This window comes from Eumetopias jubatus, unplaced genomic scaffold, assembly GCF_037043125.1.
Source record: "Eumetopias jubatus isolate StellerSeaLion01/CBP00866 unplaced genomic scaffold, mEumJub1_p1.0 scaffold_9, whole genome shotgun sequence".
Taxonomy (NCBI): domain Eukaryota; kingdom Metazoa; phylum Chordata; class Mammalia; order Carnivora; family Otariidae; genus Eumetopias; species Eumetopias jubatus.
In genome coordinates, this window is record NW_028274815.1 from 52,609,192 (window position 1) to 52,751,907 (window position 142,716).

General features: G+C 40.9%; 5 protein-coding genes and 1 non-coding gene across 25 annotated transcripts; 5 read left to right on the top strand and 1 right to left on the bottom strand.

Annotated features, from left to right (window-relative positions):
• The first annotated feature begins 10,352 nt into the window (after nucleotides 1-10,352).
• TIMCC (TIM double twin CX3C motif chaperone) lies at nucleotides 10,353-14,832 on the top strand. 2 transcript variants are annotated; one of them, XM_028116351.2, is made up of 3 exons: nucleotides 10,353-10,528; nucleotides 11,422-11,562; nucleotides 13,343-14,832. In XM_028116351.2, the coding sequence occupies exons 1-3, from the start codon at nucleotides 10,442-10,444 to the stop codon at nucleotides 13,529-13,531; spliced, it is 417 nt and encodes a 138-aa protein (XP_027972152.1). In that variant the 5' UTR covers nucleotides 10,353-10,441; the 3' UTR covers nucleotides 13,532-14,832. The 2 variants fall into 2 exon arrangements, with proteins under 2 accessions (XP_027972152.1, XP_027972153.1); XM_028116352.2 differs by lacking the exon at nucleotides 10,353-10,528 and adding an exon at nucleotides 10,550-11,007.
• Nucleotides 14,833-15,977: 1,145 nt separating this feature from the next.
• Nucleotides 15,978-27,549, top strand: SNRPG (small nuclear ribonucleoprotein polypeptide G). Its single transcript, XM_028116283.2, has 4 exons — nucleotides 15,978-16,085; nucleotides 20,068-20,090; nucleotides 20,955-21,079; nucleotides 25,952-27,549. Exons 1-4 carry the CDS (start codon nucleotides 16,054-16,056, stop codon nucleotides 26,000-26,002), a joined length of 231 nt encoding a protein of 76 aa, XP_027972084.1. The 5' UTR covers nucleotides 15,978-16,053; the 3' UTR covers nucleotides 26,003-27,549.
• Nucleotides 26,451-47,079, bottom strand: PCYOX1 (prenylcysteine oxidase 1). Its single transcript, XM_028116282.2, has 6 exons — nucleotides 46,925-47,079; nucleotides 45,650-45,856; nucleotides 44,232-44,406; nucleotides 30,756-30,967; nucleotides 30,284-30,436; nucleotides 26,451-29,858 (listed from the first exon to the last, which is right to left on the bottom strand). The coding sequence occupies exons 1-6, from the start codon at nucleotides 47,034-47,036 to the stop codon at nucleotides 29,200-29,202; spliced, it is 1,518 nt and encodes a 505-aa protein (XP_027972083.1). The 5' UTR covers nucleotides 47,037-47,079; the 3' UTR covers nucleotides 26,451-29,199.
• A 6,449-nt stretch (nucleotides 47,080-53,528) lies between these two features.
• Nucleotides 53,529-53,599, top strand: TRNAG-CCC (transfer RNA glycine (anticodon CCC)). The gene has a single exon. It is a non-coding gene; the product is annotated as a tRNA-Gly (tRNA).
• Nucleotides 53,600-53,902: 303 nt separating this feature from the next.
• Nucleotides 53,903-83,921, top strand: TIA1 (TIA1 cytotoxic granule associated RNA binding protein). 17 transcript variants are annotated; one of them, XM_028116231.2, is made up of 14 exons: nucleotides 53,903-54,161; nucleotides 55,638-55,742; nucleotides 64,027-64,129; nucleotides 66,690-66,788; nucleotides 68,622-68,676; nucleotides 68,849-68,881; nucleotides 70,102-70,189; nucleotides 73,337-73,412; nucleotides 77,521-77,629; nucleotides 78,022-78,117; nucleotides 78,232-78,316; nucleotides 78,683-78,806; nucleotides 79,990-80,135; nucleotides 81,237-83,921. In XM_028116231.2, the coding sequence occupies exons 2-14, from the start codon at nucleotides 55,690-55,692 to the stop codon at nucleotides 81,361-81,363; spliced, it is 1,194 nt and encodes a 397-aa protein (XP_027972032.1). In that variant the 5' UTR covers nucleotides 53,903-54,161; nucleotides 55,638-55,689; the 3' UTR covers nucleotides 81,364-83,921. The 17 variants fall into 17 exon arrangements, 16 of the variants coding, with proteins under 16 accessions (XP_027972032.1, XP_027972033.1, XP_027972034.1 ...); XM_028116232.2 differs by having other exon boundaries at nucleotides 79,993-80,135; XM_028116233.2 differs by having other exon boundaries at nucleotides 64,027-64,123.
• A 10,819-nt stretch (nucleotides 83,922-94,740) lies between these two features.
• Nucleotides 94,741-122,011, top strand: CUNH2orf42 (chromosome unknown C2orf42 homolog). 3 transcript variants are annotated; one of them, XM_028116340.2, is made up of 9 exons: nucleotides 94,741-94,772; nucleotides 105,799-106,633; nucleotides 107,567-107,677; nucleotides 110,362-110,466; nucleotides 112,995-113,099; nucleotides 115,026-115,133; nucleotides 117,072-117,172; nucleotides 118,533-118,695; nucleotides 121,324-122,011. In XM_028116340.2, exons 2-9 carry the CDS (start codon nucleotides 105,811-105,813, stop codon nucleotides 121,530-121,532), a joined length of 1,725 nt encoding a protein of 574 aa, XP_027972141.1. In that variant the 5' UTR covers nucleotides 94,741-94,772; nucleotides 105,799-105,810; the 3' UTR covers nucleotides 121,533-122,011. The 3 variants fall into 3 exon arrangements, with proteins under 3 accessions (XP_027972141.1, XP_087882596.1, XP_027972142.1); XM_088026470.1 differs by lacking the exon at nucleotides 94,741-94,772 and adding an exon at nucleotides 105,242-105,415; XM_028116341.2 differs by lacking the exons at nucleotides 94,741-94,772; nucleotides 115,026-115,133 and adding an exon at nucleotides 105,242-105,415.
• Nucleotides 122,012-142,716: the final 20,705 nt, after the last annotated feature.

The following is a 142,716-nucleotide window of genomic DNA, read 5'->3' on the forward strand; positions in this document are numbered from 1 at the left end:
TTGCTGTCTTTCGCATGTGGCCCCGTACGGTGTGCCATGCTTCCTAGGACCCATAAGTGTAATAAACTTTGTTTTCCTGAGCCTCTCCTGTCTTCTCTTGTGGCTGCACCTAACTGACTGTATTCTTTTTTTTTTTTTTTTTTTAGATTTTATTCATTTGACACAGAGAGAGAGTGTGAGAGCACAAGGAGGGGGAGCGGCAGGTAGAGAGAGAGGGAGAAGCAGGCTCCCCGCCGAGCAAGAAGCTCAACACAGGGCTCAATCCCAGGACCCCAGGATCACAACCCAAGCCAAAGGCAGTTGCCCAACCAACTGAGCCACCCAGGCACCCCCTAATTGACTGTATTTTCATGGAAGAATACAAAACAGCGTTTGCGTGTGTGTCTGTATATCTGAACATGTTTGCGTGTGTGCGCACATCTGTCTTTCTGAGTGGGTCTCTGTGTATCCATGTCTGTGTGTGTCTGGGTGTATTTCATCGTGTTTCTGGGTATGTCGGGTGTGTGTGTAGCTGTAGAAGGACTCCTGGGTAGACCCTTTACGTGAGGTGTTTCCTGATAGGAGCAGTCCCTATCCATTCAGGTTACTTTCAGCCTCCTTGTACCTCAGTGTTGGTCTCTCATACACACTGTGCACACAGCTGCATATACACATACACACACTTTGCTTTGATAGATCCCTAAGATCATACTGGATGGGGCCTCCTACCTTTTTTTCTTCTTTCCATCCCGGAATTCCATCCCTATCAATGTAGATTCACAGGCCTAAAAGAAATGTAAAGGCCCTACAACCCAATGCTTTCTCAAAAACTTTAACAGACATTGTTTTAACCATCGTCCATCAACAGAATGTGAGCAAGGTCACTTGGCTTCAAGGAAGCAGTCAAAATGCTCTCCTAGGGAAGTTAAATGCTACACAAAATGATTCAATGTATATATTTATGTTATTTTATCTCATAATAGAGTGAAAATACTAATTTTTCTTGCACAAAGAACAAAAAGCACAACCTCTGACAAAATTCTGTAACAGTGGGGGCGGCTGGGTGGCTCAGATGGTTAAGCGTCTGCCTTCGGTTCAGGTCATGATCCCAGGGTCATGGGATCGAGCCCCACGCCTGGCTCCTGGCTCTGCAGGGAACCTGCTTCTCCCTCTCCCTCTGCCTCTTCCCCTGCTGGTGCTCTCTCTCTGTATCTCTCTGTCTCAAATGAATAAATAAAATCTTGAAGAAAAAAAAAATTCTGTAATAGTTACAAGAGACCTGACAGGGCAGCGATCATCCAGGAGATGGCCGACCTCCACCTCTGCCTACCTGCGGCCTACCCTCCACCTCTTATTCCCAGGCCTGCAGCACCACCCCCTCAAAGATAGCTTATTACAAAATAATAACCACAATGTGTGTGTGTGTGTGTGTGTGTGTGTGTGTTTCTATTTTATTGCATGTTTTTAAACACATTGAAGAAAAAAATACCTGTGTTGTTTTGAGAGTTTGGTTTTGGTTGATTTTAGGATTTGGAGGATCACCTCACAGAAGAGGAATTTTTTTTTTTTTAAAGATTTTATTTATTTGACAGAGAGAGACACACAGAGAGAGGGAACACAAGCAGGGGGAGCGGGAGAGGGAGAAGCAGGCTTCCCGCCGAGCAGGGAGCCGGACGCAGGGCTTGATCCCAGGACCCTGGGATCAGGATCTGAGCCGAAGGCAGACGCTTAACAACTGAGCCACCCAGGCGCCCCCAGAAGAGGAATTTATTACACTGATTTAACCTCATTTTTGGTTGGGAAGACTGAGTCCAAGAAGAGGAAATGATCTGCCCAAGTGGTAAGTTATTCTTTGTTTCAGACTCTTAAGAGGAGAAAGGATACCGAGGAGATTCACAGGCATGCTAAGGACCTCTTCTGGTCTCCATCCTGAGGGCTGTCCGGGGCCCCTGAGGGACTGGTGGGCTCCTGGCATTCATGAGGAGAAGCAGAAGAACTGGAGCTATTGCTGGAATTTTCAAGATGCTAAGTAGCTAAAACAGAGAGCTGGTCCTTGGGGCTTATTTGGATATTTTATTATTTTCTTTATATGTATAAACCATCTAGAGAGTTTATAAATAACTGTCTTAAATAGATAAATCTGATTTGCCTGTGTGTCCTTAGTGTGTCCAGCATACTCCCACTCCCTGCTGACAATGCGGGCAGAAGCCACAATGACATCAGATCCATTCATCTCCACTGTGTACAGTGGTGTCGTTATACAGACCCCACGGGGTAAAACAACTGTCTCCAAGCTGCCCCGATTTCCCCTGAGTTCACACCAGGAAGCTGGTGAAAAGCTGCCACGTGGTTATAACTTTTTGTGTAGTTACCCCTGCTGCTGGGACCTGGAGATGCAACATGAAAACCATGGTGCCTACTTGGGGAGGGGCTCAGGACCTTCTGTTCTCCTTGTACCCAAAGGTCTTGCCCAAGCCCTCACTCACCCACAGCAAAGCCCATGGATTGGAAGCAGGTGTTGATGCAGATTCCAGTTGTGGATTAGGAGGAGACACTGCAAGGGATGGCTAGAAAGGTATCAAAGTGAGCACAAGCACTCCAAGGAGTCTCCCCTGGCAGAGGGAGTGGTCTCAGACAAAGCAATCTAGAACAGTTGAAACTTGAAGAATGTATAGACTTCTTTTGAGAAGGAAATTTCCAGGCTTAAGATTGTTGTTGCAGACTTGTCCACTAGCCTATCCAAGGTTGCAGTTAGAGAAAATATTTCAATTTATAAGTTAAAAAAAAAATTGGGGGGATATGACTTAGTGCTGATGTGATGGTAAACAGAGATGCAAACATGGATCCTGAAATCGCCTGGGAGAATCTATACAAAATTTGGTCATCCAGATAGTCTAAGACATGATTGTACCTTTTTTAAGATTATCAACAAAATAGAAATAAGATACTAAAGATTTGTATAGCATACTCTGAGGCTTCCAGAGGTTCATGGAAAAACATTGGGTAGACCGAGTTTGGACTTGGAGAGACGGTTGTGATCAGGAGAATCAAGGTAGGCATGCAGGACTCAGAGAGCAGTTTGACTCTGGTCTGAAAAATTGTCCCCTCACCCCAAGTAAGAGCAGATTTGGATTGATCAACAATGCAGGAGTCTCTGGGACTTACCTCTGAATGACTGGGCCCTGATAGTTTTACCAGATGGCCCAACCTACTCCATCCGCCGTAAGGGGGTTGGCTAGAGCCAAGAGGAAAGTACTGGGAAATGAGGAGGGGCCACAGGGCAGAAGAGGGGCTGCCCATCTTTGAGGGGACTCAGGAGGACTATGGTCAAGGCTGAGTTTGCCCTAAATAAGGCAGGAATGGGGTGGGTCCTGGGGTCAGGGACACAAGCTGAGCAAGACCCCAAAAAGTTACCATCCAAGTCACAGCAGAGAAAAGATCGGGGACCTAGTGATAATTAGACTAGCTACCCATTGACACAGTAACTGCTGATTGGCCAAAGACTAGTCAGTGCAATATAAACAGAGACTTCCTCCTCAAAACTCATTTAAATGTAGGTTATAGGGGTGCCTGGGTAGCTTAGTTGGTTAAGCACCTGATTCTTGATTTCGGCTCAGGTCTGATTTCAGGGTTATGAGATCAAGCCCTGGGCCAAGCTCCGCGCTCAGCATGGAGTCTGCTTGTGTTTCTCTCTCCTTCTCCCTCGGCCCCTCCCCCCTGCACTCTTTCTAAAACAAATAAATCTTTTAAAAAATTAATTAATAAAAATAAGTGTAAATCATAGAAAATGGAAAGATTCCATAATCTTAAATAATGTGGAATCCAAAGTCAAGAAAAGTACAAGTCAAAAAACTCTATAGACCATTCTCGTTTCTTTTTTTTCATTTTTTTAAATTTAGATATAATTGACATAGAAACATTATGTTTCCATTGTACAACATAATGATTCAATATTTGCGTTTTTTCGATGTTTGTATATTTTACAAAACAATCACCACACTAAGTCTAGTTAACATCCATCACCACACATTGTCACAAAATTGTTTTTCTTGGGCGCCTGGGTGGCTCAGTTGGTTAAGCGACTGCCTTCGGCTCAGGTCATGATCCTGGAGTCCTGGGATCAAGTCCCGCATCGGGCTCCCCGCTCGGCGGGGAATCTGCTTCTCCCTCTGACCCTCCCCCCTCTCATGCTCTCTCTCTCTCTCATTCTCTCTCTCAAATAAATAAATAAATAAAATCTTTAAAAAATTGTTTTTCTTGTGATGAAAACTTTTAAGATCTACTCAGCAACTTTCAAATATACAATACAGTATTACCAGCTATAGTCATCATGTGTGCATTACATCCCCATAAGGCCATTCTCATTTATGAACAGTATTTTTTAATCCTAAATAAAACAACAGCAAGTTAAATGCAGCAGTATTGAAAGGAATTACATACCACAACCAAGTATGATTTAGCTGAAGAATGTAAAGACAGTTCTACATTATAAATATTATTAATACAATTTATTAATAGGAAGAAAAGCCCTGTGCTCATCTTAATAAATGTAGAAAATAATTTTGTAAAATTCAGTACCCATTCTTGGGAATGGATCTTGCTAATCTTGTCAAACAAGGCAGAAAGCAAAGAGAAATTGGCCTGGGTGTGGGTGAGGGACTGTGAGCTAGCAGGGGGCAGGGCAGGGCTAGCAACGGGCAAACTATCAGGCGGTGACATGCTTGAGGAAAGGGTCTGCACACGGGGTGGAAGCTCAGACACCCCCAGGACCTCAGCCCTCAGCCCAGAGAGCTTTTCTGTTCAGGGTTCTCTTTTTTCTTACCACATTTATAAAAGCAGTACATGGTCCTTCCAGAAAATTTGGCCACAGGCTGAAAAAGCTTAAATCATAAGGTTCCCCCAGGTACCTCTGGGCTGCGTGGGGGAGCAGGCAGCAACATGATGCTGGTACCTGGACAGCAGGGTGCAGAGGAGAGAGAACTCCACTCTGAGCCTCGTAAACCAAGTGCTAGAGGCCAAGGCAGGGCCTGCCCCGGGGTCCAAGCTACAGCCTCTAGGAATATGGATGTCTTACTGGAGATGTTCTCTAGTTGCCTAGCTCAGCACCCAAATCTTCTTAGGCACTAATGAACCTCTATAGGCAGAGGCCACTACCTTGGGTGAGGCAAAGGATGGTCTATTCTCATTATTCACAAAGTTCTATAAATTTGCCATGAGCGCTGAATTAGCGAATACTGAACTGCTCCAAGGGGAAATATAGGGAATACAGGGAAATGCAGGGTTCCTGCAAGCCTAGGGTCACATTTTTGTCAACTGATTAACACATAACTTTGGTGAATAAATGAACAATTTACTACCAAATATGTGCCAGTCCTGATTACATGGTTATTTCATTTACTCCTCAGAACAACCCAAAAAGGCACCATTTTTGGAGAAATGAAACAAGTAACCCAAGGTCTCTGAACATGCTCTTTGGGAACCAAAGTAGTTATTAGGGTACCTGGCACATACCAGGTGTTCAGTAAATGTCAGTTCGCTCTCCAGACAGTCAATGGTTGCTAAGGAACAAAAAATACAATGCAGGACCTGCCCTCATTGAGAGGCTTAGGCTCCAGTCACAAATCTCTCCTTAAGCGGAAAAGCTACTCCCATGTCTGTCCTTATGGTTTTATTTCTACTTTATTGATAGGCTCAAAAGAATCAAAGTGAAAAGTGAGCCCAGGGGCGCCTGGGTGGCTCAGTCGGTTAAGCGTCTGCCTTTGGCTCAGGTCATGATCCCAGGGTCCTGTGATAGAGTCCCACATCAGGTTCCTTGCTCAGCAGGAAGCCCGCTTCTCCCTCTCCCTCTGCTGTTCCCCTGCTTGCACTCTCTCTCTGTGTCAAATAAATAAATAAATAAAATCTTTTAAAAAAATAAAATTAAATTTTTAAAAAGTGAGCCCAAAGCATCCCTGATAATAAGATAACAATTATAAGGTGCTTTATAGTTCTTTACATAGTTGTGTGTGTGTTTATGTGCATGTGTGCACATGTATCTATGGAGAGGTTAACAGCAGATCCTCATGAGTAACTACTGTAAACACGTGACCAGGATACGTCTATCAGAAATATTTTGTGTACTCTGGCAATTCCATTAAACCTGCCACACACCAGGTCACCTGCCTTTCCAAAGTTACAGAGGAAAGAAAATTCTGTTAAACCTTAGAGGGATTTACATGGGCAGGACAGCAGAAGTGAGCAGGAGGGTGTTTTCTTCAAGTTGAAGGAGCTGAGAAAAAAAAATAAAATAAAATCCCATGGTAGCAATCAGATCGTTGGTAGGGAAGATCGGAAGATCGAGTGAGTCAAGGCGGGTCCTCAGCAAGCAGGTACTAAGCTAGGATTGGCCACACCTTCAGGAATCAGAATAGCATTCTGTGATCCAAGGAGGAAGGAATGCGTCCTCTCAGGAAGCTGGGTGAGGCAAGGCTGTCATTACGGCAATCTGGGCACAGCTATGGTTACGGACAGGCCAACCTGTCGGCATGAAAACAGAAATCCGTAGCACCGGCGGCCATGTAGTGAGCTTTCCCATGCTAACCTTGTGTCCAAAGAGCGTATCTGGGCAGTTACATGACCTTAAGTCTTTATGGGGAAAGTACCTAATAATAAAAATAATAATTTTATTTTTATACAGATGTTATTTATTTGACAGGGAGATAGGGAGCACAAGCAGGGGGAGCAGCAGGCAGAGGGGGAGGGAGAAGCAGACTCCCCGCTGAGCAGGGAGCCCGACGTGAGGCTCGATCCCAGGACTCTGGGATCATGACCTGAGCTGAAGGCAGACACTTAACGACTGAGCCACCCAGGCGCCCCAAATATAATAATAATTTTAAAGTGTTGCTGAGTGAGCTGCAGTATTACCTGAGCTAATCAATCCTTGCTCTCTTGCTTATCGATTATGATGAAATGTTTTGAGTTTTTTTGAGAGAATTTTTATATAACCAAGAGAGACACATTAATTGCAGAGAACTTAGAAACTCCATGTAAATACTCAGAAGAAAATTATAATCATTTATAATCTCATCACCAATATATAACAAACCTTTACATTTTATTGTATAATTCTTCAAATTTTCATATATATATATATAATCATGATGTACACTCCTTTGTCACTTGATTTCTTCCCCCAATCAAATGGAACATACATCTCTTCATGTCACTAAAAATACTTCTACAGCATCATGCTTTGTGCCTGCAGGGCACTCCATTGCATGGTACTTTTATTAATTATTTAATCAGTTTCCTGTTACACATTTACTTGCTTCCAAATATGACTATTGTAAATGCCATAGTAAACCTACTTATTCATGTCTTTCCAAACATTATTTCCCTACGTTCTTCCTTTAAACGGAGTTGTTGAGTCAAGGGGTTTTCATATATTTATGGCTTATATGTATTGCCAATAGCCTTGCCCTACAGCTAAGTCCCCACCACCATTCACCTCATTACATCATCACCTGTATGAATGTTCTTTTCTCCTCTCATTCTCTTTTTTTAAGATGTGTTTATTTGAGAGACCATGTGCACACACACGTAAGCATGGGGGGGGCAGGCAGAGGGAGAGAGAGAGAGTCTTAAGGAGACCCCCCCCGCTGAGCGTGGAACCCCACAAGGGGCTCAATCTCAGGATCCTGAGATCACGACCTGAACTGAAACCAAGAGTTGGAGGCTCAGCCAACTGAGCCACCCAGGCGCCCCTTCTCTCATTCTTACCTACCATTGGTTTTAACCTGATATCTAACAAATTTAACAGTACTATAAAAAACACTGATGTTTTTTATTTCTTAAATTTTTAGTGATGCTGAATATTATTTCACATGTGCATTCATTTCCTAGGGCTACTGTAACAAAGCACAACAAATTGGGTGGCCTAAAACAACAGAAATGTCTCACAGTTCTGGAGGCCAGAAGTCCAAAGTCAAGGTGACAAGATTTGTCCAGGTCCAGCTCTGCCTCTCTACTTTCAGGCTCTGTGCTTCTCCCCAATGCTGAGAGATCATTAGGTAGCTCCTATCTTGGGCCATGGGAAAGAGATATTCTCAGGCTTCCTGAGGCTCTCTCTACCTGGACCTACCATGCAGTCATCTCTCTGGATTCTGGTCACCATCCTAGGGTTCTACAAAGTTAGATGTGTCCCCTCAGCTCTTGGATTGCTTCACCATCTGGGGTTTTACCAGCCCCCATCCCAGGACTTACTGAGTGTTTCCATTTGTATTATAATTTCAGTCTTCTCCCTAACATTGATCATTAGCCACATGCTACGTTTCCCTTTATTTGTACATAATGACATGAAAGTACTTATAATTTAAAAGCAAGATATCAAAATATATATATTCTATTACTTCAGTGTTTAAAAAAAAATCCACATAGGAAAAGGGACTGGAAACAAAGAAATCAAGACCATGCAGAGGAGGGTGTGGCCCTTGGAGACAGCAGCACAACTAGAACTAGACTGGAGTCCTGGAGCTGCCGCATGAGCTGAACTTCAGCTGATTTATGAGAAATAAATGTTTATCGTGTTCAATCCAAAAAATTTAAGAAAAATGCCAACAATGGCATTTAAAATAGTAGGGTAGTATTTATGGATTTAAAATTTTTAATTTCTCTATTATTGCTTTTGTCTGGTTTCCAAATATTTTTGATTAATTACTGCTATAACAAAATAAATTATTCATTCATTAGACAAACCTTTAATAATGGGTTAGTATACGCCAGACACTAAGCAAAGAATTTAGGAAGAACGATGAAAAAGATAAACGTGGTCCTTGTCCTCGAAGAGGTTTTACTCTAGAAAAAAAGAAAAAAGAACACAGGACAAGTAATGAGTAGTAGTGATGAGCACTGTCACAGGTAAGTATGGGATGCTAAGGGAATGCATGACAGAGGAGCATATGGGGGTGGGGAAGTAGGCAGTCAGAAAAGTCTTTGAGGTCCTAAAGCAAGTTTCAACAAATTTCAAAAGACAGAGTATGTTTGGTAACCGTAATTCAGTCGCCTCTCCGATTGATAGGAAAAGTTATCTTCGGGGCACCTGGGTGGCTCAGTCGTTGAACATCTGCCTTCGGCTCAGTTCATGATGCCAGGGTCCTGGGATCGAGCCCCGCATCGGGCTCCCTGCTCTGTGGGAAGCCTGCTTCTCCCTCTCCCACTCCCCTTGCTTGTGTTCCCTCTCTCGCTGTGTCTCTGTCAAATAAATAAAAATCTTAAAAAAAAAAAGTTATCTTAAAAATATCCATATGCTTGGAAATTAAGAGGTGCCTTTCTAAATAATCCATGAATCAAAGAAGAATTTGTAATGGAAATTAGAAAATGTTTGAACATACTATATTCAAAACTTGTGAGAGTAGCTAAAGCAGTGTAAGAGGGACACAACCTTAAAAACACATGTACAATTGACCCCTGAACAATATGGGTTTGAACTGCACCTGTCACTTAAATAGGGATTTTTTTCAATAAATACAGTACAGTAGTATAAATGTATTTTCTTATGATTTTCTTAATATTTTCTTTTCTCTAGCTTACTTTATTATAAGAATATAGTATATAATATATAAAACATGCAAAATATATTAACCGACTGTTATCAGTAAGGCTTCTGGTCAACAGTAAGCTATTAGTTTAAGTTTGGGGGGATTCAAAAGTTATATGGGGAGCACCTGGGTGGCTCAGTCGTTAAGCATCTGCCTTTGGCTCAGGTCATGATCCCAGGGCGTCCGGGTCCCTGCTTAGCGGGAAACCTGCTTCTCCCTCTCCCACTCCCCCTGCTTGTGTTCCCTCTCTCGCTGTCTCTCTGTCGAATAAATAAAATCTTAAAAAAAAAAAAAGTTATGTGGGGATCTTCCACTGGGGTGGGGGTCAGGGCCCCTAATCCCACATTAACCCCACATTGTCCAAGGGTCGACTGTACATACATATATGAAATTACGGAGAGGGAAAATTTAATCTGTAGTAACAGCAGATCAGTGGTTGCCTGGGGTCAGGGTGGGAGAGTAGGGGGAGAAAGGGTGGAGATTGACTACGAAAGGGCAAGGTTTGTTAAAACTCCCAGAGCTATATACTTAAGATCTGCGCTTTGATCTGGATGTTAATCAGATTAAATATTTTTTAAGACTGAAGGAAGACAGGAAAGGAGAGAGGAGACAGTGAGTCCCAGCGTCCCCTCCAGCCCCATAGGGGCTCAGGCTTAGTCGGGCGTGCGGGGCGGGGCCACGAGGGGAGGAGGGGCAGACGCCTGAGAGCCCGATGGGGAGGCGGGGCGCGGGGCGCGGCAGGCGCCTGCAGTTCTTCCTCTCCGACGCCAGGCGGCGGCGTGGGCGGGGAAGCGTGGCGGTGACCCGGGCAGCCGCAGCAAGAGGGCGGGCCGAGCGCGGGACTCCATGTGGGCGCCGGCGCGGAGTGGGTGAGGCGCGGGGTCGCCATGGCGGAGATGCAGCAGCTGCGGGTACAGGAGGCGGTGGACTCCATGGTGAAGAGCCTGGAGAGAGAGAACATCAGGAAGATGCAGGTAGCGGGCGGGGGTCATGGCGCGGAGTCCTGGCAGTCCGCGATTCCCTTCTCGCAGCCGCGGTACGCTGCTGCCCGCCTCCCTGCAGACCCGAGTCGGGGCGTCCCTGGGGTCGCCGCGGCCCCCTCGGAAGCACCTCTCACCCTCAACTCGTGGAGCTTCCGCCGAGCGAATGAAATCTGTGCTCCCTCCCCACGCGCGAAGCCGTTTTCCCCCCAGGCCAGCTCCGGGGAGGGGCTGTTAGACCCTGGACCAGCGTTAGAAAGCCCCTAGTGCGAGGCGTTCGGCCTCCCCCGCCTTCCTGTCTTGTGCTGCCCCTTCCGCAGGTGAGCGGACCGAGGCCCAGAAAGGGCACGGCCAAGGTGAAACACCGGAAAGGCAAAAGCGCTTGGCTTCCTCAGTGGCCGTGTCATGCCCGTTTTAGTGTCTGCTCCACACAGTGCTGCTTTATATGCCGTTGTGCTTTGATCCCCTAAATGGTATGTGGCTCTTGGTCCTGCCTCTCTTACAAAATTGTGGGGTTTCTGTTGTAGTGCTTCTTGGGTCATTGATAATGGATCGGTTGCCCCCTGGTGGAAAGTACATTACTAGGTTGCTGACCTCTGAACCCTGTGGTATAGGTACCTGATTTTCAGAATTTGACTTCATCAGACCCACCTCCACCTTCTCCGTCCACCCCAGCCTTCGATGCACCAAGTGCCAATGAGCTAGCAGCAAAAAGGCCGTGAAATCTTCTGCTGGGCTTCGGGGATAATTTTCCCATTTGTGGTTTGAGGTTCTTGGTGCCTGTTAGGAGAGATGCAAATATAGATGCTCCTCTGTTGCACTCCATGGTTATCTCTGCCCCAGAGGCTTTCCTGCCTAACCTCTCTCTCTCTGCCCTCCCTCCCCAGGGCCTCATGTTCCGGTGCAGTGCCAGCTGCTGTGAGGACAGCCAGGCCTCCATGCAGCAGGTGCATCAGTGCATTGAACGCTGCCATGCGCCTCTGGCTCAAGCTCAGGCCTTGGTGACCAGTGAGTTGGAGAAGTTCCAGGTGAGAAATATCCCAAGCAGAGGACATCAGGCCTTGGTGTTGCTCTTTATTTGTTCAAAACTCTTGGCTCTAATATCTTGGTTCTTTTAACATTTGTGACAGTCCTGTGGCCAGCCAGTCTTCACAGGGTTTGAAATTTGGGGGAAAACTCCTGGAGGTTGAGTGCTATAAGTATTCCCCATAGAAGAAATGATGTAAAAAGGAGTACATGACCAAGAGCCTTTTCCCCCCATAGACACGAAATAGATATACCGTATAGTATAAAGCTTTCTAAGATACATATTAATTCATTCTTAGACTAGTAGAATCCCCAGGAAAGTGGAGTAGGCTAGTCATAAAGAGGTGCAGATTGGCACAATATCCTGCCGTCATGTTTTGGACTTGCCCACCCAGAACCACCCCTGTTTGCTATACCTAGAGGGCAGCTCCTCTGTCACTAAAGAACAGTCATTTATATGAAGTATTAGTAATACTGACTCATTGATGTCTTCCTCACAAGCCCCTCTGAGGTCACTAAGAGCAAAAGGTATCTACCGGATCTCTTTCGGGAGAAAAGGGTAGCCACAACTTCATTTTATTCCCTTCCTATGACTATACCTTCCTGGAGCCAGAGAAAGCAGAGCCCACTTCTGAACCAGTTTTTCATAGCCTGAGATCCTGTTCACATGGGACAAATTGTATCTAATATACAATTTTTACATTCTGCTCTACGGAATTCTTCAAAATTACTGACACTGTGAAGGACAAACTTATCCAATTTCCTGAACCCACAGAGGTTTCTTTGTGTTCATTTTGACAGCTAATTTTCACGATAGGGTCTTTGACATTTTGATTCTTGAATTGCTATATAACTTTTTCCTTCTGTTCACTTTGTAGTCCTCTCTAATTAGACTGACTCTTCTACTCCGCCAGAGCTGTGCTGGCCACTCCCCTCTGTGGAGCTAAATCCGGTGGTCATTTCTCATCCCTTATCTTACTCAGCCTGTCTGCATCGCTGACGCAGTGATCACTTGCCTCCTGAAACAGTTTGTTCAGTTGGGCACCAAGACACCTCACTCTGTGGTTTCCCACCTCTCTCCCTGGCTGTCCTTTCTTGGCCTCCTTTCCTGCTCTTCCCCTCCAGCCTGTGAGCATCGGAGTGCTAGCGCTGTCCTTGGGCCTTTTTTGATTTAATTCTCTAGTCTCATAGCTACAAATATCTGTAATAAATATCGTCTATAGGCTGACAACTCCTACATTCATTCGTATCTGTAGACCAGATTCACTCAGATTCATATATCTAACTGCTTCTTCAACATCTCCCCCCATTTTGTCTAACTCCCCTCATTGGAATGTAAGTTCTATGAGGGCAAGAACTTTATGTTTTACTCATTGCTGTATTCCCCAGCATTAGAAGAGTACCTGACACATAGTAGATACTCAATAAATATTTTTTGAGTGTTTTTCTGTAGCAAGGACAGACATTAAAGAATCAAAATGTAAGTCTTAACTATAGCTGACCAACGGTAGCTTCTAGTTACTTCCCTCTTCTGCAGGGGGCTTCTGTATAATTTATTCTATCATTCATTGCTTTCTTGTCATGCTTTGTCTGGACCCTCCTGGTGCCACCCTCTATTTCAGTCAGGATAATCTTGATTAATTGCACTATAGTGTCCCTTTAATTGATCAAGATTATATATGTGAGGCCAAAATATGTAGAAAGGGGCCTAGCACATGGTAAGCACTTGGTAAATGGAGGCCAGCCTTTCAGCCTTCTCTGCCCTCTTCCTTCTTGCCACAGGACCGCCTGGCCCGATGCACCATGCATTGCAATGACAAAGCCAAAGATTCAATAGATGCGGGAAGTAAAGAGCTTCAGGTGAAACGGCAGCTCGAGAGTTGTGTGACCAAGTGTGTGGATGACCACATGCACCTCATCCCGACCATGACCAAGAAGATGAAGGAGTCTCTCTTGTCCATTGGGAAATAGAAGTCCTCGCAATTGGCCATCGGGGCTGACCAGCAGGAATCTATTTAAAAAGAAATGGGAGTTTTGGTCTTTTAAGTGAAGTTTATGAAGACATTAAGGATGGCAGCAAGTGTGAGGCATGTGTCACTTGCCTCTGGATACTGGTTCCTTTATGTTTCAACCCTAGAAAGTGAAATGGAAAAAACTGGTGCTAAAATTTGGGTTAGAGATGGTCACAGGAAAGTTTTTGATAGCCTAAATTTCATGTGCTTGTCCTGGCTCAAGGGATTCCTTGTACCAAGCCAGAGCCCTCCAAGATACCAGATTGTTCTCAGTACACAGCTACCAGCAGGCTGGCAGGTTCCTCTAACCTGCCTATGATTTGGTGGTATAAGCAGAGGTGTTTCTGTTTGTTGCCAACCTCCTGTTTACCAGAAGGATCATCAAATCGTTTTCTATAAGCTGTAAAACAAAATCCACGAGGTTACTAATTTAGAAGGGAAAAAAGATTTCTGGGTCTTTGTTTTGCTTGGTTTTGTTTTATATACAAGGGCATGAAATTGATTTAAGATGTGGAGTTGGGAGAGGTAGTCAGATAAGAACTTTGAACAGTTCTTGTGGATATCTGTTCCTGGCCATCAAGATGTGGATATACATTTCTTGAAATATATGTTATATCTTTCAGCTAGGAGACCCTGTTAAAACATGACAAGCGATGTTACACTGGGTATGGGAAGCGGACTTTCCCTCTCACTCGCTGCCATGATGGGCCCTGAGGCTATCTGCAGAAGAGCAACAAGACAATCTTGGAAGTGACACTCGAAGGGAAAGGGGGTTTTTATTGCACTATATACCAGTATCCAGGAATGAACATTGAAGGAGGAACTGTTGTCTTCTTAATTATGAGAGTTATTAAATACTGGATGTGGAAAAACCTGGTTTTTATAGAACAGAATGGAATGAAGGCCTAAACTCAGTATTGCTTATTTTGCCCCCTGAAATAACAGAGCCCTATTGAGACAATCCCTTGGCAACAGGAAGGTCAATGGAGAAAAAGTAGGCAATCAGGGGTGAGCTGTGATTCCTTTAAAGGAAAAGAGGGGCAACCCCCTATTACCAAATACCACTTTTGCCTGGGGCCTTTGCAGCAAGCAGTGTTCCTGCCCCAGCTCTAGCACCTTTTCATTTTGATAAGGACCTTACTGTCTTTTTACCAGCTTATTACTTGAAATGATAATATAGCCTGTGTTTGGTGTTTCAAGGCTGTGATATATTTTCCTAGTGGTTCAGTTTTAAAAAATAAAGGTTTAGTTTTTCCTCCACTAAGATGTTTCTTATGTCTGGGTAGTGAATATATAACTTTCTTAGGATGCTTCTCTTTGTAGTGTGTGAAATAAGTTTCTTAAGAGGTCATGAAGAGTAAAAATTATTTATGAACTATGATTCAAATGCAGGTTCGTTGTAAATGGGAAGAACTGAGGGCAGGCTACAGCACTATGACTTAAAGTCCATTCATTAAAAAACAAACTAAGGCTAAAAAAATTCAGTATCCATTTCAGGACTCTAGCTTCAACTAAACACTAACAGCAAGATGGAAAGGGTAATTAATGATCCCTCTTGAGAAAATGCAACGTCTAGGATTTTGAGTGTCAAGACAGTATAAATTATGTGATGAGTTTAATTAAGTCTTTACTATCATTAGTAAATAGAGCCATTCCTGAACATTAGGAATGAATGGAATTATGGAGACTCGTCCCCTACTTAGAATCACCAAGGCTTTACTATTTTGGCCTAAGTCTTCTATAATCCCAATTTGTATTTTATTCATACATATGTATTCGCCTTTTTTTGGGTAACTTAAGTGGGAACAAATCGGAGATCACTTTACACTTGAGTTGATTTTCAAGTCAAGAGTATCTCGTTAGAGATCGTTCACGTTTTTTATATAGGAGCAAGGCACATCAAGTAGGGTTCTGGAGGCAGTGTTACAAGAATTGGAGGACTGTCAATAGGTAATCCACTTCCGCGCTCTAGATTCAAATTCTTAGAAACGCTACATCACCCTACTTCTCTGGTGTCCAAAGGTCGCTAATTGATGTTACTGGAACGCTAGGCTTAGCGTGACAATATGCGGGAATACATGCCAAAGAACTATTAGAGGCCCACTACTCCAGAACCTATATTCACTTAATATATGAAGAAGGCAACCAAGGAAGTGCACAAAAAGGGATAAGCCGGTTTCGCCTAGAAACTAGAGACCAAGCTGCTATGTCAATTTTACAAACAAGGAAACGGAACTGAGAAGACGACTGGCCCCACCCCTAACCCTATCTTGGCCAATCGCTGGTGACGCAATCGGAAACACGAGACAGATAAATTCAGGCGCCCCCAAAGTATCGCGAGGTAAAATGTGAAATCAGCCGACATTTGATTGGCTGGCGGGATCGGTGACGTCAGACGCGAAACGCCGGGCTTACCGGGGGAACGTGTGGGACGCCACGAATTCCGTTTGGAGGCATCTTTGAGCTCGCGCAGTAGACACCATGAGCAAAGCTCACCCTCCCGAGTTGAAAAAGTAAGTATGTGAGAGGGCCGCGTCCAAGTGGCAGCTTCTTTGCGTGCTTTGAGTTCCTTAGGTCCTCTCCATTTCCTGCAGTGTGCCTGACGTGCATGTTCCGGCACGAGGCCGCCGAGAACCCCAAAGGGTCTCGCGCCTGGGCGCCTAAAGCCCGCGCCGACGTCTCGTTTCGGCTTGGTTGACATGGCATGGTTACTAGTGACAGAAAAGGTGTGTCTATTCTGCTGTCTCGCCTTCCTGGGTGCATCTCCCGACCCCACGTCTCTCAACGCGCTCCCTCTCGCTCTTTCTCCTTACTTGGAGATCCTGGAATGCCATCCTTTGTTGAACTTCTTGAATAGCGTTAAATTCTAGATAAAGTGGCTTGAGAGTAATTCTATAAAGAACTAAGAAGATGGGCGGAATGGAAGTGTTTAATAGTAGATGAGTCAAAAGCCACCTTAATCTTAGAGTGTGTTGTAGCTGTTTCTTTGAGCTTTAATTTAGAAATCCCATTCCTTTCTTTTGCTTTCTTGTGCTGAAGTTAAACTTGAATGTTATGTGATCTCTCGCTCTATTAACAGAGCTGTTTGAGAACGTTCATTTTTTTAATCAGAGAAAACTAGGGATTTTTTTTTCTGCACCCAGTAAAACCCACTCAAAACAGGATTTTCCTACTTTAAAGCTTTAACCTCCGCACTCGTGACTGAACTTAACATGTTCGATGCCTCCTAATTATTTGTCTGTCTCGTTTATACCATGTAATGCCAGAATTCTGCGCACGGTAGTTGGATAGCACAAAGTATGAAAAATTGATTTCAGGAATCGATTTGTGAAACAGCCAGCTGGCCTGTGTATAGTTCACTTATTACCAGCCTCATAGAGAAGTCAGACTTAAAGAAAAGGTTGTATTTAGTAATTTTACATTTAGGGGCACTTAGGTGGCACACTTGGGTTCAGCTCAGATTGTGATCGCAGGGTGGTGAGATCAGCCCCATGTGGAGCTCTCAGCTCTTGCTTAGTGTTTATCTCTCCCTCTGTCCCTCCCCACTGGTCTCTCTCAAAAAAATGAATCTTTAAAAAAAAATAATTTTACATTTAAAGGTACATCTGTATCAAAGCCATTTTTTGTGTTTTAGTTGGATCCCTTAAAGAATTATTAATCATAAGTCTAACATTAAGAAAAGTAGAAATTATTTTGAAAATGCTGATCTAAAACATTCTTTTATTGATGAGCTGGTAAAATCTTAGAAGTATCCTCTGGATTCTTAAAGAACTGGTGAAATGCTAATTATTTTTTAACGAAAGAACATTGTCTACTTGTAATCTTGGACTTTCTTTTTTGTTTCTTAACAGATTCTTTTTTTTCTTAACAGATATTTGAGAATTTCAGAGAACGAACCTAGTTTTAATATTTTTCTCATCTCTAGATTTCATGTATTGTAAAATCCTTTGAGACCTGCCTCCAAAATGACCTTCAGATTTTTTTTTCCTTTACTTTCTCACAGATATTTTTTACTCTTTATACCCTCCTCCTGGTTTAGCTTAACTCATGGTTATTGACTGGGAGGGAGGGAGTCTGGTTCTACTGGCAGGGATCTAGTAAGTAGAAGCTGGGGATGCTGCTAAACATTGTACAGTGCACTGGACATTGTTCAGTAAAGAATTATGTGACTCCAGATGTTAATATGCCAAGGTTGAGATATCTAAACCTACCCAGATTCTCCATCCCGCCTCTTAAAAATCACTGCCACAGTGGTCTTGCCAATGACTGGACTTTGCCTTAATAATTTATCACTGTCTGAATGATAAAGTCTAGGCTCCTTGACACAGCCTTTAAACTCTTCCATCTGAAATCTTACAAGTGCCAAATACCACACACACTAATGGAGTGCCTGCATTCTCCAGCCAAACTGAACCATTTGCGTTTGCTCAAACTTTCTCACCTCCTCTGTGACTTTTGAACAATTTACTTAATCTTCTTGATCCTCAGTTCCTCGTCTATAAAATGGTGGTAATAACAATATATAACTTACAAAGTCATCATAAGGGTTAAATAAGTTCATGTGTGTTATATTTGCTGTGTTGTATATAATTATCCTATTAAAATGGATTATTTTATATATCATACTACATATTTTTGTTTTTTTTTTTTTAAAGATTTCATTTATTTATTTTAGCACACGTGAGGGGAGAGGGAGAGAGACAAACAGACTCCGTACTGAGCGCCGAGCCCTACTTAGGGGCTCCGTCTCACAACCCTGAGATCATGACCTGAGCCAAACCAAGTCAGCTGCTCAACCGAGGTGCCACCCAGGTGCCCCAGGCCTGTGTGTTAAACTTATCTCCGAATTCTCCCATTACATGTTATACATTAAAATTGCATGAAATTTCAGGGGCGCCTGGGTGACTCAGTTGGTTAAGCCTCCCACTCTTGGTTTCAGCTCAGGTCATGATCTCATGGGTGGTGAGATGGAGCCCCCTTTTGGTCTCCATGCTCAGCATGGAGTCTGCTAATACTCTCTCCCTTTGCCCCTCCCCCACTTGTGCACGCACGCTCTCAAATAAACTTTTAAAAATTGCATGAAATTTCATATTTTCTAGGCTGTAACTGGAAGGGGTAAAAACTGGTTTGGTTACATGGCTTAATATTTCCATAATACCCTGCTGAGATGGGATTTCCCTGTTTAATTCAGATTTTTTTAAAGCTTCAAAATATGTATTTATTTTGCTAAAAAATACTTATGTGTTGAGAAATATTTTGAACACAAGTGTGATGCTTAATATTAAAACAACACTCCTTATTGTCTCAAATATAAAATAAAATAGCTATTGAATTGGATATGGTTTGATTACCTTCTAGTTTCCTCACAACTTTGGTTTTGATAATAACCAAAATATAAACAAATCTTTGTTTTTCTGTTATGGCTCTAAAATCCAGTCATCAAGAGGTGCCTGGCTGACTCAAGTCAGTGGAGCATATGACTCTTGATCTCAGGGTTGTGAGTTAGCCTCATGTTGGGTATAGAGATTACTTTAAAAATAATTTTAAAATCTTTTTTAAGGGCGCCTGGGTGGCTCAGTTGGTTAAGCGACTGCCTTCGGCTCAGGTCATGATCCTGGAGTCCCGGGATCGAGTCCCGCATCGGGCTTCCTGCTCAGCAGGGAGTCTGCTTCTCCCTCTGACCCTCTTCCCTCTCGTGCTCTCTATCTCTCATTCTCTCTCTCTCAAATAAATAAATAAAACCTTAAAAAAAATTTAAAAAAAAGCAAATTTAAAAAATAAATAAAATCTTTTTTAAGAAAATAAAATCTGGGGACGCCTGGGTGGCTCAGTCGGTTAAATGTCTGCCTTCCGCTCAGGTCATGATCCCAGGGTCCTGGGATTGAGTCCCCTATCAGGCTCCTTCCTTGGCAGGTAATCTGCTTCTTCCTCTGTCTGCCAGTCCCCCTGCTTGTGCCCTCTCTCGCTGTCAGAGAGACAGACAGCGAGAGAGGGAACGCAAGCAGGGGGAGTTGGGAAAGGGAGAAGCAGGCTTGCCGCCGGAGCAGGGAGCCCAATGCGGGGCTTGATCCTAGGACCCTGGGATCACGACCTGAGCCGAAGGCAGACGCTTAACAACTGAGCCACCCAGGCACCCCATTAAATAAAATCTTTAAAAATAATAATAAAATCTAGTCATCAAACATTAGGTCAGTATTGAACAACAAGAATGTTTTGGTAATTCACATCATATAAGGACTTAGTTTGATGTGCATTAATATATTTTAAATTCATTCCATTTTTATTTATTATTTTGCCCCTTCCCAAATTACATTGTGTAAGTGCTAAATGAGGTAGCCCATTATTCTCTACAACAGTACAGGTTTTCTACTATTTTAAATTTCATTATTTTTATTGTGCAATTTTAGCAAATCGTATTGACTGTACCTACTTTTGTGCTTATGCTTAAAATTTTTAAATCATTTATGTAATTTGTACCCCTTTTTGCTTTTTCAGATTTATGGACAAGAAATTGTCATGTAAGTATCTTGTGTTTTTTGTTTTGTTTTTAATTAATTGCTTTCTACATGTGTCTTGGCAGTATATAATGTTTGGTGCAACTTCATAAAAATTTAAATCACACAGAACCTCTATTTCACACCCATTAATTAAGGAGGTTTATCAAAATCCTACCCAGACAATTCTGTTTGCCTAATTTCTGATATTTACCAAATTGCACAGTACTTTGGACTTTTCATTATTTCCTTTAAGCCTTCCCTCACTTAGACAAAATTAATGGGATTTTCCTATTTTGTGATAGTTAAAAATGTATCAATATTTTTTCCTTTAAAAACAAAGGACTTGGACCAGGACTAAAAATCTGACCTATACAATGCTAGAAGGATATATGGGTTAAGACCTGGGCTTCAGAGGCAAGCAGCCTTCCCTTTGAATCCAGGTTCTAGCCCACAGTACCTGTATAACCTTGAACCAGTTTTTTAAGAAGCTCTGTACTTTAGTTCCCTCGTGAAAAGTTAGAATAATTCTACTTGATAGGATTTTTGTAAGTTAAATTTTGTATTTACCTTTTTTTAATTCCAAAATAGTTAACATACAGTGTTGTATTAGTTTCAGGTACAATATAGTGATTCAACACTTCCATTCAACACCTGGTTCTCATCACAAGTACACTCCTTAATCCCATATATTTCACCCATCCCCCACCTGGATTTTTATAAGTTTAAATGTGGAAGTAAATGTGAAATGTTTAGCCCACTACTTGACATATAGTAAGGGTAGAGGATTATATTTCTCAAGTACCTGGATTTAATTCCACCTAATTTTTAATGAATAGTTGATATTTATTGGTCAGTTTTATTAAACTATTTTTTCCCTTTCTATAGTGAAATTAAATGGTGGCAGACATGTCCAAGGAATATTACGGGGGTTCGATCCGTTTATGAATCTTGTGATAGATGAATGTGTGGAGATGGCAACTAGTGGGCAACAGAACAATATTGGAATGGTGGTAAGTAAAGATAGAAGCTTTCTCCTAGAGATTTCATATTTTGAAATAAGGATTAACTTCCTTTCTATTAAAGTCTTGGTTTAAATTGAAATTAGGTAAATAACAGCAAAGATTAGACTTTCCGTTTTCCTTTTAGTTTAACATATGGCAGTCATTTAACTGTGATAGTATCCTAGCTACCTATAGGTTAGGTCTGAATCTTATGCAGAACCCTCTGAAGTCCTTGGATTTGAAATAGCTGTAGGAAATCACTTTTGAGCCTTTTTTTTTTTTTTTAAGATTTTATTTATTTGACAGGGACACAGCGAGAGAGGGAACACAAGTAGGGGGAGTGAGGGAGGGAGAAGCAGGCTTCCCACAGAGCAGGGAGCCCGATGCAGGGCTCGATCCCAGGACCCTGGGATCATGACCTGAGCCGAAGGCAGACGCTCAACTGAGCCACCCAGGCGCCCCCATTTTTGAGCTTTATAATAGAGACCTATAGTCCTTCATTATGCTGTTTTAACATGCTTATGAGCTCCCAGAAGATCTTACTAAAATGTAGATCCTATCTAACAAGTGTGTGATGCACATCTGCTAGTCTACCATCATACTTTTTTATTTTAGTTGTGTATATAATTAACCCAGATTTTCTGGTTTATTGCACCCAAATTTAAAAGTGACCAAGGTAAAAGTTGCAAGGGATGATCACAGTGACAGCCATTCACATGAAAGAAAATAGGAAAAAAATACACTGAGTTAATTATAGGAGCAAACATTTCTACATTCATTAGGCCATGGTGGTATGACTACTGAAAAAGTTTTTGATGTTTATCAGCAAGACCCAGGCTTTGAATCCCACTCTTTGTCCAGCACAGGACAATATACCCAGTAAGTTAGTAAGTCCCAAGTTTCTTGGGAAAAGTAAATCAAAAAGGACAACTTCACTTCAGCAAATCATTGAGCATAAAGACCTCTAAAAGATGGTAAGAGTTCCTAATTAGCCTTGTTTTTTTTTTTTTTTGGCCTCATAATTTTTAATCACTTTTTCCAAGGTGTATGTTATTGCTTCTTTCAAATGCATTTTCATTTGAAAAGCAGATCAATGGTCTGGGCTGGAAAAATAGCTTAGAGAATCCCTTGAAATGAGACTCCCACCCCACCCCCCAAGTTTTATGCAAATGGACCTTCCTTTCAGGTACGTTCTCCTTGAACTTCTGTTGAAAGATGAATAAAATTATGGGCAAATCATTATCAACCAGTTTCTTCTAAAAACCCACAGACACCCCCAAGATTTCTCTCTAGCCTTTCCTTTTACAGATTCAGTAATCTTCATTCTAAGAGGGGGTTAATTAGGTTTTTAGTTTATATCTCAACAGATTTGCCAAAAAGATTGAAGAAGGACTTTGATATCTAAAAGTCAGTTCTAATTTGGGAAGATAATTTTTGAGAGAATTGTGTGACACTTCTTGGGATTTTATCCAAGAAGGGATTAAACCTAGATCATGCATCTTTCTCGAAATTTTCCCCCTAAATTTTAATGGGCTTAGTCTTTACACAGAAATTGGTTATGAGCACCTACTTACTGTGTTAGGCAGTCGGCTCTTCCACCTCTGATGCTTGTCATATGACCAAAAAAAAAAGTTTCTATTAGTAGGCAGTAATTCTTGCAGCTGAGTTAACACTTTGAAAATGAAATAGTAGGCGGTGCCTGGGTGGCTCAGTCAGTTAAGTGTTTGGCTCAGGTCATGATCTCAGGGTCATGAGGTCAAGCCCCACATCAGCCTTCCCGCTGAGCTGGGGGAGTCTACTTCTCTCGCTCTGCCCAGCCACCTGCACACTTCTGCTCTCTCTTTCTACTAAATAAATCTTTAAGAAAAAGAAAATGGAGCAATGACAACATATTAATTGTCCTTAATAAAAAGACTTTTTTTGAGAGAGAGAGGGAGCACGGGGAAGAGGCTAAGGGAGAGGGAGAGAATCTTAAGCAGGCTCCACCCCCAGCGTGGAGCTCCCACAGAGCTTGATCTCAGGACCCTGAGATCATGACCTGAACTGAAAGCAAGAGTCGGACACTTAACCAACTGAGTCACCTAGGTGCCCCCAATAAAAAGACTTTTTAAAAGATTTTATTTATTTATTTGAGAATGAGGAACAACATGAGAGGGGAGAGAGAGGAAGAAGCAGGCTCCCCGCTGAGCTGGGAGCTCAACGTGGGACTCGATCCCAGGACTCCAGGATCATGATCTGAGCCGAAGGCAGTCGCTTAACCAACTGAGCCGCCCAGGTGCCCCAAAAAAGACATTTTAAAGAAAACGCAAGAATGTTTTTTCTGAGGTTGGAAGAAAAACAAATAGGTTACGGTTTTGTTTTCACAAGTTTGGCAAAGGAGACTCTTACATTGGCTTTGCAATTCCCTTGTCCAAGTCAGTGATCCACTGGGACCATTGAAATGACTTAATGCTGTTATGTGTAGAGTAGTATTAAGAATGTGTGTGTTCTGGGGTGCCTGGGAGGTGCAGTCTGTTAAAGTCTGGCTCTTGATTTTGGCTCAGGTTGTGATCTCAGGGTCATGAGATTGAGCCTGCATGGGGTTCCATGCTCAGCACAGAGTCTGCTTAAGACTCCCTCTCCTTCTCCCACCTGTGCTGTCTAAAATAAATAAATCTTAAAAAAAAAAAAAATGTGTTCTGAGGGGGAGATAGTTTGAATTGGGGATCTGTCAGCTGGATAATTACCTAATGATGTCTCAGCTAGCCTCTTCTGAAACATTCCCATAGTTGTCAGTGGCCTCACCTCTCTTATTCCTTTAAGATTTCATTCCACCCCAGAGCTCCCCTAAGAATGTAATAAAAATTCTATATTAAGGTGCTGCATAGTTCAGGAGTTCTTACCAGCTTTGTGGTTCTGTAGTTCCATTTTAGGTTTGTATTTGTTACTAGATAGCTGTGCCCTTTCAAAAGACTAAAAGCCTGAACAGCATTTTGTAAAAACTAGCACTGAAGCACAAAAGGAGCACTATGGAATTCTGGACCTGATGGTTCCAGTTTGATTTGGAGAATTAGGCCTAAACACAATGAGAAAAGAGGAAGATTACTATACAGCAGAAGTGTCTACCCACTAGCCTTACTCCATGTGTTATCTGAGAAAGCAAAGATGTGTGCGATACCTACTATTATAGAAAATGTTGATAAAAGTGACACAGTTGTATTTTGTTTTTTAATAATGCTCCAGAAAATCCTCAAATCTGAAAATCTTAGTTATCTGAAATAACTTCTCTGCCACCCTCCCCTTTCTAGGGTTAGAAATGGACACATTTAAGGGGGAGATAGGAAAGAAGGCTAGTAGTTTTTCGTGCTTCGATCAGTGAGATTTGATGTTGACCATCTGTTGCAAATAAGCCAGGAATTAAAACCCTGAGAACTAGATAAGCCTGTTGTTTAGCTTTCTTCATTTCCATCCCTAACTCAGAGGAAGAATAAAAGTCTGTAGGCTCCTTCAGTCCCCATCATCTTCAGGGCATTGTTCTCCTTTCATGCTGCTCTTCTTCACCACCTTCTCATCATACTCATTGCTGTTTGTCTCTGCCAGTCTCCAAGACACTGTCCCACCTGTCATATTCCTTTCCCTCTGTCAGCTGCAGTAAACATGCAAGGTCATTTGTTTATTTAACAGGTGCTTACTGAGCCCTCTGTGTGCCTGCCACCACTTTAGGCACTGGGGATATTGCACCTGCCCTCCTAAAAATGGCATTTGGGTGAGGAAGACAATAAATAAACAGTATATGTAATAAATGAGCAGATAGAATGGAGGGGAGAAAAAATGTTTTGGTGTTTTTTGGTTTTGGGTTTTTTTTTTTTTTTACTCCAGTTGCCTACAAGCACAGCTCTGTTTTGAATCTTACTCAGAATGCCTCCATTTCTACTATTTCCTCTCATCACCCTCCTGTCCTTTCACCTTTCCTGCTCTACCTGACCTGATCTGTAGTATGACCTACAGTCCACCGGGGGTTCCTTATGTTCCTTATGTTCACAGTCCCCTTGCCTTCTAATTTAACTTACTTTTCTACCCATTTTAAACTCAATTACCAGCCATTTCACCTGTGCTCATAAGGATCCTTCCTTATCTCCATTTATGGAATGGCTACTGTGTTAGGCACTGTGCTCCTAGGGCCTTTTCTTTATAACTTCTCTTCCTGCCCCTAAGCTCTCTCCCATTCTTACATTGCCAGAACAGTGGTTATTCCCTTGACTGTGAAGCTTTCATTGGCTTATTGTTGGTTTCATGATGTCTTCCGAGTACCTTAACACTGGCATTTGAGGCCTTCTAAGATTGGCTGCAAACTCTGTTTCCTACTTCCCATCATAACCTTTTACTACAAATTAGAATCTTTCCTTATCCCCTTACACTTTTTCATCTCAATTTTGTTTAAAGTTCTATCTTCCTGTCAAAATTCTGCCCCATTTTCAAGACCGACTGAAATGCCATCTTCACAAAGCACACTTTTCACAATTTCCATCCTGGTTTGTTCCCTAAGTGATCTTACACCCCTAAACTGACATTCTACTGTACATTTTTCCCATTGACTTATGGATCGCTTGGGACAGAGATGGGTATGTTATTTCAGTACTGCAGTTTAAAAGGTGAGAAATCAATCATTGGAGACTTAGCGTTCTCAAAAGGGTACTTGTTAGTCTTGTTAAATCTAGAAAGTACATCTTACTTAAAAAGGGCTTCCTGGCTTCTTGTCATGACTAAGACTTAGTATCCCTGTGGCTTGAAAAAAGCCTCACAAACTAATCTTTAATACTGAAAACCCATTAATGGATTTGTGAAAATGCTTTCATCGATGTCTGTCAAATAAATTGTGTTCTTTTCAAATTTTCTTTTTAGGTAATACGAGGAAATAGTATCATCATGTTAGAAGCGTTGGAGCGAGTATAAACAATGGGTGTGTTCATCAGAAGAAATCAACTGCTTCCACATGTCCCCTCCATAGTACCTGTTTTACTACAATATAAAAATCAGGTCGTGTGCATTTTCATATTGAACTTTTTTGTTAAATAAACTTTTATAATAGTCAAAAATGCTTTCTCAGACATTCTGAATGTAGAAAATTGATCATTAGCTCTAATTTTTTCTAACATGAATTGTTCCTCGTTGAGATTGATTTGTTCTAAAGCTTTTATGCATTAATATAGAAGAATCTGATTAAATATGAAGCATGGCAAGGATGCCTTTTTTCCATCTTCTCATGGAAAGAACCTGCATACCTGAGCGGGTTTCTTCTGAAACATTAACTGCAATTTTCGAAACTCTTGTAGTTTTGATGTACTTTTTCCAAGTACATCTACGTTCCAAGTATAGTGCAATTGAAGTAAAACACAGGAAGTAATGATACAGTTGTTTATTTTGAACATAAACACGGAAAAATTTTTAATACAAGAATAGAACTCTAGAAAAAAACATTCCAGTGTACTGTAGTTCTTTGTGGAGTATAGAGAATAGTTATAATCCTCCCCATATTCACCTAGGTCATAAATTTTATGGCACACAAACTCAGATGAAAGATAAATTGCAAATGGTGGTATCATAAACCTAACTTCAAGAACCCTATCAAGCAAATGCTTAGGCCTGTACTTTTTGATCTTGTAAAAAGCCTACAAATCTTGAATCACTTTAAAACTGTAGAGAATGGGGTATACAGAGGTGACTAAGGTACTTGAAAAACAGAACACAATGGATGGCTTATATATATAATGTCTAAAACGTTATTTCCTCTTTATAGAAAGTGTTTACAGCCAAAGAATAGCTAGAGGGATCAAACCAACTTAATCACAATAAGGAGAGTTGGTATCAAGTGCAGTACATTTTTATTCCCTTCTCCAGCAGCTCTTTAAATCTTCACTGATGTTGACAGGCATTTTTTTGCAACCACATAGAGCTAAATTACAGAATTGGTTCTCCTAAGTGCAGTTCCTAGACCAAGAGCATCACCTAGGAACTTAATAGAGATGCCTGTTTTCATCTACCACTCCAAACCCACTAAAACAAAATCTGGGGTGAGGCCCAGCAGTATTTTTAAGAAGCACTCCAGGTGATTCTGATGCATATTCAAGTTGGAGAACCACTGGAGTAGAACTGGCTTTCAGTCAACTCCTGCATAATTTTTACCATTCTCTTCTGTACAAAGACAAATCCAGTAGTCTACTTAAGTATAACAGGCTCTGATAGTATTTTTCTTCCAATAAAAAAAAAAAATCCTTATTTAATGCTGTTTCCATTAAAACTATTATGCCTGATACATTAATAATCTGTTTTGTTCTTGAAGGAAGCAGTTTCAGATGCCCTATTGGAAAACTTAATCAGAGTAGGTCTGATACAGTGGCAGCATTGTACATTGGTGTCCTTCTAAGTAAATAATATATCCCATTGCAAAACAAGTCTATAAGTGAATTAACTATTTCATTACCAATTTTTATTTATCAATCTTTAGCACACATATAACAATATTACATTCTCTACAATACTGTCTTCATTAAAACCACAAAAAGAAAAATGTGACTGCCTCTTAACATACTGGTTAAGAATAAAATTTTTAAAGAGCTGACCTTTTGACAAACTATAAATTTAATCCCTGCCTTTACATCAAATACATTTTGGCAGTTTTATCAGCATATTAATCATTCACAATTGTAGAGACAAATCATTTTAATTAAGGATCAGTGTTTTCTTACACCATTTTGTGAAAGCAGCTGCTGCCATAATCTGATGGACTTTTTTCCCCAACAATACATGTTAAACTTTGTTACAGTTACTTTTAGAATTCACAAGCTTTTATTCATTCTGTCCTATTAGTGACTGACTGTAAGGAAAACCATTCATGATAATCTTTATATAGTAGATGTAGAACTGGTTCTTAAGTTTGGCTGCATATTAGAATCATTTGAGAAGCTTTAAAATCTTAAAGGTTATTCCAATGTGCAGCCAAAGTTAAGAACTACTGCCTTAAAAACAAGGTTTCAGCAACCAGTTTCTAACCCCCATTGCAGTAGTTTTAGAAGCATTTAACAGTTTGAACATGTGCTGGATTTGATCAAGTGTGGTATCATTCTGAATATCCTACTCTAGTGTTGATGGTTCTGGAGTAATCTAAGTTGTCTCTGTTGTCAGACTGACAGTGCTTACTATCAAGATTACTACTAGAGTTCTTGTTGAGAGAAATCATTCTTCAAAAAATGAATCTGCTTTGATAATGCGTTAGGTTTTTTGGGACTTTTAAGGCACTGAAAATCCTTTGGAGACATCTTAAACCCCCATATCAGTGATTCTCAACCCAAATTGCACCTTAGGAACTTTTTAGCTACAATGCTGAGATCCTATCCTCAATCAGCTAAATCAGAATCTCTGGTTGCATGGGGGTCTAGCAATATTTTTTAGAGCTCCATAGGTGAGGATTTGATAATAGAATGCCAATTTCTTAATAGCCTGTATTTGCTTTCATTTTGCTTGAGATTTTTGTGTGACAAAGTTAAACTACTAAGGCTTCTGAATTTCACCCCTAATAAAATCAAGACAGAAGCAGTCAAAAGAACATTCAGAAAGTCAAGGCTTCTGGCATGGGCACATCTACTTTGAAAAAGGATATAAATTAATAAAGCCAGACATTATGATACCAGTTCCCATAGTAGTTATAACTGTCTGACTGAAGGTCACTTCCAGCTGTAAAGCACAAGTGAACTAGTCCCCCACTAAAATTTGTCTTTAAACTCTTCCTCAAGTGCTCAGCTTAAAATGCTCTAAAGGTTTGTTCAAAATCCAAGGCCCCCCCATCCCCTAGACCTAGTAAATCAGAATCTCCAGAGGAGCTAGAGAACCCACATGTTTAACAACTCCAGGTGATTCTATACTGTTGATGGATATTAAGAGAAGAGTTAAATTTTGGAGATGGCATAAATGCAGTAGTTAACACTGTCACACTTAATTAGAAACTTGTATTTTCTCATAACTCACTGGGATTACTTTTGTTAAACAATACTAATTTACAGCAAAATATCTGATTCAAAATCATCTCTGCTCAGATTGTGTTCTTTGCCAGTGATACTTCATTTGGAACCAGAAGGGGGAAAAAAGTGATCATTTCATAGTTCAGTTTTAAGCTTCTCATATAAGTCCTCTTGGTCAATCATGTCTGTGTGCCCATTCCAGCGGTGATAAGCAAGAAGAGCAGCATTGTGGGCAGCAATGGCACTCATTTCCATGGCACTTGCTGCACACTCTATGCCATTGAGGTAGTAAAGTCTATCGTGGAGTATGATGGAGGGGCATTTCTCTGGAGGCTTATAATGAGGATATGCAAGCCATGGCTGCTTCACAGCATAATCATAGGACAAAAAGAGCTTTAATATTTGTTCTTTAGTGAGAATTTCTTGGGAAAAGATCTTCCAAACATATCCCCTATCTGTTAATGGTTGAGGATTATCACTCTCTGTTACAGAGGACACAATCCCAATGCTGTTAATGAACAAATCTGAATTATCAGTAGTTAAGATTGTACTGAGATCGAATTTGTCTAAGGCTCTAGAGCTAAAAAGAGTTGAATTCAATTGCCCCTTAATTAAAGTTGTCACTATATGTTGGTAGTACTGATGGAATTCCTCAATTGGAGGATCAAAGTTGAGGAAAGTTATATTGGACATTTTTCGATTCAATGGAGTGGCCACCAAGACGATGTCATAGAAGTCTGAACGGGTCTCAGATCCAATTTGGTAGATCACTTCATACATCTTTGTGGGATTTCCTAGAAGAAAGAAGCATATGTTTTAGTGTTTCTAGCATACTCTTCTATATACCTTCCAAAAATAATTTTATTACCATAGCAGTTTATAAAGTATAAAATAGTTAAAAGATAATTCTAAGGAATTAAAAAGAGTTTTACCCTCTAATATAACTGTGCCAAATTCAGGCAGTTTTCCACTGGAATAGAAATGATACTTTATCAGTAACTACAAAATATGGAATTATACTTTTAAGAATGAGATTATTTTTAAATCCAAGGAGATGTGTCACTGTACTTGAGCACATCTGGGAATATTTCCATGCGGTGCAACATACACAATTTATAATTCCATCATTTGGAATTGAGAGATGACAGAAGAGTGGTTTTTCTCCCTAAGCAATTATTTTCTAGAGGGTAAATTAGGAACAATAGAATTTCAGGCTCACCTGTATGCTTGGTCCTTGTTTTTTCCTCTATGTACATTACTGAGCCAGATACAAGGTTGCTTTTGGATGCCTGAAGGAGCCCTGAGCAAACAAGTTTATTGCCACCTTCTACTGCCCAAAGGCCAGAATCAGCAGAGGACAATGATACTGCCCCTGTCAGTGGTAGGAAAAAATGTGTTTTAATTTTGACTCTGTAAAAGACCCTCTACCCACTCTTCCCAATTTAGGTGAGTTTTGCTCCAAGACATTGCCAAAAAGCCACTGGGGGCAAAAATCGCAATGAAAGCTAAGGACTCTCTCCCCACTAAAAATGCACAGATCTACTTATACACAATTTTGCCAACCATGTCTGAGGTTTCAGAGAAAGGTAAGTCTTCTCCAACTCATGGCCTAAAGTTAGGAGCCACCATAGTATCAGGTAAGCCCCCTCTGTGAATTAATTAATGTCTATAACTTCCAAGCCTTGGCTTACCCACAAAGCCATTGACGTTCATGCTTTGGCCATAATTGACCCTCATGACAGGTGCAACAATTTCACTGAGGAATTTCTCAGAGAAGCCTGCTTTCTGCAAGGTTTCAAGTAGTGTTCGGTTAAGCATTCCAAGGAATTCGTCCCCTCCTAGAGAATGTAGTAACTTTTCTACACTGCTGAAGGCGTAGTCGTGAGACTGGTAACGGTAGATCCTTTTTGAAAAACAGAGAAGTGGCCATTAAACACCAAACAAGATAAGGGGAAGGGAATTAGCATATTTCCTTCTAATGATTTTCTACCTATCTAAGATGCACCTCAGTCACTATCTTCCCCAGGTATCCCAGAAGCTCTTATCCCCACCCCTACCTCCTCAGGTAGTACACTGTCCTTTATATACTCTTCTGCATTAATATGGTCACTGGGAGCACCTTTAAAGAAGTGGGTATGTCCTAGGTCTTGTTCTCATTCACCTTTTTATCTTCCAGCAGCAGTTAGACATGTCTAAAATTAATCTTTCCACCAGGCTTGATCCTCTCCACCCACTCCCTATCCCAACCAAAATGTAGATTGGGATGTTAGTTCACTCCTAACATCGTACATGTCACCCTCAGTTCACTTAATTTCAAACTTAAATATTTTCACTTCTTTCTGGTTCTCCCACCCAAGAAGAAAACCTTACCAGTCTTCCCAACATCTCTCTTGTTACTTCATTCTCATTTCCCTGATCTTAACTCGGGATTTATATTCAAACTACTAAAATGAGTAACTGGTCTACCTGATTCCCGTTTCTTTTCTTTGAAACATTTATGAATCTCCCAGAAGTTCTAAAATACATCTTTAGTTATTTTTTTTTAATATTTTATTTATTTGACAGAGAGCGAGAGCAGGAACACAAGCAGAGGGAGTGGGAGAGGGAGAAGCAGGCTTCCCGTGGAGCAGGGAGCCCGATGCGGGGCTCAATCCCGGGACCCTGGGATCATGACCTGAGCCGAAGGCAGATGCTTAACGACTGAGCCACCCAGGCACCCCCATCTTTAGTCATTAATGACTTATCAAAAAACAACCTGCTTACTAAATAAACTCCTGACCTTAAAAAAAGGAATGGATTTTAGAGCCAAACTCATCAAGTCTAACTCTTTGCTCTAACTGCAGATAGAGACACAAGTAAAAGAACTTGTCTAAAAGTCACATGACAAGTAGAAGGTTCAAGCACAAGCTGCCCCCTCTCCCCTCAACCACACACACACACACACAAACTCACACACTCACACCATCCACTTGAACACACCTGACCCATTCACTGATCTCTAAATATGCTCTGCATATTGCTCCCCAACACTGCACTAGCTCTTCTCCAACTAGAATACACTTTGGGCTTAATCCCACCTCCTCTGTAAAGTCTTGCTCAACTATTACTTAATTTTTAGAAAATACCACCTAACATTTTCTTGAACCTCACAGACATCCACACAGTAATTCAAGATGTAATTTTTCAAGTTGCAAGAGATAAAAAAATGAGAAAGATGATTCCTTTCCCTCAAGGAGCCTACAGGTGGGGACAGATAATAAGGCACAAACACAGATAAGTACGTGAAACAAAGGAAGAAATAAGGACCAAAGAAAGATCTCTGTCTTACAACAACTTTCTTCTCTCAAAGTTGTAAATTTTTTGAGCAGGAGACAATGTCCCATCCATTTCAGTATTACCTACTGTCTAACAGTGTAGTATACAAAACATTGAATACATTTTTGCCAGAGAAACTGATACCCGTGCCCAAACAAAAACTAAAATAACTTCTTCCAACCTTATCAATTGGTTTCTAGTCCCTAGGAAGTTGGAAAAAGTAGAGGATGAAAACACGGAGTTCTTTAGAAAATAGACTATCTCATAAAATGAAGAATGACCTTTGGCTAATGGTCAGCAAGACAAAACAGCCAATTAAATAATACATATAATATCATAAAGAAATTACTCCCTGCCGCTTCCTGCCTGGGACCCAACCCCACTCCATCAAGCCTCCTAGGTGTGAGACAACAGAGACCATGTAATCATTGAACACTGTAACTTTTACAATACTAGTTGCATTAGAATACATATTTACTAAAAAGTTAGATGTGTAATTTCTGCTAATCAGACTGCTTTACAGCCTTTTTTTCTTCTTTTTAAACTACATTTGTATAACCCTTAACATTTACTCATTCAATAAATATTTATGAAGCATTAACTTTGAGCCAGGTATTCTAGGTGCTAAAGATGCAAAGGTCAACACAAGAGAGAAAAAATGCCTAATGGATCCTGTGTTCTAGTTGGGGAAACAGGTAGTAAAAAACTTAATGTGAATAAATTATGTAACAGTTTAGAGAATGATAAATGTTAAGGAGAAAGCACATCAAAAAGGAAGACTGAGAAGGCTTAGAGTTGGTAGAGTTGCAACTCTAAGATGGTCCCCCAAAATAAGTAGAGTGGTCAAGGAAAGCCTAAGAAGGTAACATCTGAGCAAAGACCTGAGGGAGGTGAGAACTGGAGCATCCAGGGGAGAAAATATTTCAATAAAAGTGTGGTGCAATAGCCTCATGACAGAAGCATGCCTGATGTGTTCAAAGAACAATGAGGCCTGTGCAGTTTAAACAGATCCAGGAGAGCAGGAAGAGGCAGAGTGAGAATAAAAGTATTGGGTGGGGGTTGGGGGGTGAGAGATGAAACACTTCTGGAAGGGTGGAGCAAGGACCTCAGAAAATCTACGTAAAAGCAATGAGAACACTGGCAAAAATCAACTTTTTCAAAACTCTGGAAAAAAACCAGACTTGCCAAAGTCCCAGGAGTACTTTTTCAAGAGAAATGGCTCAATCTCAGTACGAACAATGAGCCCTGTGGCATGTTAACTTGCCCTATTCCCATTCCCCTCAGACCAGCAAGGTAGCCTTCAAAACCAGCAGTCTTGCAACTATAATACCTGTGAAACTTACAACCTGGCAGCCACGAGAGGATAAGACAGGTTTGGAGCTCCTCCAAAGTGCCACTATTTGGCCTGACAGCTCACTGAAAAGCTCTATCCTTGGGGCTTGTCTCAACTTGACCTCAGAGCTTGATCTGTACAAACAGCCCATCCTGGGGGCATCTGTCAAAAAAACAATCAGGGGCAATTTAAAATCACAGCTACCTGAGGTGGTGATAACAAGTGGGGCTAACAAGAGGCTGACAAAAGACTTTAAAAAAAAAAGAAGAAAATGGGGCGCCTGGGTGGCTCAGTCGTTAAGCGTCTGCCTTCGGCTCAGGTCATGATCCCAGGGTCCTGGGATCGAGCCCCACATCGGGCTCCCTGCTCCGCGGGAAGCCTGCTTCTCCCTCTCCCACTCCCCTTGCTTGTGTTCCCTCTCTCACTGTGTCTCTCTCTGTCAAATAAATAAATAAAATCTTAAAAAAAAAAAAAAAAACCTAGGGAATTAAAAACACATTCTTGTTGACCCCAGAAGGCCATGACTATGTACAAGGTTATCACGTGCCTAGGAAAGACCTTAGAAGGCACTAAAGTAACCTCTGGTTGACCTTGAGCCTTTTTTTTTTTTAAGATTTTATTTATTTGACAGAGAGCAAGCTCAATCAGGGGGAGCAGCAGACAGGGAGGAGAAGCGGGCTCCCCACCGAGCAGGGAGCCCTATGCAGAACTTGATCCCAGGACCTGCGATCATGACCTGAGCTGAAGACAGATACTTAACTAACTGAGCCACCCAGGTGCCCCTGACCTTGAGGCTTTGAGCAAGCAGGAAGTAAAAGCTAAAGTAGACCACCTGCCAGAGCACTGAAAACTTACCCCCCAATACACAATTAAGTGACTATGCATGACAAAGAATACAGACTTCACAGAATTAGTCCCAGAAAGTGACCAAACTAACAACAGTTTCTGAGGTAGCTGGGAAATCTGATTTCCAGAGTTGACATATAATGTTACTTTAAATGTCCCATTTTCAACAAAAATCATGAAACAATCATAGAAAGTATGACCCAGAGGTGCCTGGCTGGCTCAGCAGGTAGAGCATGTGACTCAAGGTTGTGAGTTCAAGCCACACACTGGGTGTGGAGATTTAAAATTTTTTTAAAAGGAAAGAATTTGGGGCGCCTGGGTGGCTCAGTCAGTTAACCAGCCAATTCTTGATTTCGGCTCAGGTCACAATCTCAGGGTCCTGAGATCAAGCCCTGAGTCGGGTTCCCTGCTCAGCTGTCCCCCCCCACCCCTCCCCATGCTATAGAAACCATGTTTAAGGTTTTAAAGCAAGTATGTCAACAGTGTCTCACCAAATATCAATAAAGAGTCAAACTTTTTTTTTAATTCTGGAGTTGAAAAGTACAATATCTGAAATTTAAAATTCACTAGACGGGCTCAATAGCAGATTTGAAATAGCAGAAGAATCGGTGAACTTAAAGGTCAGTTGAAATTATAAACTAAGGAACAGAAAGTAAAGAAAAATGAGCAGCATCAGAAAACTGTGGGACAACATAAAGCATACCAACATACACTTAATGGGAATTGTAGGAAAGGCAGAAAAAAAGCAGGGGTAACAAAAAATACTTAAATAATGGCCAAACACTTCCCAGATTTGAAAGAAAACATTAATCTGCACACCCAGGAAGCTAAATCTAAGCAGGATAAATTTAAAAGATCCACACCCCAAAACATAATAAACTGGAAAGACAATACTGAAAGCAGCAAGAAAAAAGTGATCCAGAAAAAGGGATCTTCAAAAAGATTAACAGCTGACTACTCATCAGAAACCATGAAGGCCACAGTGTAGTGGGATGACATATTTAAAATGCTGAAAGAAAAGTCTATCAACCAAGAGTTCTATATCCAGCAAAACTATCCCTCAAAAATGAAGAGAAATTAAATTAATCCCAGGTAAACAAAAACACAGGATTCAATACTAGCAAACCTTCCCTACAAGAAATTAGACTAGAGAAAGTCCTTCAGACTGAAATACACTAGACAGAAATTCAAATCCCCATCAAGAAATGAAGAGCACTGGTAAAAGTAACTGCATAAAGTAAATATAAAGAACTGAAAACAGAATCAAACAGATTAAACATCCATGTTTACTGCAGCATTATTCACAACAGCCAGGAGGTAGAAGCAACCTAAATGTTCATCAATGACGAATGAATAAAACAAGAGAAGGCAATAATGGAGGAACAGACAAAAGCAACATAAGATGTACAGGAAGTGAATAGCAGGCATAAACCCTACCTCCCCAGTTATTATATTAAACATAAATGGACTAAACACTGTAATCATAAGGCAGAGACTGGCAGAATGGATTAAAAAAAAAAATCATCCAACAATATGCTGTCTACAAGAAATACACTTTAGACTCAGACACAAATAGGTTGAAAGTAAAAAGATGGAAAAAAGTATACCATACAAACAGTAACCAAAACACAGCTAGAGTGGTTACACTAGTATCAGAGAATACAGACTTTAAGATAAAAATTGTTACCAGAGGCAAAGAAGGACATTTTATAATGATAAAAGGGTTAGTCCATGAGGAAGTCATAACAATTATAAACATACACACACCTAAGAACAGAGTTCAAAATATCTGAAATGAAACTGACAGAACTAAAGGGAGAAACAGAATTTAACAATACTAGTTGACTCCAATATTGCAATTTCAATAATGGATAGAACAAATAGGCAGAAGATCAACAATACATTAGTTCATTAGGGCTGCCATAAAAAGTATCACAGACTGAGTGCGTTAAACAACAGAAATTTATTTCTCATAGTTCTGGAAGCTAAAAATCTAAGATCGTGGCATTGACAGCTTTGGTTTCTTCTGAGGACTGACACCTTGGCTTACAATGGTCACCTTCTCATTGTGTCCTCCCATTATCCTTCTTATATGCATGCACATCCCTGGTGTCTCTTCTGTGTTCTAATCTCTTATAAGGACACCAGTCACATCCAATATGGCCCACCCTAATGGCTTCATTTTAACTTAATTCCCTCATTAAAAGCCCTACCTCTGGGCACCTGAGTGGCTCAGATGGTTAAGCATCTGCCTTCAGCTCAGGTCATGATCCCAGGGTCCTGGGATTGAGCCCCACATCAGGCTCCTGGCTCAGTGGGGAGCCTGCTTCTCCCTCTCCCTCTGCCTCTCCCCCGCTCATGCTCTCTATCTCTGTGTCTCAAATGAATAAAATCTTTTAAAAAAAAAAAAATAAAAGCCCTATCTCCAGGGTTGCCTGGGTGGCTCAGATGGTTAAGCATCTGCCTTCGGCTCGGGTCACGATCCCAGGGTCCTGGGATTGAGCATCAGGATCCCTGCTCGGCGGGGAGCCTGCTTCTCCCTCTCCTCCTGCTCCCCCTGCTTGTGCTCTCTCACTCTCTCTGTCAAATAAATAAATAAAATCTTTTAATAAGAAATGTTTTAAAAGCCCTATCTCCAAATATAGTCATTCTGCAGTACAGGGGGCTAGGGCTTCAACCTATGAAGGGGGTAGGGCCTAATTCTGCCCATAATAAACAGGAAATAAAAAATTAGGAGATAGGATTACCTATGTCAGGACTTTCAAGCCATTGTACAGATTTTGGCTGTTAGTCTGCATGAAACAGCCACTGAAAGTTTATATTTTTAATTTAAATTCAAGGTAGTTAACATATAGTATGGGTTTCAGGAGTAGAATTTAGTGATTCATCACTTAGATATAACACCCAGTGCTCATCCCAACAAGCCCTCCTTAATACCAACCCCCATTTAGCCCATCCCCCAACACATCTCCCCTCCAGCAACTCTCAGTTTGTCCCTTTTTTTTTTTTTAAGCTTTTATTTATTTGTCAGAAAGAGAGCACAAGCAGGGGGTACAGCAGGCAGAGGGAGAAGCAGGCTCCCTGCTGAGCAAGAAGCCTGATGTGGGACTCAATCCCCTCATGACCTGAGCCAAAGGCAGACACTTAACCAACTGAGCCACCCAGGCATCCCTCAGTTTGTTCTCTTAACTAGAGTCTCTTATGGTTTGCCTCCCTCTCTGTTTCTATCTTATTTTTCCTTCCTTTCCCCCATGTATATGTTTCGTTTCTTAAATTACACATAAGTGGAATCATGATATTTGTCTTTTCTCTATTTCACTTAGCATAATACACTCTGGTTCCATCCACATTGTTGCAAATGGCAATATTTCATTCTCTTTGATGACTAAGTAATATTCCATTGTGTGTGTGTGTATCCACATCTTCTTTGTCCATTCATCTGTTGATGGACATTTGGGCTCTTTCCATAATTTAGCTACTGTTGATAGTGCTGCTATAACTGGGTGCATGTGCCCCTTCAAATCAGGACTTTTGTATCCTTTTTTTTTTAAGATTTTATTTATTTATCTGACGGAGAGAGACACAATGAGAGAGGGAAAGGGGGGAAGTGGGAGAGAGAGAAGCAGGCTTCCCGCGTAGCAGGGAGCCCAATGTGGGGCTCGATCCCAGGACCCTGGGATCATGACCTGAGCCGAAGGCAGACGCTTAACAACTGAGCCACCCAGGCACCCCTTGTATCCTTTAGATAAATACTAGTAGTGCAATTGCTGGGTCATAGGGTAGCTCTATTTTGCCACTGAAAGTTTCTGAGCAGAGAAGTAATATGATGACTCCTAGATTTTTAAAAAGACCTCGCTGGCTGCTATGCTGAAAACAGATAGTGGTAGCACACAGGCAAAAGCAGGGAGGTGAGTTAGGAGGTATATTAGTTTCCAGTTGCTACTGTAACAAATTACCACAAACTAAGTGGCTTAAACAACACAAATTTATTATCTTATGGTTCTGCAGGTTAGAAATCCAAAAGTCAATTTCACTGGTCTAGAGAGTCAAGGTGTCAGCAAGGTTGGTTCCTTCTGGAAGCTCTGAGAGAAGAGTCCATTTTCTTGCTTTTTTCAGTTTCTGTAAATCACCTGCATTCCTTGGCTCATGGCACCTTTCTGGCATCATTCCAACCTCTTACTTCCATCATCACATTTTCTGCTACTCACTCTGATCCTCCTGCCTCCCTCTTATAAGGACTCTTGTGATTACACTGGGCCCACCTAAATAATTGGGAATAATCTTCCCATTTCAAGATCCCTAACTTAATGGGCGCCTGGGTGGCTCAGTTGGTTAAGCGACTGCCTCCGGCTCAGGTCATGATCCTGGAGTCCCGGGATCGAGTCCCGCATCGGGCTCCCTGCTCAGCGGGGAGTCTGCTTCTCCCTCTGACCCTCTTCCCTCTCATGCTCTCTCTCTCTCTCATTCTCTCTCTCAAATGAATAAAATCTTTAAAAAAAAAAAAAAAAGATCCCTAACTTAATCATATCTGCAAAGCCCCTTTTATCATGTAAGGTAACACATTCACAGGTTCCAGGGATTAGGGTGTAGACATCTTGCATGGGGAGAGAGGCATTCAGCCTACCACAGGGAGCTACTCCAACAATACAGACAAGAGATAATAGTGGCTTGGGTGCCTGGGTGGCTCAGTTGGTTAAGCAACTGCCTTCGGCTCAGGTCATGATCCTGGAGTCCCAGGATTGGGTCCCACATCGGGCTCCCTGCTCAGCAGGAGTCTGCTTCTCCCTCTGACCCACTTCCCTCTCGTGCTCTCTATCTCTCATTCTCTCTCTCTCAAATAAATAAAATCTTTAAAAAAAAGAGAGAGAGATAATAGTGGCTTGCATCAAAGTGGTAGAAGCCATGGTGGTGACAAGTGAAATTCTGGATACATTTTAAAAACTGATAGGATTAAAGATAGACTGGATTTGGGAAAGGAGTAAGAGAAAAGAGTAAAATATGACTCAGTATATTTGTTAGGAGTAACTGGAAGGAAGAAAGGGTGTTTATAAAGCCTTTCACTGTGAATCCTATCAGTCTCAGATTAAGAAATGTTTTAAGGATCTAATATTTCCTCAGAAACACACTAAGTGCTAGAGACAAGAATGAGCTTTAACCTAGCCCAGAAACCAAGATATCTCAACTGAAAGCCATCACTGAACCAGAGGATTCAATTCAACAAACTCTGAGTATCTACTGTATTCTAATTATTGTACATACCATAGAACAACACAAGTGTGTGGGTGCTGTGCTCCATATAACACTTATGGGATGTTTGAAAAGAAATGAATGGCAACTAGAGATTTAGGGGAAGGCTTTGCTGACAGGGCTGAGAAAAGAGACTGGACTCTGGAGTAAGGAATAGCATCCAACCAGAAGAACTGCATAAATAAATGGAAATTAACCTGGAAAGTATGGACAGCAGGGGCTACAGGATTTCCACCCCAAGCAGCTCCACCAACAAGAAAATGAATGCATACTCGCATGGGTGTGGGGTGTTGCCTATCACCCTCTTTCAAATGTCATGGTTTACTACTACTGTCACATGGGCCTTCGCTCACACTGTGCACTCTGAAACGGAAGCACAAAAATGACAATGTACTTCTCCAAAGCTGGTCAGCAAATCTCCCAAAAGTTTTTCCAGAGGGGACCCAAATGGATTTGTCATATACACTGAAAATAGGGAGAAAAAAATTTGAGCAAGGGCTCTAGGTTTCTATACTATTCAAAGAAAGAAAAAACTCAAGAATATTATCCAATTGCACATTTTAACCTAATATTTGCAACTTTGACCGTAGGTAAGAGTCACTTGAGGTACTTTTAAAAAATACCAATGTCCATGGGCACCTCAGTCAGTTAAGTGTCTGCCTTCGGCTCAGGTCATGATCTCTGGGTCCTGGGGTTGAGCCTTGCGTCAGGTTCCCAGCTCAGCAGGTGGCCTGCTTCTCCCTCATCTTCTGCCGCTCTCCCTGCCTGTGCTCACTTGCTCACTCTCGCCCTCTCAAATAAATAAATAAAATCTTAAAAAAAAAAAAAAAAGGGGCGCCTGGGTGGCTCAGTCGTTGAGCGTCTGCCTTCAGCTCAGGTCATGATCCCAGGGTCCTGGAATCGAGCCCTGCATCGGGCTCCCTGCTCTGTGGGAAGCCTGCTTCTCCTTCTCTCACTCCCCCTGCTTGTGTTCCCTCTCTCGCTGCATCTGTCAAATAAATAAATAAAATCTTAAAAAAAAAAAAAAAGATTGTGATTCCAATGTGCAGCCAGGGTTTAGAACTACTGCTTCACTGAAATGCAGGGGAATCTGTTGTTCCAGATTACTCTTTGGCAACCTCTGTTGTTCCCAATTCTGATTTTTGCAACATCCCAGAGTATCTCCAGCATGGGGTGATATTACAAATACAGTTGACCCTTGAATAACACAGGTTTGAACTGCGCAAGTACATTTATACATGGGTTTTGTTTTTTGTTGTTATTTTTTTTTCCAGATATATATAGTGGGAGTACCATAAATATATTTTCTCTTCCTTGATTTTTTAAGATTTTTATTTATTCATTTGAGAGAGGGAGAGGGCGTACAAGCTGGGGGAGAGGCAGAGGGAGAGGGAGAAGCATACTCCTCACTGAGCAGGGGAGCCCGACATGGGGCTTGATCCCAGGACCTGGAGATCATGACCCGAGCTGAAGGCAGACACACAACAATCTGAGCCACCCGGGTGCCCCTCTGTATGATTTTCTTAACATTCTTTTCTCCAGCTTCCTTTATTGTAAGCATTAGACACAGCATATAAAATATGTATTCATTGACTGTTTATGTTCTTAGTAAGTCTTCCTGTCAACAGCAGGCTATTAGCAGTTAAGTTTTGGGGAAGTCAAAAGTTACACACAGATTTTCAACTATGCAAGGGATTGGCACCCCAACCCCCCCCAAATTATTCAAGGGTCATTTATTTAATAACTGGTATAGCATTAAACAGAAAGTAGACTGACGACAGCACTAGAACTGAGTCAAGATTCCCTGCTGGTGGCGGGGGGAAGGGTTTGGGCAGGAGGCAGACAGGGAGGAGTGGGAACACAGAGGGCAACAGCTATGTCACTAGTCCAGCAGTATTTAACTACTTTAACAACTGGCACATGCTGGCTCAATACCAGCCTTCTCTCCAGCTTTCTCATAGGATATGATAAAACTACCAAAATAAAATTTTTCTGTTCCTGACTTATTGAAAGAAACAGAAATGTAGGGTGCATGGCCCTTTGAACAGCATAAGGATCAGTGCTGTATAATCAAATATCAAAGACCAGAGGTAGGCAGTAATTCCATAAAGTAGGGGAACTGTTTTCTAAAATCAAAAATAGGGATGCCTGGCTGACTCAGTCAGAAAAGCATGCGACTCTTGATCTCAGGGTAATAAACTTTAAAATCAAAAATAGTATAATCCTGGGGCACCTGACGCCTGGCTCAGTCCATACAGCGTGTGACTCTTAATCTCTGAGGTCACGAGTTCAAGCCCCACATTGGGCATAGAGTTTACTTAATCAAAAAAAAAAGTATAATCTATCCCATCACTGCATCTATTTCACAGTTCTATAATATCCAGAATTCACTTTAAAAGTGATTTCTTAATTTCTCACAGGGCAGTTCTCTACATGTCAAGTAAGCCACCGGTAAGAAAACTAACAGACATAGGGGCTGTATCTGATGCCATCTGAACTTGATTTTCCTGTTGAGCATGCAGCAACATGCTACCTTCCTTCTTTACAAACTGGCTATCTCTACGCAAATTCTAAATATTTTCTTAGTTATGGTTTACTGCTTGTCTCTCTACTAGAATGTATATTCTTTGAGGACAGGGACATGTTCTATTCTACATCCTCAGGACCCAGAATAGTGCCTGGCACATAATAGGCAGTCAATATTTGGTAAATGAATAAATGAATGAATGACTACTTTAAAACAATCTGCACTGTAGCTGACCTTAATGTGCCCACTGGAAAAGTGTTTGAGGAATTGACCTAACAAGGATGCTTAGAAAGAGAAATCCCAGGGGCACCTGGGTGGCTCCATCGGTTAAGTATCTGCCTTGGGCTCAGGTCATGATCCCAGGGTCCTGGGATCAAGCCCCACATCGGGCTCCTTGCTCAGGGGGGAGTCTGCTTCTCCCTCTCCCTCTGCTGCTCCCCCTGCTTGTGCTCACTCATGCACTCTCTCTCTGTCAGATAAATAAAATCTTTAAAAAAAAAAGAGAGAAATCCCAAACTACCATAAGTTACAAAAACTAGAGTATATTTATCCTACTCAATCCTTATATCTGTCCTTGTCAATACTGGGTCACATATGACATGTAATTTTACCTTATTAACAATTATTTCACTACACTGAAACTCATAGTAATGAAATATCATTAGCACTTACAAGTTAAATTTCTCCAGCATCTAAAAATTGTAAACCAGCATAAAAATTAGTACATGCCAACAGCCTTAAAAAAGAAAAAAAAAAAAAAGGCTGGCTGCATATTTTAAGGTTAGACTGGTTATTTTATATCATTTTTCCTAATTACCAAAGCAATACACATAGAAATATTTGAAAATACAGAAAAACATAAAGAAGAAAAAGTGGCACCTGTTATATTCTCACTACCTGGAAGAGTCCTGGGATTCAGTATCTCAATTTAAATTCTTGGGGCACAGAACCAATACTCTGCCTCAGGCTACTGGCTCACTGAAACATCATGTCACAATTCATTAAATTAAATGAAACATCATGTCTCATTTAAGTTTTGTGATCCTGTCTACAAGCTTTTATACACATTACCTCATTCACCTATACAACATCAGCACAGTGCAGAGATTAAGAGTGAAAACTCTGGGGGCACCCGGGTGGCTCAGTCAGTTAAGCGTCTGCCTTCGGCTCAGGTCATGATCCCAGAATCCTGGGATAGAGCCCCTCGTCAGGCTCCCTGCTTCTTCCTCTCCCTCTGCTCACGCTCTTTCTCTTGCTATCTCAAATAAATAAAATCTTAAAAAGAGAGAGAGAGAGAACTCTGGAGCCAGAATACTTGGGTGGGAACTCCAACTCCACCACTTACTAGGTTGGTGTTCTTGCACACTTGAAACCTCTATGCCTCCACCTTCCACATCTGTAAGAAGCTAATAACAGTACCTGAGAGAGCTGTCATAAGAATTCAAGGAGTTAACATTTGTAGAGCATTTAAGTGTATGTGGCAAAACTAGGGGCGCCTGGGTGGCTCAGTCATTAAGCGTCTGCCTTCGGCTTGGGTCATGATCCCAGGGTCCTGGGATCGAGCCCTGCATTGGGCTCCCTGCTCAGCAGGAAACCTGCTTCTCCCTCTCCCACTCCCCCCCTTCTTGTGTTCCTGCTCTCGCTATGTCTCTCTCTGTCAAATAAATAAATAAAATATTTTTTAAAAAACCTAAACATTTGCAAAATACATTTTCAAAAGCAAAAATTACTCTTTCAATATTCAAGTGGATAAACGGTCTGCATATTTTATGCAAACCATTTACCTAACAATCTGACAAACAGGCCTTACAATTAGGTAGAGAACTGTTTCAAGAAATAAAATTCCTAACGATCATCTAACTAAAAGGTCTTAGGGTAAATGGAAGGGGGACAAATTACCTCATAAACTTGTCCAATATGTCCTCTACCCACATGTGCATTCGGAGGGACTGAAATCCATAGTGCCAAATTAGTTTAATCATGTTAATTATAAACCAGCTGCTCTCCTCAAACACCAGAGTCTCTCCGTTATACACCCCCATTAGGCCACCAGAGCTCTGAATAGTAAAGAGACCTGCAAAAACAGAGAAAGGGTTAGCTAAACTCAGGGTTTCTATGTTGATCAAATGAAAGATCATCTGAAGCTAGGGGGACACTCTGAAGTGCATGAATTCTGGGCTTCCCCCAGTTCTCAGGAAACATATTAAAGGATCTCTATCTTTAGAACAGTGTGTAATACACTATTCATTCACTACACTGTCCTAAAGCAGATCTCTAAAGGATGGGTCAGATGGTCATGCACACATATCAAAATCAGACTGGCTATTTTTAGTTGAAAAAGACTAAAAAGTCCAAGGAAAACGTCAGAATACAAACTGAATTCAATTTAAAAACAGAAATGTTGGGCGCCTGGATGGCTCAGTCAGTTAAGCATCTGCCTTCAGCTCAGGTCATGATCCTGGAGTCCCGGAATCAAGCCCTGCATCGGGCTCCCCGCTTAGCAGGGCGTCTGCTTCTCCCTTTGTCCTTCCTCCTGCTCATCCTCTCTCTCTCTCTCTCTCAAATAAATAAAATCTTTTTAAAAAATTAAAAAAAAAAAACAGAAACATCAGACATGAATATTTGCAGCATTAACTGCTCCTGGCATATATTTGCCCTCATGGAGGAAAGTGGCTCAGGAAGCATCCATAGGAGACGTGGAAAGCAGCAGAGGGAAAGGAGGCATCGCCATTCCTTTGTGAATCCTATTTTGCATAATTGGCTATTTCAGATAGCAAAAACATAAGAAGGCAAAAATTACACAATATTCTCTGAGCAAAGGGCCTGCTGAGGCTTCCCAGACTTCCCCCAACCTGTCCAGCTCCTCTACTGGCAGGGAAGTAGTCATATGTCCCAGGTTCTAGGCACATGTCTGGACCCATACCTGTGTGAGTGACTTTAAGCTAGACACCGAAAGCCTCTGGGCCTCATTTTCCCAGCTGTAAATGAGTACACAAGGTTTCTGCTAACTCAAACCATTCTTTGATTCTTTAACATGAACCCAGAGGTTTAAGAACCAAGAAGAGCAACCATCCCCACCCACCCCCCCAATGGCTGTAATTCCAGATAACTGAAGATACAGATAACTAGTGTCCCATTACGGGAAAGTGGCTCCTAACTAAGCTTGCACTAATTGCTAGCAGCAAAGTGAGGAAAATCGTTTTACCAACTTCTCTGTAAAAGACAATAAGGCGGAAAAGTTTCAGTTCCCTCTCTGATAAACATATCCATGGATGGTCACAAAGAAATCTGCTTAGCTCTAAGAACAAATTACATACCCAGGTCCTTGACAAAACGCTTCATGTGCAGATTTAAAGGATGGATGACAGAACCTCCTGCCTCATATTCTTGCCCTCGGACAGTCATTGTGGCCAGGCGGCCTCCCACCTCTCCTCTTTCAAACAGGTCAATCTTCACATCTTTCCCAAATTTCTGCCGCAGATAATAGGCTGCTGAAGTGCCACCAATTCCAGCTCCAATAATTGCTATGGATGGAAAAAAAAAAAAAAAAAGAACAGTTTCTTTCCTTCTTACCCAGCTATGTGGGTTTTGTTTTTGAATAACAGATGTTAGTCAAGGCTATTATCACCAATTTAGGGAAGCTGGGGACCCAGGGGCAAGTGACAGTTGCTGAAGACAGAACTCTCTGAATCTGGACAGACACGGCCCTCGGACAAAAGTGGTAGTACATCAATGTACAAATTGACATTGGATTGGGGGGACAGATCCCCAAAGGTTCTCATAGTTCTTTGTTGAGGCACCACTGGTTCTGCACAAACTTCTTTGCACCCAACGCATGGCAACAGAGGAGGTGGGCCTTTCCAGCACGCATTTTAAATAAAGTGGCCGCCATCTGTGCCAAGATTTGTTCTGTCTCATTAATATAGATGGGTTAATGCCCCCACAAAACAAAGCTTTAAGGGGAACAAGAAAGCAAACCAAACACGGCAAAAACCAAGACTGAAATTTGAGAGTGGATTATTTCGGCTGTGCAGTAGTCCTAGGTAGAGGAATTGTGCAAGCTAGGGCCTCTGGGAGCAGGCTGACCTCAGCAAAGTGGAAGTGGGGAACGGGGTTCCAGTCCAGCCTACCAAGGGAAGCAGACGGGTCTGCCTGTTTGCACTGCTCGGCGTGCTGTGACCGCGTGCGCCTGTCATCCGCAGAGCGAGGCGGCCGGTCGCTCCAGAACTAGAAGACTGGCCTCCCAAAGACGCAGCAAGCGAAGGAGGCGAGAGGGTCCTCGGCCTCCGCAGATCCCCAGGCCTCTGAGACAGGGGCACAAGGGGCGCTTGGCGGCCGCCCGCCCCGATACTCCCTCCACCGCCCATTCCCGTAGTGGGCACATCGACAAGGTCCCGGGAAGACACGGTGACTGTGGCACCGACAGCGACCCTGAGTCACGAACTGAGAAGACCGCGACCTGCGCGGAGAACTCGGCGCGCACGGCCTGGTGGACGTAGCGGCCGCGGGGCCTGGTGCACTGCGTAGCGGCCACCCGGCGCGGGGCGCGCTCCCGCACCCTTTCAGTGTCGTCCCTCGCCCCCGTCACCTACCGATCTTATCTGGCGGGGCCCGCAGCTCGGCGCTCCCGGGGCACCCCCAGCTGCACAGCAGCAGCCACAGCCCCAGAAACGACGAGACGAGCTCCCCAGCCGTGAGCCCCATGGCTCCCGGAACGCAGCAGTCCACAGCAGCGCCCTATAGTCCGCGGCTGCTAGGAGTCTGCGCGCTCCGCACGCCCCGCCCCCGACCGGCCTCGCCCCTCCGAGCCCCGCCCAAGGAGCGGGGCGTCCTCCAGGAGCTTCCAAGCATCGTCCGCTCGGTTCCCAAGCATGTCCCGCCCCTTCGAAACGCACCCTACTTCTGGGACACACCAAAGGCACCAGGGGCACCAGAGGCGGAGGCTCACCCCAGCTCGCCACCCTACTCTCCTTCTATTCAGGTGGAGCATCACTTCTTCACTCGTGCCCTCTTCTGTCCTTTCAGTCTCTCCGTGTCAGAGAATGCACAAAGCAAATCACTGTCAGACCAATGGAGCAACAAATGCTTACTGAGTGACCACTATGTTCCGGGGACTGTTGGGCATAAGATGAATGGGTAAACAGTGATCAGTGAAAGGGAAAATGAGGGCGACCAGGGATGGGGTGGTCCAAGGTGGAAAGTAATGGCAGATATGAATAAAAGTAATGTGCCCTTATCACATAGTAGAGCATTATGCAAGCATTAAAAAGAATGTAGGACCTCTCCTGGTATTGTTAGGTGAAAAAAACTAGTGGCTGAGTGATGGGTATTATAAGATCCCATTTTGTAAGTAAAATACCCCACCTCCACTCTTCCCCCGCCCCTCCAAAAGAAAACAAAACAAAATACAGTATGTGAACATGAAGAACAGTGTGGATGGAAGGAGCAGAAGTTGGATAAAAAGAAATATTGAACTTGGAAAAAGGGAGTATAAAACCCAGTGCAAAAAGCATTCATTCATTGGACAAATATTTATTGAGTTCCTACTAAGTGGCAAGCAATGTTCTAGGTGCTTGAGAAAAATCAGTGAACAAAACAGATTTTTTAAAATATTTATTTTAATTGAGCTGATATTCTAGTGGAAGGAGATATGGTAATTAGAACAAATAAGCAAATGATGTATTATACAGAGTGGGGTAAGAAGAATGAGGAATGGGTTACAGTTTTAAATAAGGTGGTTGGGGTAGGCCTCATTGAACAGGATAGCATCTAAGCAAAAGCTTGCAGGAAGTAAAGGAGTGGGTCAAGCAAATATCTGGGGAAAGAGCTTTCTAGGTAAGGAAAATACCTGGCATGTTTGAAGAACAGCAAGGAGGCCAGTTAAGCAGAGAAAGAAAGGGTGAGTGAAGGTGGTTTTAATGAAACAAGATGCAAATCATACAAGGAATAAACACTCCTAGTTAAGAACATAAAAAGATGAAGAGTAAGCCCCATTTTTCACTATATCTAGAAATTACAAAGAAAGAACTAAACTCTCTGTGTCTTTAACTTTTCTTTTTCCAAACTACATTATCCTCACAACACAATTACCCATGCACTGAGCCTACTAGGCTCTTCAGTAAGTGTTTGTTGGTTGATTAGAATGGACATGTTAGTGACCTTGACACATATGTCATCTTTGGAAGCTTTTCACTGCTGCTGCTGAAATCTTGGGAAAGAGTTTACTGAAAGAAGACTCAGTGGGTGCCTGGGTGGCTCAGATGGTTAAGCGTCTGCTTTCGGCTCAGGTCATGATCCCAGGATCCTGGGATCGAGTCCTGCATCAGGCTCCCTGCTCCTTGGGAGCCTGCTTCTCCCTCTGCCTCTCTCTCTCTCTGTCTCTCATAAATAAAATATTTAAAAAATAAAGAAAGAAAAGAACACTCAGTGAAAAGACAGTGTAAAGGACTTTGCAAAGTGGAAGGTGGGTCAGAGGCTTTCTCATTCCACACTCTTGCCCTTTCAAAGTAACACTGCCACTGAAAACCCAAAAGGTTTTTAAAAAGGTCATAGAGGGGAAAATGTTACCATATATATGAAGAGTAATAATAAGGTAATATAGCAAACATTCATACAAAGGAGTACTGTTCGAAAAAGCAGACTCCCCTCTAGGAGACTAAACACTTACTAAGGTTCTCTCCTTGACCGAACTCCAGCCAGGGTCCTCTGAGCAATCTACTCCACTAGGCAGTCCTTAGTCTTAGCCTATTAAGACTTGAACAAAACACTAACATTTTCTAACAGCTCAAAGCTCTGTCCTTGGGATGACCCTAGCTACCTTTAAAGTGCCTGTCTGAAAAAACTCGAGGCTGCCAAGACTACTGTTTGTTCCAGCCAACACATGATGATAGAGCCCCTGTCTCATAGCCTCTGTGGGAGGGTAGGAGCCTAACTGATAAGCACCAGTTACCACCCTTTCCCTCAAGTTTTGTAATCTTTCACTTCCTGGACTCTACTGGGCCCCTGCTCATCCCCCTCCCTATACCTACATTCTCCCTTCAAAATGCCAGGTCACATCTATACAAATTGAAGTCAAGTTCAGATTATGCTAGAATCTTCCCTATTGCAATAGTGTATTACCGATTAAAAGTAAAATTTTAGTGCTGGCTTTGCTTATCTTTGATAACACTTAAATCTATAATTCTACCACTGCTCCATGTTTCTTTTTCTTTTCTGAAACTACCTTGAAAAAATTCACTTTCATACCTTCTTACTGCCTTACATCTCACTTTTTTCATATTCTAAATAAACTAAATAAAATTTATTCCTTGTTAAGCAAGACAGGAAATTTAGAAACAATATAAGAAAAGATAAACATATTTGACTACATAAAACTTAAACATTTTCAGATGGCAAAAGATAGAATTTTAAAAGTTTAAAAAAATAATACACCAGAAAAATATCTGCCACTAATATGGCAGGCAAGATTGCGGTATATATTGCAAACATACAAAGAGCTCTGCAAATTGATAAGAGGTAAACAACTCAATATAAATACAGGCTATATAAATAGGCAAGTCACAAAAGAGAAAGCAAGTGCCAATGCTCAAAACAACAAAACAAAAAAAACAAAACATACATGAATGGGAGCATTGGGTAAATGGGAAATCTCTACCTTCCTCTCAATTTTGTTGTAAACCTAAAACTGCTTTGAAAAAATAGTCTTTAAAAAATGAAATATACATGAAGAGATGCTTAATTCTAGTAGTAGTTTAAGTAAATGTAAATTAAAGATATACCATTTTTCATCTTTCATATTAGCAAAAACTAATAAGACTGACAGCTTAATGCAGGAGAAAATGAGGTGGAATGGATGGGGATCTCTGGAACTGACTTTCAAACATTGTTGTGGGGTGTGAATGACTAAAAACTTTTTAAAAACAATTATCTATTAAGATAGATATATAGATATACTCTCTAATCAAAAAATCCCACATTTGGGGATCTATTCTAAAGAAAAAAAGAATAAGGGTGCTCTTCCCCTAAGCGGCCTGAGGTGACCCCTGAAAATGGTTCACTATTCGCTTGACCCAGAAAACCCTACAAAATCATGTAAATCAAGAGGTTCAAATCTTCATGTTCACTTTAAGAACACATGTGAAACAGCCCAGGCCATCAAGGATATGCATATCTGAAAAGCCACCAAGTATCTGAAAGACGTCACTTTACAGAAGCAGTGTGTGCCATTCCGTCGCTACAATGGTGGAGTTGCTGGTGTGCCCAGGCCAAACAGTGGGGCTGAACACAGGGTCGGTGGCCCAAGAAGAGTGTTGAATTTTTACTGCACATGCTTAAAAATGCAGAGAGTAATGCTGAACTTAAGGGTTTAGATGTTGATTCTCTGGTCATTGAGCACATCCAGGTGAACAAAGCCCCCAAGATGTGGCGTAGAACGTACAGGGCTCATGGTCGGATTAACCCATACATGAGCTCTCCCTGCCACATTGAGAGGATCCTTACTGAAAAAGAGCAGATTGTTCCTAAACCAGAAGAGGAGGTTGCACAGAAGAAAAAGATATCCCAGAAGAAACTGAAGAAACAAAAACTTATGGCGCAGAAGTAAATTCTGCAGAATAAATGCAAAAAAAAGAATAAGGGCGCCTGGGTGGCTCAGTCGTTAAGCGTCTGCCTTCGGCCCAGGTCATGATCCCAGAGTCAAATCAAACCTCGCCTCAGGCTCCCTGCTCTGTGGGAAGCCCACTGCTCCCTCTCCCACTCCCCCTGCTTGTGTTCCCTCTCTCGCTGTGTCTCTCTCTGTCAAATAAATAAAAAATCTTAAAAAAAAGAAATAAAAGAATCAGTTATGAGGGTATATGTACCCAGATGCTTATTGCAAAATTTTTTGTAGTGGTAAAACAAAACAAAAACAGGGGTAACCTAATGTCCATCAATACCATTTATGGTCGTTTATTCAATTTAACAAATACTGTGGCACATTCATTTTATAGACTATTTTGCAGCTAACAAAAAACCAGTAAATTAGATCTGTATTTGTTCAACTGGAAAATATCTATGATGTAAGTTTAAGTGAGAAAAGAAAGTTGCAAAGTAACATCCATGGACTAACCACATTTTTTTAAAAAGATTTTATTTATTTATTTATTTGAGAGCACAAGAGGAAAGAGGGTCAGAGGGAGAAGCAGACTCCCTGCTGAGTAGGGAACCTGATGTGGGACTTGATCCCTGGACTCTAGGATCATGACCTGAGCCAAAGGCAGCTGCTTAACTAACTGAGCCACCTGGGCATCCTAACCACCTTTTTAAAATAAAAATCCCAAGTACTTAAATACATTTGCATTTGTATGATTGTAAAATAAGATGTGGAAGCCTACTGATTAAACTTTTTTCTAATTTTTTTTTTAAAGATTTTATTTATTTGTCAGACAGAGAGAGCACAAGCAGGGGGAGCGGTAGGCAGTGGGAGAAGCAGGCTTCCTGCCAATCAGGGAGCCCGATGTAGGTAGGACTCGATCCCAGGACCCTGGGATCATGACCTGAGCAGAAGGCAAACGCTTAACAGACTGAGTCACCCAGGCGTCCCACCTACTGACTTATCTGTTAACATCAATTACGTCAAGAGAGGGAGAATGAGGGAATTATTAATCTTTTCCTTATTTATCTATATTGTTTCACTTTTTTTTTTAAGGATTTTATTTATTTGTCAGAGAGAGTACACAAGCAGGGAGAGCGGCAGGCAGAGCAAGAAGCAGGAAGAGGGAGAAGCAGGCTCAATCCCAGGACCCTGGGACCACGACCGGAGCCAAAAGCAGTTGCTTTACTGACTGAGCCACCCAGGTGTCCCTATATTGCTTCACTTGTGATAGTGAGTCTGTATTAGTTTTGTAACTTTAAAACTTCAATATATAACATGTTAACATATATCATATATATTACAATTATATATTTATATGTATTTTATATATTTATATTTAATATAATATATGTTAATGTAAATAATATATATTTATATGATGTTATACAAATATAATATATACATATATTATAATGTAACATATATAACAATTTAAAACATATAACAAAATAATAAAGTTTTCATAAAGGTTTTAAAGTTTAAAAGATACTTGTGCTATATCCAGACAATGGAGTTTTATTTGGCAAAAAAAAGAATGAAATATTGATACATGCTACAACTTGTATGAACCATAAAAGCACAATGCTAAGTGAAAATAGCCAGTCACAAAGAACCACATATTGCATGATTCCATTTATATGAAATCCCCAGAATAGGCAAATCTATAGAGACAAATGAATAGGGAGGAAGTCGGGTGGGATGGGCAATAGAGAGTGACTGCTAACTGGTAAGAATTTCTTTTTTGGAATGATGAAAATGTTCTAAAATTGATTATAGTGATGGTGCAAATCTATGTGAATAAACTAAAAACCACTGAATTGTACAGTGTATATTGAAATAGCTTCAAAAAGCTATTTTTAAAAATTTTACCCACTATTAACACCATTAACACTTGTCTTATTCATCCTCAAAAGACTATCTTTGAATAAAATCGAAGAACGTGCCCCAGATTCTAAAGACAATTACACAAATAGAAATCTTAAGTTGTAGTCTGAAGAAACTATTCTAAAGAGGACATCACGTTTTTGGATGTGTACATTCTCCTATGTTTAAAAATATTTCACATAAAAAAATAAAAATATTTCACATAATTTATAAAATGCGACACGAAAAGCGTAATGATTACACCGAACCACATTTCAGAGTCCTAATTCTTCCACCCTCTTCGAAGAAGACTGAAATTTTTATATCTTCTGACTCAATTAGTTTTAGGATTCTTTGACCGATTTGCCTATTTAAATAACTACTTCTTAAATATTTTCCAAAGTGAATTGAGTATACCAAGGAAATGAAAATATCTGAAAAGATTTTCCTGGCTCTCAAAAATCTGGTTACTAAAGACAAATTCTTCTTAATGAACATTAATGAACAATAACGTAATGGAATAGGAATAGTCCTTCAACTGTATTGGGATGAGAGAAGATAACGTCCTTTCTTATATTAATGAAAAATAGCAGATTAAGACTCTTAATAAACTTTATTTTTAAATGAATAAATCCTCACATAGGAACAAATGTTTGCTTGCATTTAGTTCTAAAAGGTTTTAGCGAAACCCATAACCATCAGCGCCGCTGGTGTAGTGGTATCATGCAAGATTCCCATTCTTGCGACCCGGGTTCGATTCCCGGGCGGCGCATGTACCTTTTCTCAATTCCGTCACCTATAAAACGAGGTGATTTTAACAGTGTTAATAAATCTTTCTTCCTCAGGAAACACTGAGAATTTTTAATCTCCATGAAGATTTCTATTTCATTATAATTCACAGTTGAAACTTTCGAATCTGGAGCTGGAAGAGAAAAACTTCACGCAACTCCTCAGTTAATTCTTACGCCTGCGCAGTCTGACATATCCTTGGTGTCCGCTTGAAGAGCGGCTGCGCAACAAGTGAACTTATGGATTGAAGGAGGTTGAAAGTGCAAGATTATTCTGCGCCTGCGCGGCCCGGGTCACTTCGCTGGCTGCTCCTAAGCTCCCGGCTCGCCGCCATCTTGTATTGGGGCTTCATTGTTCGCGCTGCGCCGGGTTGTTTAGTGTAATTGCCGCGGAAGAAGGAGGCGGACTGCGGTCAGCCGAGAAACCCCGCTATTACGCAGCCATAACCGCTCAAAAGATCTGGGAGGTAGTAAAGGGTAGGGAGCTGGACCTCGAGGCGCCGGCGCGACAGCAGCAGCCATGGAGGACGAGATGCCCAAGACTCTGTGAGTCTGGGGCAGCGATGAGGGGGGCGGGATGGTGGTCGTCCCGGAGGGAGGCCTCGGCTCGGCGCGCTCCCCAGCCTATTGTTCTCTGTGGACGCCGCGATATCTTGGCTCTTCTCCTTAGCGCACACCTGGATGCTTAGGGACCGAACCCCGGGCTGTGAGAGGACAAGGTGGAGGGAGAGGGGGCTCAGCCCTCTGAATTAATCCCGTCACCTTAACTACACCATAGCGTGGCCTTTGGCCTCGCCACGGGCCCTCTGTGGTCGTAGGCCTGGAGAAAGGACTTTTTCATTCAAACCTCGTTTCAGAACTCGGTGAACCTTCTTTTTTGTACCGTGCTTTCCTTCTGTGTTTTTTCCGCTCCCCCCTTCTTGATTAATCTCTTTTTATCTTTATAGCCGTCTCTTTCATTTTACTTTGATTTGCTCCAGAAACTCTTCCTCTTCCTTTCAGTTTTCTTCTCGTTGATAGGAGTTTTTCTCTCGAGGCTGCTTGTGCTTCGTTTTCAGTGAGATAAACTTTATTCTCGCAGTTGCCAACTGGAAAAAAGCCAAATAGTTTTCTTTAACCTCTCTTTGGCTTTCCTTCTGTAGTACCCCTCCCCCCACCGAAAACCCGACACCGTAAGGATTTTGAAACTGCTTTTTTTTTTTAATGGAAATCTCACCCGGAGGTATATATAAATCTCTCAGCCGAGGTGAAGTGGATTTAATACATTTTTATCATCGCTTGCTACTTTTGTGATTGACATGTGGCTGAACGAGCGGGCAGTTTTTATGAAGCAACAGTTGATAAATACCTTAACAGATTTAGTCACCTCTGAGAGTTGTTAGTGTTAAATAATCTCAGCTGGTGATATTTTCTTTGTCGTATAGTTTCCCCCACAGCATTCTCCTTTGTTTTTCAAAGTATTCTCGGAAGAGGTGATCTTGTCTTTGTTGCTTTTCTCGAAAAGAAGAAAAGGCCTGATGAGTTTTTGACCTTTTTGTTTTTATTCTTAGAATACTGGCGATTTGAGAACTTCATGCATTAAAAATACAATTTTAGGTTTCTTTCTGCATTTTTTTAGATGTTACAGTTGTTATGAAGAAAATGCAATCGATTATTTTTTCACCCTGAAAAGTGTTTCCGTTTTTAATCTGTTTGAGAAACATAGTCACACTTGTTTCTTAAGAGATTTGTAAACTTTGATTCGTAAACTTTTTGCTAGTTTATCTGATAATCTGTTACCTTGAGTGTCTTTTTAATAGGATGCAAGAATTAGTGGGTGTCTCTTGTTTTTGAAAGATTATATCTATAGATTAATATTCCCTAAAAAACTGTTAGCCTCATAGGCTTTATGGAAATTATTTTTCCCCTTGCCTCTTTGCTAGAAGTATGACAGCCAGCAGCATATTGGATTAAGCACTGATCATTTTTTATAATGTCTTTAAATTTAAGATTCTTACATGATTGTGAAATTTTTAATTTCAGAAACTGCCAGAAATATCTGGGAACTTAACCTTTTTATTACGTTGATTTGGGAATGTCAAATAATGAAGACAACCTCAGCTTTCTCAGGCCAGTCTACAAAAGCAGGTAGTTAAATTGTACTAGCTTGGGGACAGGGGACCAACCGTTGCAGGAGAAATAATGAAGGAAATTTTATTCACTTATTGAATGCTTATGATTGCCAGGTTCTGTGTTAAATGCTTTACATGCTTGTTTAATCTTCATCAGAACTCTGCAATAAAGGGTCCATTCTGCAGCTCAGGAAAAGCTAAGCTTAAAAAGTTTAAATAACTGACCCAGGGTCATATACCTTTTTGTTCATCATCCTGCAATTCTGCTGTCCTCAACTCTTTAACTCTTACTGCTAAATGTGCTTTGTATTCTTCACTAGAACACCCCATCCAAGAACTCTTCCCCAAAGTGTAGTCCATGTTCTAACTGCCTATTATCTCCCTTGCTTCTACCTCCCTCAACCAAAACTCCCTGTTCTTCCAGTGAAACCAGTCTTGATTAAACGTGAGTAGGTGTAAATCACTAAGTTTTACCAGTAGTGTTTCGTTTTACCAGCAGTGTTTTTACTTTTTATATAAAATACTTGTTTTAAAGACCTTGCAAGTCAGGGTCTTTCAATATGTTCTTAGCACAGTGTCTAGTCTACGGTAAGTGATCAGTAAATTTGTTTTAAAAGCCGGTACAATTCCAAGCAATGATTCAAGATTTTATTCATTCTTGAGGAAAAGATAGTCTGAATCTCAGTATCACCTGTGTACGTAAATGGATCAGAGGAGATAACTTCATTGCTCACAGATGAGCATTCAGCATTAAATTAGAGATTGCCAGTGTTTAGTTCCTTGTAAGCAGGACTTTGGAGACATTGTGAGAAGTGGTTTGATTTGGGGTATATTTTGAAAATAGAGCAAAAGGAATTACCTACAGACTGGATGTGGGGTGTGAGAATGAAGTCAATAATAAGTAGGTTTGCTTACAAATGTGTAGTATCAGTCATCTAAAAAGTTCGTTTGTTGGGTGGGGGTGCTGGCTGGCTCAGTCAGTAAAACATGTGGACTCTTGATCTCCAGGTTGTAAGTTCAAGCCCCACTTTGGATGTAAAGATTACTTAAAATCTTTAAAAATAAAAAGGTATTGCAAAATATAAGTAAAAATGAGAACAGTCTTGAGAACATGGATGTCTTAGGGTGTCGGGGCATAGCATTACATACATTTGCAGGCTGGTTTATGTATATGGTCTGATCTCCAAGTGAAGGAGGTACGAGCTAATGAAATATGGCGGTTTCAGCTATCAGAAAAGTGACAGTTGTTACTAATAGTAAGGTTATGATGCTGGTGTACCATTTGCTGTTGTACATAATTTCATAATTAGTAAAAGCCATACACATTTCCTCCTGAATTAGAGTAATTATTTATAGAATACTTAAAATGTTCGAGGCAGGGCTCTCAACACTAGATATATAGTATGAGTAAAAATGAAAGTCTACCCCCCTGCCTTTTTAAGAGTTTAAGTAATCTCTGCACCCCACCTGGGTCTCACACTCACGACCCCAAGATCAAGAGTCGCATGCTCCTCTGACTAAGCCAACCAGGCGCCCCACTGAAAATCTCTACCCTTAAGGAATTTGTCATTAGATAAAATCCTATTTATGCTTTTCACTCATTTTCTTAGAAACTTCATATCAAATTCTGCATTTTTATACAATGATTGCAGCTCAAAACCCAATACAGCATTCTGCTTTGTAAATCTTTACTGTCAAATTTTCTAGAGCTATGCTAATAAAAATGAATATTTTAAATGTTTTGGATTCCAATTTTGTAACTATTTGAACTTATCAGCTTCAAAAAAAATGTATTAAATTGATGTGAAATCCTATCCCTGGCGGAACTATCAAGTGTTAACTGGTAGCATTGGTGACTTTTCCATTGAATCTTCCCAGGTAGCTTTTTATTTTGAAAAATTAAAAACCAGAAAAGTAACAAAATACTGTGTTGTGGACTTAGGTACCTTTTGTGTGCTAATACCAGTTGTGTGCTAATAACCAATTGCTAATAGCCAAATTTGCCTTATTTAGGTATATTCTTTTGATGAACCATTTGAAAAGATGTGACACTTCAGGCCTAAGTACTTTACCATGTATTTCCTAAGAACAAGACCATTTTCTCTTTCTCTCTCTTTTTAAGATTTTATTTATTTGTTTGACAGAGAGATAGAACAAGTAGGCTGAGCGGCAGGCAGAGGGAGAGGGAGAAGCAGGCTCTCCGCTGAGCAGGGAGCCCCATGCGGGACTCTATCCCAGGGCCCTGGGATCATGACCTGAGCCGAAGGCAGCCGCTCTAACCGACTGAGCCACCCAGGTGCCCCAAGACCATTCTCTTATATAACCACAATAAAATTGTCATATTAAGGAGACTGCATTGATACAATATTGTTAGCTGATGTACAGTCTGTATTTATATTTATACAGTTACCCAAGGAAGACATTTTATAGTCCATGGAAATCTGTTTGCTTCAACAGTTAATTCTCTTGTACTCCTCTCTTTACTTTCCAGTTCTGCACAAGATTGGTACATAATCTCAGTGGTGATATAATAAATATCAACATGGGATACTTTAATCCGTACTGTTAACAAGAAGTCCATGGAACAGCTAAAAAGGGATATTTTAATGTTTTTTTAAAGTATTTTGAAAAACATAAACTTGCATAAATAAGAAAATTACATTTTTATTTAGTGGTCCAATGTACATGACAGGGAACCTTGGCTTGCCACTGCTCCAGTATCAGTTTTTTTTATCAGTTGGGATTTTTTTTTTAAGATTCTATTTATTTATTTGACAGAGAGAGACACAGCGAGAGAGGGAATACAAGCAAGGGGAGTGGGAGAGGGAGAAGCAGGCTCCCCACCAAGCAGGGAGCCTGATGCGGGACTGGATCCCAGGACCCTAGGATCATGACCTGAGCCGAAGGCAGACGCTTAACGACTGAGCCACCCAGGCGCCCCGGTTTAAATTTCTTTTAATGCAGGAGCAAAAAAATTTAAGTATAAAAGCTATTTATAAAAACAACATATTGGACACTCCCACATTTGCAGGAAGGTTATGGAACCTGGCTTAGAAAATGTTCAGGAAAGTGAGACAGCTGTCAGGCCCACAGTCCTTATCAAGCCACAGACTATTCCAGAAAGGGTGTTACTACCACATCCACTGAGGACCAGATACCACCACAGCTTCCACTTTCACTGGACATGGGACTCCACTGCTGTTTGCCACGAAAATGTATTTTCTTCAGTCTCTTGCTTCTTTAAGCCCTCTCTTTGTCTTCTATGTTCAGGTCCGGTTTCTCTAATCAACCTAACCTAGATCACATGTAAGGGAGACTACAAAACCATATCAAGCCTTTTCAGCTTCTGTAGAGAAGTGAGCCTCTGCCGTAGAGTGAGGATTTCTCTAAAAATAAGATGTTTGGCAGCACCCCCCAAAAAATAATCCACTACGCCTATAACAAATCTGTGCTGTTAATAGGAAATCCTTTAGCTTCAAAAACAATGTAACAAAGTATGGAACAGCTAAAGAAACATATATACATAAAGATGAGAATTAACTTTGTATAGTGCATTCTACAAACTACAAGAAATTTGTTTATTTTTCCATTGAAAGTATGGTGAGGGGGCGCCTGGGTGGCTCAGTCATTAAGCCTCTGCCTTTGGCTCAGGTCATGATCCCAGGGTCCTGGGATTGAGCCCTGCATTGGGCTCCCTGCTCAGCAGGAAACCTGCTTCTCCCTCTCCCACTCCCCCTGTTTGTGTTCCCTCTCTCGCTGTATCTCTGTCAAATAAATAAATAAAAATCTTTAAAAAAGAAAGAAAGTATGGTGAGTATAAAAAGAATCTGCAGTTTTCAAATTTGGGCTCTCCGTTTCAGATTAATATTTATTTAGCAGATAGATTTGGAAAGTAGTAACATAAAGTTGCTTCTAAAAATCTGACATAGGTATTAATGATTAACTTATTGGTAAAAAGCAAAATTCTAATGGATTACTTTTATTTGCATGAGGAAGGAAAAGAGATTTTGTCGTTTGATTTCTTTGATATAAAAATGTTGTATGTATTACTTGTAGTTTATTGTAATGGTGTTGAAGGTTGAGAGCAAGTTGTTTGTGAAACTTCCCCTGAAGAGCTTTTCTCTAAACAGGTATATGTAGAGTTAATTTATAGAGGCTCCCTGGAGCTTACAATATACAACAGGTCGCATTAAATAATTGTAATACAAATCCTAGTGCTTTTTAATGTAGCTTTTTTTTAATTACATATCTTCAAGTAGGTAGTATCACTCAAAATATTTCTCAGAAAATTAGACAATTTTGCAAAGAGTAAAAGAATTTCCATTCCCTAAATACTGCCCACTTGTCACTAGATTATCTAGCTTTAGCGAAGTAGATGTTAGAGCCATTTTTTGGGGTGCCTGGGTGGCTCAGTCATTAAGCGTCTGCCTTCAGCTCAGGTCATGATCCCAGGATCCTGGGATCAAGTCCCACATCGGGCTCCTTGCTCAGCCAGGACCCTGCTTCTCCCTCTGCCTGCTGCTCTACCTGCTTGTGCTCTCTCTCTCTCAAATAAATAAAATCTTTAAAAAAAAAAAAACCATTTTTTTCATTTAGACATATGCAATCCTTTTTTTTTTTTAAAGATTTTGTTTATTTGAGAGAGAGAATGAGAGATAGCACGAGAGGGAAGAGGGTCAGAGGGAGAAGCAGACTCCCCGCTGAGCAGGAAGCCCGATGCGGGACTCGATCCCGGGACTCCAGGATCATGACCTGAGCCAAAGGCAGTCGCCCAACCAACTGAGCCACCCAGGCGCCCCTAGACATATGCAATTCTGAGATTTTCTTTTTTTTATAATTTTTATTGTTATGTTAATCACCATACATTACATCATTAGTTTTTGATGAATTCTGAGATTTTCTTATAGGTCTAAGAGTCAGGTGAAAATAGACATGGAAGAGTTGCAGAGATAGCACAGAGTTCTCATATAACCTTCACGCAGGTTCCCTTAATGTTGACATCTTACATAACCATGGTATACTTAGTAAAAGTAAGAAATTGACATTGTACAATACCATTAACTACAAGGTTTATTCCAGTTTCCCCAGTTTTTCTGCTAATACCCTTTTTCTATCCTGGGATCCAATCCAAGATACTACATTGCATTTCGTTGTCTTATCTCTTTACTCTCCTTTAATATGTGAGGGAATGCCTTTCGTGACTATGGCACTCCCTTGAGAGGGTAGTGTTTCTTCACTGTGCAGTGCCTACTTTTTTTTTCTTCAACACTGTTAACTAGAATTGAGTCACTAAGACTAACCTACACTCAAGAAAATGTAAATTTAGCTTCACTTCATAGAGGGAGGTTTGGACATATGTTAAAAAAAACCAATTCATTGGTTAAAATCAATCATTAAATATTTTAGTGGAGATACTCTGAGGCTCTACACATATCCTATTTCTCCTTAAAACTTCCACCAACTAAAAGATCCATGGGTGGATCTCACCAGTAGCAGTTATTACTTTGCTGGCTTAATGGTGATTTCATTCCTTCTACATTTATTAATTAGAGTTCTCCAAGAAAAAGTTAACTCCTCTCCTCAAATGTAGGTTATAGGATTAGTCATTGCATTTGGTTGTCAGTGTCTTTCAGGTTTCTTTTAATCAAGAACAATCCTCTCTTGGGGTACCTGGGTGGCTCAGTCATTGGGTGTCTACCTTCGGCTCAGGTCATGATCCCAGGGTCCTGGGATTGAGCCCCGCATCGGGCTCCCTGCTCCATGGGGAGCCTGCTTCTCCAACTCCCACTGCTTGTGTTCCCTCTCGCTGTGTCTCTCTCTGTCAAATAAATAAATAAAATCTTAAAAAAAAAAAAATCCTCTCAAAAATTTTTAGGACAATTTTTTTAAGAGATCAAGTTGTCTCACATAATATTCCACATCTGAATTTGTATAATTTTTTTTTTAAGATTTTATTTATTTATTTGACAGACACAGCAAGAGAGGGAACACAAGCAGGGGGAGGGAGAGAAGGAGAAGCAGGCTTCCTGCTGAGCAGAGAGCCCAATGCAGGGCTCAATTCCAGGACCCTGGGATCATGACCCAAGCTGAAGGCAGATGCCTAACGAGTGAGCCACCCAGGCGCCCCTGTATAATTGTTTTATATGCCCAATATTCTATAAACTTTTTTTCAAGATTTTATTTATTAGAGAGAAGCAGGCTCCCCACTGAGCAAGGAGCCCTATGTGGGACTCGATCCCAAGATCCTGGGATCATGACCTGAGCTGAAGGCAGACACTTAACCAGCTAAACCACTCAGGCATCCCCCAGTATTCTATAAACTTAGGTTTAAATTTAAGCTTGAGGGCGCCTGGGTGGCTCAGTTGGTTAAGCAACTGCCTTCGGCTCAGGTCATGATCCCGGGGTCCTGGGATCGAGTCCCACATCAGGCTCCCCCTGCTCTGCGGGGAGCCTGCTTCTCCCTCGGCCAGCCACTCCCACTGCTTGTGCGCTTGCTGTCTCTCAAATAAATAAATAAATAAAATCTTTAAAAAAAAAATAAATTTAAGCTTTATTAGATTCAAGTTAGACCTTTTTTATTTGAATACTTCATAGGTGATGTTGTATAATATATATTGTACACGCAAATGTCCATCCATAAAATGATTTAAAGTTTGATCACTTGCTCACAGGGGTGAAACAGCCAAAGCTTTCTCTTTTAAGGTAGAGTTTTCCCTTTGCGGTGTTCAGTAGTCTGTGTGGTAACTTTGGCACCCTGCAAATAACCATTTTCACACCAGTGATCTTTGCCTGAATTAATCATTTCAATAGGGTTTATGCATTGTTTACTAATTTAATTCTCTCTACACTTACTAGCATTTTTCTGTAAATTCCCTCATCAACTAGAGTTGATTAGATTATACTACAATGGGGACTCCTGGGTGACTCAGTGGGTTAAGCGTCTGCCTTTGGCTCCAGTCATGATCCCAGGGTCCTGGGATTGAGTCCTGCATCAGGCTCCCTGCTCAGTAAGGCGTCTGCTGCTCCTTCTGTCCCTTACCGTATTCCTGTGCTCACTCTCTCTCTGACAAATAAAATCTTTAAAAAACAAAAAAACTATGCTATCCCTTAAAAAAAAATTATACTGCACCGGAGTTTCTACTCAAAGCAAGATAAATGCTTAATTCTTTCCCTTTAATTACAGATATTCAGAATAAGGACATAATGTAATAATAGCCTCCAATACTGGAAAAATTATTAGGTATTTAGATGTTGCAGTTGATTTTTGAGTATCATTACTCTTACCTGATCTTTAAATTACTCTACCATGATCTACCTATCATTACTCTACCTGTTCATTGTTCTTAAGACTCATCCCTTCTCCCTTTGCCATTTTAAGCTGTTCCGATGCCTTCATAGTAAGCAATCAGTATATGTCTCTTTAAGTGGAAGGAAGGAATTGGATCCATACTTTCAGGCATGTGTGGATATTTATTTTTCTGGGGAGAAAGTCTACCTCTACTATTCCCCCCGTTTGTGCTCTCTCCCTCTTTCTGTCAAATAAATAAAATCTTATATATGTGTTTGTGTGTATATATATGTATATATACATAAATATATAAACCAAAGTATACCTAAATTGGACAGTGTAAGGGGAATTGTGTGGATTAAAAATTGAGGAAATTTTAATGTTCTCAGTAATACTGTAGAAGTAGAAATAATTGCAAACCTTCCTAGGATTGATTGTATAAAACGTTCTATACATCTAATGATTTCATTTGAGATTTTTGAAAAATTTTTAAAAGATTTTATTTATTTTTGTGAGAGAGCGCAAGAGAGCACATGCATGAGTGGGGGGGAGCAGGATGGGCAGAGGGAGAAGCAGACTCCTCGCTGAGCACGGAGCCTGACGGGCTCCATCCCAGGACCCTGGGATCATGACCTGAGCCAAAGGCAGACACTTAACTGAGCCACACAGGCGCCCTCATATGATTTTTTTAAAGCATGTCTTCCTAAGGTGAGCCTACAGACTTAGAAACATCAGGTTTAATTTGCAAAACCTTGACTAAACACACACACACACACACACACACGATTCCCCTTTACTAGTGATGTCAATGTAATTACAAGTAGCATGTCATACATCTGCTTTGAAAGAAATTTTGAAGTTTTGGCAAACTTTTAGAATCTGTTCCCTGTGGTGTGTAGTTTAAAGCAGAGATCTGCCTATTACCAAAATTTCTTTTTCAGTAAGCAACTTTAGAAACTGATGGCAAAAGAAGCAAATTTAAAATGGTAAGTTGTTTTTCTTTGTGTTTCAGATATGTCGGCAACCTTTCCAGAGATGTGACAGAAGCTCTAATTCTCCAGCTCTTTAGCCAGATTGGACCTTGTAAAAACTGCAAAATGATTATGGATGTAAGGGTATTTTACTTAGTTAACTTTCTTCTTTTTTAATAGATTAGTTAAATCCATTACTTCCAGGAACTCCCTCTATTTTTATAAAGAATAGTTTTATTTTTTTAAGTATGCTTTATGTTCAGCATGGGGTTCAAACTCATGATCCCGAGGTCAAGGGTCGCATACTCTACCAACTGAGCCAGGCAGGGGTCCCTCTTCCAGGAACTCTTAAATTAGTTTATACAGGGGTGCCTGAATGGCTCAGTAGAAAGAGCATGGGACTCTTGATCTTGGGGTCATGAGTTTGAGCCCCACATTGAGTAAAGAGATTACTAAAAAAAAAAAAATTAAACTTAAAAACTGCAGGGTCATTCATTTAAAAAAAAAAGTAGTTTAGGGGGCACCTGGGTGGCTCAGTCGTTGAGCATCTGTCTTCGTCTTGGGTCATGATCCCGGGGTCCTGGGATGGAGCCCCACATCGGGCTCCCTGCTCGGTGGGAAGCCTGCTTCTCACTCTCCCACTCCCCCTGCTGGTGTTCCTGCTCTCGCTGTCTGTCTCTCTGTGGAGTAAATAAATAAAATCTTAAAAAAAAAAAAAAGTATACAGTCTAAATTCCTAGTAATTTTAGTGAATTTAAGTCAGTCTTAGCCACTGAGTTTAACTTACTTTACTAATAAATAAAGGAGGAAGAGAAGAGAACTAATTATTTTTAGAGCAAATAAGAACTATATGTGTAGGCTCTTGTTTTAAGGTGCATTGAGGTTATCAGAATTGTTTTATATGTGGTGTCTGATTGGCTAAGTTATTACCATTACATTAGGAAATTGAGTCAAAAATAATATACTGTGAAAGTGTTTGTGTGTGTGTTGAAAGTGTTTTTAACTTTTAAATGTTATGATTCAAGCTTTTCTTGCATTGTAGCAATTCCCATTCATCTGTAACTGCTGTTAACCCTGAATCATAGCATGTATAAAAAGACAAGTCTAAATTCCAGTCTATTCATACTGTTGGACTGATGTTCTTAGTTATGAATTTTATACTCTCTGGAGTATAAAGGCTGATAGTGTGAATGCTTAGATCTTTTTATCTTAGTGCAGTCTTTTCTGAGTGCAAATTAAGTAAAATTAAGACTTTTTCATTTGATTATGCTGAAGTCTAAGTTACTTTGTGTAACATTAATGCCTGCCAACACTCACCTTTGTAATAGAATTACCATTAAGTGTAGCATTAGTTTGAATTATGCAGTTTTTTAAACATTTTTATATTCTTCAATTTTTTTTAAGATTTTTTAAAATTTAATTTAGAGAGCGAGTGTGAGGGAGAGAGCGCAGAGCCCACCACAGGAGTTGATCCCAGGACACCAAGATCATGACATGAGTAGGATGCTTAACCAACTAAGCCACCTAGGTGCCCCTCTTTAATGTTTTTAAAATAAAATGATTGTCTCGATGTTATAAATTTTGTGGTTGCCTCCTTCCTCTAACATTCTTAAAAATCATTGCCAGTGACCTTTTTAAACGATTAATTGTCCTTGAAACAAAATAGTAATTTCTTTATTCTAGTGTCATTCTAGTCTTTTGAATTAGTTTCCTATTTTAACAATTCTGCTTAGGAGTTTATGGAAAGAATTTAAAAATGGACCCAGGGGCGCCCGGGTGGCTCAGTCGTTAAGCGTCTGTCTTCGGCTCAGGTCATGATCCCAGGGTCCTGGGATTGAGCCCCGCATCAGGCTCTCTGCTCTGCGCAAAGCCTGCTTCTCCCTCTCCTCTCCCAGTCCCCCTGCTTGTGTTCCATCTCTTGCTGTGTGTCTTTCTCTGTCAAATAAATAAATAAAATCTTTAAAAAAATTTTTAAAAATGAACTCAAAGTCATTTTGTATTTTGCAGATAGGTGTAAAATATGGGGTGTTTTTTCTGCTGCTTTAATTTACAATAAAGCGTCCAAGCTGCACTTATCAGACCTCAACTACTTGGAACACCAGAAAAGAGGAGAATTTTTAAAAGACTATAGGCAAAAAATTGATGTCCGAAAGTCCACATTCTAAACCTATTCTAAAAACTTTATTTACCAGAAAACCTCTTCAGTTTTCAGAGCCTGAAATAGGTTTAAGAAAGTTGGCTGGTATTTTCAGCTACTTAGCAAGTTAGAAGCAGCAAGGATATGTGTACATTTATAGCAGTAAAAGGTAACATTTAACAGGGAAGGGAGAGGAAAGATCATTAAAAGCCAGTACTGTGACTTGAGAGCATAAGCGTCTAGGCAAACTTAACATCCGTAGCATAAAGAAATGATTATATGAGGAATGTGTGTGTAGTTTCTATATGCATCCATCCATAATTAGGATACTTAATCATTAATACAGGATTAAGTTATATGTAGTATTATAGTATAACTTGTTGAAGTTAGTATTCTTTAAAAACAGTTCATTTTTTTTAAGTCTTTACTTCCTTATCTAAAGATTTACTTGTGGGATGGACCCCTTCATTTTCCTTGGCCTGATAATTTGGGATATATAAAACTTCACATAATTTTAAAATAATGGGAGTATACAACTTAAATTTGGCTTTTGTGTTTCTTCAACAGACAGCTGGAAATGATCCATATTGTTTTGTGGAGTTTTATGAGCATCGTCATGCAGCTGCAGCACTAGCTGCTATGAATGGGCGGAAGATAATGGGTAAGGTAAGCTGTCATATTTAAAGAAGGTGACTTGAAATTTTTAAGTTGTATACAATTTTGTTTACTATTTATTTATTTATTGAGAGTGCACACAAGCAGGGGTGGCAGGGAGGGCAGAGGGAGAGAATCCCAAGCAGGCTCCACGCTTAGTGCAGAGCCCAACATGATCTCACGACCCTGAGATCATGACCTGAGCCAAAATCAAGAGTCGGACACTTAACCAACTGAGCCACCCAGACGCCCCCAATTTGATTACCTTTTAGAAGCATTATATCACTTTATAGCAGAAGGTCACATTTAATATTTAAAAGATGGAATAAAGCTTTTTAGAGGGCTTGTTTATGTTGGTATTCTTCAGGATGCCTCACACATGGTAAATACTAAAATATTTGTTGAATTACTCAAGCTTGGATGAAACCTCTAGAACTTTGGATACTAATGGGAAAGAATAAAAAGAAAGAAATGATTTTTACTTTAGATAAGAAAGGTTAGTTGAATGTTAACAGAGAAGTATGATTAGGATTTGCCAACGTTTGAGAAAGTGTAGGTTAACCTAAAGAAAAAAAAAAAACCTTAAAAAAAAAAAAGTGTATGGGGCTCTTCCTAGGCCGGCGCTCTCACCAAGGAGAAGGCCATGTTCAGTTCGAGCGCGAAGATTGTGAAGCCCAATGGCGAGAAGCCGGACGAGTTCGAATCCGGCATCTCCCAGGCTCTCCTTGAGTTGGAGATGAACTCCAACCTCAAAGCCCAGCTGTGGGAGCTGAATATCACGGCTGCCAAGGAAATTGAAGTTGGCGGTGGTCGGAAAGCTATTATCATCTTTGTTCCCGTTCCTCAGCTGAAATCTTTCCAGAAAATCCAAGTCCGGCTAGTCCGTGAATTGGAGAAGTAGTTCAGTGGGAAACATGTTGTTTTTATCGCTCAGAGGAGAATTCTGCCTAAGCCAACTTGAAAAAGCTGTACAAAAAATAAGCAAAAGCGTCCCAGGAGCCGCACTTTGACAGCCGTACATGACGCAATCCTGGAGGACTTGGTTTTCCCAAGTGAAGTTGTGGGCAAGAGAATCCGTGTGAAACTGGATGGCAGCCGGCTGATCAAGGTTCATTTGGATAAAGCACAGCAGAACAATGTGGAACACAAGGTTGAAACTTTTTCTGGTGTCTGTAAGAAGCTTACAGGCAAGGATGTTAACTTTGAGTTCCCAGAGTTTCAGTTGCAAACAAAAATGATTAAATAAAACTTTCACAGTATTCTGAAAAAAAAAAAAAAATGTATGGGGGCACCTGGGTGCCTCAGTCATTAAGCGTCTGCCTTCGGCTCAGGTCATGATCCCAGGGTTCCGGGATCGAGCCCTGTATCGGCAGGGAGCCTGCTTCTCCCTCTCCCACTCCCCCTGCTTGTGTTTCCTCTCTTGCTATCTCTTTCTGTGTCAAATAAATAAAATCTTAAAAAAAAAGTGTAGGTTAAAAGATAAGTATTGAGGGGCGCCTGGGTGGCTCAGTCGGTTAAGCGGCTGCCTTCGGCTCAGGTCATGATCCTGGGGTCCTGGGATCGAGCCCCACGTCGGGCTCCCTGCTCAGCAGAGAGCCTGCTTCTCCCTCTCTGCCTGCCTCACTGCTTACTTGTGCTCGCTCTCTCTCTCTCTGTCAAATAAATAAAATAAAATCTTTAAAAAAAAAAAAATAAATAAGTATTGAAACTTTGACCAGAACTGTTATCCTCTTGAATGTTTCATCTCCAGTGTATGCCTTCCGGTGTGTTTATAGATGCAAATCTTGTAATATCTGATTTTGAACTTTATTTTTATGGAGTATAAATGTAGAAACATTTTTTTAGGAAGTCAAAGTGAATTGGGCAACAACCCCCAGCAGTCAAAAGAAAGATACAAGCAGTAAGTATATTTTATACTCTTTGAACATTTGTTTTTATTGTACACAGTAGTTTTATTGTAAAGCATATAAACATCGTACATGTTTGCAGTAATGTTTTGATCGTTATCCTAAGATATGATTGAATGTGTTTGTGTTAATAAATTTAAGAACAAATCTAATCTTTGTCATCAGGTAGTACCGTTGTCAGCACACAGCGTTCACAAGGTAATTGTATCTTCTTAAACATAAAATGAAATCTCTTGAAAGGGTATTCACTAACCACTTGAAGTTTTTTTGTTTGATATTGGGGGGAGGTGGGAGGGAGGGGGTCGTATTTCTATTTGTCTCTCTGGCAATATTTTTCCCCCTTCTTCCCAGTGTTGACCAAATGTGGCTTGTCCACTACTTTGGTGCTATTTCAAGCTCTCTGACCCCCTTGGTAGCAGCTGATGCCTTTGAAATACTTTCACCAACTAAAGGGCAAGATACCCTGCTTCCTTGAGGTCACGATCTGTGCTTCAAACCAGATCTTCTGTGCTTGAGTTGCTCCTGAAACTCTGTTTCCCAAATGGCAACCCAATATGTTGCTTAAGGCCTGCCAAATGGGGGTAACTTTTCTTTCCAAATATACTTTGTCAAAGTTGATGTATGTGTTCCTTTTTAAAGTGTTGATCCAACTATTTTGTATTTTTAAAGTGTTTCTTTTTTTGAACATTGTCTTTTTAAAAAAAAACTTCACATATGGGATCGTTATTTCTCTCCAATGCTTTTTTAATGGCTCTGATATAAAGTGAAGGGATTACTGTTTTCATTCTGTTGCCTTCAGTCTTAGTTCACTTGCACATGGATTCACATAAACTGAATGGTGTAATGTCTGGGCAACCAAAACTGTTGGCTTTTGAGAAAACTGTCAAATACTTTAACATCAAACTGTTGCAATGCAAGGTATTTCTTTGATTGTTCTTCACAAAATATGGTTAAACCAAGTATATCATGTAGCTAGCTTCAGTCAGTTGTCTTAACTGAGGCAAATTTAGTCTACATAACTCAAGAGTACCACTATTTTATTTTAATTTTAAAACCTTAATGTAGTGGTAAACTGGATAAATGTAAATAATCACTATTAGAATGGTAATTAATCATTAATTTTTTTTGCAAAGCTTGTTAAATATTATTTATTTTCTTAGACCAGTATAATTAATTGGCTGTAAATAGAAATATAACTGTCAGTTTCCAGTTAGATATATCAGTCTTTAAGAGAATCTTTCCTATATTATCACCTTCGTTCATTATGTGTAAAATTGATAGGATCTGTATAGATATAGGATAGTGTTTTACTTATACTTAATCCATAAATTAAGATTATTTTATTGAATAGATTTTAGTATATTTTAAATTCTAAAATTTTATTTTTCTTTTCACTCCCCCTTCCTTCCCCTTATAAGATCATTTCCATGTCTTTGTTGGTGATCTCAGTCCAGAAATTACAACTGAAGATATAAAAGCTGCTTTTGCACCATTTGGAAGAATATCGTAAGTTAACAGAAGATAAATTTAAACTGATTTTAATTAGAAACAGGCTTATGTAGAAGTAATTTGAAAATCTGTTATGAATTTTAACCTTTCAATATAATTCATTATGTTGTTTAGAGACTATTTAAGCCATTAACAGCCAAAGATTGTTTTCCTATTGATAAATCTTTGGTCTTCAATTATTTTAAAATCCTTTTTCAGTTAGCATTAGCTTGTAAGAGACAAATTTGCTGTTGTACATATTTCTTATGTAAGTGTCTTGCTTAGCTTGGTCATAATCTTTAGTAACCTTTTGCTGTGACTAAGGAATTTAGACCCTTGGGGCACTTTCATGATACCATGCATTTTGTGTTAATATATTTTAACAAAAAGAAACCTTAACAATTCAACCTAAAAAGCAGTTGTTAAATATTAATCCCCAGGTATCTACCCTTTTGTTGTTGTTACTGTTAATAATGATGCCTTTTAGTATTTTGTGGAGCACTGTCTTGCTTGCATTTGTTATTAATCATATAGTTTGGGCCCTTTGGAAGTAGCTTGCTCAAGGTAGTGTTCATCATAAAAGAACTTTAATATTTTGAAAAGCATGCCATAATAGAATAAGAATGAGTTGATTATAGTATTTTCTTAGAAGTACTTGTTGAATTTAGAAAACAGAATTTTTGGGTTTCTGGTTGCTTTTTTATTGTTGTTCCAGCTAGAAGAGTAGTAAAAAGGAAACTTTAGCTTTGGTTTGGTTTGAGGAACAGAACAACAGCAGAGATGAGAAGGTGAGGAGACTGGAAAGTAAATGCTGGTAGTATTGGTGGTAAATTTGGGGAGTTTTTATTTGGAGAGTTGTAGTTCATTGATAGGAGGACGAAAATGAACCATGACCAAGGAATGGCCCTAATAGAGGCCAACTTTAAAGGCAGTCAAAAGATTAGGGTTTATAAATGGACTCTCTTGTTGGGCAACATTTTTCTTTTTGAGAACCAATTAGGAAAATAAAGTTCTAGTTTCTTGATTGTTCCTTTTAATCTGTCTTAGGGTTTTGATGATGGTTAGCTTGCTTTCAAATACCTAGACAGGAAGGTGTTAACCTTTGGCCTCTCAAAAGCTCTATAAATCTCTGTGTACGGAATTTTGTGTTTGTTTTCATTTTGGTGTGGAGTATCTTTGTAAGTTTTATCCTATTTTCAGAGTAGTCACAGGACCCTAAAAGGATTAAAGAAGGATAAAAGAACCCTGATCTAGATCTTTGCTGCTTCTTCCTTAGAGAATCCTTTCAGAAATAAGTAAGACTTAAATATATTTCAAGGCTAACATATCCTGAAACTTAACTTAAAGAAGAAAAAAATTTTCTAACATTTTAACAGATTCAATAGCTATTTTATTAAATGCTTTGATTTTGATTGAAGTAGCTTTTCTGAAAACATGGGGATTTTAGTTTGGGATTAGATAAAGATTGTTTAACAATCAGTGAGTTTAAGTTAAATGACATTCCAATTTTAATAATGACTTTTTAATCGTGGGTCAGTAAGTTCTTTTTGTTAAATATGTTGGTATCATAATTATAGCCTAGATTTTTCTTATGATCAACCATGATTATAGATGTATATATATATATTTTTTGGTAAGGCCTTTATAATTTATGGATTATAATTTTCAGTGGAGGTAATGTATAATGTCTAAGTTTTAGGCTACCCAAGGAGTTAGTGTTTCTAAATTTAAAAGGACGATTTTCAGTTGGTAGCATCATTTCCTGATTTTTTTGTTAAAGGAGATAAATGGATAAATATATATTGAAAGGTTCTCTTGATAGCCAGATATTCTCTGTAGAGATCCTCCAACAGTACTTAATTTATAGATGGTGTGCAGTAAGTGGTGGCCTATTAAAATAATTGAGTAGAAAAGATATAGTACTTTCCTACCCTAATTTATACAGTTTATACTCTATTCCTTGAGTTTAGGGTAGTCTAACAAATTTTGGTATAGAAGTGAATCAGCTACCAAATTAAATGCATGTGTACCATACTGATAATTTAATAAGTATTTTTTTGTATTGAGAAGTGACTTGCATTAGTTTTCCCTTTTCACCACCACCTCTTTGTCATTTTGACCCTAAACACTTAATAAATCACTCCTAAATTGATCGAAATATGCTTATGTATACTTTAATATAAAATTATATTGCATGGCTTTCTGACTTGGGTTTTTGTTGTGAAAGTGCCTGTTTTGTTCATGTGTCCTGAGAGAACAAGCATTGTGACATACCTGGCTAACTTAAAAGCAGATTGCCTGTGAAGCACAATTTGAGTCCAATTTTTTGAGGTATGGAGTTTTAGCTATCATGGCTGGGTTTTTTTACTCAATCTCAAATAATAGGGCTCTGGTTATTTTGCAGAGTATCTCTGAAGAATGGACAGAATTGCCCTGGCTAACTACAAGCTACGGTTCACAGTGGATAAATGTTGGCGTGCTTTTTTACTTTCTGACTTTTAAAATTTTGCTTTTATATCTTGTAGTTTCCAATCAATCTTATATGATTGCTATTTTAAAATTCAGTATAAAATCTTTTCTTATATAGTTTAAAACTAAAGTGTGTGTCTAGTGTTTTTCTTCAATTATTTAGCATTTCTGAAAACATCAAGTTCTCAATTTACCCATAGTCCAAAAGGGGGGTGTCGATTGATCTGAGAAAACAAAATAATTAATTTAGGAAATATACAGCTTTTCATTCTTTTAGTTTCCAGTTTTCTATTTTAATTTTTTTAATGATTAGGTAGTATATGGTGTCAAATAGAAAATTATCAGTTGCATGGTTAAAGAAAGCCATTCATCTAATGTGCCTGTGAACCCTATAAATGGTTAAGTAATTTCATATGAATAGCTGCTTTTACCATGCTTAATATTTAAAAGTTTAAAAACTTTCGGAAATGGGAGGCAATTTTTGTACAATATATACATATATATTTAAGAAGTTATTGCATGTTTATTATGCCTCATTTGCTAATACATGATAAATTTTATAGAATAAAAGGTGAATATGCATTAAAGGTTCATTTTAATGAAGATGAAACATAAAAATGAGTTGTGTGTGACATTCTCACTTGATATCCAGAGGAGAGTTTGCAAACCTAAACTTCTGATTATTTCTGATTTCAGAGATGCCAGAGTGGTAAAAGACATGGCAACAGGAAAGTCTAAAGGATATGGCTTTGTCTCCTTTTTCAACAAATGGGTGAGCTCAATTAAAAAGTGCATGTGTGGTGCTTTAAGAGTAAAGACTAAAGATACTCATTTTGGGGTGCCTGGGTGGCTCAGTTGGTTAAGCGACTGCCTTCAGCTCAGGTCATGATCTCAGGTTCCTGGGATCGAGTCCCGCATCGGGCTCCCTGCTCAGCAGGGAGTCTGCCTCTCCCTCTGACCCTCCCCCCTCTTATGTTCTCTCTATCTCATTCTCTCTCTCAAATAAATAAAATCTTAAAAATAAAAATATAAAAAAATAAAGATACTCGTTTTAATAATTATCTTTCATCTGCCACTTGCTCATTTCACTGATAACACCTTCTCAAAGAGGATATCTTTTTTCTCCCCTTTGGTCATTTCTTCAGCATTTATTTAGCACCTGATGCATGCAAAGTACTGATAAAATGTTTTCAGAACATAGAAAGTAGAGATGTTTAAATTATCAGCCAAAGGTAGATACTGAAAATCTCATTTATGTATTTAATTCATTATCTCCCTGTTTATATTCTCATGACAATTTAAAAGTAATAATGTTTTCTATTTGCTTCATATGTATGAATATGTATAGTTATTATTAGTTAACATGCTATTTTACTAAATTTTCTTACTCGTAGTAATTTTCCATTGGTTCTTGTGAATTTTTAAAATACAAAATCGTATTACCTGCAAATATATGTATTTTACCTGAAAAAGAAAGTGATAGGGCACCTGGCTGGCTCAGTCGGTAGAGCATGAGACTCTTAACCTCAGGATCATGAGTTTGAGCCCCATGTTGGGTACAGAGATTACTAAAAAAATAAATAATCTTAAAAAAAAATAAAAACAATAAAATGCTCCAGTGGGTGGGGACTTTTTAGAAGTTATATACTAATGTATTTGAAAATGTCTTCTCATTTCTTTTATTTAACAATCATTTATTGAATACCAGTTTGCACGGACTTGAGATTTCTGTGTTTTGCGGAGAAGAGGAAGGATAGTACAGTTTGTCAAATGAGAGGTGAGAGTAGGGTATATACAGAAGGAAAAGCTTCATCTTCAGTATGTCAGCAGGATGAACTCTCTGGCATATCCTCCATACAACGTAATCATGTACTGTTGTTTTAAAAAATAAATATATACCATAGAAATCTTTCCATAGCCAGTACTTACGGAAAAATAAAAGAAGTCTATAAATACTGATTATAGAAATATTTCTGTGGTAAATTAACTGAAAAGGCTCATTTGTGTAAAAAAGGGAGGTATATTTTTTGGGTATGTGTGTTCCTCTCACAGGGATAAACAAAAGCTTGCTGTAGAGTTTCCTGTTTGGGAGTTGGAAGTGAGAGGCAAATGGGGAACAGAGTGGGAAGCTTATCACAGTATTGTACTGTTTGAAGTTTGAACTTTGTAAATGTATTATAAGTTCAAATAAATGATTTACCTCTTTTAGTGTGATAACTAAGGTTCAGAACAGTTAAATGTCAGGGATGCCACACTTCAAAAATACAGGGGTGAACGTGGGAGAATATATATATGCCTTGGAATATATACTAAGGTTTTGTTAACCTTAGATTTTAGTGTATTCCTTCTGTGTTAGGACTCTCATTTGCCAAAGATAAGTTATAGAAACACTACTGTACTTTGTGTGTAAGAATACCTTAGGGGGTAAAAAAAGAATGCCTTAAAAAATGAGCCATTAGGAGAGCCTGACTGGCTCAGGATTTGAGTTCAAGCCCCATGTTAGGCATAGAGAAATTTTTTAAGGAAAAAAAAGTTTAAAGAAAATGAGCTATTAAAAGTTTTTGGTAGTATGGGGGCGCCTGGGTGGCTCAGTCATTAGGCGTCTGCCTTAGGTTCAGGTCGTGATCCTGGGGTCCTGGAATCGAGTCCCACATCGGGCTTCTTGCTCAGCGGGGAGTCTGCTTCTCCCTCTCCTACTCCCCCTGCTTGTGTTCACCCCCACCCCCCATCAAATAAATAAATAAAATCTTTAAAGAAAAAAGTTTTTGGTAGTAATGAAATGTATTTTAGAAAGGTTTTCTTTAATAAACAAGGTATTTGAAATAGATACTGTATCCTTTCTTAATGGCTTTAGGTGAAGTTTATGACCATTGGTTATTGTGCCAGTTCCTTCTGACTTTTTAAAAAATATGTTTGCAGTTAACACCAAATATTATCACTTTTTTTTCTAGTTCCTGTGTCTGCTTACATTGGAACTGTCTGGTTATTCCTCATATGAACTCTTACTGTCCAGATATTTGCTATAACAGCTTGCAACCATTTTGCCCAAAATTTATTTTCCAGATAAGAAATTTGCCTTAAAAATGTTTACATGGCGGGCGCCTGGGTGGCTCAGTCATTAGGTGTCTGCCTTTGGCTCAGGTCATGATCCCAGGGTCCTGGGATCAAGTCCCACATTGGGCTCCCTGTTCGGCGGGAAGCCTGCTTCTCCCTCTCCCACTCCCCCTGCTTGTGTTCCTGCTCTCGCTGTTTCTCGCTCTGTCAAATAAATGAATAAAATCTTTAAAAAAAAAAAAAAAGTTTACATGGCTTGCAAGTTTGGGTAAGAGAATGTAGAGTGCACTGCAATTATATCTTAGCCGTTCACATAGTAATATGGTATCTTGGGATCTAATTGTTTATTTTGTTGTTGTTTGTTTATTTATTTGAGAGAGCATGGATGGAGGGGAAGGTCAGAGAGAGAGGGAGAAGCAGACTCCCCGCTGATCATGATAATCTCTTACTTAAAATCTTTTAGTTTTTTCCTCTGGCACCCTTTTTAGCTCACTAGATTCCACTGAAACTAGTTGTCTTTAACATGGCCTTTTTTTGTTTTGTTTTGTTTTGTTTTTAAGATTTTATATATTATTTGAGAGAGCGAGAACATGCACAAGCAGGGTGAGGGGCAGAGGGAGAAGCAGGCTCCCCACTGAGCAGGGAGCCCGGATACAGGGCTTGATCCCGGGACTCTGGGATTTTACCTGAGCTGAAGGCAGACCATTAACTGACTGAGCCACCCAGGTACCCCTACATGCTTTTTTCAGATACATACCAAACTCTTTCCTACTGGAACACACTTAGAAATGCTTTTCTCTCCACAAGGGCTTTCTTCCCTGGGGAGTTTTGACTTGGCTAGCTCCTGTTCCTCTCAGTTTCAGCATACATGATACATTTTAGAGAGACCTTCCTTAATCATGCTGTCTGAAGTAGATCCCAAAGCCCATATTCTGTAGGTCATCCTTTTGTGTTTTTTAAATTAATTTAATTTTTTTTTAAGATTTTATTTATTCATTTGACACAGAGGGAGAGCACAGGTAGGCAGAGTGGCAGGGAGAGGGAGAAACAGACTCCTTACTGAGCAGGGAGCCCAACGCGGGACTCGATCCCAGAACCCCGGGATTGTGACCTGAGCCGAAGGCAGACGCTTAACCAACTGAGCCACCCAGGCGCCCCCCTTTTGTGTTTTTTTAAATTTTTTTTTTTTTAATGTATTTGAGAGAGAGTGCACAAGCAGGGGGATTGGTTGGCAGACACAGGGCTCCATCCCAGGACCCTGGGATCATGACCTGAGCCAAAGGCAGATGCTTAACCTACTGAGCCAGCCAGGTCCCCCTATCCTTTTACTATGGCATTTACCACAATTTGTGATAAGTTTGTGGCCCCAAAAGAATGTCAGCTCTGTGGCAGCAGAGACCATGTCTGTCTCATTAACCGGTGAATCCCTAGCACTTAATCTGCTGCCTAGAACATTGTAGCTATTCACTGTTTACTTGTTGGATGAATGAGAAACCAAATATTGTCACAAGTTTGTTGGATTGTGTAAAGTGAGATTTTCATTCATAATAGTCTGAGTTATTACATGAATAATAGCTATCTCATAAGGGCTTTGGGGCTCTGAACTTTTTCAGGTAATTAACATTCCCAAAGTCTGATATCCAAATAAAAGAAAGATAATTTAAAAGCACCATTGCATTTTAGGCAACGTATTGTGTATTGTGTATTTTATAAAGCATTTTCATTCAGTAGACATTTGTGAAAAGCAACTGAATTTTCTCTACTGCTAATGGTCTTTCAACATCAACTAATGGTGGCTTCTTTGTCATTTCTAATGTGCGGAACAGGATGCTGAAAACGCCATTCAACAGATGGGTGGCCAGTGGCTTGGTGGAAGACAAATCAGAACTAACTGGGCAACCCGAAAGCCTCCAGCTCCAAAGAGTACATATGAGTGTAGGTGTATTGGAGAAGAAAAGGAAATGTGGAATTTTGGAGAAAAATACACTAGATTTTAAATGTTAGAGCTGTTCCCGGAGACTTATTGCAGAAATAGATGAGAAGCAAATCAAGACTACTGTTCAAAATGTACTTAGTTTTCATTCTTGTAATTTTAAATAATAAATGATACTGTCTTTAATGTCAAGTCTCCTGTTAAATAGAGAATATTGAGTAATTTTTTAGACCTTCTTGGGGGAGGTTTAATCCTCAATCAAATGTATTATGTATTATGTTAAGCATTTTAGTCAAGGTAAAAATTACCATTACACTAGCGTAGTTGATACTGCTTTTCTCTTTCTGAACATTTTATTTAATGAATTTAAAGTATTAAACTTTTCCCTCCCCAGCAAACACCAAACAGCTATCATATGATGAGGTTGTAAATCAGTCTAGTCCAAGCAACTGTACTGTATACTGTGGAGGTGTCACTTCTGGGCTGACAGGTATGGGAGCCTTACCCGTGTGGCATTTTGAGGTTAATATTTTAACTGAAAAGCTTAATGTCTGTAGGATTTTATATAACTTGCTGTGGTTTATTTTTGTCTTTTATCTAACAGAACAACTAATGCGTCAGACTTTTTCACCATTTGGGCAAATAATGGAAATTCGAGTCTTTCCAGATAAAGGATATTCATTTGTTCGGTATGGGTGGTTTTTTTTAAAAAAACTTTTTCCCCAAAAACCATTTTGAGTAATTTAGTAGTTTTCTTAAAAATGTACCTTGGCTGTAAAGAAATAGAAATTTCTCTAGCATTTAGCAGTATTTGCCACTGTGTTTTAATGGCTCCCTCCTTGTAACCACAAGATCAATCAAACATTCTCTGTTAAAAGAAGTTTCTTCAGAACTACAAGATTTTGGGGAAAATATACCAAAGAAAATATACCATCTTACTCTTTTGTGTGAAGTGCCTCTTATACCTCAGGCTCAGCTTAATTTTTAAAAATAGGTTTTATTCATAAGTACCTTAAACAGTTTATATTGGTGATTCTTAATATTCTTTTGAATAGGTTCAATTCCCATGAAAGTGCAGCACATGCAATCGTTTCTGTTAATGGAACTACCATTGAAGGTCATGTTGTGAAATGCTATTGGGGCAAAGAAACTCTTGATATGATAAATCCTGTGCAACAGGTGAGAGGATTCTTGACCTTGTAGAGTAATTGCTGGGCTAATAATAGGTTATTTTAAAATGAAATTATTGATAATCCTTGTTAATAGTTTCTCGCTAAAATGATAATATAAAAGGGCTCTGTATGAATGTATTATAGTTCTAGAGTGGTAGTTTACCTAACAGGGTGTTCAGGCTTTTTTCTTAACACTTGATAGATTTATTCACATACTATTTGGAGAACTCACAAGCATGTTTGACTCAGTTGAAACAAAAGCTGTAAATATATTTAGAGCCTTGGCATTTTTCCTAGATTTTGCTGCTTACGTTTTTCCAGGAAGCTTTAGTGGTTCAAATGTGATCCCATAAAGATTTCTGTGAGGGGGTGCCTGGGGTGGCTCAGTCAGTTAAGCGTCTGACTCTTGATTTCGGTTCAGGTCATGATATCAGGGTCATGAAATCAAGACCCACATCAGCTCTGTGCTGTGCATGGAGCCTGCTTAATATCCCCTTTCTTGCATGCTCTTGCGCTCTCTCTCTCTCTTTAAAAAAAAAAGGGGGGGGGGCGCCTGGGTAGCTCAGTCGGTTAAGCGGCTGCCTTCGGCTCAGGTCATGATCCCAGGGTCTTGGGATCGAGCCCCGCATTGGGCTCCCTGCTCGGCGGAGAGCCTGCTTCTCCCTCTCCCTCTGCCTGCCGCTCTGCCTACTTGTGCGCGCTCTCTCTCTCTCTCTCTCCCTCTCTCTCTGTTAAATAAATAAATAAAAATCTTAAAAAAAAAAAGCTTTCTGTGAACAAATTGTAAATGGAGCATCAAGAAAGGAATAAGAAAATCCTAAACTATATAAGCTATATAGGTTTCTTAGGTAAACTGAATACAGGAATAAGTAATCTTTTCTATTTTCCCTATCTAGTTTAATTTACAAAACACTTAAACATTGTACTGAGTTTGATATTTATTACTGGGGCATTACCTACTGCCTTACAAAGAGTGTGCCATTTAGAGCATGAGGAAGAGTTACAGCAGTATAACCGCACTCTTTTTTTTTTTTTAACTCATTTATCTTATAAACTCTTGTTTATCCTTTTATTTTCATTGCAGTGATGGTCCTATGTGTTATGGCTATATATTTGTGGTACATTAGGACTGAATGTGTACACATAACTTCGAATAATACTAAATTACTTGTTATAATTTTACTTAATAGCAGAATCAAATTGGATATCCACAAGCTTATGGCCAGTGGGGCCAGTGGTATGGAAATGCACAACAAATTGGGCAGTATATGCCTAATGGTTGGCAGGTACCTGCATATGGAATGTATGGCCAGGCGTGGAATCAGCAGGGATTTAAGTAAGCATACTTTCTTTTCTCCTTTATTATCAGCCTTTGAAAAAGTTAAGAACTTAGGAAGAGATTTTAAGTAATTAGTAGGTTATGTGGTCCTCTGTCTAAAGCAAGTTTTAGCCTTCGAAGGACTTAGTTTAGAGCTGTTTTTAATTTATAATTTTAAGTGTATTTCTTAAAAAATTTGTCTGGAAATGTGCTGCTCTGAGGCATAACCAGTGTTAAAAGAATTTTGGTAATGCTTGGTAATGAATCAACTAATATTTAAGTAAGACAATGAGAGCTTAATAATTGCTAAGCTTTTTATTTGAGAAATGATCATTTAGCCATTCTTGGATGCAGTTATTTTGATGCTAATTGTTTTATTCGTTATGCTTTTTTTTTCCTGCGCTGTAGGGTTTATCACACACTGTTATATGGATGCGTCTTTGTACACCCTGAATTATGAAATTTCACTTAAATTTTTGAAAAACTAAAAATACTTTGCAGTTTTTATTTTAAAAGAATCTTGTATTTGTGGGATGCCTGGCTGGCTCAGCCATTAGGGCATGAGACTTTTGATTTTGGGGTTGTAAGTTTGCACCCTGTGTCAGTTTACTTAAAAATAAAGTCTTTTAAAAAATAAAAGAACCTTATATTTGTAATGTTGAAAAATATGATGAGCTTACATATGCTAATAATTTTTAGTTTTTTCTTTTGAGTAATATAAGTGGTAGTCTCTATTGTGCCAAATGATCGAGTTTCTTTCAGGTAGTGGTTTGTTCAATTTTTGTCTAACCCAGATGCACAGTTTTCCTTTCTGAGATTAGAAATGACTTTTTTCTGAATTCAAAGGAGAGAAATGTTTACAGGTAAAGGGTATTTTTTTTTTTTTTTTAGCTATTATATTAAACTAACAAAATTAAACTGCACAAATTAAACACTATGAGGATGCTTGTTTTTAAGAGAAAAAACTTGCCTTTGCTTTCCCTGGCATAACCATTATTCTTATATTTGGGCTTAAGTAAAAGTATTTTTTCCATGTATATGTTACTTTTTCTTGGCATTACATTTTATTTTAACCAGTGGATTTCCCCTCCTCTCTGCTTCTTTCACATTTTCTACCAGTCAGACACAGTCTTCTGCACCGTGGATGGGACCAAATTACGGAGTGCAGCCACCTCCAGGACAGAATGGCAGCATGTTGCCTAATCAGCCTGCAGGGTATCGAGTGGCAGGGTATGAAACCCAGTGAAAAAGGACTCCATAATCTAAAGCCAGTGGCTTGAGGCTACAGGGAGTGTAGTAAAGCCGTTGTTTACTTAAAGATTTATCAAATCAGTCAGTGCAAATGTCAGATACAATGTATTTATTTAAAAGATTCATTTTTTAATCATGAAATTACTTATCATCCACATTGTTTTAAAAAGAAACAAGATGCTGGATGTCTGCCAATTTTTGCCTTCATTACCTTTTTTGATAAAGTTTCTCAGATCCTTGTTTCAAATACAAATGCAGGGATTGCTGCCACTTTTTTAAAATTAAGAGGCAGAAAATTGCACAATGTTGAACTTTTTTCCACTAAAGTAGTGTGCAGTTCTAGTTTGCATTCCTGATATGATTTAAAACATGTAATATAAAAATGTTAAAAATGAAGAACCAAAACTGTGCAAAGTCTAGAAGTTCTTTGTAATCTTCAGCTTGCGCACAATTCTGTTTTAGGATTTTTTGTTTTTTGTTTTTTTAAAAGCATTGTTTGAACTGTCCCATCTCCACTGTTTCCCTTTGGGGTTTTAAAATATAAATTATTAGTTTACATCATTTTTGTATCATTTTTCACAAATTTGTCTTGCCTTATTAAATTTCTGTAAAATATACTTAAATGGAAAAATGATGTTCACTTAGATTGAAAACTTTTCTCAGATGGATTGATAATTGCATTCAATTTGTGTTTTATATGAGAAGGTGCCTCAAGAATTCCCTCTTGGATTTGTTTAAAGGATTTTTATCTTCTGTGATAAACTTTGCTGTGTACCAGGAAATATAAAAACAAAAACTTGCTACTAAAGAAAATCTCTGAAATGTGAGACATTCTTATGAGCCCGTGTTAATTTCATGTGTCAACTTCTACATTTACGTGTATTGTTTCATTCTGTAAAATGTTTTAGCGGTTTAATATTTTGCACAGTTAGCAAGCTTTGTATGTCATTTCCTTCTTAAAGGCATCATGCAGAGTTGACAGGAGATTTCTAAGGTTTTAAGTTTGCATGTGAATATCAAATACACACTTCGGTAGTCTTTGAATACAAAGTCATCTGCTCTTGTTTTTCAAGAATTCTGAGACACAAAGTTGTATGTAAAGGAACATATTAATTTGCCATTTTCTAGTTATATTTACTCAAAAAGAGTAAATCAACCTAATTTTATTACGTACAAATGATAGCTGTGAAACTGTATAATATCCTATATCAGGCTTGGAGTTCGTTGTGAACTTCAAAATTAGCCTGAAGGACCAGCCGGGCAAAGCATTTTTTAAATGTTCAGAGGCCAAAAGATAAAACAAAACAAAAAAACCTTAAAATCCTACCTCCTTAAACAGCCTTCAAAGAGGAGAATCCTCAGTGCAATCATTATTTTGATTCTTTTGGTACCTGTTTTCCTGGAGTTCCCAATTTTATTATTTTGGGGTGGCTCCGAGCATTAGGTTTAATCTTTGATGGCATTGTTCTAGTTTTGAAATTTCTAGTACATTTCAGAGTCTCTTAGAAGAGTTGTGGGAGATTTTGTTTTGTTTTCAGTGAAAGTCACAAACTTTCTTCTTCCTTTACTCACAAAGGGGAAGAGTCCCCCAGTATACATATTTGAACGGTTTGTTGTTTTTAAGACCTTCAGAGAGCTCCTAGCATTTAGCAACAGAAAAGGCCTGTGAAATCTTAAGTTTCCTGGCCTTGTCTCTTCCAGGTAGGAGCAAATTAAGCTGGTCTCTAAAGCCAATATTCATGTAAACCAGAGCCCAGGAAAGACAGCTCATAAGTGTTTAATTCTCTGGAGCTCAATTCTATGCAGTTGTACTGATGTTTCATTACGTACGTCACTGTGTATTTTTAAGTGTTGATACATTAAAAGTTGCTTTATGGAAGATGAGTAAATTTTTTAAATACTTGGGAATTTTATTTCCATGTTAACGTCTACAGATCAGGACATGCGACCAGAAGCAGCTTAAATGAAATACTCAAAAAGTAAAATATCAGGAAGCTATTTTTAGATTCTTCTGGTTTATGTTTCTATTTTAGGACCCTTATTATTTTTCTTACTCAAAAATATTTTATTTCCTGTACATCTGTGGACTGCAGGGTAAATTATTTGGGCATAAGTAATTTAAGCAAAAGTATAGTTTTTCTTTCATTTTGACTTTCTCAAGTAACACTTTTTATTAGCCAGTATATTTTCTTATTGCACAAATCTTAAAGTGTACATTAACTACTTTTTGAGAAGAAAGTGGTATTTCTCAAAAAAGTTACTACTGAACAAATTGACGTTTCAGGAACATTGATAACTTTTGTTTAAATCTTACTCCTAGTGTTAAAATCATTAAAAGATTTTTTAGTCTAAAAATAATACTGGTATTAGTATCAGGTAAGGAAATTAAAGTTTTGAAAACAGTTTCATTCTCTGCAATATGCATTCAGATTTTACTATAAAATACATCTGGTACTGTAAAGAACCTGAAGTGATTCACACTTAATGGGTCGTTAATCCAGTATTCTTTGCCCTGACTGTTTGGATATTAAAGTTCCTTTATGTTTTCTATAACCTGTGGGATCTTCTTGCAGTGATTATTGTGTGTGAAAGATTTTTCTTTTTGGTGTAACCATATTGTTATATTCACTCGGGTATTTGGTTTTTTTTTAACCTTATTCCAGAAACCATGATTTGCATTGGATTACTATTTAATACCACAAAGAATTGGCATTCTGTAGATTTAACTCATTATAAAACCAGGATCTCATTTTCCTTGTTGATAACTATCTCCCTGTTGAAAGTTAGTTCCACATTGTAGTTTTATTTTCCTGGTTTGTCCCTGTGCTTGCTTGTCTTCCTTTTTTTATGTGTGTTAGAGTTCAGTTGACATTTGAGAACGCAGTTGGTAGGGACTAGATTATATATACAAAGAGAGTTAGGTTTGCTATGGGGTGCTCTTGAGGTTGGAAATTGGAAAGTAAACTGTGTTTGTAGGAATTAAAAAGCAAACCCGTTAGAGGCACCTGGCTGGCTGAGTTGGTAGAAAACATCCAACACTTGATCGTGGGGTTGTGAGCTCAAGTCCCACGTTGGGTGTAGAGACTACTTTAAAACAAACAAAAAACCTTTTTCAATGAAAGATAGTTCTACAGACAAAATCATTTTTTTGTAGGAGGTTTTTCCATTTTTTCCTGTCACTTCAGTTTTGACTGTTGTGTTTAGAACTGCAAGAACCTACCTTCAAAACAACACATTTTATTTTATTTTTAAAGATTTTATTTGTCAGAGAAAGCACGAGCAGGGGGAGTGGCAGGCAGAGGGAGAAGCAGGCTTCCTGCTGAGCAAGGAGCCCAATGTGGGACTCAATCCCAGGACCCTGAGTTCATGACCTGAGCTGAAGGCAGACGCTTAACCAACTGAGCCACCCAGGCGTCCCCAAAACAACACATTTTAATTTAGGAGCTTTAATAAAATATATGAATGTGTCTAACTTGAATAGGATTTTATATTATGGCCTCTGAGGTGGGAAACAGCTGAAGTTCTGATGGTAATTCAACTGAAAAAGGAAAAAGTAGACATCTGTCTCAGGATTACTAGGCTAGGAATAGGGATTTAGTACAATTTTACTAATACCAGGGAAATTGGATTCCTAGCTCCTTATCCTTGTTCAGCTCTAGAATTTGGAGGATGCTTACATGGAAAAAATAAACACCTTTTGAAAGAAAAGACAGATGCTGACATATGAGGGTCCCCACCAAAAAGCCAGCTGGCCACCAATCCCCTTACAGTGGAGAATGGCAATCAGTAAGCCCTGCCCATGTACACAAGTCTTCCAAACAGGTGTTCAGTGCTTCACTTTTAAATAAAGACAGCTAAAGATCACCAGAAATTGGGCACCTGGGTGGCTCATTCGGTTAAGCGTCTTCCTTCGGCTCAGGTCATGATCCCAGGGTCCTGGGATCAAGGCCCACATCGGGCTCCCTGCTCAGTGGGAACCTTGCTTCTCCCTCTGCCCCTCCCCCTGCTCATGCTTTCTCTCTCAAATAAATAAAATCTTTAAAAAGAAAATCACCAGAAATTGAGGATAATTGTGAAAGATCTAAACAAAAAGCAATTCTCAAGAACCCAACAAACTAAGAACTATAATATCAGATATAAGAAGATACTGTAAGAAATTAGAACAGGATACTAATAAAATGTTAGAAGAAATTAAAATATGAGTACATTTAGTGAGAATATTAAAAGACAAGGAAATGTTCTAGAACAGAAATCAAAAGTAGAGGGGGAAAATAAATAGGAATCAATTCAGGAGGTTTAAATACAACCAATAGGAGTTCCAGGAAGAGAACGGAGAAAATACAGCAGTGGTTGAAATTTATTAGAAAATAAAATTTCCTTGATAAACTTGAGTCTCAAGATTGAAAAACTATTATTAGCACAATAAATATTAAAGATCCATGGGAAAGCACATCACCATGAAATTTTAGGACACCAGACATAAAGAGAATAAAATTTACCAGAGAGGAAAAAGAATTGAGAATAATACTCAACAGTAACACTAGAAACTAGGGATCGGTGCATGGGGTAGTGTCTTCAAAAGTTTGAATTATATATCCAATGATATTTTATACACACACATGCACTGCCATGGGTGAGCATTGAATAAAGACATTTTTGGATGTGCAACTTTAAAGATCCTCTTCCCTGGGCACCTGGGTGGCTCAGTTGGTTAAGCAACTGCCTTCGGCTCAGGTCATGATCCCGGAGTCCTGGGATCGAGTCCCACATCGGGCTCCCGGCTCAGCGGGGAGCCTGCTTCTCCCTCTGACCTTCTTCCCTCTCATGCTTTCTCCCTCTCTCTCTCTCAAATAAATAATAAATAAAATCTAAAAAAAAAAAAAGATTCTCTTCCCTGAATTCAATGGTTCTCAGTTACTGGATAAGCTCCATAAAAATGAGAGCAAATCAAAAAATGTGTCTAGAATGGGGTCCAACATGGGAGTCCTGGATAACAGTTGTGAAGCAACTTGGCAGTCAGTCTAGATTGATGGTCAGAGGGCTCAACTTGATCATCTGACAGGTTGGGCTATGTAGATAATTACAGAATGAGCCATTTTACAGGAGGGCAGAAGATGTAAGAAGACTTTAATGTTGGAAGAAAATCAGGCAAGTGAGAAGAGGCAATTGGGAAAAACATCCTAACGAAAAGGAAACATTCCTTTCCTGGGCCAAGTACATGTACTAAGGTATTTAAGAAGTTTTCTTGAATTACAGTCGTAAATATTTGTAGTATTCCCCTGCTTAGAATATTGTTGAATTTCTTCTGCCTATCATGTTTCTATCATTTGTTCTTAGTTCTTTTTATCTTTTTGTTTGCTTTTCTCATTTCTAATCTCTGTTCCATAACATGCTTCCTATGGTTTCCAGACTCACTTGTGCTCCTTTTATTTATTTCTTTTAGGGGCGCGTGGGTGGCTCAGTTGGTTAAATGGCTGCCTTCAGCTCAGGTCATGGTTCCCGACAGGGTCCTGGGATTGAGCCCCGCATCGGGCTCCCTGCTTGGCGGGAAGCCTGCTTCTCCCTCTCCCACTGCCCCTGCTTGTGTTCCCTCTCTCGCTGTGTCTCTCTCTGTCAAATAAATAAAATCTTCAAAAAATAAAAATTATTTAACCAGGTATTCTGTGTATCTGTCACTCCTAAAAACATCTGTAAGCTGCTGCAGTCAAAGCTGCCAGAGAAGCAGCTGCAGGCTGGGTAGAGTGTAGTGTGAGGATGCAGTGAGCTGGGACAGGTCCCAAAGACCCCTGAGGAGTGTCAATGGGTCTTCATACACTGATCCACTGGCTCCCACACTGAATAAAAAGAGAATTAGCACCCATAAAGGAAGTGCTTTCCCATCACTATCCCCTTCCATTGTTTTCCTAGTGCCCTCTATTGACAAAGACTAACATTGAGCCAACTGGCAAATTGATAAAACAAGGCAAAGAAGGGTGGGGTGGGGCCTGAGACTCCTATCACTTCTATCACTCCTTGCCACCTAGATGCCTTTTGCCTGCTTTGTCTTCAAGTCTCTTTAAATGTCACTTCCTCTAAAAGGCATTCCTTTACCCACAATCTAAATCATAAGTCAGTAGCTTCTCAAACCATCTTATAAAGCTTTTCCTTTATAGCATTTTTCGAAATTTTTAATTAATACAGTTGACCCTTGAACAATACAGAGGAGCACCAACCCCCTGCACAGTTGAAAATCTGTGTATAAACTTTGACTTCCCCAAAACTTAACTATTAATAGCCTACTGTTGATTGGAAAACTTACCATAATATAAACAGTTGATCACCACATAATTTGTATGTTATAAATATTATATACAGTTTTTTAAAATAGGCTCCACACCCAGCGTGGAGCCCAATGTGGGGCTTGCACTCACAACCCTGAGATCAAGACCTGAGCTGAAAGAGTCCGATGTTTAACCGACTAAGCCACACAGGTGCTTCTATACTCTATCCTTACAATAAAGAAAGCTAGAGAAAAGAAAGTTATTAAGAAAATCATAACTGGGGGCGCCTGGGTGGCTCAGTCATTAAGCTTCTGCCTTTGGCTCAGGTCATGATCTCAGGATCCTGGGATCGAGCCCCACATCGGGCTCCCTGCTCCGCGGGAAGCCTGCTTCTCCCTCTCCCACTCCCCCTGCTTGTGTTCCCTCTCTCGCTGTGTCTCTCTCTGTCAAATAAATAAATAAAATCTTTTTAAAAAAAATCATAACTGGAGGTGCCTGGGTGGTTCAGTGGGTTAAGAGTCTGCCTTCGGCTCAGGTCATGATCCCGGGGTCCTGGGATTAAGCCCCACGTCAGGCTCCCTGCTCGGTGGAAAGTCTGTTTCTCCCTCTCCCTCTGCGCCTCCCCCTGCTCATGCTTGCTCTCGCTCTCTCAAATTTAAAAAAAAAAATCACAAAATATATTTATAGTACTATACCGTACTGAAAAAATCTGCATATAAGTGGACCCAAACAGTTTAAACCCCTGTTCAAGGGCCAACTGGTGTATTTGTATGATTATATAATTTTTTAAAGAATATTTATTTGGGGCGCCTGGGTGGCTCAGTTGGTTAAGCGACTGCCTTCGGCTCAGGTCATGATCCTGGAGTCCCGGGATCGAGTCCCACATCGGGCTCTCTGCTCAGCAGGGAGTCTGCTTCTCCCTCTGACCCTCTTCCCTCTCGTGCTTTCTATCTCTCATTCTCTCTCTCTCTGAAATAAATAAATAAAATCTTTAAAAAAAAAATAAAGAATATTTATTTGGCAGAGCAAGAGAGGGAACACAAGCAGGGTGAGTGCAAGAGGGAGAAGCAGGCTTCCGGCGGAGCAAGGAGTCCAATGGAGGGCTTGATCCCAGCACCCTGGGATCAGGACCTGAGCTGAAGGCAGACGCTTAACGACTGAGACACCCAGGCGCCCCTTTTTTGTTTATTTTCAAGAAGTTTTTAAAAATATAATCATACAGGGGCGCCTGGGAGGCTCAGTCATTAAGCGTCTGCCTTCAGCTCAGGTCCTGATCCTGGGGTCCTGGGATCGAGCCCCGCATCGGGCTCCCTGCTCAGCGGGAAGCCTGCTTCTCCCTCTCCCACTCCTCCTGCTTGTGTTCCCTTTCTTGCTCTCTCTGTCAAATAAATAAATAAAATCTTTAAAAAAAAATTGTGTTCTTCACTAAACCAAAGCTGGCAACAGTTTTCTTCAATACCATATATGTCCAGTATGTGCTAAATAATAGGTGCTTAATACATGTTTGTTAAATTTAATCAATTAAGCTTTTATCTTGTACAATCTGATTTTGACCAAATGGCTTTTCTACCATGTGCTGATGGTACTACCAACTAGAGTACTAGGTGTGAGGTGATAAGAGCTAAAACTAAAAGACCAAATCAAGGCTAATTCTTTATGCCATGTCAAGTAATCTGAACTTTTTTTACCCTAAAGGTCCAAGGGATCCATTGATCTAGTTTGTGTTTAGTCAAGATATCTCCCAGGCTCCTGGCTTGAAAAAGCAGATGGATGGTGGGGCTAGTTACTGGGGTGGGAAAAGGCAAAGGTGCAGTTTGTGAGGGCAATTAAAGCCAGAAGCTAGTTAGAGGACAGGAAAGGAGAGCTAATGAGATCCAGACTTCAACATGCAGCTTGGACATGTGTGACAATCAGAAATAACCAGTAGCGGGCACCTGGGTGGCTCAGTTGGTTGGGTGACTGCCTTCAGCTCAGGTCATGATCCTGGAGTTCCAGGATCGAGTCCCGCATCGGGCTCCCTGCTCACTGGGGAGTCTGCTTCTCCCTCTGACCTTCCCCCCTCTCCTGCTCTCTCTCTCTCAAATAAATAAATAAAATCTTAAAAAAAATAAAAAATAAAAAATAAATAACCAGTAGGTAATGATACGGAATTTAGAAGGGAGATTCAGGCTGAATATTAGAGATGTGAGTCATCAGCATTTAGGTGATAGTTTGAAACCCATGGAATGGAAATCACCCAGAGAAATGCTAAAGTGAGAAAACTCTTCTGTCCATCATGTTTAAGGGGGCAGAGGCAGAGAAGCTTGCAAAGGAGATTGAAAAAGAGCTGTTTGATGGGTGGGAGAAATACAGAGGGTCCTTGATGTTGCAGAAATCAAGGTGGAAAAACTTCAAGGAAATAGTAGTAGTCGAGTGTGTCAAATACTGCAGGAAGGAAAAATACAAGTGTGAAAAAAAAACCACTGGGTTTAGCAATAAGGAAGTACCTTTAAAATGAGCATTTTCAGTGAGGTAGTGGGTGCAGAATATGGACTGCAGTGGGTTAAGGAGTGGGAGGTGAGAACGGTTTAGTTAGTGCAGATTGGCTTCCTGTTCATTTGGCTATAGAGAGAAGGAAGGAGAGAAAGAGGAGATGGGTTTAAGAAAGCAATATGTATCAATACAATAAATTACAAAACTGAATATTGAATGAATAAATACAATTACAAAATTATAAAATTAAATGACCCCACCATTCAACCATCTGGAAGTGTAAAACAACATTCACCTCCTTTTTATATAAAAAGTTGGAACTATCATTAAAGAATGTGTTTTTGTGTGGGTGTATACTGTTTCTCTGAGATACACAGAAATTGAAGGTTGGGGGACGCCTGGGTGGCTCAGTTGGTTAAGCATCTGCTTTCATGATACCAGAGACCTAGGTTCAAGTCCTGCATTAGGCTCCTTGCTCAGCAGGGAGCCTGCTTCTCCCTCTGCCTGCCCCTCCCCCCACTAGTGCTCTCACACTCTATCTGGCAAATAAATAAATAAAACCTTAAAAAAAATTGAAGGATGGGTTAAAGAAACATGAATTGTAAAAATTGTATTATGTTAAGTTGCCCTCCTAAAAGACTGTACCATTTTACACTCTAAACAATGATGTCAGAAAGTACTTATTTACCCCCACCTTTACCAACTGCTGATTGTTGAGCTTTTTTTTTGTTTTTAAAGATTTTATTTATTCATTTGAGACACAGAGATACAGAGAGAGAGCACATGTAGGGGGAGAGGCAGACGGAGAGGGAGAAGCAGGCTTCCCACAGAGAAGGGAGCCCGACGTGGGGCTCGATCCCAGGACCCCGAGATCATGACCTGAGCCCAAGGCAGAGGCTTAACGACTGAGCCATCCAGGAGCCCCTGCTGATTGTTGAGCTTTTATTTTTGCAACAACCTGATGCACGTAAAATGATCTCTTTAATTGTATTACACCAGTCCAAGTAAAGTTAATCAGTTTTTCCAGGATAATTGGATATTTGTATTTCTTTTCTGTGACATAATTGTTCATATTCTCTTGATTAGATTTTTAAATTTTTTAAATATTTTATTTATTTATTTGACAGAGAGAGACACAGCGAGAGAGGGAACACAAGCGGGGGGAGCAGGAGAGGGAGAAGCAGGCTTCCCGCCGAGCAGGGAGCCCAATGCGGGGCTCGATCCCAAGACTCTGGGATCATGACCTGAGCGGAAGGCAGACAGACGCTTGAGGACTGAGCCACCCAGGAATCCTGTATGTAGTTTGGATACTCACAAATCCTTTCTGGAAGAGTATATCCCATACCCAGGCCCCTCAGGATTAACTCAGATTAAAATAATCAATTAGGGAGTGCCTGGGTGGCTCAGATGGTTAAGCGTCTGCCTTCGGCTCAGGTCATGATCCCAGGGTCCTAGGATCGAGTCCCACATCAGGCTCCCTGCTCAGTGCAGAGCCTGCTTCTCCCTCTCCCTCTGCCATTTCCTCTGCTTGTGCTCTCTGGCTCTATCTCTCTGTCAAATGAATAAATAAAATCTAAAAAAAAAAAAAAGAAAACTTTTCTTTATAAACAATAAATAAAAAATAATCAGTTAGGAGCTCACAATCAAAAACTATCAAACATATGAAGAAACAAGACCCAGGAGGGATTCAACAGAAACAAAGAACAGCAGAATTTGACCTCCAAGGACTTTAGCCATTATAGTAATCATATATTGAATATGTAATAACTATATTTCATATGTCTTTAAAAATAAAGGCTGCAATAAAAATATGAGTAAGGAAGAAGTAACTATCAAATGATTAGCAGAATTTTAAAAGAAACTGATAAACCCTCTAGAAATCAAAAATACAATAGCTAAAATTAAAAATTCAGTGGACTGACTAACCCAATTTAGATAGAAATGAAGAAATCTGTACATTGGAACAGTACAGAGGCAAAGGAATAGAATATAGGGAAAGAGCATGGAAAATGAGAAATCTAAAATACATTTTTTAAAAGATTTTAAGTAATCTCTACAGCCAACATGGGGCTCGAACCCACAACCCCAATATCGAGTCCCATGCTCTACCGACTAAGCCAGCCAGACGCCCCTAAAATACATTTAAACTGGAGTTCCACAAAATAAAACAATTTGGGATAGACAATATTTGAAGAGATACTGACTGAATTTTCCAAACTTGTAGAAAGCTAGGAATTCTCAGATCCAAGAATCACAATAAATCCTAAGAGGAATAAATAAAATGAAGTCCATACTGACATACACAGTCAAGTTGCAGATTATCAAAGACAGAAGATCTTAAAGCAGCAGAGGGGGGAAAAAGTCACTATTATTTTCATATCCTGCTTTGCCACAAGTTGGAACTTTCACAATATCACTTCTCTAATGTTTTCCTTTCCTTGTATAATAATTGTACTATTACAGTATATCTTGATGCCATGGAGGATCACTGTGAATTAATAGCTTGACTCAGGCATCACAACAAAAATCTACCTCAAGGCTGAAAAAATGATGTTCAGAGAATAGGGAAAGAAGGGTTACGGTGTCATATGAGAGTATTGTACAATTTTGAGAATTCTGTTTATGAGAAGAAGGCTGAGAAAGGACTTCTATGATGGTATTGCTTCTTCAAAGCCCCTTCTTTGAAGGAGGAATAGAAGAACCCTGTGTGTTTGGCTTGGAAGGAAATCACCTCTTCTAGAATGGGGCTGTTTGATAGCTTCTTTCCTGACTGGAACATATAACGTGTCTAAAGAGAAAACCCACAAATCTCTTAGGACACATTTGGGCAAATCAAAATTTAAACACTCTAAAACAGGGTTTAGGAGTGCAGATACTAGTGACTCCAACTTTGTCCCGTTCCCTCCCTTCCCCGCCCCCTCCACCCCCAACCCCTGCCTTATCCATGTCCCTGCGAAGATCTCCCCTGGGGCTACATGTTCCAGGTCCCCTAGATGTTAATGTATGCCATGACCAGAATGTGGAGAAGCTGCCCTTGCCTTCTCTAAATTTGTTTGGATAACTCCTAGAGATAACAATCCCCCCCACATCCCCGATGCACAGAGGGTGCCTGAGGTCTGTTAAATGTTAGCTATCAATTAAATGTATGCAGACCTTTGACCTCACTACAGTGCCCTCCTGAGCATCCCTTCGTTCTATAAAATCTATAGACTAAAGGTCTGGATTTTACAGATAATAGCTGCACAGCTGCCTGGATCATCACCCTCTGAACACTTTCTGTCAGTAAGTTAATAAAATTCTATAAACTGTAGGGAGGTTGACTGCTTCATTTTTTGGCCTCAAAGTGCCTTCTCAATTTGGAGGATACTTTATAGTCCCTCCTCCCCACTTTCTAACACAGGGTCTCTCAACTTTGGCACTATTGACATTTTGGGTCAGATAATTCTTTGTTGAGAGGACTGTCCTGTGTATTGCAGGATCTTTTTTCCTTTCTTTTTTTAAAAGATTTTAAGTAATCTCTACACCCAACCTGGGGCTCCAAACGACAACCCCTGAGATCAAGAGTCGCAGGCTCTAGTGACTGAGTCAGCCAGGTGCCCCTTAGGATGTTTAATAACATCCATGGCATCTATTCAGCACTCCTGTTGAAGAACAGCTTTAGAGAATCACTTGGCACCAATACAATCATAAACACAACCAGGCATTGAAATCCTACAGTATTACTAGGTTTTCATCCAGATGACCCAGGATATACTGATCATCATTTTAAAAATTTATAATCGAAATGGAAACACAAAATTGCAAGAATTTTGTGGAAAAGTGTGCCCTTTTACCCCTCCCCCGCCTCCCCTCCCCCCAGTTTGAGAAACAATATAGCAAACCAGAGTCCTGAAAAGGACCATTTTTTTATTAATAGATGAGAAGATTAATGTTTTTAGGCAACCTGCCCACAGTGTCACCCCTAGTAAGTAACAGAATCAAGGCCAAAGCCGCAGGAAATCTCATTCCAGAATTTTCCAACAAACACTGGCCTCATCCTTAACACATTGAACTCAGAAGTTACCCTCAACCATGAACAAAGAGTATTGAGATTTGTTTGATTCTAAGGACCAGAACTAAAACACACAGGAAGCCGATTTCAGTTCATTATAAAGGTAAACGTTCAAGTACTACGTCACACTGTAGTTAAGGTAGAAAAAGATAACTTGATATAAACACACAAGTTTTACAAACAGCGAATACTTTGGTGGACAAGACTTCCCTTGACAAAACGCTAAATCACAGCCAACATCTGCTAATAATGCAGATAATTTATGACGATTTTTGCTTCGATAAGCAATGAATTCTATGCAGAAACAGTGCTCTCTCGGGGCTGAAACAGTCATGGTCAGCTCTAGAACCCTATCGGTGCCTTCTCACGGTCGTCCAGAAGCACTCTGGCCCTATTGAAGAACCTGTGCATTACAGCCGCCGGGTGAGCGCAGACTCCACCCGGGCGTTCCGCCGAAATTCTTAGCCGCCTACAGGAGGAAACTACAACTCCCATCAGACAAGGCGAGCCGAGTGGGCGGGTATTCGCCGCGCGTGGGCGGCCCTGACCAATAACGACGGTCGTTACAGCGAACAGTTTGGCCGCGTTTGTAAAAGGCCGCGGCAGGCGAAGAGAGAGGAGGTGAGGGCGGTCATCAGCGTGGGGCCCTGGGGCCGCGGAGGGGGGGGGGGCGGTGGCGCAGAGCAGGCAAGGGGGCCGCGTTGACAGAAGGCGGGGACAGCAGTGCGACGAGGGCGTAGAGCCGGGAATCCCGGCGGAGAGCGTGGCCAAGGAGCAGGGGAGTCCTGGCCAGGTGATGCTTCTCCTTGGGCCTACTTAGAACCGGAAGTGAGCCGTCGCGCGGGGAGGATGCCGGGAAGCAGGTCCCAGAATGGTGCTTCTGGGGGTGGGCCGGGTCCCGGAAGCCAGGCGGGAGGTGCTCATCCTGCCGGCGGGGTTCCCAGACACGCGTCCGCAAGGCCGGAGCGGCCTTTTTCCGCTATTCCTAGACAGCGCAGGGCTAATGGAAACCTAGGAGTAGAGAGGCCTGGCTTCTAGCCATCTCCCTTCCTTTTACTTGTGGTTTGACAAGGAATCCTGTAGATTACAAACTCATGTTAGATTATCTGGTTGCTGGCTGTGAGACATTCATCAAATCATTACTCTCCTTGAGCCAGTTTCTTCAACTCTAAGATGGTAAATAATACCCACTTAACTGGATTATGGTGAGCAATACCGGAGTAAATGCATGGGAAGGGCTTGTACTCAGTAAAAGTTAGCAGGTTTTATGTGTTATTCATGATAATCATTCGTTCTCTTCAGTTACTGTTGCTTCACAAGCATTAAGCAGCATCCACCAAACTGTACAGCTCTACAGCTGAACAGTACCTGGATTAAAACGCACCACTTCCAGGGAGCGTTCCTGGGTTGGCTCTTCCCGCATCAGTCCCTTTACACCATCTTGCTGAGGAGGCAGTTTTGTAAACTTGTTTAAAAGAGACCTTTTTTTAGGCAGGATTCAAATACAGGTTCTTTTCTTATACTTTTTTTTTTTAAGTTGAGGTAAAATTGACGTGTAACATACTAGTTTCAGGTGTACCACGTAATTCAATATTTGTATACCCTGTGACATGATCGCCACAATAAGTCGTTATCAGTCACTATACAAAGTTACAAAAAAAATTTTTTTCCCTTGTGATGAGAACTTTTAGGATTTCTTCTCTTGGCAGGTTTCAAATATGCAATATGATATCTACTATAGTCATCTTGAAGTACATTACATTCCCATGACTTATTTTATATCTGGAAGTTTGTACCTTTTGACTCCCTTCACCCATTTCTCCTACCTTCCTATCCCTCCTCCCCTCTGGCAGCCACCAGTCTGTTTTCTGTATGTATGAGTTTTGTTTTGTTTCATTTTTTAGATTCCACATGCAAGTGAAATCATATGGTATTTGTCTTTCACTTTCTTTGTCTTACTTCACTTAGCATAATACCTTTGAGGTCCATCCACATTGTTGCAAATGGCAAGATTTCCTTCTCTTTTATGTCTGAGTAGTATTCCATGGTGTATTCCAGTATAGTATTCCATTTTATAGGCGCACATACACACCAAATGTTTATCCATTCATCCATCTTAGGTTGTTTCCATATCTTGTCTATTGTAAATAATACTGCAGTGAATACAGGGGTGCATATATCTTTTCAAATTAGTGTTTTCATTTTCTTTGACAAATACAGGTTCTTTACAGGTGTGTTACTTGTTTGTATATGCTTGCAATATAGAATCTATAATAAGTGATATGAGTCCATGTTTAAAATTCAAATAGTATAAAACAGTGATATGTAAGTCTCCCTCCTATTTCCCAAGTCCTAAGTCACTTCTGAGACCATAGACGTGTGTGTGTGTATCCCTTCTTTTTTCTTTTTTAAACCAAGAGTATCCTACATGAAGTACCTTTTTTCATCCCACAGTATATCTTGATATGTCTTCCTTATCAGTACATATAGATCTATCTGATTCTTTTTAATGGCCTTACAGTAGCATATTGTATGCCTGCACCATAATTTTTTTCATCGGCTCTTAGACTGTTTCCATTCTTTGCAGTTCCTGACAACTTTGCATGGGGTACCCTTGTACATACTTTGTGTACATGTGACTGGAGAACTCATGAAGTCTTAGAAGTAGAATTGCTAAGTTAAAGTATATGTTGTACATTTATTTTATTTACATCCCTTTAAAGAGGATGTTGCAGTTTACATCCCCACCAATGACCTGCAATGACTGTTTCTCCACATCTTAATGAACACAATAACATTTATCTTTTTTGTCATTTTGCCAAAGTATTATCTTGTTTTAATTTGCCTCTTGCTTATTGTAAGATAGAATTTTGGATGTTTAAAATCATTTTTGTTTTTTATTTTTCACAAGCTGTCTTTTCATGCTCTTTGCTCATTTTTCTAGTGGGTTTCTTTTTCTTATTGATTTGTAAAAAACTCTTATTTTAGAAAATTAGCTCTTTAGCAATTGCATTCCAAATATTTTCCCTCTATTTTTAATTTTATTTTTTATTTTTTTTAAGATTTATTTATTTATTTATTTGAGAGAGAGAGAGAGAATGAGAGACAGAGAGCACAAGAGGGGGTAGGGTCAGAGGGAGAAGCAGACTCCCCGCCGAGCAGGGAGCCCGATGCGGGACTCGATCCCGGGACTCCAGGATCATGACCCGAGCCGAAGGCAGTCGCTCAACCAACTGAGCCACCCAGGCGCCCCTAATTTTATTTTTTAAAGTAATCTCTATACCCAGTGTGGGGCTCAAACTCACAGCCCCAATATCAAAAGTCACAGCCTCCATCAACTGCACCACCCGGGCACCCCTTTCAATGATAGCTTTATTAGGGTCGCCTGGGTGGCTCAGTCAGTTGTGTCCAGCTCCTGGTTTCAGCTCAGGTCATGATCTCTGAGTTGTGCGATGGGGCCCAGTGTTGGGCTCCGCACTCAGCATGGAGTCGGCTTCTCCCCTCCCTCCCCCTCTGCCCCCCCCTCAAAAATAAATACATAAATACATAAATAAATCTTTTTAAAAAAGCTTTACTGAAATATGATTCACATAACATAAAATTCACTCCCTTAAAGTGGTGTCAGTGATTTTTTTATATCACAGAGTATTGCAGTCTTTCTTCACTCCAAAAAGAAGCCTTATACTCCCCAGCAGGCACTCTTGTTTCCTCCTTTTCCCTCTGCTCTTGGCAACAACCAGCCTACGTTCTGTCCCTATGCATTTGCCTATTCTTCGTATTTCATTTAAATGGAATCATACAGTGTAGCTTTTTTGTGTCCGGCTTCTTTCACTTAACATAATACTTCAAGGTTCATATAACATGTATCAGAATTCCATTCCCTTTTAGTGCCAAATTATATTCCAATTTGTGGGTATATCACATTTTGTTTATTCATTCATCAGTTGATGGGCATTTGGATTGATTCCACTTTCTGGCTATTATGAATACTACTACTATGAACATACATGTACAAATTTTTGTATGTTTTCAGTTGTCTCGGGTATATATTCTCTTGTGAGTCATATGGTAACTCAGTTTAACATTTTGAGGAACAATCAACCATCAGTTCTCCGAAGTGGCTCTGCTGTTTTACAGTACCATCAATAATGTATGAGCGTTCCAGTTTTTCAATATCCATAACAACACTTGTTATTTTTTGCCTTTTTTAGTCATCGTAGTGGCTGTGAAATGGCATCACACTCTGGTTTTGATTTATAATTTACATGATGTTGAGCATTTTTTCATATGTTTATTGGCTGTTTATTTTCTTTGAAGAAATATCCATTCAAATCCTTTGTCCATTTTTAAATTGGGTTATGTCTCTTTGTTTTTTTTAAAGATTTTATTTATTTATTTATTTGAGAGAGCGTGCACGCACAAGCAGGGGGAAGGGCAGAGGTAGAGGGAGAAGCCGGCTCCCCGCTGAGCAGGGAGCCCAACACCACTCAATCCCAGGACCCTGAGACCATGACCTGAGTAGAAGGCAGACACTTAACTGTCTGAGCCACCCAGGAACCCCCTCCTCAGCTTTTTTGAGATATAATTGACATAACTTTGTGTAAGTTTAACATGTCCAATGTGTGTTTTTATAAGATTTTGTTTATTTATTTGAGAGAGAGAGAGTGAGTGCATGCACATGAGCAAGGAGAGGGGCAGAGGGAGAGAGCAGAGAATCCAGGACGCTGGGATCATGACCTGAGCTAAAGGCAGCTGCTTAACTGACTGAGCCACCCAGGCGCCCCAGGTGTTCAATGTGTTTTGGTACATTTATATATTGCAAAATGATTACTACCAAAACATTAGCTAACACCTCCATCATGTCATATAATCACAGTTTTTTTTGTGTGGTGAGAACACTTAACATCTACTCTCTTAGCAACTTTCAGCTATTAGTGAAAGTATATTAGCAATATAATATACTATTATTAACATAATCACCATGATGTACATTAGATCATCTTATAATTTATTTATCTTATAACTTACTCATCTTATAACTAGAAGTTTGCACCCTTTGATATTTCCCCATTTCTCCCACCCCTCAGTCCCTGGCAGTCATTCCATTCTCTTTTTATGAGTTTGGCTTTTTAAGATTATACATATAAGCTAAATCATACAGTATTTGTCTTCTCTTTCCACATTGTCTTAATTTGCTTTGTAGTAAGTTTTGAAATCAAGAAGTGTGAGTCCTTGTACTTTGTTCTTTCTCAAGATTGTTTTGGCTCTGCCAGGTGCCTTGCATTTCTATATGAATTTTAGGATCATCTTGTCAGTTTGCAAAAAAGGCATCTGGAATTTTGATAGTGATTACATTGTATCTATAGATCAGTTTGGGGAGTAGTACCTTCTTAATATTAGTCTTCTACAAGCATGAGATATCTTTCCATTTTTTTAGGTCTTTAATTTCTTTTTAAGATTTTATTTATTTTAGAGAGGAAGAATGAGCATGAGTGGGGGGAGGGGCAGAGGGGGAGGGAGAGGGAGAATCTTAAGCGGATTCCACGCTGAGCACAGAGCCAGGAATGGGGCTTGGTCCTATGACCCCTAGATTATGACCCAAGCAGAAACTGAGTCAGATGCTTAACCAACTGAGCCACCCAGGCACCTGTAGATCTTTAATTTCTTTCAGTGATGTTTGCAGTTTTCAGTGTACAAGTCTTGGCACTGCTTTTTTGTTGCTCGGTTTGTTTTTGTCTTTGGACTTAGCTTATGGTACATTTTTTCCATGCAGAAAATTTTCATTTTTATGTATCAAATATAAGCAGTCTTAATTTTATTTATTTATTTACTTTTTTAAGTAAGTTCTATGGCCCAGCGTGGGGCTTGAACTCACAATGCTGAGATCAAGAGTGGTGTTCTCTACTGACTGAGCCAGCCAGGTGCCCCTCAGTCTTAATTTTAAAATGGGTGAAATATTTGAATAGTATTTCCTTAAGGAGACAGATATGTCTAAATAAGCATGTAGTATGTTGCTGAACATCATTATTCATTAGAGAAATGCAAGTTAAAAGCACAATGAGGTGGTAGGCAATCCAATAGACATAATAAAGAAGACAATAACACATGTTGGCCAGGAAGTAGAGAAACAGGAACTCTCCTACATTGCTGGTATGAATATAAAAACATTTTAGAAAACAGTTTGATGGTTTCTTAAGTTAAAAGTAAACCGTATGACCCTGCAATTCCACTTCTAAGTGTATAGATACCTAAGAGAAATGAAGAGAAATGCATGTTAATGTTCTCAGCAGCATGTTCATAATAGCCAAAAATTGGAAACAGAACAGTTATCTGTCTGCTGGTGAATGGATAAACAAAATGATATATCCATTGGATGGAATGCTTTTCAGCAATTTAGACAATGAAATACTGATAAAGGTTACAATGTGGTTGAACCTAGAAAACAGCATGTTGTGTGAAAGAAGCCAGACATAAAATACCACATATTGTATGATTCCATCTGTATGAAATGTCCAGAAAAGTTAAATCTGTAGAGACAAGAAAACAAATTAGTGATTGCCTGGGGATGGGAATGGTAATTGACTGTGAACGGCCAGAGGGATCTTTTTAGTGTGATAGAAATGTTCTCAAAATGGATTATAGTGGCAGATACCTAACTCTACAAATGTGATGACCTATCATTGAATCGTATACATAAAATGGGTGAATTTTATGGTCTGTAAAATATACCTCAATAAAGAGGTTTCTTTTTTTGTTCTTAAGATTTTATTTATTTATTTGAGAGAGAGAGTACGACCGGGAGTAGGGGTGGGGTGGGGGGAGGGAGAAGCAGGTTCCCCACTGAGCAGGGAGCCCAATGTGGGGCTCTATCCCTGGACCCTGGGATCATGACCTGAGCCGAAGGCAGATGCTTAACAAGTGAGCCCCCAGGTGCCCCTCCATGACCAAGTTTAACTTCAGAGCTTCTAGTTATTTTTCAATTGCAAAATAGAAAAAATATCTATATATGTATATGAAATACAAATATATGAATGAGCTTAACAAAAATTTTTTCCCAAAAATTAATTTTAAAAATTCATTGATGATGATCACTTAACATATCATTAAAGTAGAAAAAAAAAACTTTGCTCATTAAGGGAGGAACTGCTTTCCCAATTATCATGGTGAAACCTTAAGGTGCTCTGTATAGTTTTAGCATCATCATAGGAATTCCACTTTTTCCTCTTTTTTTTTCTTTTACTTTTTTTATTATTCTCTGTAGAGGGCAATTTGTTAGTATCTTTCAAAATTACAAATGTACATTTCTTTTAAAAACTTTTAACTTTGGGATAATTTTAGATTTATAGAAAAGATAAAAAATCATACAGACATTCCTATATACCCTCACCCAGCCGTCCCAAATATTAACATTTTACCTAACCATGAGACATTTGTCAAAACTAAGGTTTTAACACTGGTACAATACTACTAACTCTACTACATACAGACTTTATTTGGATTTCACCAGTTTTCCCACTAATGGCACTTTTTTTTAAGAATAAACTTTTTTCAAAAAGATTTTATTTATTTAAGAGAGAGTGAGAGCGTGCAAGAGAGAGCACAAGTGTATGGGGGGGGTGGCAGAGAGAGAAGCAGACTCCCCGCTGAGCAGGGAGCCCGATGCAGGCAATCCCAAGACCCTGGATCATGACCTGAGCAACAGTAGATGCTTTACCGACTGAGCCACCCAGGCGCCCCAAGAATAAACTTTTTTTTAAAGATTTTATGTTTAATGGGGTTCCTGGGTGGCTCAGTCAGTTAAGTGTCTGACTCTTGATTTTGGCTCAGGTCATGATCCTAGGGTCATGAGACTGAGCCCAGCATCAGGCTCCTACTCAGCAGGGAGTCTGCTTGAGATTCTCTCTCTTCCTCTGTCCCTCCCCTCCACTTGTGCATGTACGTGCACGCTCTCTAAAATAGAGAGGGAACACAAGCGGGGAGTGGGAGAGGGAGAAGCAGGCTTCCCACTGAGGAGGGAGCCCGATGCAGGGCTCGATCTCAGGACCCTGGGACCATGACCTGAGCTGAAGGCAGATGCTTAACGACTGAGCTACCCAGGTGCCCCCCAAATATTTTATTTTTAAGTAATCTCTACAGCCAATGTGGGGCTCAACTCAACCCCAAGATCAAGAGTCACATGCTCTACTGACTGAGCCAGTCAGGCACCCCAAGAATAAACTTTATTTTAGAATAATTTCACATTTTCAGAAAAGTTGCAAAGATAGAATACAGGGGGCTCCTGGGTGGCTCAGTTGGTTAAGCATCAGGAACCCTCCTACATTGCTGGTATGAATATAAAAACGTTTTGGAAAACAGTTGGGTGATTTCCTACTTGGTGGGAAGCTTGCTTCTCCCTCTCCCACTCCCCCTGCTTGTGTTCCCTCTCTCTCTGTGTCTCTCTGTCAAATAAATAAATAAAATCTTTAAAAAAAACAAAACTTGGTCACAGAGGTAATTGGTGGTAAAAGGCAAACTAAATCTTTCATCTTTTGACTTGGAACAACCTTCTCTTCTAAGAACCTCTGTGTGGCTGAACGAAAATACCTACTAAAGAAGTTTATTGACCTGGAAAGGAAATGCTGTGTAAACAGGCTACTGTCTCTAGATCAGGGGATTTTAATGGGTAATTTAGCCCCCCGAGAGGACATCCAGCAATATCTGGAGACATTTTTATTTTTTTGACCACTTGGGGAGGAAGAGTTGACTGCTACTGGCATCTAGTGGGTAGAGACCAGGGATGCTACCAAACATTCTGCAATATATAGGACAGTTCCCCACAACAAAGAATTATCCAGCCCTAAATGTTAGTAGTGCCAAGATGAAAAAATCCTGCAATAGATCATATTTCACAAAGCTTTATTCACTTAGTGGATACTCAACAAATATTACAGTTGGGAGATTAATTCATAGCACCAGTGAAAAGGTGAGCAGTCTTAGACTTTTCTTACTTGTACTTTACAATTTGTTGATTAACAAATAGACTATATGGGGAACCTGGGTGGCTCAGTCGTTGAGCATCTGCCTTTGGCTCAGGTCATGATCCCAGGGTCCTGGGACTGAGCCCTGCATCGGGCTCCCTGCTCAGCGGGGAGCCTGCTTCACCCTCTCCCACTCCCCCTGCTTGTGTTCTCTCTCTCACTGTGTCTCTCTCTCTGTCAAGTAAACAGATAAAATCTTTAAAAAAAATAGACTATAGAACATGTGGAGGGAAAATATTTTATCAAGATCATCCTTCGGGGTCAGGGGGCAAGAGCAATACTAACAGCCTATTTCAATATCACAAGCAGATTACCTTAAAAAATATATTGAACTTTGGGGTGCCTGGCTGGCTCAGTCTGTAGAGCATGTAACTCTTGATCTTGCGGTTGTGAGTTTGAACCCCACGTTGGGTGTAGAGATTACTTAAAGATAAAAAAAAGTCTTAGAAAAAGAAGTTGAACTTTAGTTAATGAGTGCTGAATTGATGCCTGTAAATTACTTTGAAATGTTAGGGACGCCTGGGTGGCTTAGTCAGTTAAGCGTCTGCCTTCTGTTCAGGTCATGATCTCAGTGTCCTGGGACTGAGCCTGAAGTCAGGCTCCTTGCTCAGCAGGGAGTCTGCTTCTCCCTCTGCCCTCCCCGCCCCCCCCCCCCCGCCCCCGACTCGTGCGTCTGAAAATTTTCATAATGCTGGAGGGGAAATCAAAAGCAGAGATTCACACTCTTCTTTTTTTTTTTTTTAAAGATTTTATTTATTTATTTATTTGACAGAGACAGCGAGAGAGGGAACACAAGCAGGGGGAGTGGGAGAAGGAGAAGCAGGCTTCCCGCTGAGCAGGGAGCCCGATCTGGGGGGCTCGATCCCAGGACCCTGGGATAATGACCTGAGCCGAAGGCAGACGTTTAACGACTGAGCCACCGAGGCACCCCGAGATTCACACTCTTCTTAGCAGACACTGGAAACCACATTGCTGATTTTGCTGGGTGACCTCAGGCAAGTTACTTTTTTTTATGTCAATTTTTTTTAAAGATTTGTTTATTTATTTTAGAGAGAGGGAGCATGAGCAGGGGAGGGGCAGATGGAGAGGGGAAGAGAGACTCTCAAGCAGACTCCTGGCTGAGCACGGAGCTCGACTTGGGGGTTGATCTCAGACTCTGAGATCATGACCTGAGCCGAAATCAAGAGTCGGAAGCTTAACCAACTGAGCCACCCAGGCACCCCTCAAAATGTTTTTTAGCATTTTATTTTATTTTTATTTATTTATTTATTTATTTATTTATTTTAGAGTATTCTTTATGCCCAGTGTGGGGCTCACACTCAGGATCCCTAGATCAAGAGTCACATGCTCTACTGACTGAGCCAGCCAGGTGCCCCAGGTTACTTAACTTTTTAATTTTCTTTTTTTTTAGATTTTATTTATTCATTTGACAGAGAGAGAAAGAGACAGCGAGAGAGGGAACACAAGCAGGGGGAGCGGAAGAGGGAGAAGCAGGCTTCCCGCGGAGTAGGGAGCCCGATGCGGGGCTCGATCCCAGGACCCTGGGATCATGACCTGAGCCGAAGGCAGACGCTTAACGACTGAGCCGCCCAGGCGCCCCTTAACTTTTTAATTTTCATGTGAAGTGTGGTGGTTGTTTGGCTCAAATGAGATACTAGTATTGTGAGGTTCAAATGAAATAATGTGAAAGCACTTTGAAAAGCATAAAGCACTCTAAAATATAACGCATTATTATTGGGAAGGATGAGTTTTTGGCCAGTTATATGTCACGGCTCTGGGTGTTCTTGACAGCTACTGATGTAATGACATTAGCACTGTTTTACCTGCTTTAAGTTGGAAGTACAAAACAACCATTTCCCCATAACAATTTCTGTCAAATATTTTTCAAATAACCTGCAGAAGACTTGGATTCCTATTCTAAGAGGAGAGAATCATACTATTTTTATAACCTTAATATTTTTGTTGTCTTACTTATAGATTGCCAGGATCTCCACTTAGGGCAGTGGGAATCTTCTTTGACTCTGGAACACTGGGCAGGAGCTTTGCCATTGGCTGGCCAAGAAGGAGGAGGCAGAATGTCTGCATTGTTACACCATAGAGTTCAAACTTCAAAAGACTTTGGGTTAAACAGTATCATTTACTCTGCAAATGATTATGTCTTTGCCTGTCCTCTATGATCACAAACTAATGAAACACCTTACGAATTCAGGTTACACTGTTTTCCAGATGCTCTGGCAGCTGATTCAGGTAGGATTGCGCCGGGTTTTGTGGGGAGTGGTGGAAAGGAAAGAATTCATCTTTCCCGTTCTCCAGTTCTTGTTCAAATTAAACATCTGTGCATGTAAAAATTAGGTTAACTAATCTAGGTTGTTGTATAAAACCGTTTTGAGCCTAGGGAAATGCTTTAGTTATTATATTAGGATTTTAAAAATATATGATATGAACGGCAAGGGTTCCTTCACTTTTGTTTGATGGCTTAAGTGAATGTTCTGTTTGAGGGTACAATTTGAAAATGGTAGCTAACCTCTTTACATTTTACTTTCTGTACTAAATATCATAAATGATTTTAACTTTGTGTATGTGTGTATATGAATGTATATTCATGCTGATGGGCTTATTGCTTTTTCTAGGGCCTTTGAGAAATGGAACCCAACTCTCTAAGGACTAAAGTCCCAGCTTTCTTGTCTGATTTGGGGAAGGCCACATTGAGGGGAATCAGAAAGTGTCCCCGATGCGGCACATACAATGGAACCCGGGGACTGAGCTGCAAGAACAAGACATGTGGAACCATATTCCGCTACGGGGCACGGAAGCAGCCCAGTGTTGAAGCTGTCAAAATCATCACAGGCTCCGATCTGCAGGTTTACTCAGTGCGGCAAAGAGACCGGGGCCCCGATCACCGATGCTTTGTGGAGCTAGGCGTGTCAGAGACGACAATCCAGACGGTGGACGGGACAATCATCACTCAGCTGAGCTCCGGACGGTGTTATGTCCCCTCATGCCTGAAAGCTGCCACCCAGGGCGTAGTGGAAAATCAGTGCCAGCACATCAAGCTGGCGGTGAATTGCCAGGCAGAAGCCACCCCTCTGACTCTGAAAAGCTCGGTCCTGAATGCAATGCAGGCCTCCCCAGAAACCAAGCAAACCATCTGGCAACTGGCCACGGAACCCACAGGTCCCCTCGTACAGAGGATTACCAAAAACATTCTGGTGGTGAAATGCAAGGCAAGCCAGAAGCACAGTTTGGGGTATTTGCATACATCCTTTGTGCAGAAAATCAGTGCCAAAAGCTTGCCCGAGCGCCGGTTCTTCTGCTCCTGCCAGGCTCTGAAATCACACAAGTCGAATGCCTCCAAGGATGAGGTGGCCCAGAGATGTATTCATTTCTTTGCTTGCATCTGTGCTTTTGCCAGTGACGAGACATTGGCTCAGGAATTCTCAGACTTCCTAAATTTTGATTCCAGCGGTAGGTGGTGTGTTGACACAGTTACTCTGTTTTTCTAAAATGGCAATGAAAGAGTTCCACTGATGGCATTTGGAGATTGTCCTAGCAACCTTCAGAAGCAGTTGCTAGATAATTCAAATGAAAATCATTCCTTCTTTTAATCCCAGTCAGCACACTTGCATAAAGGTTGGTTGGTTGATTAGTTGGTTGGTTGGTTGGTTGAAATTAATGATCAAGAGACTTGGGCATTTTTACTGAGACAATGAATCTAGCAAAAGTTAGCTTTGCTTTGCCTTTTTTTTTTTTAACTTTTTCACAGATGCCCTATGTTTAAAAAAACAAAGAATAAACAACAACAACAAAAAAACCTTTTATTTTGGGTTGCTTGCTTGTTTCTTATCTTTGAAGATGAGGAAAACTCAAAAGATCTTTGAAGACTTACAGCAAGTCTTTTGTTGTAGTTTTTAACAGTATTATTTTGTAGATGCTTTTTATTTTCATCTCTTAATGATCTTTAGTTGGCAGTAGCTCCCAACTTTTTAGTTTTATTTCTCTGTAAAGTCTTTTATCATGTTAATGATCCATGAACAAAAACCTATGTCTTGGGGATTTCTTTAAAGGAAATTATTTTAAAGTGGGCAATCACTCCATAATTTATTTTTTACTAATTAATTTTTCTCTAGGCAGGGGCCCATACTTACACTTGGATGGTATTAATAATTAAGAAATCTGGGGTGCCTGGGTGGCTCAGTCGTTAAGCGTCTGCCTCCGGCTCAGGGTGCTGGGATCCAGTCCCGCATCCGGCTCCCTGTTCAGCGGGAAGCCTGCTGCTTCTCCCTCCCCCACTCCCCCTGCTTGTGTTCCCTCTCTCACTGTCTCTCTCTCTCTCTCTCTCTGTCAAATAAATAAATAAAATCTTTAAAAAAAATAATTAAGAAATCTGTTGTATTTTAGGTCTTAAAGAGGTTATTGTGCCCCAGTTAGGTTGCCATTCAGAATCGACAGTAACAGCTTGTGAGTCTACTGCCTCTAAGCCAAAGAAGAGGAAGAAGGAGGAAGTACCTGGTGAGAAACTGTTTGGGTTGTTTGTTCAGTGGTGTTGTCTTTAGAGATTGTTTTACTCTATTTTATGTGTTTCACTGAATCTTAGCAAATACAGAAATAATGTTTGTTATGTTTTTTAACTTTTTTAAAAAAGTTTTCTCGTCCACTGATGATTCTTTGTCAAGTGGAGCTAAGAGTTTGTTCTTTTGGCCAAGTATAAGATCTAACCAGACTCTACTTTTATTATTGTATATGTTGTTTATTTTTTTTTTTAAGATTTATTTATTTATTTTGAGAGAGTGAGAATGAGAGAGAGAGAGAGAGTACATGAGAGGGGGCAGGGTTAGAGGGAGAAGCAGGCTCCTCGCTGAGCAGGGAGCCCGATGCGGGACTCGATCCCGGGACTCCAGGATCATGACCTGAGCCAAAGGCAGTCGCTTAACCAACTGAGCCACCCAGGCGCCCTGTATATGTTGTTTAGCCCTTAAACATTTGAACTAGTCTTACACCTTAATCTGCCTTAGGACAGTGTAATGAAGTTTTCATCCATAGAGTGTTTTTAGAAATTTGTGATAACAGTTAATTATATTTTCCAAACTAATTTAAGAGTGTAGTTTCTTAGCTTCATTTTCAATAGGTGGCACCATATGTATATTTTTTCTTTTTGAATGTAAATGTACCAGTGTCAGTTAAGTAGTCAGATAAATCAATATGAAAATACTGTTCTAGTAAATAAGTATTAAAAGACCTAGACTCTAAACAAAAGAAAAATATTCCAGTCCACATATGTGGGTAGAAACATTTTTGTGGGTAGAGTATTTTTAGAGGTGGGTCAGATGGTCATATGAGCACAGGAGTTTTGGTGCTGGGATGTTGGAGAAAGATGGAGAAACAAAGTGACATGGGTATTTCTGTTTTTAAGAAGTAATTCTGCAGCAATATAGAGCAGAGATTGTCATTAAATGTTTACTTACTAGTCTTTCCCAAGAAAACCTGAAATTCAAAAAGAAAGTTCTTTTTTTTTTTTTAAGATTTTTATTTATTTGAGAGAGGGAGAGGGAGCAAGCATGAGCAGATGGGAGGGGCAGAGGGAGAGGGAGAAGCAGACTCTCCACTGAGGAGGGAGCCCGACATTGGGCTTGATCCCAGGACCTGGAATCATGACCTGAGCCGAAGGCGGACACTTAACCAACTGAGCCACCCAGGCACCCCCAAAAAGAAAGTTCTTATCCTTTGACTCAGTAGAGCTGATTCTAAATAATTGTTTTTTTAAAGATTTATTTATTTTATTTTATTATTATTTTTTTAAAGATTTCATGTATTTGCTTGAGAGAGAGAGCACAGAGGGAGAAGGAGAAGTAGACCCCCGCTGAGCAGGGAGTCCGACGCGGGGCTTGATCCCAGGACCCTGGGATCATGACCCAAGCCGAAGGCAGATGCTCAACTGAGCCACCCAGGTGCCCCAATTTATTTATGTGAGAGAGAGAGTGTGTGTGTGCATGTGTGTGAATAGGGGGTTATAAATAATCTTTTATGAGAAAATAATCCTTGATACAGGAAAAACATTTTGTCCACAGATACTCATTTTACAGATATTTATAATATTTAAAAATTAGAAAGTAAGAGCCAACCACTAGGGATAGTTAAATAAGCCATGGTCAAGCTACTTGATAGACTATCAGGCAGCCATTAAAAATTATTATAAAGAATTATAAAAATTAGTATAAAGAAGTATTATAGGGGTGCCTGGGTGGCTCAGTCAGTTGAGTGTCTAGCTCTTGGTTTTGGCTTAGGTGGTGATCTTAGGGTCCTGGGATTGAGCCCCGTGTCAGGCTTCGCGCTCAGCGTAGAGTCTGCTGGAGATTCTCTCTCCCTCCACCCCTACCCCTGCTCGTGCACGCACACATACTCACTCTCTCTAAAATAAATAAATCTTTTTTTAAAAAAAGAGTTATTGGGGCACCTGGGTGGCTCAGTCGTTGGGTGTCTGCCTTCGGCTCAGGTCATGATCCCAGGGTCCTGGGATCGAGCCCCGCATTGGGCTCCTTGCTCAGTGGGAAGCCTGCTTCTCCCTCTCCCACTCCCCCTGCTTGTGTTCCCTCTCTTGCTGCCTCTCTCTCTGTCAAATAAATAAGTAAATAAAATCTAAAAAAGAATTATTATAAAGAAATGTTTAGATAACTCAGGTAAAAAACAATGCTCAGTTAAATTTGAGTTTCATACAAATAATTTTAGTATAAGTATGTCCCATGCAATATTTGGAACATACTTATATTGAAAATAAAACTATTTATTTGAAATTCAGAATTTTTTTTTGCTAAATTTGGCAATCCTGGTACAATCACGGTTACTTAAAATCACAGAATAAGTAAAATCAACTATTTACACACACACACACACACACACACAAAAAGACAATAGTTCACCAGAAAATTGATAGTGATTTTCTGAGAGGTGGGAGCAGTGGGCAAATTTTTTTTCTTCTTTTCACTTCTAGGTCCCTCACCCACACCCCGATTTCCTGTAAAGAGCATATGAAACTTAAAATGTTATGTATAAAGTCTAATGCTAATTCCTTCTAGAAACTGAAGCTAACTTAGAAATTTACAAAGATTTTTTATATCTTAGACTCTTCAGAAATTAATATTGAATCAATTTCTCTTCTGCAGACATGTTATTAAACACTGTAATGGTTTGTGGTTTAGGTGCACAGACGAACAGTTCACTACTGTCTCAGGATGCAACGAGCAGTCATCTAAGGAAAGGTGGCCTGAAAAAACCTGTGGTTGCTTCTTCATTAAAAAGGCAGGGTAAGTTTCCCTTCCCCAGGGTAGGCTAAAGAGGTGGAAATCATCCTAAAGAAGCCCAAAGCGATATAATGGAAAGAAATGTTGCATGTTATCCCCCAGAGAGTGCTAAGATAAACAGGAGCAGGAACTGAGGCTGAGGTCTGTTCTGTCCCACTGGCTTCCAATCCTAGTCAAAACCAAATCGTGTCTTTTAAATAAGAAATGCAGCAAAAATTACTTCGTGTCTTGGCAGCACATGTTCTGTAGGATATTTTCCTTTTGTTGCTTATTACCCACATGCAGTTGGTATGGAGTCTCAAAGTTGAAGAAGAAACATATTTTACAATTGTGCAGTGATAAATATTTGTTGAGAAAGACAAATCTAATCTGTTCTCCAAAGTTATAAATTTGGGGGTGCCTGGATGGCTCAGTCAGTAGAGCATGTGACTCTTGATTTCAGGGTCATGAGTTTGAGCCCCACATGGGGCGTAGAGATTACTTTAAAAAATAATAAATAAAATAAAAGTCAACGTGTGTTAAAAAAAATTAAGTTTGAAAACATATGTGAAAGTAGTAGCATGGGTATCATTCTGAACTTATGAGACAAAATGACTTAATTTGAACATAACTTATATATTTACCTTTCTAATCAGAATAATTAAATTTATATATTTGGGGATCAACATTTTCTTAACTCTCATATATTATGGCTGGGTGATTAAAAACCAGACATCATTCCTGCTCTCATACTCTGGTTTTGAAGACAAGACCAGTACATAAATAGCAAATAATACAAGACCAACTTATAATTAACCAATTAAGAACTTACACATTCCAGGAATAAATGTTCCTGGAACATTTAGGTTCCAGAAGGTCAGGGAGTGTGATCAAAAATATCAGGAAGGGGGCGCCTGGGTGGCTCAGTCAGTTAAGTGGCTGCCTTTGGCTCCGGTCATGATCATAGGGTCCTAAGATAGAGCCCCGGTTGGGCTCCCTGCTCAGCGGGGAGTCTACTTCTCCCTCTCCTCACCACTTGTGCTCTCTCTCACTATCTCTGTCGTTATTTCTGTCTCTCTCTCTAATATAAATAAATAAAATCTTAAATATATATACATATATGTATATATATGACTTGAACTTAAAAAAATATATCAGATAGAAGATTTTTTTTTTTAAGATTTTATTTATTCACTTAAGAAAGAGGGAGAGAGCATGAGCAAGAGAAGGGGCAGAGGGAGAGGGACAAACAGACTTCCCGCTGAGCAGGGAGCCCAATGCAGGGCTCCATCCCAGGACCGTGAGACCATGACCTGAGCTGAAGCAAGATGCTTAACCGACTGAGCCACCCAGGCGCCCCAGTTAGAAGATTTTTAACATCACTTCCTTTGGTGCAAAGAAAATATAAAATAGAATAAAATAGCTTTTTACGCAAATTATCGCTATATACATTTACCTAATGAGGATTTAGTTTCAAATGAATAGTAGCAATGGCATCATTATCTCCTGATTTATAGATCTCTAAAGCAGCCGTTAGGGGCACCTGGGTGGCTCAGTTGGTTAAGCATCTGCCTTTGGCTCAGGTCATGATCCCAGGGTCCTGGGATCGAGTCCTGCATCGGGCTCCCTGCTCAGTGGAGAGCCTGCCTCTCCCTCTGCCTCCCGCTCTCCCTGCTTGTGCTCTTTCTCTGACAAATAAAATAAAATAAAGCAGCCGTTGTACAAGGCTGTTCTTCAATTTGTGGCTTTTTTCCCAGAGATTTTATTTTGTTTTTCAAAGATTTTATTTATTTATTTTTAATATTTATTTATTTATGAGAGAGAAAGAGAGCAAGGAGGAAGGGGAGAAGGAGAGAGAGTCTCAAGCACACTCCACACTGAGTGCAGAGCCCGACGTGGGGCTTGATCTCATGACCCTGAGATCAGGACCTGAGCCAAAACCGACCACACCACGCAGGTGCCCCTCAAAGATTTTATTTTTAAGTAATCTCTATACCCAACATGGGGCTTGAATTCACAACCCGAGATCAAGAGTTACATGCTCTACCAACTGAATCAGCCAGACACCCCTTCAATTTGCAGTTTAATGTTGAAAGGCTGCAAACTTACTATGGTTAATAATCTTAAACCCATTAGTATCTCCACAGCTTTTCACTTTCTTTTTTGTAGAAGGATTCTTAAAGATCAAAAACAAGGGGCGCCTGGGTGGCTCAGATGGTTAAGCGTCTGCCTTCGGCTCAGGTCATGATCCCAGGGTCCTGGGATCGAGTCCTGCATCGGGCTCCCTGCTAGGCGGGGAGCCTGCTTCTCCCTCTGCCTCTGCCTCTCTCTCTCTCTCTCTGACTCTCATGAATAAATAAATAAAACATTTAGAAAAAAATCAAAAACAAAAACATAGAATCTTCCATTTTACTTAATGTATCTAAATTTTTTTGAATTTGAACTTATTGCCCTTTTCTGTATAAAATCCTCAGCTTTTTCGAACTTCAGCTAACTGTTGTTTCTATAAAAAAAGATAAGTTACTGAAAAGTTTTTTGTTTGTTTTTCCTAGCCTCCGGTCAGCTGTTGGATGAGGCACAAGTGACCTTATCCTTCCAAGACTGGCTGGCCAGCGTCACAGAACGCATCCATCAAACCATGCACTATCAGTTTGATGGTAAGTATTGGTCACCTAACTTGGGTATTGCTGAAAGGAGGAGAAATTAAAGTAATTGTGTTGTAGTTCTTTTTTTTTTTTTTTAAGATTTTATTTATTTATTTGACAGAGACAGAGACAGCGAGAGAGAGAACACAGGCAGGGTGAGTGGGAGAGGGAGAAGCAGGCTTCCCGCTGAGCAGGGAGCCCAATGTGGGGCTCGATCCCAGGACCCTGGGATCACGACCTGAGCTGAAGGCAGATGCTTAATGACTGAGCCACCCAGGCGCCCAATTGTGTTGTAGTTCTATTCTGGGTTTTTTTAATTAAGTTTTTATTTTAGTTCTAGTATAGTTAGCATACCAGTGTTGTATTAGTTTCAGGTGTACAAAATAGTGATTCAGCGATTCCATACCTCACCCAGTGTTCATCACAAGTGCACTTCTTATATCCCCATCACCTATTTCCCCCATCCCCCAACCCACCTCCCCTGTAGTGACCATCTGTTTGTTCTCTATAGTTAAAGAGACTGGTTCTTGGTTTGTCTCTTCTTTTTTCCCTTTGCTCGTTTGTTTTGTCTCTTAATTCCACATATGAATAAAGTCGTATGGTATTTGTCTTTCTCTGACTGACTTATTTTGCTTATCATTATACTCTCTGGCTCCATCCATGTCATTGCACATGGTAGTTCTATTCTGTTTTTGTTTTTGTTTTAAGATTTATTTATTTAATTTAGGGAGAGAGTGAGAGAGAGAGTAGGGTAGAGAGAGAAAGAGTCTTAAGCAGACACCGCACTGTGCATGGAGCCTGACAGGGGCCTCGATCTCAGGACCCTGAGATCATGACCTGAGCCCAAATCACGAGTCGGAGTCTCAGCTGAGCCACCCAGACGCCCCTAAGAGCCACTCTTAAGTTATATCCAGGCAGGCAGGGGTTCTGGATGTTTCCCCTCTGTTGGGGCTAGCCTGTTGGGTAGTTTTTTGTTTTTTGTTTTTTAAAGATTTATCCATTTATTGTAGAGAGGGGGTTGCAGAGGGGCAGAGGGAAAGAGAATCCCAAGCAGATGTCCTGTTGAGCGTGGAGCCCGATGTAGGGCTCAATCCCATGACCCCAAGATCATGACCTGAGCCAAAACCAAGAGCCAGATGCCAACTGACTGAGCACCCAGGTGCCCTGATTTTATTTTATTTTTTAAGTAAGCTCTACGCCCAGTGTGGAAGTTGAACTCATGACCCTGAGATCAGGAGTTGCATGCTCTACCCATGGAGCCAGCCACTTGCTGCCCTCCCCTTGGACAATTTTTAAGGAAAAAGTCTGAACTCTTCTGACCCCTCCCCTGAACACTCTTTCTGCAGACTTTTTGTTGACCCTTGTGTCTTGCAATTTTCTTTAAGAGGTTTGTTAAGTATTTTTAAACATTTTGCCTGCTTTGAGATCATATTCAGAGAGAAAGGCCAATGCTTATTGGATAAACAGTGTCCTGACTTTGGGGTCTGCAGTACTCATGACCCAGACCATCTGAGTGGGAGCTTGCAGTTACTTTGCTTGGACATGAATGCACATAGCAAAGGCCTGGGGACAGTGAGCAGGAATGAATCAAGTTTACCTTCTCAACTCAGCCTCATTGTTCTCATCTCATTTCATATACTCTTTAAAGGGAAAGGTCTGGGCTGCGGTGGTGTTTACGAAACAGGGGATTTAAAACATTATCTTCGGTGGATGACAAGGGCCTGCTGTATTTGTTACAATTATGAGGGACCAAGAGTAGGGCTGGTAACCGTGCTTGACTCATAAAGGTCAATCAAAGCCTTCTTTTGCTTCTGTAGAAAGCAGCCTCCCTGGCAGTTTTAGTTATTATTGCCACCCAGTTCCATTTCTTGCACTTCTCCCTACATGTCAGAAAGCCCACTGAGTTTCCCTAAATGAGTTTCTTCTTATTTGCTGTAGGCAAACCAGAGCCACTCGTGTTCCACATTCCTCAGTCCTTTTTCGATGCCCTGCAACAAAGAATATCTATAGGAAGTGCAAAGAAACGGCTTCCCAACTCCACCACAGGTATGGGATTTTTTTCCTCAGGAATAGCAGTAGATGTCTTGACTTTAAAGAATTATGTTTAGAAAAACCATGTGGAATTTTCAGGATTAGGACTTTGGGTCACATGCTCAGAGCATGAAGCCTTAGCCAGTCAGCTCTTGGAATAATGATCACCCTCCTCAAAGGCCCCATACTTATTCCAGTAAGAGGTAATGGAAAGATTCAGAAAGCACAAACCTGGTAAAAGAACAATGAAGTGCAATAAGGGTGCCCACCAAGAAGTTTGATATTTTTTTAAATTTATTTTATTTTTTTAAAAAGATTTTATTGATTTATTTGAGAGAGACAGAGCATGAGCATGAGCTGGGAGGAGGGGGAGAGGAGGAGGGAGAAGCAGGTTCTCCGCAGAGCAGGGAGCCCAACTTGGGACTCGATCCCAGGACTCTGGGATCATGACCTGAGCCGAAGACAGACGCTTAACTGACTGAGCCACCCAGGTGCCCTGAAGTTTGATATTTTTAGATATGAACCCATTTCAACAAAAGCATTGCAGTCTCCAATCATTATTTGGGCTGGCGTCTTATAGGCATACAATGGTATGTATCAAAAACAAAAACTTGGGGTGCCTAGGTGGCTCAGTCATTAGGCGTCTGCCTTTGGCTCGGATCATGATCCCAGGGTTGTGGGATTGAGCCCTATATCAGGCTCCCTGCTTTGGGGGAAGCCTGCTTCTCCCTCTCCCACTCCCCCTGCTTGTGTTCCCTCTTTTGTTGTGTCTCTGTCAAATAAATAAATAAAATCTTAAAAAAACAACAAAACACTTGTTGGGGTGTCTGGGTGGCTCAGTTGGTTAAGCGTCTGCCTTTGGCTCAGGTCATGATCCCAGAGTCCTGGGATCAAGCCCCACATCGGGCTCCCTGCTCAGCAGGGAGATTGCTTCTCCCTCTCTCTCTGCCTGCCGCTCTGCCTACTTGTAATCCCTCTCTCTGTCAAATAAATAAATAAAATCTTTAAAAACAAACAAACAAACTTGTTTTTCACGACTCCCAATTTTTGATGAAGGAAGATTTTATTTTTAGAGTAATTCTTAGGCTTGGAACCTTTATATTTGCATTATTGTGGTGCATATTTCTTGGTTTTCCATTACATCTTCTACTAGAAATGTCAAGATACTTATTAGGTAGTGTAAGGAAATAAGAGGGAGAAAAGGAGGAAGAAAGGATGGCTCAGCAGCAAATAGCCCAAGAATAACCACAGCTGGAAATCAATGCAGTTTCTTTAGTTAGTAGTTATTTGACGATGTGATAGGGACTGTTTGAGGTTTAATTCTATCTTTGAATAGTCCAAGCTGTGAATCAGTTTAGGGCCATAAAAATTTTGTCTTCACAGCTTATCTATCTGAGGCAGCATTCTTTCTTTCACTTTAAACTTTAGGCCTCCTAATACATTAATTTTAACCCATCCCTTCGCTATTTTTGCAGGCCCTTTCGTGAAACCCTTTTTAACCCTGCAGGCAAGGCATCAGATTGGCAACCACATTAACTGGCTTAAACTCCATATAATCCTTTTAAGAACTATAATTTGACCTCTGATATATCTGAAGTTGTAAGAGATCGTAAGAGGCTATCTTATAATGGAGCCCAGTGTGTGTAGCTGTATCAAACAAAGAAATAAGTTTCTTTTTGTTGTTGTTGTTTAAGAAATAAGTTTCTAAGGTAGCAAAAATAAAGTAGTATCTCAAAGAAGCATCAGAGGCTTTATTTAGCAGAAATCCATATCATTTATCACATTTTGCGAAACCCATTATAGATTTGCCTCTAGAATTTCTTTTTCAAAGTGCTGAGATTCTATAAGGAGAGGTTAGCACTGCACCGAACTTTCTAGAAACTGGATAACATGTACAATGAAAGAGAATGTTATTTTTTGGTAGTCTAATCATGTTCCCTTTTTACATTGAAGCTTTTGTTCGGAAAGATGCATTGCCCCTGGGAACCTTTTCCAAGTATACCTGGCATATCACTAATATCCTGCAAGTTAAACAAATCTTAGATACTCCAGAGGTAAGAGGGTGTTCCTGCAATAGTAGGAGGGCAAAGGGGGGAAGAGAGAGAAACAAGTGAGAGAAGTGTGTTTGCACGAGTTCTTTGAGTTATAGACACCAAAGAGAATTGCTTTTTCTCCTACTAAGAGATTACTCAGAAATATTCTTAGCTGTCTGGTGCTATGATTTTAATGGCTATTTCTTATGGCTTGAAAAAGTATCCTAAGTTGGAGTATTCCTTTTCTCTGCCTTTGGGATCAGAAAACAGAGATCATTTTTCTTGTAAATTAAATAACGAACCCCTACTAGCTATGGTGAGCCCTAGATTAACTGGCAGGGAGCTAGAAAGTGTATAAATAATTTGAGATGATACACTATTTGTAAAGTCAGTGAACCCAGCACAATTAAAGGCTTCTCCACAAACTGCAGTTTAGTCCTCATTAGAGAAATGACCCTTAATTAGTTTGTGTTCTTTTTTGCAAGGGAAATAGACATTTTTAAACATTTTCTTTTTCAAGCAGATCCTGAAAATTTGAGGGTTTTCCCTTCCTACAGTAATGGAATAATGTAGAAAATTCAGCATAGTATGATTGGATACATTAAGATTAGCTTGATTGCAAAGCATTGTTACATTCAGAAAAAAAATAAGTTGTTGGGAAGCTATAGAACTTAATTGTGAGCCCTAGAAAAGGCCTGTGTTAGCACTAAAGACATTTGAGAAACTCTTTAAATGTCAGTGTCACAGAGACAGTTTCTGGCCTAGAGCAGGGGTTCAGGGAGGCACTGTCAGGCGAGGGAAGAGAGCTAAGAATCGTGGCATGTCGGTCTGCTGGCCATTACTTACCTGCATCACCTCATTCAGACTCACAGCCATGCGTTGGCATTAACTGTATTTTGCAGATGAGAAACAGGCCATGAGAAGCTCACCGTGCTGTTTAGTGGCAAAGACCAGTTCAAGTTCTGTCTGGCTCAGTCCCAAGGATGGTGTGAAGCAAGGTGTGAGGTCAGCTACAGGCACTACAGTGGGGCTTCTAGGAGGAGAATGATGTTAGCAGAATGGCAGGGGAAGGAATAAAACGGATTTGAGAGCAAGTCCATGCCAGTAGCCATTGAATAGCCGTGAAGATGTTAGGGGTTCAGTTCACATATACTTTGGCTGGGGTTCAACTTAAAGTTACAGAAGAAAAAGGAAAGCCATGAATGATATAAAGGAGAAAAGGCAGATTAGTTGACAGCGTTTACTTGAAAATACAAGAGGAAGTTTTAATTGGAGTGTACTTAACAAAAAAGAGTAAGTAAAAGATCTGTCATCATCCAAATGTTTGTCTACTTTGAGTTTTTCCTTTCTTACCTTTTTTTGGTATTGTCTCCTTGTCCAGATGCCCTTGGAAATCACTCGGAGTTTTATCCAGAACCGGGATGGGACTTATGAGCTGTTTAAATGCCCTAAAGTGGAAGTAGAGAGCATAGCAGAAACCTATGGTCGTATAGAAAAGCAACCTGTGTTGCGACCCTTGGAACTAAAAACCTTTCTCAAAGTTGGTAAGTGAAATTGTGCTTTCAATAGTGCATCTTCCTTAGAGGGTCAGCTGTGTGCATCGCACTGTCCTAGACTTTGGATCTTGACCTTAAACAAATATTCATTCATCTTGTAAAGGCGTTCGTGGAATAAAGTGTTTTGTGTCTTTTGAAACAATGCTTTTAACATAAAATTACAGGGGCGCCTGGGTGGCTCAGTCAATTAAGCGTCTGACTCTTGATTCCCGCTCAGGTCATGATCTCAGGGTCGTGAGATCGAGCCCGGCATCAAGCTCTGGCTAGGTGTGGAACCTGCCTGGGGTTCTCTTTCTCTCTCTCCCTCTGCCCCTCCTCAACCCCTACTTGTGCACAGGCTCTCTCTTTCTTTTTCTCCAAAAAATAAATTAATTAATTTAATTGACTTAAATGATGCAGGGGGCACCTGGGTGGCTCAGTTGTTAAGTGATTGCCTTCGGCTCAGGTCATGATCCTGGAGTCCCGGGATCGAGTCCTGCATCAGGCTCCCTGCTTGGCAGGGAGTCAGCTTCGCCCTCTGACCCTCCCCCATCTCATGTGCTCTCTCTCTCTCATTCTCTCTCTCAAATAAATAAAATCTTTTTAAAAATAAATAAATAAATAAATGATAGGGGGCATCTAGCTGGTTCAGTCGGTGGAGCACATGACTTGATCTCAGAGTTGTAAGTTCGAGTCCCATGTTGGGTGTAGAGATTACGTAAAAATAAAGTCTTTAAAAATAAATAGAATAGAATAGAATAAAAGTGGGATGCTTGGGTGGCTCAGTCATTAAGTGTCTGCCTTCGGCTCAGGCCATGATCCCAGGGTCCTGGAATCGAGCCCCACATTGGGCTCCCTGCTCCGCGGGAAGCCTGCTTCTCCCTCTCCCACTCCCCCTGCTTGTGTTCCCTCTCTCGCTGTGTCTCTCTCTGTCAAATAAATAAATAAAATCTTTAAAAAAAAAAAGACATCACCAGTAGATTTTAGTATCTATCCTTTCAGACTCTCTTCTGTGCATGAAAAGAATTTATAAAGCATGGGATCATACCCCAGCTGCTTTTTTTTTTTTTTTTAAGATTTTATTTATTTATTCGAGAGAATGAGAGAGGGAGAGCACGAGAGGGAAGAGGGTCAGAGGGAGAAGCAGACTCCCTGCTGAGCAGGGAGCCCGATGTGGGTCTCGATCCCGGGACTCCAGGATCATGACCTGAGCCGAAGGCAGTCGCTTAACCAACTGAGCCACCCAGGCGCCCACCCCAGCTGCTTTTTTTTTTTTTTTATTAGAGGTTTTTTTTTTTAAAGATTTTATTTATTTGAGAGAGAGAGAGAATGAGAGAGAGCACGAGAGGGAAGAGGGTCAGAGGGAGAAGCAGACTCCCTGCTGAGCAGGGAGCCTGATGTGGGGCTTGATCCCGGAACTCCAGGATCATGACCTGAGCCGAAGGCAGTCACCCAACCAACTGAGCCACCCAGGCGCCCCCCAGCTGCTTTTTTAACATAAAAATATATCATGAACAGCTTTCCATGTCTATTTTCAACATTATTTTTTAACTTTTTTTTGTCATAAAACATACATAATATAAATTTTTTTAAGTGTATGTATGGTTCTTAGGCATTAAGTACATTTACATTGTGCAACCATCACTACCATCCGTCTCCAGAACTTTTTTGTCTTCCTCCACTGAAACTGTACCCATTAAAGAGTAACTCCCCACTCTCACCTCTCCCCTGGTCCCTGGCAACCACCATTCTACTTTGTGTTTATTAATTTGACTATTTTAGGTACTTCATCTAAGTAGACTCATACAGTATTTGTCTTTTCTCTGACTGGCTTATTTCACTCAGCATAATGTCCTTAAGGTTCATCCATGTTGGAACATGTGTCAAAATTTCTTTCCTTTTTTTTTTTTTTTAAAGTGAGCACTGTGCCCAACATGGGACTTGAACTCACGACCCCAAGATCAAGATTTGCACACTCTGCTGACTGAGCTGTCAGATGCCTATACTGTATTTGAAAGCTATACTGTATTATTTTTAATTCTGCTAGTGTTTTATATTTTTTCAAAAGCATTCTTTAACCAGAATTTTTCTTTTTTTTCTTTTTTAAAGATTTTATTTATGTATTTATTTATTTATTTATGTATTTGAGAGAGTGAGAGAGCAGGAAAGTAGGCAGAGGGAGAAGCAGACTCCCCACTGAGCAGAGAGCTCAATATGGGCTCGATCCCAGGACCCTGGGATCATGACCTGAGCTGAAGGCAGACGCTTAACGACTGAGCCACCCAGGCGCCCTCCCTGAAATTTTCTTTTGGATAGGTATACCAGTAAGCATTTTCCTTGATTCTTCTTGTTTTTCTTCTTGTTTTTCTCTTAGTTTGTTGTGTTGTTTTTTTTTTTTTTCATTTTCTTCTTTTTTATTCCTGAACAGAGTAACATCTGTCCATCCTCAAATTTTGGAATGGTACTAATCAGTATTCCTTCCTTCCTTCCTCCCTTCCTCCCTTCCTCCCTTCCCCCCTTCCCCTTCCTTTCCCTCCCCTCCCCCCTGCTTGCTTGCTTTCCCTTTCTTCCTTTCCCTTCCTTCCTCCCTCCCTCCCTCTCTTTCTTTCTTTCTTTCATTTCTTTCTTTGTCTTCAGGCAACACTTCCCCAGATCAAAAGGAGCCAACACCTTTCGTCATCGAGTGGATCCCAGATATCCTTCCCCAGTCCAAGATTGGCGAGCTGCGGATCAAGTTTGAGTATGGTCACCACCGAAATGGGCATGTTGCAGAGTACCAAGACCAGCGGCCGCCACTGGACCAGCCCTTGGAACTGGCCCCTCTGACCACCATCACTTTCCCTTGAGGCAAAATGAAACAGTCTTTTGCTGCTAAATTTGCACATCCCCACCCCTTGACAATTTTAAATACTAGTTAGGCATTTAGATGGCCCTGTTCCTTAGTGAACTGCTCTTAGCTAAGATACAATTTCTCAGCGCATTCGAGTGGATTCTTGTGAAGAAAAACTCTTCTTGTAAATGGCCTTTTTGGTGCTGCTGTGTATAGTCTTCATTATAAATTGGGTGATATTTCTAGCTAGAATTTTTAAAGGAACAAAAAGGAAACCAGCTCACTTTCCTTCTTCAAGGACTCCCATTTAGAATTTGTTTCAACCTTTTTCTAATTCTCTTAAGAAGTTAGCAGCACTCCGCCTTATACCAACAGTGTTGGAAAGTTAGTAATACCCTGGTTAGGGCAGAATGTTAAGGACCATTCTGACAGAGTTCCAGTCATGCCCTTTTATCTTGTTCTCAAATAAAGCACAATGTCACTAGTTTTTCCAAAGTATGTATCATGTTGGCCTGATGATAAAATTATAAACCTTTGGGGAGATTTCAGTAATAGTGAAATAGGAAAAAGAGGTCCATGTGTCAAGGGACTATTGACATTTCAAACTAATGCTTCTAATTGCTTATTTCATTGATATTTATTTCCTTCTCTATTCTCAAAAAAGACTAACAGTAAGGTTCAATTCCTATTGCTGAGTTCATTGATCACAGAATGGAGATACTGAAAGACACAGAAGTGGAAGCCTGTGTTCAGGGAGAAAAGAAGGAAATGAACATATCCTATATGCCTACTATGTCCCAGGCACTCTCATTTACGTTCCCAATCATTTTTCTCATTTAGTCCTCATCGTTCTTTGAATTTAGGCCTTACCCCTTCTTTTAAGTTAAAGAGACAGCCTCTCTGAGGTTATCTTCCTGGAAACAGCATTAAAAATAATGTTTCATTTTACTGCAAAGGACATGTTCTTTCTACTTTATCATGTTTCTTTGATATAAATTCCTTGTAATTCATTGTCCTTGGGAACACAAGAAAAATCCATATAAGGGAGGCTCTTGGTTTTCTTTTGACTGTAAGTAACAAAACGCCAACTCTAACTAGCTCAGGCAAAAATGAGAATGAATGACTGGTTCATGGACTCTAACATAGGGCTGGACAGCTGTCATGTGGTGGCACTGGGATGTGACTAGGCCTCAGGAACCCTGGAGCCCTAGCCCATGTGACCCATCACTGTCTCTCCTGGGGTTTCACTCACTCTTAGCACTGAGCAGCTCTCTCTGGCCAGAATTCTGACTCCTGAGGTGCCTGAAAGTGTGACTTCTTCCACACTAGAGCAGGACTGACTGCTCTGCTCTGTCTCTCATCCAAAGGGCAAAGACCCAGAGGAAAGACTCTGATGGGCATTTTTGGTAAAAGGGGGAGCTGGGCCCCTAAGGTGGGGGGTAGGCAAATTAAGTGTCTATCCTGTGTGATTGAGGGGATAGTGTGTGAGGAGAGCTCACAATGCTTTAGGCAGTGGTGGAATTCCTTGAAGAGACTCCAGAGAGGTCCACAGAGAACTTAGAACTTGCACTGGGCTTTAAAGGAGAAAGGGTTTGCACATGAGGAGAAATTAAAATTAGGTGAAGCAGAGCCTGCCTGAAAAGGAAGAACACCTAAGGAAACATAGTGGTTGGCCCATTCAAGAAACCCTTCAACCTGAGTACTTTGAGGACGGTAGTCACAGCTTTTTGACCAAGACAGATCTGTGAGTAACAAGCAATGCCTGGGTCTAGCAGTACTTGACTACAGCCACAGGGACAAGAAGCACCATCGAGGCCATAAAACACATGGCTGGGGCAAATGATCCACCCAAAGAGGCGCACACTCAAGTGCTGAGGTCTTCACCCAGGACCACCCCAGCGCACCATCACAGCCCATCAAAATCTGGAATAGGGTTCAGAGTTACGGTTACTGTTCTATAACTTGACATCCTTTCTAACAGGTCAAGCATGGGCCTAGGAGTACCAACCAGTGGGACTGCTGCACCCACTCTCAACATCCAAACACCTCTGGGACACCACCAGCATTGACCTCATTTCAGATTTACCCCACACTACCACTACAGAGTGATCCTAGATACTTTACCAGAAAAGGGCTCTTCAAACCCTGCACCAACTGCCTCCCCACCCATCCACTCTTGCACCTGCTATCCATTGTACACCACCTCCATTAGTCATAGGAATCTCCCATCCCTGGGAGATGGCTGTTCAGCTGCTGCCTTTCAACATTGCAGCCACCATTTGTGTTCTGGAGTGAACAGCTCAAAATCTTCCATGTTCACATAGCCACCTGTTTACTACACAGACTGATCATCCTTAGACTGAGTAAATTAAAAGGTCTAAGAGGGATGTTGCCTTAACTTCTCCAGACAACGTGGCTGCACCCCTAATGTTGTGGGCACCATGAGAACAACTTGCTACTCATCCACCTGGAGCACTTTGGTTCTAACCTGTCTCATCCCTGCTTCTACCAGAACTGCTGTCATCTTAGCAGCTTGCTAGCTTAGCGGAGTAATAGGCCACTGACAGACCTCCTGAAAATCTGACTCCAAGAACCACCCACCTAAGCGAAGGTCTGCAGGCCTGCCACCTGGCTCTCTCAAGGTACCAGATGTCATCAGCCCTTTGGCCTTCTCGGCCCAGCAATTCCCAGTCACAGAAGTCCATCCTGTCTTTCACAGATTCCTGTTATGTCCGGTCTGCCAATAACCTGTGCTTCCCTCCAGCCCACATGTGCACACATGCACACACACCACACACACTCCAGCCCCCTGCGTGAGTAGGTGGCCCCTAGCCCTGGCCACTTACAGAATGCAACCTATGTATGTCAAATAAGAGGCACTGTTCCATCAGCGTCTGGTTCCCCCCTGTCAGGGCCCAGAACTTACCCTCTGCTAGAATAACCCCGGGAAATCCCACTGTATCTGCTGAAGGTGAGAGAATGGGCAGGGATTGCTCTCCTCCAGCACTTTGAATGACCTGGACCCTCTCAAGAATGCGTCACATATAACACAGAAAAACCAACCACAGAGAAAAACCTTACCCATTAACCTAATTCTCTTTTTTTATCTCCCAGATTCTGATTTCCTAGTTTTCTTCCTTTGCATTTGGTGATATTTTCTTTTAAAGATTTTATTTATTTATTTGAGAGAGAGAATGAGATAGAGAGAGAGAGAGAGAGAGAGAGAACATGAGAGGGGGGAGGGTCAGAGGGAGATGCAGACTCCCCCCTGAGCAGGGAGCCTAATGCGGGACTCGATCCCGGGACTCCAGGATCATGACCTGAGCTGAAGGCAGTCGCTTAACCAACTGAGCCACCCAGGCGCCCGCATTTGGTGATATTTTCTGATACTCCTTATTGGATGCTTTAAGGTTGTTTTTTTTTTTTTAAGTAATCTCTACACTGAACTTGGGGCTCCAACTTACAACCCCAAGATCAAGAGTTGCATGTTCCACCGGCTGAGCCAACCAGGCACCCCTTGGATGCTTTTTTTAAATCCTTCTTCCAGACCTTCTTCCTCCCTGTCTGCCTGCCCTCCCACCATCCAGCTCTGCAAGTTCACATCTTTCTACTATCCCACCTGCCTCACCAAGGGAGCGGGATGCCTTGTTTGACAATAGTGCTTTAACATATATAAGCATCACCCAGGGATCTAGTTAGAATGCGTATTCCCACTCAGAAGTTCTAGGGTGGGGTCCAAGATTCTGCATTTGTGTCATCAAGCTGGATGCAGAAAGTACAGGACTGCAGAGATGCAGCTGGACTCCAGACTGCACTTTGAGTAGCAAGACCTAATGCCTGACCTGGTACTGGACTCCCACTGCTCACTGCCACTAATGGGAGAGGGCAGTGCTGGAGGTCGGTGACACCTAGCAATCAGTGGTGGCTGCTAGAGCACTAGCTAACATGCACCTAAGTGCTTCAAGGCAGTGTGTTAGTGTGAGCTGCTTTATGGCGCGCTCCCACGAAGTTGCTCCAACGCATGGAGCCACTAGCCTAACTCCTCCGAACTGGTTCCAACCCGACAGTTACAGAACTATAAATCTGTAACCACGCACATTCCCTGCGCGGTTTTTCTCCATTCTCCCCAGCACCACTTTTTCATTGTTCTCTCCACACCATCTGCTTCAGAATTTAAGCCCTGGGTTCAAACCCGGACTCCACCACCCGCTATTAACTGTGCGACCTTGGGCAAGTTATTCAGTCCCATGGTCCGGTGTCCTCATCTGGATGATGTGCATACTAAATAAGATAGTGTGTGTGGAAATCCTCATTAAATACTAGCTATTACCCTTTCGCCTATTGTTTGCACTTCTCTCTTCCTCTTCTACCGTTTTTTTCTGACAGCCTTGAGGGTCGAATGGTGCTTTTCTGTTTAATATAACAGAAAGGCTGGAAGTAAATATGAAGGGGGGTGTGGTGCTAGTATTCATTTTGTACATATCTTCCCCCCTTTTTTTTTTCAAATTTTCTATGACGAACAATATAACTTTGATAAGTTCGAAAAAGGCAAGGTTATACCCTTAAAAGAATGGGCATAAAGACGACTCCACACTCCACAGAAAGGTGGAAGAGAAAAAGAAAGACGCCCCAGAGCCGCGGGCGGGGACTGGTCACGCGGCGGCCACCCCCTGCCCCCTCCCCCGCGAGATGACGTCAGTCACGTTCTCCTCCCGCCCGCGCCGCCGCTTCCCGTCGGCTTGGCAGCTCGCTCTTCCACCAGGCGGCGCCGCAGCACGCTCTGTTGCCGACGCCTCTGCGCAGCCTCGCTGGCGCCCGGGACACGTCACCACCTTCGCGTCTTTTCTGGAGAGCGCGGGAAGGCGAGTGTGCAGGAGGGTGGTGACGACACTGGGGTTCCCCGCGTGGTTCGCGGGGGGGCGGGGCCGGGGTCGGGGACGTGGCGCGCGCGGGGAGAGAGAGGGGAGGAGGTGGCGCCGCGCGCCGGCTGACTGGGCCACGCCCGCCTCGTGACCCGCTGTGAGGCCGAGCGGCTGCAAACGTGCTGACGAGGCGGGCTGGGCTGGGCTGGGCTGGGAGCGGCGCCGGGCCCAGCGCGGGGCTTTCCGCTGTCGTTCTTCGGCCCGGGCCGCCCTCAGACGTCCCCCGGGTGTCCCGGGCGCCTCTAGACCCGCCTTTGGGCTGGGCACCGACTTTCTGGCAACTCGGGGCAGCGGCGTGGACACGGGCACGTGGGGCCCGGCCGCACCCGAGCTGCAGACCGCGCGGCCCTCTGGGGGAAGGCGGAGCCGCGCCCTCCCTGCCGCGGCTCAGGCTGTTCCCCCCGCCCTCCAATACTGGCCAGCCTTCACTCGTGCTGGTCCTGCCAGCGCGAGGAGAGAGGGGAGAGAGGAAGAACGTGGGCTCTGCAAGGAGGCGTGGGTTTGAATCCCGGCCCGCCAATTACTCTTTGCTTTGAGCGAGTCGTACGGTTCCCTTCGAATGTCGGTTTTGTGCTTTGTAAAATACCGAGCGTACCGTCCACTTAACATATATTCGTCTGCCCCTCGCAAGGGTAGATGATGACAAGTCAAAATATAAAGATCAATTTACACTTTTTGCCACCCAGGTATTAATCCCTGGGTGTCCTTAAAAGACTTTGTGTAGTTACGTGTATCGGTTTTTAAGAGACAGAGCTTCCCTTTTCTTAGTATGAGCTCCACAGCCTGCCCAGTGGCTTTGGAAGGCAAGGGGGCAAAGGGGTCATCCATGACCTAATGAGTTGAACCTGGGGCCTAATCAGAATTTAAGGAGGGGTGAGTTACTGGAATTTTCCCTGGGCCCCAGCCCCTGTGAAACTACCTAATGAGGAACCACAGGATTTCCTGCTGGAAGCCCTGTCTAGGGCGCACACTGCCTTGGGGCACCCTTCAGTTGTCTTTCTCCTATTGCTGTGCCTTCTCAGAATCTTTCATCTCATATTACGTTGCTGTGGCCAAGTCATTTTTCCTGGGATGGCCTGATCCCTGGGGACATGTGAGCCTCCAGTAGCTTCTAGGAGGCTGGTCTAACTGAGTAAACAGAATGCAACACTATCTCCTGGAAGGAGGAACACTTATGTATCCCGAAGTGCTTATTTAGCATGTGTCACAGATTGTATTAGGTTTTTCACACAAGTTACCATATCATTTGACTTCCACAACCTGTCCTGTGAGCTAGGTGGAATTATCATCCCTTTACATAGAAGAGGAAACTATGGTTCAGCAGGTTAAATAACATGCCTCATATCCTACAGCAAGGATATGGTAGAGCCAATGTGTTTGGAGACCATACTAAGGTTTGGTTGCATGACTCTGGCAAGAAAGAGACAGTGCCTGGTCAGCCTTTCTCTAGGGTATGTGATGCTCAGGACCATCCTAGAGGGTATGACATAGACACTGTGGGCTTCACCTCCATATCCCCAACTCCCTGGCCACACCTGCCATTTGAAAACAAAACCAGGTTAAGTGACAGATAAAGGGCAGCATTTGTGGCTCCAAAAGACAGAGAAGAGGCAGCTTCTCCCTACTTTGCCTTAGTCATGGATGTGTTAATGGAAGGACTCCTGTATATCAGACTTGGGCCTTTTTTTAGCACTGCCTGGCAGGAGCCACCTCTCCTTGCACCTGCTGCTTCTACAAACCATTACTCATTTGTCAGTCAGCAATGCAAAAGGCAGAAATGTGGTGCCTGTGTAATTTGGATCCTGTGTACCTCAGGGCGGATGGCTGTGTTCTCTGTATGGTGTTGTGAGAATGGCAGCCCGTACCCACTGCTGAGGCTGTATGTGGAACTGCAAGAAACAAGAGAAAGGCAACAAAGGCAGAAGTCCTCTCTTCATTTTCATTTTTTTTTTAAATCTTGAACTTGGCTAGTGCAGAAGATAGAGAAATTCCCAGGATAAGGCAAGCTAATATGGACTCTGGTATTTTGGAGTAGGTCCTTAAAACCCAGGGCTTTGTAAGGAAATACTCCTTGGTTTTGAGCAATGCATGTAGTTTCTGCTCAAGAGAGCAGATGAGCCTGTTTGACCCAGGGCCACTTTGAATAGTTTTTTTTCTTCCTGTTTGCTGCCAAAGCAGTCCTTTCTGTCCTGACTCATAGACATATTTCTTGAAACCTACAAGACAGGTGCTTATAGTCTAATTGGAGAAATTTCTTCTGTTTTGCCTAATAAAGCCTGCACACCTAAGTGACAGGAAATAACTTTGCCTTCAGCCCAGTAAAAATCACATGTAATGGTTGATTAGCTAACCAGGAAAGTAAACCTTGAGGTTGTAAATTTATTGCCTGAAAGTTTGAGGATACCCTGAATGCTGATCAGATGACTCAGCACAATCTCAGGAAGGAAGGGCTGGAAAGTGATTGTAATTTAGGTTAAGTCTAATCAGTTGTGTTATAAAGCATTTTGGAGACCTGAACACAAGGGGTTTGGCCATCTTTGGAAGCATAGAAGTAAGCCCCAGTACTGGAAGGGCAGGCAGGTCTTGACTAAGGGGAATTGAGCTCCATGATTTCCTTAGACTGCTCTTGTAGCAGGGAAGAGAGAGGCCTTGCCCTAAAGGAGAGATGTGACTTCAGGTTAGTTACTTATGTTCTAAATTCCACATCTTTTTTTTTAAGTATTTATTTGACAGAGAAAGACATAGCGATAGAGGGAACACAAGCAGGGGGAGTGGGAGAGGGAGAAGCGGACTTCCCGCTGAGCAGGGAGCCCAGTGCGGGGCTCGATCCCAGGACCCTGGGATCGTGACCTGAGCCGAAGGCAGATGCTTAACGACTGAGCCACCCAGGTGCCCCCTAAATTCCACATCTTTTTAAAAGATTTTATTTATTTGAGAGAGAGCACAAGCAGGGGAAGGGGCAGAGGGAGAAGGAGAAGCAGATTGCCTGCTGAGCAGGGAGCCTGATGGCGGAGCTCGATCTCAGGACCCTGGGATCATGATCTGAGTTGAAGGCAGATGCTTAACCGACTGAGCCACCCAGGTGTCTCCCAAGTTCCACATTTACCAAGCAATCTTAAGACCATGAGGAAAAGATCCCCCAGTCAGGTCAATTAAAGCATTCCAGTCATTTAGAATGTCTGCTATTCTTTGTGTGAATCCGTATGTTGATTGGCATTTGGTTTATATGTCCCTTGGCTTCTGTGTGAGCTTAGTCAATAGGTGTTTGAGAGATGGGTCCCCTTGCAATGGGCCAGCCTGAAAGTATAAGGCCCAGATCTGGGTTCTTGTTTTAATTCAGCAAGGTAAGTACTGCCTCATGGGGACCTGTGGGAAAAGGGTAGGAGGTGGGGGAGCAAGGGCAGGAAGCCAGCTTTGCCAAGGAAATACTACCGTTGTCTTAATTGTTGACCTTCCTGTTGCAGTCACATCCAGGAAAATTATCAGGACAAGGCAGAAAGTGCTAAATTTGTAGTTGAGTGATACAAGCATTGAGTGCTGTGGATTTGGAGGAAGGTGAGATTACTGTGGGAGGTTAAAGGATGGTGCCCCAGGAAGGTCGGTAAGACTTGCCAAGTGGATGTCATTTCAGCAGATGGAGATATCAGAGGTGGAGAAGTACCCACTTCCACTTCAGTGAAGTTACCCTCCAGGGCTAATGTAAAATATGCAGTCACCTGATCCCTTACCTGTTAAGCCAAAGGAAAAACATTGTGGCAGGAGAGGGAGTGGTAGGCCCCAGAGAAAACGAAGGAAAAATCATTTTTTTGTTGTTGTTCATTCAACAATTTGTTTATTCAACATTTATTGAGTACCATGTGCCAGGCACTGAGCTGGGTTCTGTGGATAAAGAAATGAACAAAAACAGAAGCACTACCTTCAAAAAGTTAATAGTCCAGTGAGGAAAGAGAGAGAGACAGACTATGAAAGGAAGGAAGGAAAGGAGAGGGAGGGAGGGAGGAAGGGTGGTATAGTATGTCAGATGTGCTATGGAGAAAATTAAAACAAGGGGTGGGGAGGTAGGGTATGCTGAGGTGTTTTCCTCCCAATTTAAGTGAATTATTTGCAAGTTAATATAGAGGTACAAGGACACGGGGCGCCTGGGTGGCTCAGTCGTTAAACAGTTGGTTAAGAGGTACAAGGACACACAGGTCTTTGATCATTTTCTGTGAGTTGGGAGGTGACGAGGTTGTGACCCAGGGGATAGAATTTGTCTGTGAATATGACTCACTGCCTGGGAAGAAATAAGTCAAGATCTCTGAGTGGAGCATTTTCTTCTGAAAGCCAGAAAAGCCAGGTGTGATGACAGAGGAAAATGGTATTGTACCCTAGACCCCTAAATATAAACGCTATGGTTCTAAGAAGCACCTTCTCCGCTACTTTTCCTGGCCAGGGGGTGGGGACTGGGGAGTGGGGAGAAGTCAGGCCTTGAGATGGGTGGCCACGTGGCCGTGGACTATGCTGAGACCCCATGTGTTTCCTTAGGAGGGTCCCTGTTCACAGGAGCAGGCATGGGTGAGAGTGAAACCTGCCCACCTTTTGCTCCACGGCACTATTTTTCTGAACCAAGAATTTCGGAACTATAAAGTTCATCATACTGCTTGGTGCCAGAGATGAAACGGACACAAAAATATTGGCATTCTGAAGACAGAATAGTAGAAGGAAGCAGAAGTTTGTGGTTGAGGAAGGAAAGATCAAATGTGGGGCAGTATGAGTACTAGTAACAGGTAGTACCTACCAGAACAAGGCAGAGAGATGTACAGCAGGCCCTCAAAAGTCTGTGCCAACCTGCAAGACTTCAGAGTCTGTGGTAACCTACATTCTCTTTGAAGCTGGGGAAATGGGGGTGGAGGTGAGGCTGGTAGCTGAACTTGGCTCAGTAATTTACATTCCTGGTTTCACCTACCACTTTATGTGGTAAGACTTGTACCCCAAGTTTGTAAAATCTTACAAATTTGGTCCAAGACTGTTTAAAAACAGGGTCCTATCTGCTCAGAATCTGTGCATGAGACTTTCCCCAGGCCAGATTCCTTGAATCAGTTCATGTCCCCATATTCCCATGCTTTTCCTCCCTGGAAACAAAACAAAACAAAACAAAAACAAAAAAAACCTACCTCTCAGTAATTGGAATGGGTGATTTTCATACCTGCTTTTGAATTCTCCTTGCAAGCTGACAGATTTCTGGGAGCCTCAAGGATACAATCTGGCAGTTTCGCATCTGTTGGTTTTTCTTACATTTTTCAGTCGCAAAACTGTGTTTCAAGCCAGGATGTCCTGACAGGAAACCTGGGAGTAATAAAATGCTCCTTCTTCCTGCTGATGTGTTGTATGGATATGTAGAAGCCACAGTGGTGCAGTAGCTTCTTGCTGCTTTTTATAGTCTGTGGTGCACATTATCCTCAACCTGGTTGGGATTTTCCTCTGAGAATAAACTAATGCAGAATGAATCTCGTATCACTCCTGGTGATACTGTACATGTGTAATAAGGAGTGGGCATGCAGTCCATGGGGCCTTCGGCTCGGCGTTCCTAGCAAATTTAAAAATGCTCGATGGCAGTGTTTTGGCCCAGCACCCTCCAGAGGTATGTGGTATGGTTCTAGACACCTGAATCCTTGCCAAGCTTGGCGTCGCTGAGAATGACTTGCTTTTAGACTCGCATTTGATTTAAGCAGAACCTTTCATTGGACACATCTGGCATGCATACATCTCAAATTTCCTGCACATTAGCGGAAGAATTCTAGCTAATGAATGCTGGAAACTGAAAGCTATGACACTGTTATGACTAAATTAACACCCTGAAAGGTTAATGAATCTTACGTGGATTACATTACCTAGAGTTTGACCTCTGGCTGTGATCTTTGCAATATAAAAAGCTATTTCCCCAAAACTTTAAAAAAGGGAGAGGCAGGAGAAAGCCATTCCTATAAATCTTACTTCTGACACACACAGCTAACCACGGAAACGTCCACAACTCAGTGCTATAATTGATACCTTGCAAATGGATTTAAAGAACAAAACTAATGAGTCCAGACACATTTATGAATTGACAGTGTCCTAACAGGATTATTAGAGATGACCAGGAGCTGGGTCTCTTGTTTGTTTCTGTCCCCAGCACAGGGCCTCAGATAGCCATGGATACATATTAGGTGTCGATTAACAGTCATGGCATTACTAAGTGGAAATTTACTGGGGCTCTCTGCACTGTTAGACTCCACACACAAATAGACCTGCCCTGTGGGATCCTTAGCAAGAGCAGATATTTTATGAGAGCTGTCACTCGAGTTGATTGGCTAGACAAAGTGAAACCAAGGGACTGTTGTTTTTAAACCAAATATATTTACTCCGCTAAATTTTACAACTGGAATGTTCTCCTTTGGGTGGGGAGTTGTACAAAATGACCTCTAATTTGAGGTTTGTAGATTTAGGAAAATACAGATTTTTTTAAGGCACTGAGATGAACCCAGCAGGGTGAGCTGGCAGGAAGTCAGACCGCGGTCCTTGCCTATGAAGATGACACAGGCCAAGGGAGAGAAGGACAACAAGGCCGTCAGAGCTACTAAGGCATTTTGCAAAGTTTTGCAGAGCTTTCCAGGTTTTTCTGGAAAAAGAAAGAAAAGAGAGTAAAGGGCAATGAGGATTGGTTAACAGCTGGCTTCAGAAATGCTGACTAGTCGATTTGCCTACTGGTTTTATTTTTCTAAGTCAGGGATAAGGAAAGAGTGTGGTAGGCCTGGCGCTGCTTGCTGGCAAGGCAGTCTCCCCGGGGCTGTGTGCTGATGCTGTTAGAGCCCCTGGAGGAGGAAGGAGACCCAGCCTGCCCTCCGAGAGTATCTAAGGGGTGTGGAAGAGTAGAAAAGACAGGAGCTTTGTTTTATTTTATTTTGCTTTTAAAATATTTATATGTGTTTACTTTCTGAAGAGGTAATTCATCTCCGTGCTTCAAAACTAAAAAAATATGAAAAGACATAGAATGAAAAGTCTCTGTCCTGTTCCTAGGCCCCATCTGCCCATTTCCCCCACTTCAAATAGATAACCCTGTATTTAGGTTCTTCCTTATCCCTCTAATGTTGTTTTTATGTATATACAAGCTGGAATAAAGATATACTCCTCTTTATTCCATTTTAACTTCAATGGTACCATGTTATACACATCTTCTGCACCTTGTTGGGGTTCCCCCCCACCACTTAACACTGTATTTTTAAAACATTTCCTTATCAATAATAGAGAGAGCATTGTCATTTTTATTTTTATGGCTATAGAGTTTTACAGTATATGGTTATGCTATAATTTTACTGGTTCCCACTGAGGGATATTTAGGTTATTTCAAATTACAAATTAGGGCATGGACTTTAGACAGATGTTCCTTCGGGGCACCTGGGTGGCTCAGTTGGTTAAGCGACTGCCTTCGGCTCAGGTCATGATCCTGGAGTCCCAGGATCCAGTCCCACATTGGGCTCCCTGCTCAGTGGGGAGTCTGCTTCTCCCTCTGACCCTCCCCCCCCATGTGCTCTCTTTCTCTCTCTCTCAAATAAATAAAATCTTAAAAAAAAAAAAAAGATGTGCTTTCAAATCCCAGTCCTGACGTTAACTAGGTGATTGACTTTGGGCCTCATTGCCTCATCTGTAAAATGGGAATTATTTTATATTTTTATTACCTGTCCCATACATTGCTGTGAAAGATTAAATAATATAATATACAGTGAACTTGAGAGATAGTAGGTAGGTGCTCAGTAAAAACAATATACCTTGCAACTGGGTATACTAGAACATATTCTTGAAAAAGAAGGTATTTTGATTGCTCCTACTGAAATAGAGCAATCATATACATTTAAATACATTTTTTTTCAGAATCAGTGCATGTTTGTTGTTTTAAAAAGTCCAGATAAGTAAAAAGAAAAATATTAATTGCTTATCATCTTATTACTCAAAAAAAAAATTACTGCTAACTTTTGATCTGTGTCTTTCTAGTTATTTCTCTAACCAAAGGTGCATATAACAAATTCTCAATGGAATGATACTGTACGTGCTATTTTGTAACCTGTCTTCTTAGTTAACAGTGCATTGCAATCCTATTTCCATATCATAAAATATTTTTCTCATTGTTTTAAATGACTGTATAGCATTTTATCTTATGGATATACAGTAATTTATTAACAATTCTCTCTGGGTAGGGGTGCCTGGGTGGCTCAGTTGGTTAACCATCTGCCTCGGCTCAGGTCGTGAGCCCCACATTGGGCTCTCCGCTCAGTAGCGACTCTGCTTCTCTCTCTCCCTCTGTGATCTCTCTCACTTTCACTTTCTCTCAAATAAATAAATCTTTAAAAAAAATTCTCTCTGGGTAGACATTTTTATACATAAATATTTAATCTTTCTGGAATTAATTTTGATACAAAATATAAGGTAAGTAACCTAAGTTTCCTTTTTACAAATGGTTAGCCCAAACTTTTTTTTTTTTTAAGATTTTATTTATTTGACAGAGAGAGACACAGCGAGAGAGGGAACACAAGCAGGGGAGTGGGCGAGAGAGAAGCAGGCTTCCCGCAGAGCAGGGAGCCCGATGCAGGACTTGATCCCAGAACCCTGGGATCATGACCTGAGCCAAAAGCAGATGCTTAACGACTGAGCCACCCAGGCGCCCCAGCCCAAACTTCTTTATTGAATAAGCTATCTCTACCCTAGCCATTGAGGTTACCATTTTATTTTTATTTATTTATTTTTAAAGGTTTTATTCATTTATTTGAGAGAGCAGGAAGAGGGGCAGAGGGAGAGGGAGAAGCAGACTCCCCGCTGAGCAGGGAACCCCCCCCAACTCCCAGTGTGGGGCTTGATCCTAGGACTCTGGGATCATGACCCTAGCCAAAGGCAGACGCTCAACTGACTGAGCCACCCAGGTGTCCCTCGAATTACTATTTTAATCATATTCTAAATCTTTATAAATGTATAGGTAGATTTGATTTTAGACTTTATTTTGTGAACTGGCTTCTTTATGCTTTAAATAGTAATCACAATTTCATTAAAATACATTTAAATATCTAGTGGTACAAGTCCTTTTCATTACAATTCTGTTTTTCAAGAATGTTTTGGCCAGGGGCCCCTGGCTGGCTCAGTTGTTAAGTGTCTGCCTTCAGCTCAGGTCATGATCCCAGGGTCCTGGGATCGAGCCCCGCTTTGGGCTCTCTGCTCAGTGGGAAGCCTGCTTCTCCCTCTCCCACTTCCCTGTCTGTGTTCCCTCTCTCTGTGTCAAATAAATAAAATCTTAAAAAATAAAAAGAATGTTTTGGCCATTTTTTTTTCGTTTTACAGACTCCACCCTCTCCTGTCTTGGCCATTCTTATGTTCTTTTTCTTTCATTATTTTATTTTATTTTATTTATTTTTTTAAAGATTTTATTTATTTATTTGACAGAGACAGATATAGCGAGAGAGGGAACACAAGCAGGGGGATTGGGAGAGGGAGAAGCAGGCTTCCTGCGGAGCAGGGAGCCCGATGCGGGGCTCGATCCCAGGACCCTGGGATCATGACCTGAGCCGAAGGCAGACGCTTAACTACTGAGCCACCCAGGCGCCCCTCTTTCATTATTTTAGAATAACTTTGTCAAATTCCTTTTTTTTTTTTTTAAGATTTTATTTTTTTGAGAAGGGGAGAGAGAGCAGTCAGGGAGGAGAGGGAGAAACAGACTTCCCGCTGAGCAGGGAGCCTGTCTCGGGGCTCGATCCCAGGACCCCTGGGATCATGACCTGACCCAAAGGCAGACACTTAACCGACTGAGCCAAAAAAAGAGGTTTTTCTATCAGTTGCTTTTGATTCTACATTTGAAATTAGATCCGTGCTTAATAAAGCAATTAATCCATTCTTTCCTGCTTTATTTTGCCTTGTCTACTGCCCTGATACTTTTAGGGCTTAGACCCAAGCAAGAAAGGTCCCTACTCTGGAACCTATATTTTATAGGGCTCCACATGTCACAAACACATAAAATAATAATAATTCTCAGCAGGTGTCAATTATTTTCTGTTGCTGCTATAACCATAAATTTAGTGGCTTAAAAGAACACCAATGTATTATCTTACAGTTCTGGAGATCAGAAGTCCTAAAATCAAGGTGTCAGCAGGTCTGCATTCCTCCTGGAAGCTCTAGAGGAGAATCTGCTTCCTTGCCTTTTCTAGCTTCTAGAGGCCACTTGTATTCCTTAGCTTGTGGCCCCATCCTCCATCTTCAAAGCCAGTGATGTAGCATCTTCCAATCACTTTTCCTCTCTCCAACCTTCTTGCCTTCCTCTTAGGACCCTTGTGATTACTTTGGGCCCACACATTTAAAGATCCTTAATCCTACCTGCAAGGTCACTTTTGCCATAAAAGGTAACATTCACAGGTCCTGGGGATTAGGATATGGCCATGGGGGGGGGGGGCGGCTATTTTCAGCATACAATAGCAGAGATATAACAAATTCTTGCAAAATAAAGTATGGCTTCCCAGTAGTATAGAATATCAACTTTCTTTGTGTTTTACTTTGTGGTTTCAGAGGTACTCATGAATTAGCAAATATTCACAGCATTGCACATAACAGCTGAGGAAATGGCCTTTTTCAATTTTAAAAGACTCATATTCTTAAATTTATCTGCAACATGCATGATTTTTCGTAAATTAGATATGTATTGAATCCTAGAATTATAAATTATTCTGGTTTTATAGAAATATGTCATTATGTTTAAACTTTTTTTTTTTAAGATTTTATTTATTTATTCATGAGAGACAGAGGGAGAGAGAGAGAGAAGCAGAGGGAGAAGCAGGCTCCCAAGGAGCAGGGAGCCCGATGCGGGACTCAATCCCAGGACCCTGGGATCATGACCTGAGCCAAAGGCAGATGCTTAACCATCTGAGCCACCCAGGCGCCCTATGTTTAAACTTTTTAAAAAACTAAATTTTGGATTTATTTAAATATTTTATAATTCAGCCATCAAAAAAAAATGAAATCTTGCCATTTGCAATGACATGAATGGAACTAGAGGGTATTACGCTAAGTAAAATAAGTCAATCAGAGAAAGACAAATACCATATAATCTCACTCATATGTGGAATTTAAGAAACAAAGGATCATAGGGGAAGAGAGGAAAAAATAAAACGACGAAATCAGAGAGGGAGACAAACCATAAGAGACTCTTAATCATAGGAAACAAACAGGGTTGCTAGAGGGGTGGAGGGTGGGGAATGGGGAAACTGGATGATGGACATTAAGGAGGGCACGTGATATAATTAATGAGCACTGTGTGTTATATAAGACTAATGAATCACTGACCTCTACCTCTGAAACTAATGATATATATTAATTGAATTTAAATTTTAAAAAATTCAAAAAAGAAAAGGAAAAGAATAAATGTTTTATATTATGATTTCTATTTTGCCTTTTAATTTTAGTATTTTTATTTTTTATTTATTTTTACTTTTTTATTTATTTATTTTTTATTTATTTATTTTTTAAAGATGCCATTTATTTATTTGAGAGAGAGAGAATGAGAGAGAGCACATGAGAGGGGGGGAAGAGTCAGAGGGAGAAGCAGAGTCCCCGCCGAGCAGGGAGCCCGATGTGGGACTCGATCCCGGGACTCCAGGACCATGACCCCAGCCTGAAGGCAGCCGCCCAACCAACTGAGCCACCCAGGTGCCCCTATTTTTACTTTTTTAAAGTAATCTTTATGTCCATCGTGGGGCTCAAACTTAAAACCCTGAGATGGAGTCACATGCTCTTTAGTAGATACTTTTAAATGTCTTAGAAGAAATATTATTTGTGAAAACATGAAAATAACTTTAATTTTTTGATGGTTTACATTTACTCTACATTCTTACGAGTTATGCAAATTTTATACACTTCAAGTACAATCACAATTTTTAATCCTTAGGTCAGTGCTATGCAGTAGAAATTAATGCAAGCTACATATATAATTTTAAGTGTTTTGTAGTAGCTACATCTTATAAAGTAAAAAGAATAGGTAAAATTAATTTTAGTAATATATTTTATTTAACTCAATGCATCCAAAATATTATTTTATTTTGTAATCAATACAAAAATTATTAATGATCTTTTTTTTGTAGTGAGTCTTCAAAATCCATGTGTATTTTACCACATCATTAGAGATTTTGCCAAATGAATACAAAAAAACTAATTTTGTGGCACGTATGATAATTTAAGAATTATGTGTGTCTATTACTCATTATATATTATGTGTCTATCAGCAGTGCATCCTGACATAATGTAAAAGTGATTAAATTCAGTCAACTTTGGTGTTTTTTCAAACTTTCAGCTGTATAAAACCATAGTTTCACATTTTGCCATTTCGTTGTTATGAAAGTATGTGCCTTATGATATGGGCCTCCATTTGGACTCTTGTCACAAGCCCTGCAAATGCTGAGGGTGGGCCTGATTACTTTCTCTCCATCATAGGACTAGGTATGGTTGGAGGGGAGAATCTCTAGGCAATATAGAAGCAGCCCTCTGTGATAGCATTTATCAATGTGCTTTTTTACTCTTGAATTTCTTCCCACACTCCTTCTATAATTCCCCTCAACCTTTTCCCTTTCAATGAATTAAATATTATTCACTAAATAAATTAATGTGGGTTATTTTTGCTATCTATAAGGAGTTTCACATATATATGTGATGTACAATAAACCTTGTGAGGTAGGAAATAGCAGACAAGGAAGCAGGCTGAGAAAGTTTAGGTGAGGGGACCAAAGTTTAACAGTAACCAGGGTTTCTCATTCTAAGTTCTTGCTCTTTCTGTTTCATTTTGTTGTTACTTTATATAAGGCTCTGTGCTAGGCTCTGGGAGATTCAGCCATGGGAAGGAAATCAACTCTCCCTGCCCTCAAGTTTACAATTCACTAGGAGAGGAAAGACAAAACAAGATATGTGGGTCTCAGAGAGGTACACATCAAGGGCTGTGGTTCTTTAGAGAAGAAAAAATTCCAACTGTTTGGGAGAAGAGAAAGCCTTTGTGGAATAGGAAAGATTTGGTTTGGGCTTTGATGTGGGCCACGAGGAATAGGAGTTAGGGAAGCATGGTAGGTGGAGGGAGCAAACAGCATGAGCAAAGCAGGAGAATATAGTGGTGCCCTGTGGCTGAAGCTCAGGGTCTATGTTCAGGAAAAATAGAAAATGTGGGAAAGGACAGGGCTGTTTTGTTGAGGTCTTAGATGTCAGGTTAGGGATTCTGCATTTTATTCTGGTGACAGTGGTGAACCCCTGAAGACTTTTCAGGCAAGAAGACGGCACGTTCGGAGCTCTGCGTTAAAAAGCAGAAAAGTCAGAACCAAGGAAACCAGGTAGGAGACTGTTTAGCAGTCTAGGAGAGACTCAGCCAGGGTGGTGGTGGGAATGGAAATGAAGACACATCTGTGGGACACAGCACAGCTATAGAATCTATAGAAGTTGACTCCTGGGCGCCTGGGTGGCTCAGTTGGTTAAGCGATTGCCTTCGGCTCAGGTCATGACCCTGGAGTCCCAGGTCGAGTCCCACATCAGGCTCCCTGCTCAGCAGGGAGTCTGCTTCTCCCTCTGACCCACTTCCCTCTCGTGCTCTCTGCCTCTCATTCTCTCTCTCTCAAATAAATAAATAAAAAATCTTAAAAAAAAAAGTTGACTCTTGATTATCAATGGAGGGGCAGAGGCATGGGTGAGGAGTCAAACACACCCAACTTTTTATCCTGAATACCTGGGAGAACAGTGTTTCTGTTGATGCAAACACTGAAGTCAGGAGGATAAGGTGGTCAGGAGGAGGAGTGAGGCAGGATGGGGTGGGGGTGATGGGAAGCTGAAGAACTGGTTTTCTGGACCTTACTGAGTTACTAGTGGGACATCACGGTAGAGATAACTGGTTAGTGGGGTTCCTGGCTGGCTCTGTGGAGCATGTGACTCTTGATCTCTGGGTTGTGAGTTCAAGCCCCACATTGGATGTGGAGATTACTTAAATAAATCTTTTTTAAAAAGAGAGAGATAATTGGTCAGCTGTTGGGAAATCAGTTCTAGAGGTCAGGAGCAAGTTTTAAACTGGGGTGGGATTTAAGGGAGTTTTGCACTGTGTTGGTATTGGAGTTAGGGGGTGAAGACATGCAGGAGAAAGGAAAAGGACCAAAGGAAAAAGCCTCAGGAGATATCATCTGTGATGACTGAGAGGAAGAAAAGGGGGAAGTAAGGGAAGCGGAGGAGTAGCCAGGGAAAGGGGAGATCCTTTGTGAGTGACAAACCTGAAAGCAGAGACTAGCTGTCTTTCCCGTGTGTCCCCTGCATCCATTCCTATGCCTGGCATACAACAGACACTTAATGAATGTTTGCTGATTGGGTGAACAAATGAGTGAATCAGAAGAGAGATGATATATCCAAAAAAAGGGGGAGGCAAAGAGGGTTTTCAGATTTTCAGAAGAAGTTGGTTAATAACGTAAATGCTGCTGACAGGAAAAGGGCAGTGTCGACAAAAGAGGGCCTCCGCTTTCTCATTCTTCTTTTTCACAAAGCTCAAGTGGTCATAGGATCATGGTCCTGGTTTGGGCAGAGGGTGACCACAACCACCAAACAGAAGGGAACTCTCCCAGGGAAGAGAAGGGCTCTAGAGACATCGAGGCAGCTGCTAGTGGAGAGAACACCGAATGAGCCGGCCTGGTGTTTTCCCCGCCCTGCTCCAGCCCTCCTCTGTTGGCTCATACAGTTCCCAGCGTTTGGGTGCTGGGCCCTTCCCTCTGACTCAGGAAAGAACCATTTCTCCTCCTTTGCCTGACTAAGGTGAAAGACCTGTGTTGGTTGGTTTCTTTTCATTCTTTTTTTTTTTTTTTTAAAGAAGGAGTGGCAGAAGGTCAACGGGAGAGGGAGAGAGAGAATCCCAAGCAGGCTCCACGCCCAGAGCAGAGCCTGACATGGGGCTCCATCTCAGAGTCCTGAGATCATGACTTGAGCCAGAATCAAGAGTTGGATGCTTAACTGACTTAGCCATCCAGGTGCCCCTGTGTTGGTTTCTTTTAATGCTGGTTTTCCAGTGAGGGGGGGGAGTAAGGGAATACCCATGTGTAGAATCTGGCCTTACATGGAGTGGGGCAGATTGGTCCCTGAACTTTAACTAAAGGCATCCTTAGCACTGGCTTGTTAAGTATTCTTTTCCGAATGTATAGAAGGCTGTAGGTTTTTCCTCCAAGGCAGGGGCCTGGAAGCGCCCCCAAAGAGAGGCATTTTGTGGCCGCAATAAAACAGAGTTTAAAGGAAGGGAACTGCATAGGGTGAGACCCCACCTCTAGCCTCTAACCACATCCTCTCTCCCATTCAGGCCCCTGAACAGTCTAGGAACTTTGTAGAAGTACATGCAGGGAGACAGAATGGGGTCACTGTGGTAAGAATGGCTGGCCACCCATGGAGATCCCTCTGGTGTCAACTCACCTCAGAGCTTAGTCTGACTGGCCCTCAGCCTCGCCTGGCTCAAAACCTGATTTATTAACATACAAAAGACTGGATCAGCTCTCAGGGGGCTGACTCATTAACCCAGCTCTCAGACACTGATGTACAGGCAGGGATAGTATTTTGATCTCCTAACCAAGGGTTTTTTTTTTTTCTGTTTCCTGTTACCCTGTAATCCTCCCTCCCTTTGAGATGGCAGTACTGTGAGGCATCTTTTGTCTCCAGGCACCACTGTACAGCACAATGCAGGCAACAGAAGACTAAGGACTTAGATCTGTCTGATTAGTCCCCACCCTGCACCCCACCAGATCAAGTTTTCCCAGACTGGGAAATGAACACTGTCTCAGGGCAGGGTCCCCGCATCTGGCACCTGTGAGGATCCAAACTTGCCCCTCAAGTATCCCTGTACCTGAGAGCACAACAATAAATAGCAGATTAAAAACACCATGAGAGACTGAGAGAACAACTGCAGAAGAAAAGGAAAAGCGTCTTCCCTTTTATGAAAAAGGGGGCCCCACATTTTCATTTCACACTGAGGCCCACAAATTACATAGCTGACCCTGCTGACAGAAAAGGCATTCCCAAAGGAGTTAGCCAGAAGTCTAAGAATATTATTGGGGTATTATGGCTTAAGTAAGAATGTAAGTTAGCCCTGTCCAAATTTGGAACAATGTTGGGCCTATTTCAAGCCGTGTGAAATGTCAACAAAGGACTATTAGCAAAGCAAATGTGAAGTGAATGCACATGTGATAAGGAAAAAATCAAACTTGCTAGGTGTGTATTGGCTGTCCAGCTTCATTTGGAAGA

Excerpts from the sequence above, each read along its gene's own strand:
- SNRPG (XM_028116283.2), top strand. The coding sequence starts at position 16,054 with ATGAGCAAAGCTCACCCTCCCGAGTTGAAAAA. Across the intron at positions 16,086-20,067 it reads CACCCTCCCGAGTTGAAAAA|ATTTATGGACAAGAAATTGT; the intron begins GTAAGTATGTGA and ends TTGCTTTTTCAG. Across the intron at positions 21,080-25,951 it reads AGAACAATATTGGAATGGTG|GTAATACGAGGAAATAGTAT; the intron begins GTAAGTAAAGAT and ends TTTTCTTTTTAG.
- TIMCC (XM_028116351.2), top strand. The coding sequence starts at position 10,442 with ATGGCGGAGATGCAGCAGCTGCGGGTACAGGAGGCGGTGGACTCCATG. Across the intron at positions 10,529-11,421 it reads AGAACATCAGGAAGATGCAG|GGCCTCATGTTCCGGTGCAG; the intron begins GTAGCGGGCGGG and ends CTCCCTCCCCAG. Across the intron at positions 11,563-13,342 it reads GTGAGTTGGAGAAGTTCCAG|GACCGCCTGGCCCGATGCAC; the intron begins GTGAGAAATATC and ends TTCTTGCCACAG.
- PCYOX1 (XM_028116282.2), bottom strand. The coding sequence starts at position 47,036 with ATGGGGCTCACGGCTGGGGAGCTCGTCTCGTCGTTTCTGGGGCTGTGG. Across the intron at positions 30,437-30,755 it reads GAACGTCAATGGCTTTGTGG|GGGCAGTATCATTGTCCTCT; the intron begins GTAAGCCAAGGC and ends TACCACTGACAG. Across the intron at positions 29,859-30,283 it reads AACAAGGACCAAGCATACAG|GAAATCCCACAAAGATGTAT; the intron begins GTGAGCCTGAAA and ends TCTTTCTTCTAG.
- CUNH2orf42 (XM_028116340.2), top strand. The coding sequence starts at position 105,811 with ATGGAACCCAACTCTCTAAGGACTAAAGTCCCAGCTTTCTTGTCTGAT. Across the intron at positions 107,678-110,361 it reads GAAGAAGGAGGAAGTACCTG|GTGCACAGACGAACAGTTCA; the intron begins GTGAGAAACTGT and ends TTTGTGGTTTAG. Across the intron at positions 117,173-118,532 it reads AAATCTTAGATACTCCAGAG|ATGCCCTTGGAAATCACTCG; the intron begins GTAAGAGGGTGT and ends CTCCTTGTCCAG.
- TIA1 (XM_028116231.2), top strand. The coding sequence starts at position 55,690 with ATGTCAAATAATGAAGACAACCTCAGCTTTCTCAGGCCAGTCTACAAA. Across the intron at positions 55,743-64,026 it reads AGGCCAGTCTACAAAAGCAG|ATATGTCGGCAACCTTTCCA; the intron begins GTAGTTAAATTG and ends TTTGTGTTTCAG. Across the intron at positions 68,677-68,848 it reads TCAAAAGAAAGATACAAGCA|GTAGTACCGTTGTCAGCACA; the intron begins GTAAGTATATTT and ends CTTTGTCATCAG.